Below are 144179 nucleotides of genomic sequence, written 5' to 3' on the forward strand. Positions count from 1 at the left end.
TGAAACACAGAAATTGCATCGAACCTAATACAAATTGCGCAATGCCGACTTAAGTACAAGAAGACTGACCCTTCTTACTGAGTATGTTTTGAACCATTCCTGTGACACTAGTTGAAGATTCCCATGCTTCACTTCAGGTTTACTGTAACTCTAGGACCTTCTTATTGACGATGAAACACAGAACTTGCAACGGAATTAAATAGAAATGGCACAATGCCGACTTAAGTACAAGAAGACTGACTATTCTTACTGACTATATCTTGATCCATTCCTGTGACACTAGTTATAGATTCCGATGCTTCACTTCAGGTTTACTGTATCCCTTGGACCTTCTTGTTTACGATGAAACACAGAAATTGCGTTGGAATTAAATACAAAAGGCACAATGCCGACATAAGTACAAGAAGACTGACCCTTCTTACTGACTATGTTTTGAACCATTCCTGTGACACTAGTTGAAGATTCCGATGCTTCACTTCAGGTTGACTGTAACCCTAGGACCTTCTTATTGACGATGAAACACAGAAATTGCATCGGAACTCAATACAAAAGGCACAATGGCGACTTAAGTACTTGAAGACTGACTCTTCCTACTGTCTATGTTTTGAACGATTCCTGTGACATTAGTTATGGATTCCGATGCTTCACTTCAGGTTTACTGTATCCTTTGGACCTTCATATTGGCGAAGAAACACAGAAATTGCAACGGAATTAAATAGAAAAGGTACAATGCCGAGGTAAGTACGAGAAGACTGACTCTTCCTACTGTCTAGATTTTTAACCATTCCTGTGACACTAGTTAGAGATTCCGATGCTTCACTTCAGGTTTACTGTATCCCTCTGACCTTCTTATTGACGATGAAACACAGTAATTGCATCGGAATTAAATTGAAAAAGGCACAATGCCGACTTAAGTACAAGAAGACTGACTCTTCTTACTGTCTATGTTTTGAACCATTCCTGTGACACTAGTTATAGATTCCGATGCTCCACTTCAGGATTACTGTATCCCTTGGACCTTCTTATTGACGATGAAACACAGAAATTGCATCAAAATTAAATACAAAAGGGACAATGCCGACTTAAGTACAAGAAGACTGACTCTTAATACTGACTAAGTTTTGAACCATTACTGTGACACTAGTTATAGATTCCGATGCTTCACTTCAGGTTTACTGTATCCCTCTGACCTTCGTATTGACGATGAAACACAGAAATTGCATCGGAAATAAATACAAAAGGCACAATGCCAACTTAAGTACATGTAGACTGAATCTTCCTACTGTCTATGTTTTGATCCATTCCTGTGACACTAGTTATAGATTCCGATGCTTCATTTCATGGTTTACTGTATCCCTTGCACCTTCGTATTGACGATGAAACACAGATAGTGCATCGGAATTAAATACAAAAGGCACAATACCAACTTAAGTACAAGAAGACTGACTCTTCCTACTGTCTATGTTTTGAACCATTCCTGTGACACTAGTTATAGATTCCGATGCTTCACTTCAGGTTTACTGTATCCCTCTGACCTTCCTTTTGACGATGAAACACAGAACTTGCAACGGAATTAAATAGAAATGGCACAATGCCTACTTAAGTACAAGAAGACTGACTAATCTTACTGACTATATCTTGATCCATTCCTGTGACACTAGTTATAGATTCCGATGATTCACTTCAGGTTTACTGTATCCCTTGGACCTTCTTGTTTACGATGAAACACAGAAATTGCATCGGAATTAAATACAAAAGGCACAATGCCGACTTAAGTAAAAGAAGACTCACCCTTCTTACTGACTATGTTTTGAACCATTCCTGTGACACTAGTTGAAGCTTCCGATGCTTCACTTCAGGGTTACTGTAACCCTTGGACCTTCTTATTGACGATGAAACACAGAAATTGCATCGGAACTAAATACAAAAGGCACAATGCAGACTTAAGTACTAGAAGACTGACTCTTCCTACTGTCTATGTTCTGAACGATTCCTGTGACATTAGTTACGGATTCCGATGCTTCACTTCAGGTTTACTGTATCCTATGGACCTTCTTATTGGCGACGAAACACAGAAATTGCATCGGAATTAAATAGAAAAGGCCCAATACCGAGTTAAGTACGAGAAGACTGACCCTTCCTACTGTCTAAATTTTGAACCAATCCTGTGACACTAGTTATAGATTCCGATGCTTCACCTCAGGTTCACTGTATCCCTCTGACCTTCTTATTGACGATGAAACACAGAAATTGCATCGGAGTTAAATAGAAAAGGCACAATGCCGACTTAAGTACAAGAAGACTGACTCTTCTTGCTGACTATGTGTTGAACCATTCCTGTGACACTAGTTAGAGATTCCGATGCTCACCTCAGGTCCACTGTATCCCTCTACCTTGTTATTGACGATGAAACACAGAAATTGCATGAGAATTGAATAGAAAAGGCGGAATGCTGTCTTAAGTACATGCAGACTGACTCTTCTTAGTGTCTATGTTTTGAATCATTCCAGTGACACTAGTTATAGATTCCGATGCTTCACCTCAGGTTCACTGTATCCCTCTGACCTTCTTATTGACGATGAAACACAGAAATTGCATCGGAAATAAATAGAAAAAGCACAATGGCGTCATAAGTACAAGCAGACTGACTCTTCTTAGTGTCGATGTTTTGAAACATTCCTGTGACGCCAGTTACGCATTCCGATGCTTCACTTCAGGTTTACTGTATCCCTTGGACCTTCTTATCGACGATGATACACAGAAATAACATTGGAATTAAATACAAAAGGCACACTGCCGACTTAAGTACAAGAAGACTGACTCTTCTTACTGACTATGTGTTGAACCATTCCTGTGACACTAGTTAGAGATTCCGCTGCTTCATTTCAGGTTTACTGTATCCCTCTGACCTTCGTATTTTACGATGAAACACAGTAATTGCATCGGAATTAAATGGAAAAGGGCACAATGCCGACTTAAGTACAAGAAGACTGACTCTTCCTACTGTCTATGTTTTGAACGGATCCTGTGACATTAGTTATAGATTCCGATGCTTCACTTCAGGTGTACTGTATCCTTTGGACCTTCTTATTGGCGACGAAACACAGAAATTGCATCGGAATTAAATAGAAAAGGCACAATGCCGAATTAAGTACAAGAATACTCACTCTTCCTACTATCTAAGTTTTGAACCATTCCTGTGACACTAGTTATAGATTCCGATGCTTCACCTCAGGTTTACTGTATCCCTCTGACCTTCTTATTGACGATGAAACACAGAAATTGCATCGGAATTAAATAGAAAAGGCACAATGCCGTCTTAAGTACAAGCACACTGACTCTTCTTAGTGTCTATGTTTTGAACCATTACTGTGACGCTAGTTACAGAATCCGATGCTTCACTTCAGGTTTGCTGTATCTCTTGGACCTTCTTATTGACGATGAAACACAGAAATTGCATCGGAACTAAATACAAAAGGCACAATGCCGACTTAAGTACAAGAAGGCTGACTCTTCCTACTGTCTATGTTTTGAACGAATCCTGTGACATTAGTTATAGATTACGATGCTTCACTTCAGGTTTACTGTATCCTTTGGACCTTCTTATTGGCGACGAAACACAGAAATTGCATCGGAATTAAATAGAAAAGGCACAATGCCGACTTAAGTACAAGAAGACTGACTCTTCCTACTGTCTATGTTTTGAACCATTCCTGTGACACTAGTTATAGATTCCGACGCTCCACTTCAGGTTTACTGTATCCGTTGGACCATCTTATTGACGATGTAACACAGAAATTGCATCGAAATTAAATACAAAATTCACAATGCCGACTTAAGAACAAGAAGACTGAATCTTCTTACTGACTATGTGTTGAACCATTCCTGTGACACTAGTTATAGATTCCGATGCTTCACTTCAGGTTTACTGTATCCCTCTGACCTTCGTATTGACGATGAAACACAGAAATTGCATCGGAAATAAAAACAAAATGCACAATGCCGACTTAAGTACATGTAGACTGAATCTTCCTACTGTCTATGTTTTGAAACATTCCTGTGACACTAGTTATAGATTCCGATGCTTCATTTCAGGTTTCCTGTATCCCTCTGACCTTCTTTATGACGATGAAACACAGAAATTGCATCGGAATTAAATAGAAATGGCACAATGCCGACTTAAGAACAAGAAGACTGACTATTCTTACCGACTATATCTTGATCCATTCCTGTGAACCCTAGTTATAGATTCCGATGCTTCTCTTCAGGTTAACTGTATCCCTTGGACCTTCTTATTGACGATGAAACACAGAAATTGCACCGGAATCAAATACAAAAGGCACAATGCCGACTTACGTACAAGATGACTGACTCTTCTTACTGACTATGTTTTGAACCATTCCTGTGACACTAGTTCTAGATTCCGATGCTTCACTTCAGGTTTACTGTACCCCTCTGACCTTCTTATTGACGATGAAACACAGAAATTGCATCGGATATAAATACAAAAGGCACAATGCCGACTTAGGTACATGTAGACTGAATCTTGCTATTGTCTATGTTTGAACCATTCCTGTGACACTAGTTAGAGATTCCGATGCTTCACTTCAGGTTCACTGTATCCCTCTGACCTTCTTATTGAGGTTGAAACATAGAAATTGCATCGGAATTTAATAGAAAAGGCACAATGCCGTCTTAAGTACAAGCACACTGACTCTTCTTAGTGTCTATGTTTTGAACCATTCCTGTGACGCTAGTTACACATTCCGATGCATCACTTCAGGTTTACTGTATCCCTAGGACCTTCTTATTGGCGATGAAACACAGAAATTGCATCGGAATTAAATACAAAACGCACAATGCCGACTTAAGTAGAAGAAGGCTGACTATTCTTACTGTCTATGTTTTGAACCATTCCTGTGACACTAGTTATAGATTCCAATGCTTCACTTCAGGTTTACTGTATACCTTGGACCTTCTTATTGACGATGTAACATAGAAATTAAATCGGAATTAAATACAAAAGGCACAACGAATACTCAAGTACATACGATGGACCCTTCTTACTGTCTATGCTTTGAACCATACCTGTAACAAACGTTCTAGATTCAGATGCTTCACTTCAGGTTTACTGTATCCCTCTGACCATATTATTGACGATGAAACACAGAAATTGAATCGTAATTGAATACAAAAGGCACAATGCCGACTTAAGTACAAGAAGACTGACTCTTCTTACTGACTATGTTTGGACTCATTCCTGAGACACTAGTTATAGATTCCGATGCTTCGCTTCAGGTTTACTGTATCCCTAGGACCTTCTTATTGACGATGAAACACAGAAATTGCATCGGAACTAAATAAAAAACGCACAATGCCGACGTAAGTACAAGAACACTGACTCTTCCTACTGTCTATGTTTTGAACGAATCCCGTGACATTAGTTGTAGATTCCGATGCTTCACTTCAGGTTTACTGTATCCTTTGGACCTTCTTATTGGCGACGAAACACAGAAATTGCATCGGAATTAAATAGAAAAGGCACAATGCCGACTTAAGTACAAGAAGACTGACTCTTCCTACTGTCTATGTTTTGAACCATTCCTGTGACACTAGTTATAGGTTCCGATGCTTCACCCAATGTTCACTGTATCCCTCTGACCTTCTTACTGACGATGAAACGCAGAAATTGAATCGGAATTAAATAGAAAAGGCACAATGCCGTCTTAAGTACAAGCAGACTGACTCTTCTTAGTGTCTATGTTTTGAACCATTCCTGTGACGCTAGTTACAGATTCCGATGCTTCACTTCAGGTTTTCTGTATCCCTAGGACCTTCTTATTGTCGATGAAACACAGAAATTGCGTCACAATTAAATAGAAAAGGCACAATGCCGACTTATGTACAAGAAGGTTGACTCTTCTTACTGCCTATAAATTGAACCATTCCTGTGACACTAGTTGTAGATTCCGATGCTTCACTTCAGGTTTACTGTATCCCTCTGACATTCTTGTTAACGATCAAACACAGATATTGCATCGGAATTAAATACAAAAGGCACAATGCCGACTTAAGTACAAGAAGACTGACTCTTCTTACTGACTATGTTTTGAACCATTCCTGTGACACTAGTTATAGACTCCGATGCTTCACTTCAGGTTTACTGTATCCCTAGGACCTTCCTATTGACGATGAAACACAGAAATTGCATCGGAATTAAATAGAAAAGGCACAATGCCGACTTAAGTACAAGAAGACTGACTCTTCCTACTGTCTTTGTTTTGAACCATTCCTGTTACACTAGTTAGAGATTCCGATGCTTCATTTCAGATTTACTGTATCCCTCTGACTTTTTTGTTGACGATGAAACACAGTAATTGCATCGGAATTAAATTGAAAAGGGCACAATGCCGACTTAAGTACAAGATGACTGACTCTTCCTACTGTCTATGTTTTGAACGAATCCTGTGACATTAGTTATAGACTCCGATGCGTCACTTCAGGTTTACTGTATCCTTTGGACCTTCTTATTGCCGACGAAACACAGAAATTGCATCGGAATTAAATAGAAAACGCACAATGCCGACTTAAGTACAGAAGACTGACTCTTCGGACTGTCTATGTTTTGAACGATTCCTGTGACACTAGTTATGGATTCCGATGCTTCACCTCAGGTTCACTGTATTCCTCTGAAATTCTTATTATCGATGAAACACAGATATTGCATCGGAATTAAATACAAAAGGCACAATGCCGACTTAAGTACAAGAAGACTGACTCTTCTTACTGACTATGATTTGAACCATTCCTGTGACACTAGTTCCAGATTCCGATGCTTCAGTTCTGGTTTGATGTATCCCTCGGACCTTCGTATTGACGATGAAACACAGAAATTGCATCGGAATTAAATACAAAAGGCACAATGCCGACTTAGGTACATGTAGACTGAATCTTCCCACTGTCATGTTTGAACCATTCCTGTGACACTTGTTATAGATTTCGATGCTTCATTTCAGGTTTACTGTATCCCATGGACCTTCGTATTGACGATGAAACACAGATAGTGCATCGGAATGAAATACAAAAGGCACAATGCCGACTTATGTACAAGAAGACTGACTCTTCTTAGTGACTATGTGTTGAACCATTCCTGTGACACTAGTTAGAGATTCCGATGCTTCACTTCAGGTTCACTGTATCCCTCTGACTTTCTTATTGACGATGAAACACAGAAATTGCATCAAAATTAAATAGAAAAGGCACAATGCCGTCTTAAGTACAAGCAGACTGACTCTTCTTAGTGTCTATGTTTTGAATCATTCCTGTGGCGCTAGTTACACATTCCGATGCTTCACTTCAGGTTTACTGTATCCCTTGGACCTTCTTATTGACGATGAAACACAGAAATTGCATCGGAATTAATACAAAAGGCACAATGCCGACATAAGTAGAAGATGACTGACTCATCTTACTGACTATGTGTTGAACCATTCCTGTGACACCAGTTAGAGATTCCGTTGCTTCATTTCAGGTTTACTGTATCCCTCTGGCCTTCGTACTGGCGATGAAACACAGTAATTGCATCGGAATTAAATTGGAAAGGGCACAATGCCGATTTATGTACAAGAGGACTGACTCTTCTTACTGACTATGTGTTGAACCATACCTGTGACACTAGTTAGAGATTCCAATGCTTCAATTCAGGTTCACTGTATCCCTCTGACCTTCTTATTGACGATGAAACACAGAAATTGCATCGGAATTAAATACAAAAGGCACAATGCCGACTTAAGTAGAAGAAGACTGACTATTCTTACTGTCTGTGTTTGAACCATTCCTGTGACACTAGTTATAGATTCCGATGCTTCACTTCAGGTTTACTGTATACCTTGGACCTTCATATTGACGATGTATCACAGAAATTGCACCGGAATTAAATACAAAAGGCACAATGAATACTCAAGTACAAGAAGACGGACCCTTCTTACTGTCTATGTTTTGAACCATTCCTGTGACAAACGTTCTAGATTCAGATGCTTCACTTCAGGTTTACTGTATCCCTCTGACCATCTTATTGACGATGAAACACAGAAATTTAATCGTAATTGAATACAAAAGGCACAATGCCGACTTAAATACAAGAAGACTGACTCTTATTACTGACTATGTTTTGAACCATTCTTGTGACATTAGTTATAGATTCCGATGCTTCACGTCAGCTTTACTGTATCCCTTGGACCCTCTTATTGACGATGAAACACTGTAATTGCATCGGAATTAAATAGAAAAGGCACAATGCCGTCTTAAGTACAAGCAGACTGGCTCTACTTAGTGTCTATGTTTTGAAACATTCCTGTGACGCTAGTTACACTCTCCGATGCTTCACTTCAGGTTTACTGTATCCCTTGGACCTTCTTATTGACGATGAAACACAGAAATTGCATTGGAATGAAATACAAAATTCACAATGCCGACTTAAAGACAAGAAGACTGACTGTTCTTACTGACTATGTTTCGAGTCATTCCTGAGACACTAGCTATAGATTCCGATGCTTCACTTCAGGTTTACTGTGTCCCTCTGACATTCTTATTGCCGATGAAACACAGAAATAGCATCTGAATTAAATACAAAAGGCACAATGCCGTCTTAAGTACAAGCAGACTGACTCTTCTCTGTGTCTATGTTTTGAACCATTCCTGTGACGCTAGTTACAGATGCCGATGCTTCACTTCAGGTTTACTGTATCCCTAGGACCTTCTTATTGACGATGAAACACAGAAATTGCATCGGAATTAAATAGAAAAGGCACTATGCCGACTTATGTACAAGAAGGTTGACTTTTCTTACTGCCTATAAATTGAACCATTCCTGTGACACTAGTTGTAGATTCCGATGCCTCACTTCTTGTTTACTGTATCCCTCTGACCTTCTTATTAACGACGAAACACAGATATTGCATCGGAATTATATACAAAAGGCACAATGCCGACTTAAGGACAAGAAGACTGACTGTTCCTACTGACTATGTTTCGAGTCATTCCTGAGACACTAGCTATAGATTCCGATGCTTCACTTCTTGTTTACTGTATCCCTCGGACCTTCGTATTGACGATGAAACACAGAAATTGCATCGGAATTAAATACAAAAGGCACAATGAATACTTAAGTACAAGCAGACGGACCCTTCTTACTGTCTATGTTTTGAACAATTCCTGTGACAAAAGTTCTAGATTCCGATGCTTCACTTCAGGTATACTGAATACCTCTGACCATCTTATTGACGATGAACCACAGAAATTGAATTGGAATTGAATACAAAAGGCACAATGCCGACTTAAATACAAGAAGACTGACTCTTGTTACTGACTATGTTTTGAACCATTCCTGTGACACTAGTTATAGATTCCGATGCTTCACTTCAGCTTTACTGTATCCCTTGGACCTTCTTATTGACGCTGAAACACTGAAATTGCATCGGAATTAAATAGAAAAGGCACAATGCCGACTTAAGTACAAGAAGACTGACTCTTCTTACTGACTATGTTTGGAGCCACTCCTGTGACACTAGTTATATATTCCGATGCTTCACTTCAGGTTTACTGAATCCCTTGGACCTTCTTTGTGACGATGAATCAAAGAAATTGCATCGGAATGAGATACAAAAGTCTAAATGCAGACATAAGTACAAGAAGACTGACTCTTCTTACTGACTATGATTTGAACAATTCCTGTGACACTAGTTGTAGATTCCAATGCTCCACTTCAGGTTTACTGTATCTCTCTGACCTTCATGTTAACGATGAAACACAGAAATTGCATCGGAACTAAATACACTAGGCACAATGCCGGCTTAAGTACAAGATGACTGACTCTTCCTACTGTCTATGTTTTGAACGGATCCTGTGACATTAGTTATAGATTCCGATGCTTCACTTCAGGTGTACTGTATCCTTTGGACCTTCTTATTGGCGACGAAACACAGAAATTGCATCGGAAATAAATAGAAAAGGCACAATGCCGAATTAAGTACAAGAATACTCACTCTTCCTACTGTCTAAGTTTTGAACCATTCCTGTGACACTAGTTATAGATTCCGATGCTTCACCTCAGGTTTACTGTATCCCTCTGACCTTCTTATTGACGATGAAACACAGAAATTGCATCGGAATTAAATAGAAAAGGCACAATGCCGTCTTAAGTACAAGCACACTGACTCTTCTTAGTGTCTATGTTTTGAACCATTACTGTGACGCTAGTTACAGAATCCGATGCTTCACTTCAGGTTTACTGTATCTCTTGGACCTTCTTATTGACGATGAAACACAGAAATTGCATCGGAACTAAATACAAAAGGCACAATGCCGACTTAAGTACAAGAAGGCTGACTCTTCCTACTGTCTATGTTTTGAACGAATCCTGTGACATTAGTTATAGATTACGATGCTTCACTTCAGGTTTACTGTATCCTTTGGACCTTCTTATTGGCGACGAAACAGAGAAATTGCATCGGAATTAAATAGAAAAGGCACAATGCCGACTTAAGCACAAGAAGACTGAATCTTCTTACTGACTATGTGTTGAACCATTCCTGTGACACTAGTTATAGATTCCGATGCTTCACTTCAGGTTTACTGTATCCCTCTGACCTTCGTAATGACGATGAAACACAGAAATTGCATCGGAAATAAATACAAAATGCACAATGCCGACTTAAGTACATGTAGACTGAATCTTCCTACTGTCTATGTTTTGAAACATTCCTGTGACACTAGTTATAGATTCCGATGCTTCATTTCATTTTTCCTGTATCCCTCTGACCTTCTTTATGACGATGAAACACATAAATTGCATCGGAATTAAATAGAAATGGCACAATGCCGACTTAAGAACAAGAAGACTGACTATTCTTACCGACTATATCTTGATCCATTCCTGTGAACCCTAGTTATAGATTCCGATGCTTCTCTTCAGGTTAACTGTATCCCTTGGACCTTCTTATTGACGATGAAACACAGAAATTGCACCGGAATCAAATACAAAAGGCACAATGCCGACTTACGTACAAGATGACTGACTCTTCTTACTGACTATGTTTTGAACCATTCCTGTGACACTAGTTCTAGATTCCGATGTTTCACTTCATGTTTATTGTACCCCTCTGACCTTCTTATTGACGATGAAACACAGAAATTGCATCGGATATAAATACAAAAGGCACAATGCCGACTTAGGTACATGTAGACTGAATCTTGCTATTGTCTATGTTTGAACCATTCCTGTGACACTAGTTAGAGATTCCGATGCTTCACTTCAGGTTCGCTGTATCCCTCTGACCTTCTTATTGAGGATGAAACATAGAAATTGCATCGGAATTAAATAGAAAAGGCACAATGCCGTCTTAAGTACAAGCACACTGACTCTTCTTAGTGTCTATGTTTTGAACCATTCCTGTGACGCTAGTTACACATTCCGATGCATCACTTCAGGTTTACTGTATCCCTAGGACCTTCCTATTGGCGATGAAACACAGAAATTGCATCGGAATTAAATACAAAACGCACAATGCCGACTTAAGTACAAGAAGACTGACTCTTCTTACTAACTATGTTTTGAACCATTCCTGTGACACTAGTTATAGATTCCAATGCTTCACTTCAGGTTTACTGTATACCTTGGACCTTCTTATTGACGATGTAACATAGAAATTGCATCGGAATTAAATACAAAAGGCACAACGAATACTCAAGTACATACGATGGACCCTTCTTACTGTCTATGCTTTGAACCATACCTGTAACAAACGTTCTAGATTCAGATGCTTCACTTCAGGTTTACTGTATCCCTCTGACCATATTATTGACGATGAAACACAGAAATTGAATCGTAATTGAATACAAAAGGCACAATGCGGACTTAAATACAAGAAGACTGACTCTTCTTACTGACTATGTTTTGAACCAATCCTGTGACACTAGTTATAGATTCCGATGCTTCACTTCAGCTTTACTGTATCCCTTGGACACTCTTATTGACGATGAAACACTGAAATTGCATCGGAATTAAATAGAAAAGGCACAATGCCGTCTTAAGTACAAGCAGACTGACTCTTCTTAGTGTATATGTTTTGAAACATTCCTGTGACGCTAGTTACACTCTCCGATGCTTCACTTCAGGTTTACTGTATCCCTTGGACCTTCTTATTGACGATGAAACACAGGAATTGCATCGGAATTAAATACAAAAGGCACAATGCCGACTTAAGTACAAGAAGACTGACTCTTCTTACTGACTATGTTCTGAGTCATTCCTGAGACACTAGTTATAGATTCCGATGCTTCGCTTCAGGTTTACTGTGTCCCTCTGACCTTCTTATTGACGATGAAACACAGAAATAGCATCTGAATTAAATACAAAAGGCACAATGCCGTCTTAAGTACAAGAAGACTGACTCTTTTTACTGACTATGTTTTGAACCATTCCTGTGACACTAGTTATAGATTCCGATGCTTCACTTCAGGTTTTCTGTATCCCTAGGACCTTCTTATTGACGATGAAACACAGAAATTGCATCGGAACTATATAAAAAATGCACAATGCCGACGTAAGTACAAGACGACTGACTCTTCCTACTGTCTATGTTTTGAACGAAACACGTGACGTTAGTTGTAGATTCCGATGCTTCACTTCAGGTTTACTGTATCCTTTGGACCTTCTTATTGGCGACGAAACACAGAAATTGCATCGGAATTAAATAGAAAAGGCACAATGCCGACTTAAGTACAAGAAGACTGACTCTTCCTACTGTCTATGTTTTGAACCATTCCTGTGACACTAGTTATAGGTTTCGATGCTTCACCTCATGTTCACTGTATCCCTCTGACCTTCTTACTGACGATGAAACACAGAAATTGCATCGGAATTAAATAGAAAAGGCACAATGCCGTCTTAAGTACATGCAAACTGACTCTTCTTAGTGTCTATGTTTTGAACCATTCCTGTGACGCTAGTTACAGATTCCGATGCTTCACTTCAGGTTCTCTGTATCCCTAGGACCTTCTTATTGTCGATGAAACACAGAAATTGCATCGGAATTAAATAGAAAAGGCACAATGCCGACTTATGTACAAGAAGGTTGACTCTTCTTACTGCCTATAAATTGAACCATTCCTGTGTCACTAGTTGTAGATTCCGATGCTTCACTTCAGGTTTACTGTATCCCTCTGACATTCTTATTAACGATCAAACACAGATATTGCATCGGAATTAAATACAAAAGGCACAATGCCGACTTAAGTACAAGAAGATTGACTCTTCTTACTGACTATGTTTTGAACCATTCCTGTGACACTAGTTATAGACTCCGATGCTTCACTTCAGGTTTACTGTATCCCTAGGACCTTCTTATTGACGATGAAACACAGAAATTGCATCGGAATTAAATAGAAAAGGCACAATGCCGACTTAAGTACAAGAAGACTGACTCTTCCTACTGTCTATGATTTGAACCATTCCTGTTACACTAGTTAGATTTTCCGATGCTTCATTTCAGGTTTACTGTATCCCTCTGACTTTATTGTTGACGATGAAACACAGTAATTGCATCGGAATTAAATTCAAAAGGGCACAATGCCGACTTAAGTACAAGAAGACTGACTCTTCCTACTGTCTATGATTTGAACGAATCCTGTGACATTAGTTATAGACTGCGATGCGTCACTTCAGGTTTACTGTATCCTTTGGACCTTCTTATTGGCGACGAAACACAGAAATTGCATCGGAACTAAATAGAAAACGCACAATGCCGACTTAAGTACAGAAGACTGACTCTTCGTACTGTCTATGTTTTGAACGATTCCTGTGAAACTAGTTATGGATTCCGATGCTTCACCTCAGGTTCACTGTATCCCTCTGACCTTCTTATTAACGATGAAACACAGATATTGCATCGGAATTAAATACAAAAGGCACAATGCCAACTTAAGTACAAGAAGACTGACTCTTCTTACTGACTATGATTTGAACCATTCCTGTGACACTAGTTCCAGATTCCGATGCTTAAGTTCTGGTTTACTGTATCCCTCGGACCTTCGTATTGACGATGAAACACAGAAATTGCATCGGAATTAAATACAAAATGCACAAGGCCGACTTAAGTACAAGAAGACATACGCTTCTTACTGACTATGTTTTGAACCATTCCTGTGACACTAGTTACAGATTCCGATGCTTCACTTCAGGTTTACTATATCCCTCTGACCTTCTTATTGACGATGAAACACAGAAATTGCATCGGATATAAATACAAAAGGCACAATGCCGACTTAGGTACATGTAGACTGAATCTTCCTACTGTCTAAGTTTGAACCATTCCTGTGACACTTGTTATAGATTTCGATGCTTCATTTCAGGTTTACTGTATCCCATGGACCTTCGTATTGACGACGAATCACAGATAGTGCATCGGAATGAAATACAAAAGGCACAATGCCGACTTATGTACAAGAAGACTGACTCTTCTCAGTGACTATGTGTTGAACCATTCCTGTGACACTAGTTAGAGATTCCGATGCTTCACTTCAGGTTCACTGTATCCCTCTGACTTTCTTATTGACGATGAAACACAGAAATTGCATTGAAATTAAATAGAAAAGGCATAATGCCGTCTTAAGTATAAGCAGACTGACTCTTCTTAGTGTCTATGTTTTGAATCATTCCTGTGACGCTAGTTACACATTCCGATGCTTCACTTCAGGTTTACTGTATCCCTTGGACCTTCTTATTGACGATGAAGCACAGAATTTGCATCGGAATTAAATACAAAAGGCACAATGCCGACTTAAGTAGAAGATGACTGACTCATCTTACTGACTATGTGTTGAACCATTCCTGTGACACCAGTTAGAGATTCCGTTGCTTCATTTCAGGTTTACTGTATATCCTCTGGATTTCGTATTGACGATGAAACACAGTAATTGCATCGGAATTAAATTGAAAAGGGCACAATGCCTATTTAAATACAAGAAGACTGACTCTTCTCACTGACTATGTGTTGAACCATACCCGTGAAACTAGTTAGAGATTCCAATGCTTCAATTCAGGTTCACTGTATCCCTCTGACCTTTTTATTGACGATGAAACACAGAAATTGCATCGGAATTAAACACAAAAGGCACAATGCCGACTTAAGTAGAAGAAGACTGACTATTCTTACTGTCTATGTTTGAACCATTCCTGTGACACTAGTTATAGATTCCGATGCTTCACTTCAGGTTTACTGTATACCTTGGACCTTCTTATTGACGATGTAACACAGAAATTGCATCGGAATTAAATACAAAAGGCACAATGAATACTCAAGTACAAGAAGACGGACCCTTCTTACTGTCTATGTTTTGAACCATTCCTGTGACAAACGTTTTAGATTCAGATGCTTCACTTCAGGTTTACTGTATCCCTCTGACCATCTTATTGACGATGAAACACAGAAATTTAATCGTAATTGAATACAAAAGGCACAATGCCGACTTAAAAACAAGAAGACTGACTCTTATTACTGACTATGTTTTGAACCATTCCTGTGACACTAGTTATAGATTCCGATGCTTCACTTCAACTTTACTGTATCCCTTGGACCCTCTTATTGACGATGAAACACTGTAATTGCATCGGAGTTAAATAGAAAAGGCACAATGAAGTCTTAAGTACAAGCAGACTGACTCTACTTAGTGTCTATGTTTTGAAACATTCCTGTGACGCTAGTTACAACCTCCAATGCTTCACTTCACGTTTACTGTATCCCTTGGACCTTCTTATTGACGATGAAACACAGAAATTGCATCGGAATGAAATACAAAAGGCACAATGCCGACTTAAGGACAAGAAGACTGACTGTTCTTACTGACTATGTTTGGAGTCATTCCTGAGACACTAGCTATAGATTCCGATGCTTCATTTCAGGTTTACTGTGTCCCTCTGACATTCTTATTGACGATGAAACACAGAAGTAGCATCAGAATTAAATACAAAAGGCACAATGCCGTCTTAAGTACAAGCAGACTGACTCTCCTCTGTGTCTATGTTTTGAACCATTCCTGTGACGCTAGTTACAGATTCCGATGCTTCACTTCAGGTTTACTGTATCCCTAGGACCTTCTTATTGACGATGAAACACAGAAATTGCATCGGAATTAAATAGAAAAGGCACTATGCCGACTTATGTACAAGAAGGTTGACTTTTCTTACTGCCTATAAATTGAACCATTCCTGTGACACTAGTTGTAGATTCCGATGGTTCACTTCAGGTTTACTGTATCCCTCGGACCTTCGTATTGACGATGAAACACAGAATTTGCATCGGAATTAAATACAAAAGGCACAATGCCGACTTAAGTACAAGAATACTGACTCTTCCTACTGTCTATGCTTTGAACGATTCCTGTGACATTAGTTATGGATTCCGATTCTTCACTTCAGGTTTACTGTATCCCTTGGACCTTTTTATTGACGATGAAACACAGAAATTGCATCGGAATTAAATACAAAAGGCACAATGCCGACTTAAGTACAAGAAGGCTGACTCTTCTTACTGACTATTTTTTCAACCATTCCTGTGACACTAGTTGAAGAGTCCGATGCTTCACTGCAGGTTTACTGTAACCCTAGGACCTTCTTGTTGACGATGAACACAGAAATTGCATCGGAACTAAATACAAAAGGCACAATGCCAACTTAAGTACAAGAAGACTGACTCTTCCTACTGTCTATGATTGTAACCATTCCTGTGAGACTAGTTATAGAATCCGATGCTTCACCTCAGGTTCACTGTATCCCTCTGACCTTTTTATTGACGATGAAACACAGAAATTGCATCTGAATTAAATAGAAAAGGCACAATGCCGTCTTAAGTACAAACAGACGGACTCTTCTTAGTGTCTATGTTTTGAACCATTCCTGTGACGCTAGTTACACATTCCGATGCTTCACTTCAGGTTTACTGTATCCCATGGACCTTCTTATTGACGATGAAACACAGAAATTGCATTCGAACTAAATTCAAAAGGCACAATGCCGACTTAAGTACAAGAAGACTGACTCTTCCTACTGTCTATGCTTTGAACGATTCCTGTGACATTAGTTATGGATTCCGATGCTTCACTTCAGGTTTACTGTATCCTTTGGACCTTCTTATTTTCGACGAAACACAGAAATTGCATCGGAATTAAATAGAAAATGCACAATGCCAACTTAAGTACAAGAAGACTGACTCTTCCTACTGCCTATGTAAAGAACCACTCCTGTGACACTAGTTAGAGTTTCCGATGCTTCATCTCAGGTTTACTGTATCCCTCTGACCTTCTTATTGACGATGAAACACAGAAATAAAATCGGATATAAATACAAAAGGCACAATGCCGACTTAAGTACAAGAAGACTGACTCATCTTACTGACTATGATTTGAACCATTGCTGTGACACTAGTTGCAGATTCCGATGCTTCACTTCAGGTTTACTGTATCTTTCTGACATTCTTATTAACGATGAAACACAGATATTGCATGGGAATTAAATACAAAAGGCACAATGCCGACTTAAGTACAAGAAGACTGACTCTTCTTATTGACTATGATTTGAACCATTCCTGTGACACTAGTTATTGATTCCGATGCTTCACTTCTTGTTTACTGTATCCCTCGGACCTTCGTATTGACGATGAAACACAGAATTTGCATCGGAATTACATACAAAAGGCACAATGCCGACTTAAGTACAAGAAGACTGACTCTTATTACTGACTATGTTTTTAACCATTCCTGTGACACTAGTTATAGACTCCGATGCTTCACTTCATGTTTACTGTATCCCTCTGACCTTCTTTTTGACGATGAAACACAGAAATTGTATCGGAATTAAATAGAAAAGGCACAATGCCGACTTAAGTACAAGAAGACTGACTCTTCTTAGTGTCTATGTTTTGAACCATTCCTGTGACGCTAGTTACAGATTCCGATGCTTCACTTCAGGTTTACTGTATCACTTGGACCTTCTTATTGACGATGAAACACAGAAATTGCATCGGTATTAAATAGAAAACGCACAATGCCGTCTAAAGTACAAGCAGACTGACTCTTCTAACTGACTATGTGTTGAACCATTCCTGTTACACTAGTTATAGATTCCGATGCCTCACTTCAGGTTTAATGTATCCCTCTGACATTTTTATTGACGATGAAACACAGTTAATGCATCTGACTTAAATTGAAAAGGGCACAATGCCGACTTAAGTACAAGAAGACTGACTCTTCTTACTGTATGTCTTTGGAACCATTCCTGTGACACTAGTTATAGATTCCGACGCTCCACTTCAGGTTTACTGTATCACTTGAACCTTCTTATTGACGATGAAACACAGGAATTGCATCGGAATTAAATACAAAAGGCACAATGCCGACTTAAGTACAAGAAGACTGAATCTTCTTACTGACTATATCTTGATCCATTCCTGTGACTCTAGTTATAGATTCCGATTCTTCACTTCAGGTTTACTGTATCCCTTGGACCTTTTTATTGACGATGAAACACAGAAATTGCATCGGAATTAAATACAAAAGGCGCAATGCCGACTGAAGTACAAGAAGGCTGACTCTTCTTACTGACTATGTTTGAACCATTCCTGTGACACTAGTTGAAGAGTCCGATGCTTCACTGTAGGTATACTGTAACCCTAGGCCCTTCTTGTTGACGATGAAACACAGAAATTGCATCGGAACTAAATACAAAAGGCACAATGCCAACTTAAGTACAAGAAGACAGACTCTTCCTACTGTCTATGATTTTAACCATTCCTGTGAGACTAGTTATAGATTCCGATGCTTCACCTCAGGTTCACTGTATCCCTCTGACCTTTTTATTGACGATGAAGCACAGAAATTGCATCTGAATTAAATAGAAAAGGCACAATGCCGTCTAAAGTACAAACAGACGGACTCTTCTTAGTGTCTATGTTTTGAACCATTCCTGTGACGCTAGTTACACATTCCGATGCTTCACTTCAGGTTTACTGTATCCCATGGACCTTCTTATTGACGATGAAACACAGAAATTGCATTCGAACTAAATACAAAAGGCACAATGCCGACTTAAGTACAAGAATACTGACTCTTCCTACTGTCTATGCTTTGAACGATTCCTGTGGCATTAGTTATGGATTCCGATGCTTCACTTCAGGTTTACTGTATCCTTTGGACCTTCTTATTTTCGACGAAACACAGAAATTGCATCGGAATTAAATAGAAAATGCACAATGCCAACTTAAGTACAAGAAGACTGACTCTTCCTACTGTCTATGTAAAGAACCATTCCTGTGACACTAGTTAGAGATTCCGATGCTTCACTTCAGGTTTACTGTATCCCTCTGACCTTCTTATTGGCGATGAAACACAGAAACAGCATCGGATATAAATACAAAAGGCACAATGCCGACTTAAGTACAAGAAGACTGACTCATCTTACTGACTATGATTTGAAACATTGCTGTGACACTAGTTGCAGATTCCGATGCTTCACTTCAGGTTTACTGTAACCCTAGGACCTTCTTGTTGACGATGAAACACAGAAATTGCATCGGAACTAAATACAAAAGGCACAATGCCAACTTAAGTACAAGAAGACAGACTCTTCCTACTGTCTATGATTTTAACCATTCCTGTGAGACTAGTTATAGATTCCGATGCTTGACCTCAGGTTCACTGTATCCCTCTGACCTTTTTATTGACGATGAAACACAGAAATTGCATCTGAATTAAATAGAAAAGGCACAATGCCGTCTAAAGTACAAACAGACGGACTCTTCTTAGTGTCTATGTTTTGAACCATTCCTGTGACGCTAGTTACACATTCCGATGCTTCACTTCAGGTTTACTGTATCCCATGGACCTTCTTATTGACGATGAAACACAGAAATTGCATTAGAACTAAATACAAAAGGCACAATGCCGACATAAGTACAAGAAGACTTACTCTTACTACTGTCTATGCTTTGAACGATTCCTGTGACATTAGTTATGGATTCCGATGCTTCACTTCAGGTTTACTGTATCCTTTGGACCTTCTTATTTTCGACGAAACACAGAAATTGCATCGGAATTAAATAGAAAATGCACAATGCCAACTTAAGTACAAGAAGACTGACTCTTCCTACTGTCTATGTAAAGAACCATTCCTGTGACACTAGTTAGAGATTCCGATGCTTCACTTCAGGTTTACTGTATCCCTCTGACCTTCTTATTGGCGATGAAACACAGAAACAGCATCGGATATAAATACAAAAGGCACAATGCCGACTTAAGTACAAGAAGACTGACTCATCTTACTGACTATGATTTGAACCATTGCTGTGACACTAGTTGCAGATTCCGATGCTTCACTTCAGGTTTACTGTATCCCTCGGACCTTCGTATTGACGATGAAACACAGATATTGCATGGGAATTAAATACAAAAGGCACAATGCCGACTTAAGTACAAGAAGACTGACTCTTCTTATTGACTATGATTTGAACCATTCCTGTGACACTAGTTATTGATTCCGATGCTTCACTTCTTGTTTACTGTATCCCTCGGACCTTCGTATTGACGATGAAACACAGAATTTGCATCGGAATTAAATACAAAAGGCACAATGCCGACTTAAGTACAAGAAGACTGACTCTTATTACTGACTATGTTTTTAACCATTCCTGTGACACTAGTTATAGACTCCGATGCTTCACTTCATGTTTACTGTATCCCTCTGACCTTCTTTTTGACGTTGAAACACAGAAATTGTATCGGAATTAAATAGAAAAGGCACAATGCCGACTTAAGTACAAGAAGACTGACTCTTCTTAGTGTCTATGTTTTGAACCATTCCTGTGACGCTAGTTACAGATTCCGATGCTTCACTTCAGGTTTACTGTATCACTTGGACCTTCTTATTGACGATGAAACACAGAAATTGCATCGGTATTAAATAGAAAAGGCACAATGCCGTCTTAAGTACAAGCAGACTGACTCTTCTAACTGACTATGTGTTGAACCATTCCTGTGACACTAGTTATAGATTCCGATGCCTCACTTCAGGTTTACTGTATCCCTCTGACATTTTTATTGACGATGAAACACAGTTAATGCATCTGACTCAAATTGAAAAGGGCACAATGCCGACTTAAGTACAAGAAGACTGACTCTTCTTACTGTATGTCTTTGGAACCATTCCTGTGACACTAGTTATAGATTCCGACGCTCCACTTCAGGTTTACTGTATCACTTGAACCTTCTTATTGACGATGAAACACAGGAATTGCATCGGAATTAAATACAAAAGGCACAATGCCGACTTAAGTACAAGAAGACTGACTCTTCTTACTGACTATATCTTGATCCATTCCTGTGACTCTAGTTATAGATTCCGATTCTTCACTTCAGGTTTACTGTATCCCTTGGACCTTTTTATTGACGATGAAACACAGAAATTCCATCGGAATTAAATACAAAAGGCACAATGCCGACTTAAGTACAAGAAGGCTGACTCTTCTTACTGACTATGTTTTGAACCATTCCTGTGACACTAGTTGAAGAGTCCGATGCTTCACTGTAGGTTTACTGTAACCCTAGGACCTTCTTGTTGACGATGAAACACAGAAATTGCATCGGAACTAAATACAAAAGGCACAATGCCAACTTAAGTTGAAGAAGACAGACTCTTCCTACTGTCTATGATTTTAACCATTCCTGTAAGACTAGTTATAGATTCCGATGCTTCACCTCAGGTTCACTGTATCCCTCTGACCTTTTTATTGACGATGAAACACAGAAATTGCATCTGAATTAAATAGAAAAGGCACAATGCCGTCTTAAGTACAAACAGACGGACTCTTCTTAGTGTCTATGTTTTGAACCATTCCTGTGACGCTAGTTACACATTCCGATGCTTCACTTCAGGTTTACTGTATCCCATGGACCTTCTTATTGACGATGAAACACCGAAATTGCATTCGAACTAAATACAAAAGGCACAATGCCGACTTAAGTACAAGAAGACTGACTCTTCCTACTGTCTATGCTTTGAACGATTCCTGTGACATTAGTTATGGATTCCGATGCTTCACTTCAGGTTTACTGTATCCTTTGGACCTTCTTATTTTCGACGAAACACAGAAATTGCATCGGAATTAAATAGAAAATGCACAATGCCAACTTAAGTACAAGAAGACTGACTCTTCCTACTGTCTATGTAAAGAACCATTCCTGTGACACTAGTTAGAGATTCCGATGCTTCACTTCAGGTTTACTGTATCCCTCTGACCTTCTTATTGGCGATGAAACACAGAAACAGCATCGGATATAAATACAAAAGGCACAATGCCGACTTAAGTACAAGAAGACTGACTCATCTTACTGACTATGATTTGAACCATTGCTGTGACACTAGTTGCAGATTCCGATGCTTCACTTCAAGTTTACTGTATCCCTCGGACCTTCGTATTGACGATGAAACACAGAAATTGCATCGGAATTAAATACAAAAGGCACAATGCCGACTTAAGTACAAGAAGGCTGACTCGTCTTACTGACTATGTTTTGAAACATTCCTTTGACACTAGTTGAAGAGTCCGATGCTTCACTGTAGGTTTACTGTAACCCTAGGACCTTCTTGTTGACGATGAAACACAGAAATTGCATCGGAACTAAATACAAAAGGCACAATGCCAACTTAAGTTGAAGAAGACAGACTCTTCCTACTGTCTATGATTTTAACCATTCCTGTAAGACTAGTTATAGATTCCGATGCTTCACCTCAGGTTCACTGTATCCCTCTGACCTTTTTATTGACGATGAAACACAGAAATTGCATCTGAATTAAATAGAAAAGGCACAATGCCGTCTTAAGTACAAACAGACGGACTCTTCTTAGTGTCTATGTTTTGAACCATTCCTGTGACGCTAGTTACACATTCCGATGCTTCACTTCAGGTTTACTGTATCCCATGGACCTTCTTATTGACGATGAAACACCGAAATTGCATTCGAACTAAATACAAAAGGCACAATGCCGACTTAAGTACAAGAAGACTGACTCTTCCTACTGTCTATGCTTTGAACGATTCCTGTGACATTAGTTATGGATTCCGATGCTTCACTTCAGGTTTACTGTATCCTTTGGACCTTCTTATTTTCGACGAAACACAGAAATTGCATCGGAATTAAATAGAAAATGCACAATGCCAACTTAAGTACAAGAAGACTGACTCTTCCTACTGTCTATGTAAAGAACCATTCCTGTGACACTAGTTAGAGATTCCGATGCTTCACTTCAGGTTTACTGTATCCCTCTGACCTTCTTATTGGCGATGAAACACAGAAACAGCATCTGATATAAATACAAAAGGCACAATGCCGACTTAAGTACAAGAAGACTGACTCATCTTACTGACTATGATTTGAACCATTGCTGTGACACTAGTTGCAGATTCCGATGCTTCACTTCAAGTTTACTGTATCCCTCGGACCTTCGTATTGACGATGAAACACAGAAATTGCATCGGAATTAAATACAAAAGGCACAATGCCGACTTAAGTACAAGAAGGCTGACTCGTCTTACTGACTATGTTTTGAAACATTCCTTTGACACTAGTTGAAGAGTCCGATGCTTCACTGTAGGTTTACTGTAACCCTAGGACCTTCTTGTTGACGATGAAACACAGAAATTGCATCGGAACTAAATACAAAAGGCACAATGCCAACTTAAGTACAAGAAGACAGACTCTTCCTACTGTCTATGTTTTTAACCATTCCTGTGAGACTAGTTATAGATTCCGATGCTTCACCTCAGGTTCACTGTATCCCTCTGACCTTTTTATTGACGATGAAACACAGAAATTGTATCTGGATTAAATAGAAAAGGCACAATGCCGTCTTAAGTACAAAGAGACGGACCCTTCTTAGTGTCTATGTTTTGAACCGATCCTGTGACGCTAGTTACACATTCCGATGCTTCACTTCAGGTTTACTGTATCCCATGGACCTTCTTATTGACGATGAAACACAGAAATTGCATTCGAACTACATACAAAAGGCACAATGCCGACTTAAGTACAAGAAGACTGACTCTTCCTACTGTCTATGCTTTGAACGATTCCTGTGACATTAGTTATGGATTCCGATGCTTCACTTCAGGTTTACTGTATCCTTTGGACCTTCTTATTTTCGACGAAACACAGAAATTGCATCGGAATTAAATAGAAAATGCACAATGCCAACTTAAGTACAAGAAGACTGACTCTTCCTACTGTCTATGTAAAGAACCATTCCTGTGACACTAGTTAGAGATTCCGATGCTTCACTTCAGGTTTACTGTATCCCTCTGACCTTCTTATTGGCGATGAAACACAGAAACAGCATCGGATATAAATACAAAAGGCACAATGCCGACTTAAGTACAAGAAGACTGACTCATCTTACTGACTATGATTTGAACCATTGCTGTGACACTAGCTGCAGATTCCGATGCTTCACTTCAGGTTTACTGTATCCCTCGGAAGTTCGTATTGACGATGAAACACAGAAATTGCATCGGAATTAAATACAAAAGGCACAATGCCGACTTAAGTACAAGAAGACTGACTCTTCTTACTGACTATGATTTGAACAATTCCTGTGACACTAGTTATAGATTCCGATGCTTCACTTCAAGTTTACTGTATCCCTAGGACGTTCTTATTAACGATGAAACACAGAAATTGCATCGGAACTAAATACAAAATGCACAAGGCCGACTTAAGTACAAGAAGACTGACCCTTCTTACTGACTATGTTTTGAACCATTCCTGTGACACTAGTTATAGATTCCGATGCTTCACTTCAGGTTTACTGTATCCCTCTGACCTTCTTATTGACGATGAAACACAGAAATTGCATCGGATATAAATACAAAAGGCACAATGCTGACTTAGGTACATGTAGACTGAATCTTCCTACTGTCTATGTTTGAACCATTCCTGTGACACTTGTTATAGATTTCGATGCTTCATTTCAGGTTTACTGTATCCCATGGACCTTCGTATTGACGATGAAACACAGATAGTGCATCGGAATGAAATACAAAAGGCACAATGCCGACTTATGTACAAGAAGACTGACTCTTCTTACTGACTATGTGTTGAACCATTCCTGTGACACTAGTTAGAGATTCCGATGCTTCACTTCAGGTTCACTGTATCCCTCTGACTTTCTTATTGACGATGAAACACAGAAATTGCATCGAAATTAAATAGAAAAGGCACAATGCCGTCTTAAGGACAAGCAGACTGACTCTTCTTAGTGTCTATGTTTTGAATCATTCCTGTGACGCTAGTTACACATTCCGATGCTTCACTTCAGTATTACTGTATCCCTTGGACCTTCTTATTGACGATGAAACACAGAAATTGCATCGGAATTAAATACAAAAGGCACAATGCCGACTTAAGTAGAAGATGACTGACTCATCTTACTGACTATGTGTTGAACCATTAATGTGACACCAGTTAGAGATTCCGTTGCTTCATTTCAGGTTTACTGTATCCCTCTGGCATTCGTATTGACGATGAAACACAGTAATAGCATCGGAATTAAATTGAAAAGGGCACAATGCCGATTTAAGTACAAGAAGACTGACTCTTCTCACTGACTATGTGTTGAACCATACCTGTGACACTAGTTAGAGATTCCAATGCTTCAATTCAGGTTCACTGTATCCCTCTGCCCTTCTTATTGACGATGAAACACAGAAATTGCATTGGAATTAAATACAAAAGGCACAATGCCGACTTAAGTAGAAGAAGACTGACTATTCTTACTGTCTATGTTTGAACCATTCCTGTGACACTAGTTATAGATTCCGATGCTTCACTTCAGGTTTACTGTATACCTTGGACCTTCTTATTGACGATGTAACACAGAAATTGCATCGGAATTAAATACAAAAGGCACAATGAATACTCAAGTACAAGAAGACGGACCCTTCTTACTGTCTATGTTTTGAACCATTCCTGTGACAAACGTTCTAGATTCAGATGCTTCACTTCAGGTTTACTGTATCCCTCTGACCATCTTATTGACGATGAAACACAGAAATTTAATCGTAATTGAATACAAAAGGCACAATGCCGACATAAATACAACAAGACTGACTCTTATTACTGACTATGTTTTGAACCATTCCTGTGACACTAGTTATAGATTCCGATGCTTCACTTCAGCTTTACTGTATCCCTTGGACCCTCTTATTGACGATGAAACACTGAAATTGCATCGGAATTAAATAGAAAAGGCACAATGCCGTCTTAAGTCTAAGCAGACTGACTCTTCTCAGTGTCTATGTTTTGAAACATTCCTGTGACGCTAGTTACACTCTCCGATGCTTCACTTCAGGTTTACTGTATCCCTTGGACCTTCTTATTGACGATGAAACACAGAAATTGCATCGGAATGAAATACAAAAGGCACAATGCCGACTTAAGGACAAGAAGACTGACTGTTCTTACTGACTATGTTTGGAGTCATTCCTGAGACCCTAGCTATAGACTCCGATGCTTCACTTCAGGTTTACTGTGTCCCTTTGACATTGTTATTGACGATGAATCACAGAAATAGCATCTGAATTAAATACAAAAGGCACAATGCCGTCTTAAGTACAAGCAGACTGACTCTTCTCTGTGTCTATGTTTTGAACCATTCCTGTGACGCTAGTTACAGATTCCGATGCTTCAATTCAGGTTTACTGTATCCCTAGGACCTTCTTATTGACGATGAAACACAGAAATTGCATCGGAATTAAATAGAAAAGGCACTATGCCGACTTATGTACAAGAAGGTTGACTCTTCTTACTGCCTATAAATTGAACCATTCCTGTGACACTAGTTGTAGATTCCGATGCTTCACTTCAGGTTTACTGTATCCCTCTGACCTTCTTATTAACGATGAAACACAAATATTGCATCGGAATTAAATACAAAAGGCACAATGGCGACTTAAGTACAAGAAGACTGACTCATCTTACTGACTATGATTTGAACCATTGCTGTGACACTAGTTGCAGATTCCGATGCTTCACTTCAGGTTTACTGTATCTTTCTGACCTTCTTATTAACGATGAAACACAGATATTGCATGGGAATTAAATACAAAAGGCACAATGCCGACTTAAGTACAAGAAGACTGACTCTTCTTACTGACTATGATTTGAACCATTCCTGTGACACTAGTTATTGATTCCGATGCATCACTTCTTCTTTACTGTATCCCTCGGACCTTCGTATTGACGATGAAACACAGAGTTTGCATCGGAATTAAATACAAAAGGCACAATGAGGACTTAAGTACAAGAAGACTGACTCTTCTTACTGACTATGCTTTTAACCATTCCTGTGACACTAGTTATAGACTCCGATGCTTCACTTCATGTTTACTGTATCCCTCTGACCTTCTTTTTGACGATGAAACACAGAAATTGCATCTGGATTAAATAGAAAAGGCACAATGCCGTCTTAAGTACAAAGAGACGGACCCTTCTTAGTGTCTATGTTTTGAACCGATCCTGTGACGCTAGTTACACATTCCGATGCTTCACTTCAGGTTTACTGTATCCCATGGACCTTCTTATTGACGATGAAACACAGAAATTGCATTCGAACTACATACAAAAGGCACAATGCCGACTTAAGTACAAGAAGACTGACTCTTCCTACTGTCTATGCTTTGAACGATTCCTGTGACATTAGTTATGGATTCCGATGCTTCACTTCAGGTTTACTGTATCCTTTGGACCTTCTTATTTTCGACGAAACACAGAAATTGCATCGGAATTAAATAGAAAATGCACAATGCCAACTTAAGTACAAGAAGACTGACTCTTCCTACTGTCTATGTAAAGAACCATTCCTGTGACACTAGTTAGAGATTCCGATGCTTCACTTCAGGTTTACTGTATCCCTCTGACCTTCTTATTGGCGATGAAACACAGAAACAGCATCGGATATAAATACAAAAGGCACAATGCCGACTTAAGTACAAGAAGACTGACTCATCTTACTGACTATGATTTGAACCATTGCTGTGACACTAGCTGCAGATTCCGATGCTTCACTTCAGGTTTACTGTATCCCTCGGAAGTTCGTATTGACGATGAAACACAGAAATTGCATCGGAATTAAATACAAAAGGCACAATGCCGACTTAAGTACAAGAAGACTGACTCTTCTTACTGACTATGATTTGAACAATTCCTGTGACACTAGTTATAGATTCCGATGCTTCACTTCAAGTTTACTGTATCCCTAGGACGTTCTTATTAACGATGAAACACAGAAATTGCATCGGAACTAAATACAAAATGCACAAGGCCGACTTAAGTACAAGAAGACTGACCCTTCTTACTGACTATGTTTTGAACCATTCCTGTGACACTAGTTATAGATTCCGATGCTTCACTTCAGGTTTACTGTATCCCTCTGACCTTCTTATTGACGATGAAACACAGAAATTGCATCGGATATAAATACAAAAGGCACAATGCTGACTTAGGTACATGTAGACTGAATCTTCCTACTGTCTATGTTTGAACCATTCCTGTGACACTTGTTATAGATTTCGATGCTTCATTTCAGGTTTACTGTATCCCATGGACCTTCGTATTGACGATGAAACACAGATAGTGCATCGGAATGAAATACAAAAGGCACAATGCCGACTTATGTACAAGAAGACTGACTCTTCTTACTGACTATGTGTTGAACCATTCCTGTGACACTAGTTAGAGATTCCGATGCTTCACTTCAGGTTCACTGTATCCCTCTGACTTTCTTATTAACGATGAAACACAGAAATTGCATCGAAATTAAATAGAAAAGGCACAATGCCGTCTTAAGTACAAGCAGACTGACTCTTCTTAGTGTCTATGTTTTGAATCATTCCTGTGACGCTAGTTACACATTCCGATGCTTCACTTCAGTATTACTGTATCCCTTGGACCTTCTTATTGACGATGAAACACAGAAATTGCATCGGAATTAAATACAAAAGGCACAATGCCGACTTAAGTAGAAGATGACTGACTCATCTTACTGACTATGTGTTGAACCATTAATGTGACACCAGTTAGAGATTCCGTTGCTTCATTTCAGGTTTACTGTATCCCTCTGGCATTCGTATTGACGATGAAACACAGTAATAGCATCGGAATTAAATTGAAAAGGGCACAATGCCGATTTAAGTACAAGAAGACTGACTCTTCTCACTGACTATGTGTTGAACCATACCTGTGACACTAGTTAGAGATTCCAATGCTTCAATTCAGGTTCACTGTATCCCTCTGCCCTTCTTATTGACGATGAAACACAGAAATTGCATTGGAATTAAATACAAAAGGCACAATGCCGACTTAAGTAGAAGAAGACTGACTATTCTTACTGTCTATGTTTGAACCATTCCTGTGACACTAGTTATAGATTCCGATGCTTCACTTCAGGTTTACTGTATACCTTGGACCTTCTTATTGACGATGTAACACAGAAATTGCATCGGAATTAAATACAAAAGGCACAATGAATACTCAAGTACAAGAAGACGGACCCTTCTTACTGTCTATGTTTTGAACCATTCCTGTGACAAACGTTCTAGATTCAGATGCTTCACTTCAGGTTTACTGTATCCCTCTGACCATCTTATTGACGATGAAACACAGAAATTTAATCGTAATTGAATACAAAAGGCACAATGCCGACATAAATACAACAAGACTGACTCTTATTACTGACTATGTTTTGAACCATTCCTGTGACACTAGTTATAGATTCCGATGCTTCACTTCAGCTTTACTGTATCCCTTGGACCCTCTTATTGACGATGAAACACTGAAATTGCATCGGAATTAAATAGAAAAGGCACAATGCCGTCTTAAGTCTAAGCAGACTGACTCTTCTCAGTGTCTATGTTTTGAAACATTCCTGTGACGCTAGTTACACTCTCCGATGCTTCACTTCAGGTTTACTGTATCCCTTGGACCTTCTTATTGACGATGAAACACAGAAATTGCATCGGAATGAAATACAAAAGGCACAATGCCGACTTAAGGACAAGAAGACTGACTGTTCTTACTGACTATGTTTGGAGTCATTCCTGAGACCCTAGCTATAGACTCCGATGCTTCACTTCAGGTTTACTGTGTCCCTTTGACATTGTTATTGACGATGAATCACAGAAATAGCATCTGAATTAAATACAAAAGGCACAATGCCGTCTTAAGTACAAGCAGACTGACTCTTCTCTGTGTCTATGTTTTGAACCATTCCTGTGACGCTAGTTACAGATTCCGATGCTTCAATTCAGGTTTACTGTATCCCTAGGACCTTCTTATTGACGATGAAACACAGAAATTGCATCGGAATTAAATAGAAAAGGCACTATGCCGACTTATGTACAAGAAGGTTGACTCTTCTTACTGCCTATAAATTGAACCATTCCTGTGACACTAGTTGTAGATTCCGATGCTTCACTTCAGGTTTACTGTATCTCTCTGACCTTCTTATTAACGATGAAACACAAATATTGCATCGGAATTAAATACAAAAGGCACAATGGCGACTTAAGTACAAGAAGACTGACTCATCTTACTGACTATGATTTGAACCATTGCTGTGACACTAGTTGCAGATTCCGATGCTTCACTTCAGGTTTACTGTATCTTTCTGACCTTCTTATTAACGATGAAACACAGATATTGCATGGGAATTAAATACAAAAGGCACAATGCCGACTTAAGTACAAGAAGACTGACTCTTCTTACTGACTATGATTTGAACCATTCCTGTGACACTAGTTATTGATTCCGATGCATCACTTCTTCTTTACTGTATCCCTCGGACCTTCGTATTGACGATGAAACACAGAGTTTGCATCGGAATTAAATACAAAAGGCACAATGCCGACTTAAGTACAAGAAGACTGACTCTTCTTACTGACTATGCTTTTAACCATTCCTGTGACACTAGTTATAGACTCCGATGCTTCACTTCATGTTTACTGTATCCCTCTGACCTTCTTTTTGACGATGAAACACAGAAATTGTATCGGAATTAAATAGAAAAGGCACAATGCCGTCTTAAGTACAAGCAGACTGACTCTTCTAACTGACTATGTGTTGAACCATTCCTGTTACACTAGTTATAGATTCCGATGCCTCACTCCAGGTTTACTGTATCCCTCTGACACTTTTATTGACGATGAAACACAGTTAATGCATCTGACTTAAATTGAAAAGGGCACAATGCCGACTTAAGTACAAGAAGACTGACTCTTCTTACTGTATGTCTTTTGAACCATTCCTGTGACACTAGTTATAGATTCCGACGCTCCACTTCAGGTTTACTGTATCCCTTGGACCTTCGTACTGACGATGAAACACATAAAATGCATCGGAATTAAATACAAATGGCACAATGCCGACTTAAGTACAAGAAGACTGACTCTTCCTACTGTCAATGTTTTGAACGAATCCTGTGACATTAGTTATAGATTCCGAAGCTTCACTTCAGGTTTACTGTATCCTTTGGACCTTCTTATCGGCGACGAAACACATAAATTGCAACGGAATTAAATAGAAAAGGCACAATGCCGACTTAAGTACAAGAAGACTGACTCCTCCTACTGTCTATGTTTTGAACCATTCCTGTGACACTAGTTATAGATCCCGATTCTTTATTTCAGGTTCCCTTGGACCTTCTTATTGACGATGAAACACATATAGTGCATCGGAATTACATAGAAAATTCACAATGCCAACTTAAGTACAAGAAGACTGACTCTTCCTACTGTCTATGTTTTGAACGCTTCCTGTGACATTAGTTATGGATTCCGATGCTTCACTTTACGTTTACTGTATCTATTGGACCTTTTAATTGGCGGCGAAACACAGGAATTGCATCGGATTTAAATAGAAAAGGCACAATGTCGACTTAAGTAAAAGAAGTCTGACTCTTCCCACTGTCTATGTTTTGAACCATTCCTGTGACACTAGTTATAGATTCTGATGCTTCACCTCCGGTTCACTGTGTCACTCTGACCTTCGTATTGACGATGTAACACAGAAATTGCATCGGAATTAAATAGAAAAGGCACAGTGCAGTCTTAAGTACAAGTAGACTGACTCTTCTTACTGACTATGTTTTGAACCATTCCTGTGACGCTAGTTACACATTCCGATGCTTCACTTCAGGATTAGTGTATCCCCTGGACCTTCTTATTCACGATGAAACACAGAAATTGCATCGGAATTAAATACAAAAGGCACAATGCCGACTTAAGTACATGAAGACTGACTCTTCTTACTGACTATGTGTTGAACCATTCCTGTGACACAAGTTAGAGATTCCGATGCTTCACTTCAGGTTTACTGTATCCCTCTGGCCTCCTTATTGACGATGAATCACAGTAATTGCATCGGAATTAAATAGAAAAGGCACAATGCCGACTTAAGTAAAAGAAGTCGGACTCTTCCTACTGTCTATGTTTTGAACCATTCCTGTGACACTAGTTATGGATTCCGATGCTTCACCTCAGGTTCACTGTATCCCTCTGACATTCTTATTGACGATGAAACACAGAAATTGGATCGGAAATAAACAGAAAAGGCACAATGCCGTCTTAAGTACAAGCAGACAGACTCTTCTTAGTGTCTATGTTTTGAACCATTCCTGTGACGCTAGTTACACATTCCGATGCTTCACTTCAAGTTTACTGTATCCCTCTGACCTTCTTTTTGACGATGATACACAGAAATTGCATCGGATTAAATTACAAAAGGCACAATGCCGACTGAAGTACATGTAGACTGAATCTTCCTACTGTCTATGTTTGAACCATTCCTGTGACACTAGTTATAGATTCTGATGCTTCACCTCAGGTTTACTGTATCCCTCTGACCTTCGTATTGACGATGAAACACAGAAATTGTATCGGAATTAAATAGAAAAGGCACAATGCCGTCTTAAGTACAAGAAGACTGACTCTTCTTAGTGTCTATGTTTTGAACAATTCCTGTGACACTAGTTATAGATTCCGATGCTTCACTTCAGGTTTACTGTATCCCTCTGACCTTATTATTGACGATGAAAAACAGAAATTGCATGGGATATAAATACAAAAGGCACAATGCCGACTTAAGTACATGTAGACTGCATCTTTCTACTGTCTATGTTTGAACCTTTCCTCTGACACTAGTTATAGATCCCGATTCTTTATTTTTGGTTTACTGTACCCCTTGGACCTTCTTATTGACGATGAAACACAGACAGTGCATCGGAATTAAATACAAAAGGCACAATGCCAACATAAGTACAAGAAGACTGACACTTCCTTATGTCTATATTTTGGAATATTCCTGTGACATTAGTTATAGATTCCGATGCTTCACTTTAGGTTTACTGCATCCCTCTCACCTTCTTTTTGACGATGATACACAGAAGTTGCATCGGAATTAAATAGAAAAGGCACAATGGATACTTAAGTACAAGAAGACTGACTCTTCTTACTGACTATATCTTGATCCATGCCTGTGACATTAGTTACAGATTCACAATGCTTCACTTCAGGTTTTCTGTATCCCTTGGACCTTCTTATTGACGATGAAACACAGAAATTGCATCGGAATTAAATACAAAAGGCACAATGACGACCTAAGTACAAGAAGACTGACTCTTCTTACTGACTAAGTGTTGAACCATTCCTGTGACACTAGTTTGAGATTCCGATGCTTCACTTCAGTTTACTGCATCCCTCTGACCTTCTTATTGACGATGCAACACAGTAATTGCATCGGAATTAAATAGAAAAGGCACAATGCCGACTTAAGTAAAAGATGTCTGACTCTTAATTCTGTCTATGTTGTGAACCATTCCTGTGACACTAGTTATAGATTCCGATGCTTCACCTCGAGTTGACTGTATCCCTCTGACCTTCTTATTGACGATGAAACACAGAAATTGCATCGGAATTAAATAGAAAAGGCACAATGCCGTCTTAGTTACAAGCAGACTGACTCTTCTTAGCGTCTATGTTTTGAACCATTCCTGTGACGCTAGTTACACATTCCGATGCTTCACTTCAGGTTTACTGTATCCCTTGGACCTCCGTATTGACGATGAAACACAGAAATTGCATCGGAATTAAATACAAAAGGGACAATGCCGACTTAAGTACAAGAAGACTGACTCTTCTTACTGACTATGTGTTGAACCATTCCTGTGACACTAGTTAGAGATTCCGATGCTTCACTTCAGGTTTACTGTATCCCTCTGACCTTCTTATTGACGATGAAACACAGAATTTGCATCGGATATAAATACAAAAGGCACAATGCCGACTGAAGTACATGTAGACTGAATCTTCCTACTGTCTATGTTTGAACCATTCCTGTGACACTAGTTATAGATTCAGATGCTCCACTTCAGGTTTACTATATCCCTTGGACCTTCTTGTTGACGATGAAACACAGAAATTGCATCGGAATTAAATACTAAAGGCAAAATGCCGACTTAAGTACAAGAAGACTGACTCTTCTTACTGACTACGTCTTGAACCATTCCTGTGACACTAGTTATAGATTCCGAAGCTTCACTTCAGGTTTATTGTATCCCTCTGACCTTCTTATTGACGATGAAAAACAGAAATTGCATCGGATATAAATACAAAAGGCACAATGCCGACATAAGTACATGTAGACTGCATCTTTCAACTGTCTACGTTTGAACCATTCCTGTGACACTAGTTATAGATCCCGATTCTTTATTTCAGGTTTACTGTACCCCTTGGACCTTCTAATTGACGATGAAACACAGACATCGCATCGGAATTAAATAGAAAAGGCACAATGCCGTCTTAAGTACAAGCAGACTGACTCTTCATAGTGACTATGTTTTGAACCATTCCTGTGCCAGTAGTTATAGATTCCGATGCTTCACCTCAGGTTCACTGTATCCCTCTGACCTTCTTATTGACGATGAAACACAGAAATTGCATCGGAATTAAATAGAAAAGGCACAATGCCGTCTTAGGTACAAGCAGACTGACTCTTCTTAGTGTCTATGTTTTGAACCATTCCTGTGACACTAGTTATAGATTCCGATGCTTCACTTCAGGTTTACTGTATCCCTTGGACCTTCGTATTGACGATGAAACACAGAAAACACATCGGAATTAAATACAAAGGGCACATGCCGATTTAAGTACAAGAAGACTGACACTTCTTACTGACTATGTGTTGAACCATTCCTGTGACACTAGTTAGAGATTCAGATGCTTCACTTCAGGTTTACTGTATCCCTCTGACCTTCTTATTGACGATGAAACACAGTAATTGCATCGGAGTTAAATTGAAAAGGGCACAATGCCGACTTAAGTACAAGAAAACTGACTCTTCTTACTGACTATTTCTTGATCCATTCCTGTGACACTAGTTATAGATTCCGATGCTTCACTGCAGGTTTACTGTAACCCTTGGACCTTCGTATTGACGATGAAACACAGAAATTGCATCGGAACTATATACAAAAGGCACAATGCCGACTTAAGTACAAGAAGACTGACTCTTCTTGCTGCCTATGTTTTGAACGATTCCTGTGACATTAGTTATGGATTCAGATGCTTCACTTCAGGTTTACTGTATCCTTTGGACCTTCTTATTGGCGACGAAACACATAAATTCAATCGGAATTAAATAGAAAAGGCACAATGCCGACTTATGTAAAAGAAGTCTGACTCTTCCTACTGTCTATGTTTTGAACCATTCCTGTGACACTAGTTATAGATTCTGATGCTTCACCTCAGGTTCACTGTATCCCTCTGACCTTCTTATTGACGATGAAACACAGAAATTGCTTAGGAATTAAATAGAGAAGGCCCAATGCCGTCGTAAGTGCAAGCAGACTGACTCTTCTTAGTGTCTTTGTTTTGAACTATTCCTGTGACGCTAGTTACACATTCCGATGCATCACTTCAGGATTACTGTATCCCTTGGGCCTTCTTATTGACGATGAAACACAGAAATTGCATCGGAATTAGATACAAAAGGCACAATGCCGACTTAAGTACAAGAAGACTGACTCTTCTTACTGACTATGTGTTGAACCATTCCTGTGACACTAGTTAGAGATTCCGATGCTTCACTTCAGGTTCACTGTATCCAACTGACCTTCTTATTGACGATGAAACACAGAAATTGGATCGGAATTAATTAGAAAAGGCACAATGCCGACTTAAGTACAAGCAGACTGACTCTTCTTAGTGTCTATGTTTTGAACCATTCCTGTGACGCTAGTTACACATTCCGATGCTTCACTTCAGGTTTACTGTATCCCTTGGACCTTCGTATTGACGATGAAACACAGAAATTGCATCGGATATAAATACAAAAGGCACAATGCCGACTTAAGTACATGTAGACTGAATCTTCCTACTGTCTATGTTTGAACCATTCCTGTGACACTAGTTATAGATACCGATGCTTCGTTCCAGGTTCACTGTAACCCTTGGACCTTCTTATTGACAATGAAATACAGATAGTGCATCGGCATTAAATACAAGAGGCACAAAGCCAACTTAAGTACATAAAGACTGACTCTTCCTACTGTCTATGTTTGGAACCATTCCTGTGACACTAGGTATAGAATCCGATGCTTCACTTCAGGTTTACTGTATCTCTCTGACCTTCTTTTTGACGATGAAACACAGAAATTGCATCGGAATAAAATTGGAAAGGCACAATGCCGACTTAAGTACAAGAAGAGTCACTCTTCTTACTGATTATATCTTGACCCATTCCTGTGACACTAGTTATAGATTCCAATGCTTCACTTCAGGTTACTGTATCCCTTGGACCTTCGTATTGATGTCTATGTTTTGAACGATTCCTGTGACATTAGTTATAGATTCCGATGCTTCACTTCAGGTATACTGTATCCTTTGGACCATCTTATTGGCGACGAAATACAGAAATTGCATCGGAATGAATTAGAAAAGGCACAATGCCGACTTAAGTACAAGAAGACTAACTCTTTTTACTGTCTATGTTTTGAACCGTTCCTGTGACACTAGTTATAGATTCCGATGCTTCACTTCAGGTTTACTGTATCCCTTGGACCTTCTCATTGACGATGAAACACAGCAAATGCATCGGAATTAAATACAAAGGGCACAATGCCGACTTAAGTACAAGAAGACTGACTCTTATTACTGACTGCTTTGAACCATTCCTGAGACACTAGTAATAGATTCCGATGCTTCACTTCAGGTTTACTGTATCCCTCTGACCTTCTTATTGACGATGAAACACAGAAATTGCATCGGAATTAAATACAAAAGGCACAATGCCGACTTAAGTACAAGATGACTGACTCTTCGTACTGACTATGATTTGAACCATTCCTGTGACTCTAGTTATAGTTTCCGATGCTTAACTTCAGGTTTACTGTATCCGTTGTACCTTCTTATTGACGATGAAACACAGAAATTGTATCGGAATTAAATACAAAAGGCACAATGCCGTTTTAAGTACAAGAAGACTGACCCTTCTTACTGTCTATGTTTTGAACCATTCCCGTGACACTAGTTATAGATGCCGATGGTTCACTTCAGGTTTACTGTATCCCTCTGACCTTCTTATTGACGATGAAACACAGAAAATGCATCGGAATTAAATACAAAAGGCAAAATGCCGACTTAAGTACAAGAAGACTGACTCTTTGTACTGACTATGATTTCAACCATTCCTGTGACACTCGTTATAGATTACGATGATTCACTTCAGGTTTACTGTATCTCTTGGACCTTCTTATTGACGATGAAACACAGAAATTGCATCGGAATTAAATACAAAAGGCACAATGCCGACTTAAGTACAAGAAGACTTATTCTTCTTACTGACTATGTTTGGAACCATTCCTGTGACACTAGTTATAGATTCCGATGCTTCACTACAGGGTTACTGTATTAATCTGCCCTTCGTATTGACGATGAAACACAGAAATTGCATCGGAATTAAATAGAAAAGTCACAATGCCGACTTAAGTACATGAAGACTGACTCTTACTACTGTCTATGTTTTGAACGATTCCTGGTACATTAGTTATAGATTCCGATGCTAAACTTCAGGTTTACTGTATCCTTTGGACCATCTTATTGGCGACGAAATACAGAAATTGCATCGGAATTAAAAAGAAAAGGCTCAATGCCGACGTAAGTACAAGATGACTGGCGCTTCCCACTATCTACGATTTGAATCATTCCTGTGACACTAGCTACAGATTCCGATGCTTCACTTCAGGTTTACTGTATCCCCCTGACCTTCTTTTTGACGATGAAACACAGAAATTGCATCGGAATTAAATAGAAAAGGCACAATGCCGACTTAAGTACAAGAAGATTGACTCTTCCTACTGTCTATGCTTTGAACCATTCCTGTGACACTAGCTATAGATTCCGATGCTTCACTTCAGGTTTACTGTATCCCTCTGACCTTCTTTTTGACGATGAAACACAGAAATTGCATCAGAATTAAATAGAAAAGGCACAATGCTGCCTTAAGTACAAGAAGACCACATCTTCTTACTGTCTATGTTTTGAAACATTCCTGTGACACTAGTTATAGATTCCGATGATTCACTTCAGGTTTACTGTATCCCTTGGACCCCCTTATTGACGATGAAACACAGAAATTGCATCGGAATTAAATAAAAAGGCACAATGCCGACTTAAGTACAAGAAGACTGACTCTTCTTACTGACTGTATAGAACAATTCCTGTGACACTAGTTATAGATTCCGATGCTTCACTTCTGGTATACTGTATCCCTCTGACCTTCTTATGGACGATGAAACACAGAATTTGCATCGGAATTAAATACAAAAGGCACAATGCCAACTTAAGTACAAGAAGACTGACTCTTCTTGCTGACTATGTTTGAAAGATTCCTGTGACATTAGTTATAGATTCCGATGCTTCACTTCAGGTATACAGTATCCCTTGGACCATCTTATTGGCGACGAAATACTGAAATTGCATCGGAATTATTTAGAAAAGGCACAATGCCGACTTAAGTACAAGAAGACTGACTCTTCTTACTGTCTATGTTTTGAACCATTCCTGTGACACTAGTTATAGCTTCCGATGCTTCACTTCAGGTCTACAGTATCCCTTGGACGTTCTCATTGACGATGAAAAACAGCAAATGGATCGGAATTAAATACAAAAGGCACAATGCCGACTTAAGTACAAGAAGACTGACTCTTCTTACTGACTGTTTTGAACCATTCCTGTGACTCTAGTTATAGATTCCGATGCTTCACTTCAGGTTTACTGTATCCCTCTGACTATATTATTGACGATGAAACACAGAAATTGCATCGGAATTAAATACAAAAGGCACAATGCCGACTTAAGTACAAGAAGACTGACTCTTCTTACTGTCTATGTTTTGAACCATTCCTGTGACTCTAGTTATAGTTTCCGATGCTTCACTTCAGGTGTACTGTATCCGTTGTACCTTCTTATTGACGATGAAACACAGAAATTGCATCGGAAATAAATACAAAGGCACAATGCCGTCTTAAGTACAAGGAGACTACCCTTCTTACTGTCTATGTTTTGAGCCATTCCTGTGACACTAGTTATAGATTCCGATGCTTCACTTCAGGTTTACTGTATCCCTCTGACCGTGTTATTGACGATGAAACAAAGAAAATGCATCGGAATTAAATACAAAAGGCAAAATGCCGACTTAAGTACAAGAAGACTGACTCTTCGTACTGACTATGATTTAAACCATTCCTGTGACACTAGTTATGGATTACGATGATTCACTTCAGGTTTACTGTATCCCTTGGACCTTCTTATTGACGATGAAACCCAGAAATTGCATCGGAATTAAATACAAAAGGTACAATGCCGACTTAAGTACAAGAAGTCTGATTCTTCTTACTGACTATGCTTTGAACCATTCCTGTGACACTAGTTATAGATTCTGATGCTTCACGTCTGGTTTACTGTATCCCTCTGACATTCTTATTGACAATGAAACACAGAAATTGCATCGGAATTAAATAGAAAAGGCACAATGCCGACTTAAGTACAAGAATACTGACTCTTACTACTGTCTATGTTTTGAACCATTCCCGTGTCACTAGTTATAGATTCCGATGCATCACTTCAGGTTTACTGTATCCTTTGGACCATCTTATTGGCGACGAAATACAGAAATTGCATCGGAATTAAATAGAAAAGGCTCAATGCCGACGTAAGTACAAGATGACTGACGCTTCCCACTATCTATGGTTTGAACCATTCCTGTGACACTAGTTACAGATTCCGATGCTTCACTTCAGGTTTACTGTATCCCCCTGACCTTCTTTTTGACAATGAAGCACAGAAATTGCATCGGAATTAAATAGAAAAGGCACAATGCCGACTTAAGTACAAGAAGATTGACTCTTCCTACTGTCTATGCTTTGAATCATTGCTGTGACACTAGCTATAGATTCCGATGCTTCACTTCAGGATAACTGTTTCCCTCTGACCTTCTTATTGACGATGAAACACAGAAATTGCATCGGAATTAAATAGAAAAGGCACAATGCTGCCTTAAGTACAAGAAGACTGACTCTTCTTACTGTCTATGTTTTGAACCATTCCTGTGACACTAGTTATAGATTCCGATGCTTCACTTCAGGTTTACTGTATCCTTCTGACCTTCTTATTGACGATGAAAAACAGAAATTGCATCGGATATAAATACAAAAGGCACAATGCCGACATAAGTACATGTAGACTGCATCTTTCTACTGTCTATGTTTGAACCATTCCTGTGACACTAGTTATAGATCCCGATTCTTTATTTCAGGTTTACTGTACCCCTTGGAGCTTCTTATTGACGATGAAACACAGAAATTGCATCGGAATTGAATAGAAAAGGCACAATGCCGACTTATGTAAAAGAAGTCTGACTCTTCCTACTGCCTATGTTTTGAACCATTCCTGTGACACTAGTTATAGATTCTGATGCTTCACCTCAGGTTCACTGTATCCCTCTGACCTTCTTATTGACGATGAAACACAGAAATTGCATCGAAATTAAATAGAGAAGGCACAATGCCGTCGTAAGTGCAAGCAGACTGACTCTTCTTAGTGTCTTTGTTTTGAACTATTCCTGTGACGCTAGTTACACATTCCGATGCATCACTTCAGGATTACTGTATCCCTTGGGCCTTCTTATTGACGATGAAACACAGAAATTGCATCGGAATTAAATACAAAAGGCACAATGCCGACTTAAGTACAAGAAGACTGACTCTTCTTACTGACTATGTGTTGAACCATTCCTGTGACACTAGTTAGAGATTCCGATGCTTCACTTCAGGTTTACTGTATCCCTCTGACCTCCTTATTGACGATGAAACACAGTAATTGCATCGGAATTAAATAGAAAAGGCACAATGCCGACTTAAGTAATAGAAGTCGGACTCTTCCTACTGTCTATGTTTTGAACCATTCCTGTGACACTAGTTATGGATTCCGATGCTTCACCTCAGGTTCACTGTATCCCTCTGACCTTCTTATTGACGATGAAACACAGACATTGGATCGGAATTAAATAGAAAAAGCACAATGCCGTCTTAAGTACAAGCAGACTCACTCTTCATAGTGTCTATGTTTTGAACCATTCCTGTGACACTACTTATAGATTCCGATGCTTCACCTCAGGTTCACTGTATTCCTCTGTCCTTCTTATTGACGATGAAACACTGAAATTGGATCGGAATTAATTAGAAAAGGCACAATGTCGTCTTAGTACAAGCAGACTGACTCTTCTTAGTGTCTATGTTTTGAACCATTCCTGAGACGCTAGTTACACATTCCGATGCTTCTTTTCATTTTTATAGTATTTCTCTGACCTACTTTTTGACGATGAAACACAGAAATTGCATCGGAATTAAATAGAAAAGGCACAATGCCGACTTAAGTACAAGAAGACTGACTCTTCTTACTGACTATATCTTGATCCATGCCTGTGACACTAGTTACAGATTCACAATGCTTCACTTCAGGTTTACTGTATCCCTTGGACCTTCTTATTGTCGATGAAACACAGAAATTGCATCGGAATTAAATACAAAATGCACAATGCCGACTTAAGTACAAGAAGACTGACTCTTCTTACTGACTGTGTGTTGAACCATTCCTGTGACACGAGTTAGAGATTCCGATGCTTCACTACAGTTTACTGTATCCTTCTGACTTTCTTATTGACGATGAAACACAGTAATTGCATCGGAATTAAACAGAAAAGGCACAATGCCGACTTAAGTAAAAGAAGTCTGACCCTTCCTACTGTCTATGTTTTGAACAATTCCTGTGACACTAGTTATAGATTTAGATGCATATACTCAGGTTGACTGTATCCCTCTGACCTTCTTATTGACGATGAAACACAGACATTGCATCGGAATTAAATAGAAAAAGCACAATGCCGTCTTAAGTACAAGCAGACTCACTCTTCATAGTGTCTATGATTTGAACCATTCCTGTGACACTACTTATAGATTCCGATGCTTCACCTCAGGTTCACTGTATTCCTCTGTCCTTCTTATTGACGATGAAACACTGAAATTGCATCGGAATTAAATAGAAAAGGCACAATGCCGTCTTAAGTAAAAGCAGACTGACTCTTCTTAGTGTCTATATTTTGAACCATTCCTGTGACGCTAGTTACACATTCCGATGCTTCACTTCAGGTTTACTGTATCCCTTGGACCTTCGTATTGACGATGAAACACAGAAATTGCATCGGATATAAATACAAAAGGCACAATGCCGACTTAAGCACATGTAGACTGAATCTTCCTACTGTCTATGTTTGAACCATTCCTGTGACACTAGTTATAGATACCGATGCTTCCTTTCAGGTTCACTGTATCCCTTGGACCTTCTTATTGACAATGAAATACAGATAGTGCATCGGCATTAAATACAAAAGGCACAAAGCCAACTTAAGTACAAGAAGACTGACTCTTCCTACTGTCTATGTTTTGAACCACTCCTGTGACACTAGGTATAGAATCCGATGCTTCACTTCAGGTTTACTGTATCCCTCTGACCTTCTTTTTGACGATGAAACACAGAAATTGCATCGGAATAAAATTGGAAAGGCACAATGCCGACTTAAGTACAAGAAGAGTGACTCTTCTTACTGACTATATCTTGATCCATTCCTGTGACACTAGTTATAGATTCCAATGCTTCACTTCAGGTTACTGCATCCCTTGGACCTTCGAATTGATGTCTATGTTTTGAACGATTCCTGTGACATTAGTTATAGATTCCGATGCTTCACTTCAGGTATACTGTATCCTTTGGACCATCTTATTGGCGACGAAATACAGAAATTGCATCGGAATTAATTAGAAAATGCACAATGCCGACTTAAGTACAAGAAGACTGACTCTTTTTACTGTCTATGTTTTGAACCGTTCCTGTGTAACTAGTTATAGATTCCGGTGCTTCACGTCAGGTTTACTGTATCCCTTGGACCTTCCCATTGACGATGAAACACAGCAAATGCATCGGAATTAAATACAAAGGGCACAATGCCGACTTAAGTACAAGATGACTGACTCTTATTACTGACTGTTTTGAACCATTCCTGAGACACTAGTAATAGATTCCAATGCTTCACTTCAGGTTTACTGTATCCCTCTGACCTTCTTATTGACGATGAAACACAGAAATTGCATCGGAATTAAATACAAAAGGCACAATGCCGACTTAAGTACAAGATGACTGACTCTTCGTACTGACTATGATTTGAACCATTCCTGTGACACTAGTTATAGATTACGATGATTCACTTCAGGTTTACTGTATCCCTTGGACCTTCTTATTGACGATGAAACACAGAAATTGCATCGGAATTAAATACAAAAGGCACAATGCCGACTTAAGTACAAGAAGACTGAATCTTCTTACTGACTATGTTTGGAACCAATCCTGTGACACTAGTTATAGATTCCGATGCTTCACTTCAGGTTTACTGTATCCCTTGGACCTTCTTGTTGACGATGAAACACAGAAATTGCAACGGAACTAAATACAAAAGGCACAATGCCAAGTACAAGAAGACTGACTCTTACTACTGTCTATGTTTTGAACGATTCCTGTGACATTAGTTATAGATTCCGATGCTTCACTTCAGGTTTACTGTATCCTTTGGACCATCTTATTGGCGACGAAATACTGAAATTGCATCGGAATTAAATAGAAAAGGCACAATTCCGACTTAAGTACAAGAAGACTGACTCTTCTAACTGTCTATGTTTTGAACCTTGCCTGTGACTCTAGTTATAGTTTCCGATGCTTAACTTCAGGTTTACTGTATCCGTTGTACCTTCTTATTGACGATGAAACACAGAAATTGCATCGGAATTAAATACAAAAGGCACAATGCCGTCTTAAGTACAAGAAGACTGACCCTTCTTACTGTCTATGATTTGAACCATTCCTGTGACACTAGTTAAAGATGCCGATGGTTCACTTCAGGTTTACTGTATCCCTCTGACCTTCTTATTGACGATGAAACACAGAAAATGCATCGGAATTAAATACAAAAGGCAAAATGCCGACTTAAGTACAAGAAGACTGACTCTTCGTACTGACTATGATTTCAACCATTCCTGTGACACTAGTTATAGATTACGATGATTCACTTCAGGTTTACTGTATCTCTTGGACCTTCTTATTGACGATGAAACACAGAAATTGCATCGGAATTAAGTACAAAAGGCACAATGCCGACTTAAGTACAAGAAGACTTATTCTTCTTACTGACTATGTTTGGAACCATTCCTGTGACACTAGTTATAGATTCCGATGCTTCACTACAGGGTTACTGTATTAATCTGCCCTTCTTATTGACGATGAAACACAGAAATTGCATCGGAATTAAATAGAAAAGTCACAATGCCGACTTAAGTTCAAGAATACTGACTCATCCTACCGCCTACGTTTTGAACCATTCCTGTGACACTAGTTATAGATTCTGATGCTTCACTTCAGGTTTACTCTATCCCTAGGACCTTCTTATTGACGATGAAACACAGAAATTGCAACGGAAGTAAGTACAAAAGGCACAATGCCGACTTAAGTACATGAAGACTGACTCTTACTACTGTCTATGTTTTGAACGATTTCTGTGACATTAGTTATAGATTCCGATGCTTCACTTCAGGTTTACTGTATCCTTTGGACCATCTTATTGGCGAGGAAATAACGAAATTGCATCGGAATTAAAAAGAAAAGGCTCAATGCCGACGTAAGTACAAGATGACTGACGCTTCCCACTATCAACGATTTGAATCATTCCTGTGACACTAGTTACATATTCCGATGCTTCACTTCAGGTTTACTGTATCCCCCTGACCTTCTTTTTGACGATGAAACACAGAAATTGCATCGGAATTAAATAGAAAAGGCACAATGCCGACTTAAGTACAAGAAGATTGACTCTTCCTACTGTCTATGCTTTGAACCATTCCTGTGACACTAGCTATAGATTCCGATGCTTCACTTCAGGTTTACTGTATCCCTCTGACCTTCTTTTTGACGATAAAACACAGAAATTGCATCGGAATTAAATAGAAAAGGCACAATGCTGCCTTAAGTACAAGAAGACCACATCTTCTTACTGTCTATGTTTTGAACCATTCCTGTGACACTAGTTATAGATTCCGATGCTTCACTTCAGGTTTACTGTATCCCTTGGACCCCCTTATTGACGATGAAACACAGAAATTGCATCTGAATTAAATAGAAAAGGCACAATGCCGACTTAAGTACAAGAAGACTGACTCTTCTTACTGACTGTATAGAACAATTCCTGTGACACTAGTTATAGATTCCGAAGCTTCACTTCTGGTATACTGTATCCCTCTGACCTTCTTATGGACGATGAAACACAGAATTTGCATCGGAATTAAATACAAAAGGCACAATGCCAACTTAAGTACAAGAAGACTGACTCTTCTTGCTGACTATGTTTGAACGATTCCTGTGACATTAGTTATAGATTCCGATGCTTCACTTCAGGTATACTGTATCCCTTGGACCATCTTGTTGGTGACGAAATACTGAAATTGCATCGGAATTATTTAGAAAAGGCACAATGCCGACTTAAGTACAAGAAGACTGACTCTTCTTACTGTCTATGTTTTGAACCATTCCTGTGACACTAGTTATAGCTTCCGATGTTTCACTTCAGGTCTACAGTATCCCTTGGACCTTCTCATTGACGATGAAACACAGCAAATGGATCGGAATTAAATACAAAAGGCACAATGCCGACTTAAGTACAATATGACTGACTCTTCTTACTGACTGTTTTGAACCATTCCTGTGACTCTAGTTATAGTTTCCGATGCTTCACTTCAGGTTTACTGTATCCCTCTGACTATCTTATTGACGATGAAACACAGAAATTGCATCGGAATTAAATACAAAAGGCACAATGCCGACTTAAGTACAAGAAGACTGACTCTTCTTACTGTCTATGTTTTGAACCATTCCTGTGACTCTAGTTATAGTTTCCGATGCTTCACTTCAGGTTTACTGTATCCGTTGTACCTTCTTATTGACGATGAAACACAGAAATTGCATCGGAATTAAATACAAAAGGCACAATGCCGTCTTAAGTACAAGGAGACTACCCTTGTTACTGTCTATGTTTTGAGCCATTCCTGTGACACTAGTTATAGATTCCGATGCTTCACTTCAGGTTTACTGTATCCCTCTGACCGTCTTATTGACGATGAAACAAAGAAAAGGCATCGGAATTAAATACAAAAGGCCAAATGCCGACTTAAGTACAAGAAGACTGACTCTTCGTACTGACTATGATTTGAACCATTCCTGTGACACTAGTTATGGATTACGATGATTCACTTCAGGTTTACTGTATCCCTTGGACCTTCTTATTGACGTTGAAACCCAGAAATTGCATCGGAATTAAATACAAAAGGTACAATGCCGACTTAAGTACAAGAAGTCTGATTCTTCTTACTGAAAATGCTATGAACCATTCCTGTGACACTAGTTATAGATTCTGATGCTTCACGTCTGGTTTACTGTATCCCTCTGACATTCTTATTGACGATGAAACACAGAAATTGCATCGGAATTAAATAGAAAAGGCACAATGCCGACTTAAGTACAAGAATACTGACTCTTACTACTGTCTATGTTTTGAACCATTCCCGTGTCACTAGTTATAGATTCCGATGCTTCACTTCAGGTTTACTGTATCCTTTGGACTATCTTATTGGCGACGAAATACAGAAATTGCATCGGAATTAAATAGAAAAGGCTCAATGCCGACGTAAGTACAAGATGACTGACGCTTCCCACTATCTACGATTTGAACCATTCCTGTGACACTAGTTACAGATTCCGATGCTTCACTTCAGGTTTACTGTATCCCCCTGACCTTCTTTGTGACAATGAAACACAGAAATTGCATCGGAATTAAATAGAAAAGGCACAATGCCGACTTAAGTACAAAAAGATTGACTCTTCCTACTGTCTATGCTTTGAACCATTCATGTGACACTAGCTATAGATTCCGATGCTTCACTTCAGGTTAACTGTTTCCCTCTGACCTTCTTATTGACGATGAAACACAGAAATTGCATCGGAATTAAATAGAACAGGCACAATGCTGCCTTAAGTACAAGAAGACTGACTCTTCTTACTGTCTATGTTTTGAACCATTCCTGTGACACTAGTTATAGATTCCGATGCTTCACTTCAGGTTTACTGTATCCCTTGGACCCTCTTATTGACGATGAAACACAGAAATTGCATCGGAATTAAATAGAAAAGGCACAATGCCGACTTAAGTACAAGAAGACTGACTCTTCTTACTGACTGTATAGAACAATTCCTGTGACACTAGTTATAGATTCCGAAGCTTCACTTCTGGTATACTGTATCCCTCTGACCTTCTTATGGACGATGAAACACAGAATTTGCATCGGAATTAAATACAAAAGGCACAATGCCAACTTAAGTACAAGAAGGCTGACTCTTCTTGCTGACTATGTTTGAACGATTCCTGTGACATTAGTTATAGATTCCGATGCTTCACTTCAGGTATACTGTTTCCCTTGGACCATCTTATTGGCGACGAAATACTGAAATTGCATCGGAATTATTTAGAAAAGGCACAATGCCGACTTAAGTACAAGAAGACTGACTCTTCTTACTGTCTATGTTTTGAACCATTCCTGTGACACTAGTTATAGCTTCCGATGCTTCACTTCAGGTCTACAGTATCCCTTGGACCTTCTCATTGACGATGAAACACAGCAAATGGATTTGAATGAAATACAAAAGGCACAATGCCGACTTAAGTACAAGATGACTGACTCTTCTTACTGACTGTTTTGAACCATTCCTGTGACTCTAGTTATAGTTTCCGATGCTTCACTTCAGGTTTACTGTATCCCTCTGACTATCTTATTGACGATGAAACACAGAAATTGCATCGGAATTAAATACAAATGGCACAATGCCGACTTAAGTACAAGAAGACTGACTCTTCTTACTGTCTATGTTTTGAACCATTCCTGTGACTCTAGTTATAGTTTCCGATGCTTCACTTCAGGTTTACTGTATCCGTTGTACCTTCTTATTGACGATGAAACACAGAAATTGCATCGGAATTAAATACAAAAGGCACAATGCCGTCTTAAGTACAAGGAGACTACCCTTTTTACTGTCTATGTTTGGAGCCATTCCTGTGACACTAGTTATAGATTCCGATGCTTCACTTCAGGTTTACTGTATCCCTCTGACCGTCTTATTGACGATGAAACAAAGAAAAGGCATCGGAATTAAATACAAAAGGCATAAGGCCGACTTAAGTACAAGAAGACTGACTCTTCGTACTGACTATGATTTGAACCTTTCCTGTGACACTAGTTATGGATTACGATGATTCACTTCAGGTTTACTGTATCCCTTGGACCTTCTTATTGACGTTGAAACCCAGAATTGCATCGGAATTAAATACAAAAGGTACAAAGCCGACTTAAGTACAAGAAGTCTGATTCTTCTTACTGACTATGCTATGAACCATTCCTGTGACACTAGTTATAGATTCTGATGCTTCACGTCTGGTTTACTGTATCCCTCTGACATTCTTATTGACGATGAAACACAGAAATTGCATCGGAATTAAATAGAAAAGGCACAATGCCGACTTAAGTACAAGAATACTGACTCTTACTACTGTCTATGTTTTGAACCATTCCCGTGTCACTAGTTATAGATTCCGATGCTTCACTTCAGGTTTACTGTATCCTTTGGACTATCTTATTGGCGACGAAATACAGGAATTGCATCGGAATTAAATAGAAAAGGCTCAATGCCGACGTAAGTACAAGATGACTGACGCTTCCCACTATCTACGATTTGAACCATTCCTGTGACACTAGTTACAGATTCCGATGCTTCACTTCAGGTTTACTGTATCCCCCTGACCTTATTTTTGACAATGAAACACAGAAATTGCATCGGAATTAAATAGAAAATTCACAATGCCGACTTAAGTACAAAAAGATTGACTCTTCCTACTGTCTATGCTTTGAACCATTCCTGTGACACTAGCTATAGATTCCGATGCTTCACTTCAGGTTAACTGTTTCCCTCTGACCTTCTTATTGACGATGAAACACAGAAATTGCATCGGAATTAAATAGAACAGGCACAATGCTGCCTTAAGTACAAGAAGACTGACTCTTCTTACTGTCTATGTTTTGAACCATTCCTGTGACACTAGTTATAGATTCCGATGCTTCACTTCAGGTTTACTGTATCCCTTGGACCCTCTTATTGACGATGAAACACAGAAATTGCATCGGAATTAAATAGAAAAGGCACAATGCCGACTTAAGTACAAGAAGACTGACTCTTCTTACTGACTGTATTGAACAATTCCTGTGACACTAGTTATAGATTCCGATGCTTCACTTCTGGTATACTGTATCCCTTGGACCTTCTTATGGACGATGAAACACAGAATTTGCATCGGAATTAACTACAAAAGGCACAATGCCAACATCAGTACAAGAAGACTGACTCTTCTTACTGACTATGTTTGAACGATTCCTGTGACATTAGTTATAGATTCCGATGCTTCACTTCAGGTATACTGTATCCCTCGGACCATCTTATTGGGGACAAAATACAGAAATTGCATCGGAATTAAATACAAAAGGCACAATGCCGACTTAAGTACAAGAAGACTGACTCTTCTTACTGACTGTTTTGAACCATTCCTGTGACACTAGTTATAGATTCCGATGCTTCACTGCAGGTTTACTGTATCCCTCTGACCTTCTTATTGAAGATGAAACACAGAAATTGCATCGGAATTAAATACAAAAGGCACAATGCCGAATTAAGTACAAGAAGACTGACTCTTCCTACTGTCTATGTTTTGAACGATTCCTGTGACATTAGTTATAGATTCCGATGCTTCACTTGAAGTTTACTGTATCCGTTGTACCTTCTTATTGACGATGAAACACAGAAATTGCATCGGAATTAAATACAAAAGGCACAATGCCGTCTTAAGTACAAGAAGACTGACCCTTCTTACTGTCTATGTTTTGAACCATTCCTGTGACACTAGTTATAGATTCCAATGCTTCACTTAAGGTTTACTGTATCCCTCTGAGCGTCTTATTGACGATGAAACACAGAAAATGCATCGGAATTAAATACAAAAGGCTAAATGACGACTTAAGTACAAGAAGACTGACTCTTCGTACTGACTATGATTTGAACCATTCCTGTGACACTAGTTATAGATTCCGATGTTTCACTTCAGGTTTACTGTATCCCTTGGACCTTCTTATTGACGATGAAACACAGAAATTGCATCGGAATTTAATACAAAAGGCACAATGCCGACTTAAGTACAAGAAGACTGATTCTTCTTACTGACTATGTTTGGAACCATTCCTGTGACACTAGTTATAGATTCCGATGCTTCACTTCTGGTTTAGTGTATCCCTTGGCCCTTCTTGTTGACGATGAAACACAGAAATTGCATCGGAATTAAATAGAAAAGGCACAATGCCGACTTAAGTACAAGAAGAGCGACTCTTCTTACTGTCTATGTTTTGGAACCTTTCCTGTGACGCTAGTTACAGATTCCGATGCTTCACTACATGGTTACTGTATAAATCTGAACTTCTTATTGACGATGAAACACAGAAATTGCATCGGAATTAAATAGAAAAGGCACAATGCCGACTTAAGTACAAGAAAACTGACCCTTCTTACTGTCTATGTTTCGAACCATTCCTGTTACACTAGTTATAGATTCCGATGCTTCACTTCAGGTTTACTGTATCCCTTGGACCTTCTTATTGACGATGAAACACAGAAATTGCATCGGAATCAAATACAAAAGGCACAATACCGACTTAAGTACAAGAAGACTGACTCTTACTACTGTCTATGATTTGAACCACTCCTGTGACACTAGTTACAGATTCTGATGCTTCACTTCAGGTTTACTGTATCCCCCTGACCTTCTTTTTGACGATGAAACACAGAAATTGCATCGGAATTAAATAGAAAAGGCACAATGCCGACTTAAGTACAAGAAGATTGACTCTTCCTACTGTCTATGCTTTGAACCATTCCTGTGACACTAGTTATAGATTCCGATGCTTCACTTCAGGTTTACTGTATCCCTCTGACCTTCTTTTTGACGATGAAACACAGAAATTACATCGGAATTAAATAGAATAGGCACAATGCTGCCTTAAGTACAAGAAGACTGACTCTTCTTACTGTCTATGTTTTAACCATTCCTGTGACACTAGTTATAGATTCCGATGCTTCACTTCAGGTTTACTGTATCCCTTGGACCCTCTTATTGACGATGAAACACAGAAATTGCATCGGAATTAAATAGAAAAGGCACAATGCTGACTTAAGTACAAGAAGATTGACTCTTCTTACTGACTGTATTGAACAATTCCTGTGACACTAGTTATAGATTCCGATGCTTCACTTCTGGTTTACTGTATCCCACTGACCTTCTTATGGACGATGAAACACAGAAATTGCATCGGAATCAAATACAAAAGGCACAATACCGACTTAAGTACAAGAAGACTGACTCTTACTACTGTCTATGATTTGAACCATTCCTGTGACACTAGTTACAGATTCTGATGCTTCACTTCAGGTTTACTGTATCCCCCTGACCTTCTTTTTGACGATGAAACACAGAATTTGCATCGGAATTAATTAGAAAAGGTACAATGCCGACTTATGTACAAGAAGACTGACTCTTCTTACTGTCTAAGTTTTGAACCATTAATGTGACACTAGTTATATATTCCGATGTTTCACTTCAGGTTTACAGTATCCCTTGGACCTTCTCATTGACGATGAAACACAGCAAATGCATCGGAATTAAATACAAAAGGCACAATGCCGACTTAAGTACAAGAAGACTGACTCTTCTTACTGACTGTTTTGAACCATTCCTGTGACACTAGTTATAGATTCCGATGCTTCATTTCAGGTTTACTGTATCCCTCTGATCTTGTTATTGACGATGAAACACATAAATTGCATCGGAATTAAATACAAAAGGCACAATGCCGACTTAAGTACAAGAAGACTGACTCTTCCTACTGTCTATGTTTTGAACGATTCCTGTGACATTAGTTATAGATTCCGATGCTTCACTTTAGGTATACTGTATCCTTTGGACCATCTTATTGGCGACGAAATACAGAAATTGCATCGGAATTGATTAGAAAAGGCACAGTGCCGACTTAAGTACAAGAAGACTGACTCTTCTTACTGTCTATGTTTTGAACCATTCCTGCGACACTAGTTATAGATTCCGATGCTTCACTTCAGGTTTACTGTATCCCTTGGACCTTCTCATTGACGATGAAACACAGCAAATGCATCGGAATTAAATACAAAGGGAACAATGCCGACATAAGTACAAGAAGACTGACTCTTCTTACTGACTGTTTTGAACCATTCCTGAGACACTAGTTATAGATTCCGATGCTTCACTTCAGGTTTACTGTATCCCTCTGACCTTCTTATTGACGATGAAACACAGAAATTGCATCGGAATTAAATAAAAAAGGCACAATGCCGACTTAAGTACAAGAAGACTGACTCTTCTTACTGTCTATGATTTGAACCATTCCTGTGACACTAGTTACAGATTCCGATGCTTCACTTCAGGTTTACTGTATCCCTCTGACCTTCTTATTGACGATGAAAAACAGAAATTGCATCGGAATTAAATACAAAAGGCACAATGCCGACTTACGTACAAGAAGAAAGACCTATCTTACTGTCTATGTTTTGAACCATTCCTGTTACACTAGTTATAGATTCCGATGCTTCACTTCAGGTTTACTGTATCCCTTGGACCTCCTTGTTGACGATGAAACACAGAAAATGCATCGGAATTAAATAGAAAAGGCACAATGCCGACTTAAGTACAAGAAGACCGACTCTTCTTACTGTCTATCTTTTGAATCATTCCTGTGACGCTAGTTACAGATTCCGATGCTTCACTTCAGGTTTACTGTATCCCTTGGACCTTCTTAATGACGATGAAACACAGAAATTGCATCGGAATTAAATAGAAAAGGCACAATGCCGTCTTAAGTACAAGCACACTGACTCTTCTTACTGACTATCTGTTCAACCATTCCTGTTACAATAGTTAGAGATTCCGATGCTTCACTTCAGTTTTATGTATCCCTCTGACCTTCTTATTAAAGATGAAACACAGATATTGCATCGGAATTAAATATAAAAGGCACACTGCCGACTGAAGTACAAGAAGACTGACTCTTCCTACTGTCTATGTTTGAACCATTCCTGTGACACTACTTATAGATTCCGATGCTTCACCTCAGGTTCACTGTATCCCTCTGACCTCCTTATAGACGATGAAACACAGAAATTGCATCTGAATTAAATAGAAAGGGCACAATGCCGTCTTAAGTACAAGCAGACTGACTCTTCTTACTGTCTATGTTTTGAACCATTCCTGTGACGCTAGTTACAGATTCCGATGCTTCACTTCAGGTTTACTGTATCCCTTGGACCATCTTATTGACGATGAAACACAGAAATTGCATCGGAATTAAATAGAAAAGGCACAATGCCGTCGTAAGTACAAGCACACTGACTCTTCCTACTGACTATGTGTTCAACCATTCCTGTTACACTAGTTAGAGATTCCGATGCTTCACTTCAGTTTTACTGTATCCCTCTGACCTTTTTATTGACGATGAAACACAGTAATTGCATCAGAATTAAATTGAAAAAGGCACAATGCCGACTTAAGTACCGGAAGCCTGACTCTTCTTACTGTCTATGTTTTGAACCATACCTGTGACACTAGTTATAGATTCCGATGCTTCACCTCAGGTTCACTGTATCCCTCTGACCTTCGTGTTGACGATGAAACACAGAAATTGCATAAGAAATAAATACAAAAGGCACAATGCCGACTTATGTACATGTAGACTGAATCTTCTTACTGTCTATGTTTTGAACCATTCCTTTGACACTAGTTATAGATTCCGATGCTTCATTTCAGGTTTACTGTATCCCATGGACCTTCTTCTTGACGATGAAACACAGATAGTGCATCAGAATTAAATACAAAAGGCACAATGCCAACTTAAGTACAAGAAGACTGACTCTTCCTACTGTCTATGTTTTGAACCATTCCTGTGACACTAGTTATAGCTTCCAATACTTCACTTCAGGTTTACTGTATCCCTCTGACCATCTTTTTGACAATGAAACACAGAAATTGCATCGGAATTAAATAGAAAAGGCACAATTCCGACTTAAGTACAAGAAGACTGACTCTTCTTATTGACCATATCTTGATCCATTCCTGTGACACTAGTTATAGATTACGATGCTTCACTTCAGGTTTACTGTATCCCTTGGACCTTCTTATTGACGATGAAACACAGAAATTGTATCGGAATTAAATACTAAAGGCACAATGCCGACTTAAGTACAAGAACACTGACTCTTCTTACTGACTGTGTTTTGAACCATTCCTGTGACATTAGTTATAGATTCCGATGCTTCACTACAGGTTTACTGTATCCCTTGGACCTTCTTATTGACGATGAAACACAGAAATTGCACCGGAATTAAATACAAAAGGCACAATGCCGACTTAAGTACAAAAAGACTGACTCTTCTTACTGACTATGTTTTGAACCGTTCCTGTGACACTAATTATAGATTCCGATGCTTCACTTCAGGTTTACTGTATCCCTTGGACCTTCTTATTGACGATGAAACACAGAAATTGCATCGGAATTAAATACAAAAGGCACAATGCCGTCTTAAGTACAGGAAGACTGACTCCTCCTACTGTCTATGTTTTGAACCATTCCTGTGACAATAGTTATAGATTCCGATGCTTCACTTCAGGTTTACTGTATCCTTTGCACCTGCTTATTGGCGACGAAACACAGAAATTGCATAGGAATTAAATAGAAAAGGGACAATGCCGTCTTAAGTACAAGCAGACTGACTCTTCTTACTGACTATAGTTTGAACCATTCCTGTGACACTAGTTATAGATTACGATGCTTCATCTCCGGTTTACTGTATCCCTCTAACCTTCTTATTGACGATGAAACACAGATATAGCATCGGAAATAAATAGAAAAGGCACATTGCCGTCTTAAGTACATGTAGACAGAATCTTCCTACTGTATATGTTTGAACCATTCCTGTGACACTAGTTATAAATTATGATGCCTCATTTCAGGTTTACTATATCCCTTGGACCGTCTTATTGACGATGAAACACAGATAGTGCATCGGAATTAAATAGAAAATGCACAATGCCGACTTAAGTACAAGAAGACTGAATCTTCTTACTGACTATGTTTGGAGCCATTCCTGTGACACTAGTTATAGATTCCGATGCTTCACTTCAGGTTTACTGTGTCCCCCTGACCTTCTTATTAACGATGAAACACAGAAATAGCATCGGAATTAAGTACAAATGGCACAATGCCGACTTAAGTACAAGAAGACTGACTCTTCTTACTAACTATGTTTTGAACCATTCCTGTGACCCTAGTTATAGATTCCGATGCTTCACTTCAGGTTTACTGTGTCCCTTGGACCTTCGTATTGACGATGAAACACAGAAATTGCATCGGAATTAAAAACTAAAGGCAAAATGCCGACTTCAGTACAGGAAGACTGACTCTTCCTACTGTCTATGTTTTGAACCATCCCTGTGACGCTAGTTATAGATTCCGATGCTTCACTTCTGGTTTACTGTATCCTTTGGACCTTCTTATTGGCGACGAAACACAGAAATTGCATCGGAATTAAATAGAAAAGGCACAATGCCGTCTTAAGTACAAGCACACTGACTCTTCTTACTGACTATCTGTTCAACCATTCCTGTTACAATAGTTAGAGATTCCGATGCTTCACTTCAGTTTTATGTATCCCTCTGACCTTCTTATTAAAGATGAAACACAGATATTGCATCGGAATTAAATAGAAAAGGCAGAATGCCGACATAAGTACAAGAAGACTTACTCTTCTTACTGACTATGATTTGAAGCATTCCTGTGACACTAGTTGTAGATTCCGATGCTTCACTTCAGGTTTACTGTATCGCTCTGACCTTCTTATCAACGATGAAACACAGATATTGCATCGGAATTAAATACAAAAGGCACAATGCCGACTTAAGTACAAGAAGACTGACTCTTCTTACTGACTATGTTTTGGAACCACTCCTGTGACACTAGTTATAGATTCCGATGCTTCACTTCTGGTTTACTGTATCCTTTGGACCTTCTTATTGGCGACGAAACACAGAAATTGCATCGGAATTAAATATAAAAGGCACACTGCCGACTTAAGTACAAGAAGACTGACTCTTCCTACTGTCTATGTTTTGAACCATTCCTGTGACACTAGTTATAGATTCCGATGCTTCACCTCAGGTTCACTGTATCCCTCTGACCTTCGTGTTGACGATGAAACACAGAAATTGCATAAGAAATAAATACAAAAGGCACAATGCCGACTTATGTACATGTAGACTGAATCTTCTTACTGTCTATGTTTTGAACCATTCCTTTGACACTAGTTATAGATTCCGATGCTTCATTTCAGGTTTACTGTATCCCATGGACCTTCTTCTTGACGATGAAACACAGATAGTGCATCAGAATTAAATACAAAAGGCACAATGCCAACTTAAGTACAAGAAGACTGACTCTTCCTACTGTCTATGTTTTGAACCATTCCTGTGACACTAGTTATAGCTTCCAATACTTCACTTCAGGTTTACTGTATCCCTCTGACCATCTTTTTGACAATGAAACACAGAAATTGCATCGGAATTAAATAGAAAAGGCACAATTCCGACTTAAGTACAAGAAGACTGACTCTTCTTATTGACCATATCTTGATCCATTCCTGTGACACTAGTTATAGATTACGATGCTTCACTTCAGGTTTACTGTATCCCTTGGACCTTCTTATTGACGATGAAACACAGAAATTGTATCGGAATTAAATACTAAAGGCACAAGGCCGACTTAAGTACAAGAACACTGACTCTTCTTTCTGACTGTGTTTTGAACCATTCCTGTGACATTAGTTATAGATTCCGATGCTTCACTACAGGTTTACTGTATCCCTTGGACCTTCTTATTGACGATGAAACACAGAAATTGCATCGGAATTAAATACAAAAGGCACAATGCCGACTTAAGTACAAAAAGACTGACTCTTCTTACTGACTATGTTTTGAACCGTTCCTGTGACACTAATTATAGATTCCGATGCTTCACTTCAGGTTTACTGTATCCCTTGGACCTTCTTATTGACGATGAAACACAGAAATTGCATCGGAATTAAATACAACAGGCACAATGCCGACTTAAGTACAGGAAGACTGACTCCTCCTACTGTCTATGTTTTGAACCATTCCTGTGACAATAGTTATAGATTCCGATGCTTCACTTCAGGTTTACTGTATCCTTTGCACCTGCTTATTGGCGACGAAACACAGAAATTGCATAGGAATTAAATAGAAAAGGGACAATGCCGTCTTAAGTACAAGCAGACTGACTCTTCTTACTGACTATAGTTTGAACCATTCCTGTGACACTAGTTATAGATTACGATGCTTCATCTCCGGTTTACTGTATCCCTCTAACCTTCTTATTGACGATGAAACACAGATATAGCATCGCAAATAAATAGAAAAGGCACATTGCCGTCTTAAGTGCATGTAGACAGAATCTTCCTACTGTGTATGTTTGAACCATTCCTGTGACACTAGTTATAAATTCCGATGCCTCATTTCAGGTTTACAATATCCCTTGGACCGTCTTATTGACGATGAAACACAGATAGTGCATCGGAATTAAATAGAAAATGCACAATGCCGACTTAAGTACAAGAAGACTGACTCTCCTTACTGACCAAGTTTTGAACCATTCCTGTGACACTAGTTATAGATTCCGATGCTTTTTTCAGGTTTACTGTATCCCTCTGACCTTCTTATTGACGATGAAACACAGAAAATGCATTGGAATTAAACAGAAAAAGCACAATGCCGACTTAAGTACAAGAAGACTGACTCTTCTTACTGACTATGTTTGGAGCCATTCCTGTGACACTAGTTATAGATTCCGATGCTACACTTCAGGTTTACTGTGTCCCCCTGACCTTCTTATTAACGATGAAACACAGAAATAGCATCGGAATTAAGTACAAATGGCACAATGCCGACTTAAGTACAAGAAGACTGACTCTTCTTACTAACTGTGTTTTGAACCATTCCTGTGACCCTAGTTATAGATTCCGATGCTTCACTTCAGGTTTACTGTGTCCCTTGGACCTTCGTATTGACGATGAAGCACAGAAATTGCATCGGAATTAAATACTAAAGGCAAAATGCCGACTTCAGTACAGGAAGACTGACTCTTCCTACTGTCTATGTTTTGAACCATCCCTGTGACGCTAGTTATAGATTCCGATGCTTCACTTCAGTTTTACTATATCCCTCTGACCGTTTTATTAACGATGAAACACAGATATTGCATCGGATTTAAATACAAAAGGCACAATGCCGACTTAAGTACAAGAAGACAGTTCTTCTTACTGTCTATGATTTGAAGCATTCCTGTGACACTAGTTGTAGATTCCGATGCTTCACTTCAGGTTTACTGTATCCCTCTGACCATCTTATTAACGATGAAACACAGATATTGCATCGGAATTAAATACAAAAGGCACAATGCCGACTTAAGTACAAGAAGACAGTTCTTCTTACTGTCTATGATTTGAAGCATTCCTGTGACACTAGTTGTAGATTCCGATGCTTCACTTCAGGTTTACTGTATCCCTCTGGCGATCTTATTGACGATGAAACACAGAAATTGCATCGGAATTAAATAGAAAAGGGACAATGCCGTCTTAAGTACAAGCAGACTGACTCTTCACACAGACAATGTGTTGAACCACTCCTGTGACACTAGTTAGAGATTCCGATGCTTCACTTCAGGTTTACTGCATCCCTCCGACCTTCTTATTGACGATGAAACACAGTAATTGCATCAGAATTAAATTGAAAAAGGCACAATGCCGACTTAAGTACCGGAAGCCTGACTCTTCTTACTGTCTATGTTTTGAACCATACCTGTGACACTAGTTATAGATTCCGATGCTTCACCTCAGGTTCACTGTATCCCTCTGACATACGTGTTGACGATGAAACACAGAAATTGCATAAGAAATAAATACAAAAGGCACAATGCCGACTTATGTACATGTAGACTGAATCTTCTTACTGTCTATGTTTTGAACCATTCCTTTGACACTAGTTATAGATTCCGATGCTTCATTTCAGGTTTACTGTATCCCATGGACCTTCTTCTTGACGATGAAACACAGATAGTGCATCAGAATTAAATACAAAAGGCACAATGCCAACTTAAGTACAAGAAGACTGACTCTTCCTACTGTCTATGTTTTGAACCATTCCTGTGACACTAGTTATAGCTTCCAATACTTCACTTCAGGTTTACTGTATCCCTCTGACCATCTTTTTGACAATGAAACACAGAAATTGCATCGGAATTAAATAGAAAAGGCACAATTCCGACTTAAGTACAAGAAGACTGACTCTTCTTATTGACCATATCTTGATCCATTCCTGTGACACTAGTTATAGATTACGATGCTTCACTTGAGGTTTACTATATCCCTCTGACCTTCTTTTTGACGATGAAACACAGTAATTGCATCGGAATTAAATAGAAAAGGCACTATTTCGACATAAGTACAAGAAGGCTGACTCTTCTTACAGACTATACCTTGATCCATTCCTGTGACACTAGTTATAGATTCCGATGCTTCACTTCAGGTTTACTGTATCCCTTGGACCATCTTGTTGACGATGAAACACAGAAATTGCATCGGAATGAAATACAAAAGGCACAATAACGACTTAAGTACAAAAAGACTGACTATTCTTACTGACTATGTTTTGAACCGTTCCTGTGACACTAATTATAGATTCCGATGCTTCACTTCAGGTTTACTGTATCCCTTGGACCTTCTTATTGACGATGAAACACAGAAATTGCATCGGAATTAAATACAAAAGGCACAATGCCGACTTAAGTACAGGAAGACTGACTCCTCCTACTGTCTATGTTTTGAACCATTCCTGTGACAATAGTTATAGATTCCGATGCTTCACTTCAGGTTCACTGTATCCTTTGCACCTGCTTATTGGCGAAGAAACGCAGAAATTGCATAGGAATTAAATAGAAAAGGCACAAGGCCGACTTAAGTACAAGAAGACTCACTCTTCTTACTGACTATAGTTTGAACCATTCCTGTGACACTACTTATAGATTACGATGCTTCATCTCCGGTTTACTGTATCCCTCTGACCTTCTTATTGACGATGAAACACAGATATAGCATCGGAAATAAATAGAAAAGGCACATTGCCGTCTTAAGTACATGTAGACAGAATCTTCCTACTGTATATGTTTGAACCATTCCTGTGACACTACTTATGAATTCCGATGCTTCATTTCAGGTTTACAATATCCGTTGGACCGTCTTATTGACGATGAAACACAGATAGTGCATAGGAATTAAATAGAAAATGCACAATGCCGACTTATGTACAAGAAGACTGACTCTCCTTACTGACCAAGTTTTGAACCATTCCTGTGACACTAGTTATAGATTCCGATGCTTTTTTCAGGTTTACTGTATCCCTCTGACCTTCTTATTGACGATGAAACACAGAAAATGCATTGGAATTAAATAGAAAAAGCACAATGCCGACTTAAGTACAAGAAGACTGACTCTTCTTACTGACTATGTTTGGAGCCATTCCTGTGACACTAGTTATAGATTCCGATGCTTCACTTCAGGTTTACTGTGTCCCCCTGACCTTCTTATTAACGATGAAACACAGAAATAGCATCGGAAATTAAGTACAAATGGCACAATGCCGACTTAAGTACAAGAAGACTGACTCTTCTTACTAAGTATGTTTTGAACCATTCCTGTGACCCTAGTTATAGATTCCGATGCTACACTTCAGGTTTACTGTATCCCTTGGACCTTCGTATTGACGACGGAACACAGAAATTGCATCGGAATTAAATACTAAAGGCAAAATGCCGACTTCAGTACAAGACGACTGACTCTTCTTACTGTCTATGTTTTGAACCATTCCTGTGACACTAGTTATAGATTCCGATGCTTCAATTCTCGTTTACTGTATCCCTCGGACCTTCGTATTGACGATGAAACACATAAATGGCATCTGAATTAAATACAAAAGGCACAATGCCGACTGAAGTACAAGAAGACTGCCTCATCTTACTGACTATGTTTTGAACCATTCCTGTGACACAAGTTATTGATTCCGATGCTTCACTTCAGGTTTACTGTATCCCTTGGACCTTCTTATTGTCGATGAAATACAGAAATAGCATCGGAATGAAATACAAAAGGCACAATGCCGACTTAAGTACAAGAAGACTGACTCTTCTTACTGACCATATCTTGATCCATTCCTGTGACACTAGTTATAGATTCCGATGCTTCACATCAGGTTTACTGTATGCCTTGGACCTTCTTACTGACGATGAAACACAGAAATTGCATCGGAATTAATTACAAAAGCTTATTGCCGACTTAAGTACAAGAAGACTTACTCTTCTTACTGTCTATGATTTGAAGCATTCCTGTGACACTAGTTGTAGATTCCGATGCTTCACTTCAGGTTTACTGTATCCCTCTGACCATCTTATTAACGATGAAACACAGATATTGCATCGGAATTAAATACAAAAGGCACAATGCCGACTAAAGTACAAGAAAACTGACTCTTCTTACTGACAATGTTTCGAACCACTCCTGTGACACTAGTTATAGATTCCGATGCTTCACTTCTGGTTTACTGTATCCTTTGGAACTTCTTATTGGCGACGAAACATAGAAATTGCATCGGAATTAAATAAAAAGGCACAATGCCGACTTAAGTACATGAAGACTGACTCTTCCTACTGTCTATGTCTGAAACATTCCTGTGACACTAGTTATAGATTCCGATGCTTCACCTCAGGTTCACTGTATCCGTCTGACCTTCTTATTGACGATGAAACACAGAAATTGCATCGGAATTAAATAGAAATGGCACAATGCCGTCTTCAGTACAAGCAGACTGACTCTTCTTAGTGTCTATGTTTTGAACCATTCCTGTGACTCTAGTTACAGATTCCGATGCTTCACTTCAGGTTTACTGTATCCCTTGGACCTTCTTATTGACGATGAAACACAGAAATTGCATCGGAACTAAATAGAAAAGGCACAATGCCGTCTTAAGTACAAGCACACTGACTCTTCTTACTGACTATGTGTTGAACCATTCCCGTTACACTAGTTAGAGATTCTGATACTTCACTTCAGGTTTACTGTATCCCTCTGACCTTTTTATTGACAATGAAACACAGTAATTGCATCTGAATTAAATACAAAAGGCACAATGCCGTCTTAAGTACAAGAAGACAGACTCGTCCTACTGTCTGTGTTTTGAACCATTCCTGTGACGCTTGTTATAGATTGCGATGCTTCACCTCAGGTTCACTGTATCCCTCTGACGATCTTATTGACGATGAAACACAGAAATTGCATCGGAATGAAATAGAAAAGGGACAATTCCGTCTTAAGTACAAGCAGACTGACTTTTCACACTGACAATGTGTTGAACCACTCCTGTGACACTAGTTAGAGATTCCGATGCTTCACTTCAGGTTTACTGCATCCCTCCGACCTTCTTATTGACGATGAAACACAGAATTTGCATCGGATATAAATACAAAAGGCAGAATGCCGTCTTAAGTACATGTAGACTGAATCTTCCTACTGTATATGTTTGAACCATTCCTGTGACACTAGTTATAAATTCCGATGCTTCATTTCACATTTACTGTATCCCTTGGACCGTCTTATTGACGATGAAACACAGATAGTGCATCGGAATTAAATACAATAGGCACAATGCCAACCTAAGTACAAGAAGGCTGACTCTACCTACCGTCTATGTTTTGAACCATTCCTGTGACACTAGTTACAGATTCCGATGCTTCACTTCAGGTTTACTGTATCCCTCTGACCGTCTTTTTGACGATGAAACACAGTAATTGCATCGGAATTAAATAGAAATAGCACTATTTCGACATAAGTACAAGAAGACTGACTCTTCTTGCAGACTATACCTTGATCCATTCCTGTGACACTAGTTATAGATTCCGATGCTTCACTTCGGGTTTACTGTATCCCTTGGACCTTCTTATTGACGATGAAACACAGAAATTGTATCGGAATTAAATTTTAAAGGCACAATGCCGACTTAAGTACAAGAAGACTGACTCTTCTTACTGACTGTGTTTTGAACCATTCCTGTGACATTAGTTATAGATTCCAATGCTTCACTACAGGTTTACTGTATCCCTTGGACCTTCTTATTGACGATGAAACACAGAAATTGCATCGGAATTAAATACAAAAGGCACAATGCCGACTTAAGTACAAAAAGACTGACTATTCTTACTGACTATGTTTTGAACCGTTCCTGTGACACTAATTATAGATTCCGATGCTTCACTTCAGGTTTACTGTATCCCTTGGACCTTCTTATTGACGATGAAACACAGAAATTGCATCGGAATTAAATACAAAAGGCACAATGCCGACTTAAGTACAGGAAGACTGACTCCTCCTACTGTCTATGTTTTGAACCATTCCTGTGAGAATAGTTATAGATTCCGATGCTTCACTTCAGGTCTACTGAATCCTTTGCACCTGCTTATTGGCTACGAAACGCAGAAATTGCATAGGAATTAAATAGAAAAGGCACAAGGCCGACTTAAGTACAAGAAGACTGACTCTTCTTACTGACTATAGTTTGAACCATTCCTGTGACACTAGTTATAGATTACGATGCTTCATCTCCGGTTTACTGTATCCCTCTGACCGTCTTATTGACGATGAAACACAGATATAGCATCGATAATAAATAGAAAAGGCACATTGCCGTCTTAAGTACATGTAGACGGAATCTTCCTACTGTATATGTTTGAACCATTCCTGTGACACTAGTTATAAATTCCGATGCTTCATTTCACATTTACTGTATCCCTAACCGTCTTATTGACGATGAAACACAGATAGTGCATCGGAATTAAATACAATAGGCACAATGCCAACCTAAGTACAAGAAGGCTGACTCTACCTACCGTCTATGTTTTGAACCATTCCTGTGACACTAGTTACAGATTCCGACGCTTCACTTCAGGTTTACTGTATCCCTCTGACCTTCTTTTTGACGATGAAACACAGTAATTGCATCGGAATTAAATAGAAATAGCACTATTTCGACATAAGTACAAGAAGACTGACTCTTCTTGCAGACTATACCTTGATCCATTCCTGTGACACTAGTTATAGATTCCGATGCTTCACTTCGGGTTTACTGTATCCCTTGGACCTTTTTATTGACGATGAAACACAGAAATTGTATCGGAATTAAATACTAAAGGCACAATGCCGACTTAAGTACAAGAAGACTGCCTCTTCTTACTGACTGTGTTTTGAACCATTCCTGTGACATTAGTTATAGATTCCAATGCTTCACTACAGGTTTACTGTATCCCTTGGACCTTCTTATTGACGATGAAACACAGAAATTGCATCGGAATTAAATACAAAAGGCACAATGCCGACTTAAGTACAAAAAGACTGACTCTTCTTACTGACTATGTTTTGAACCGTTCCTGTGACACTAATTATAGATTCCGATGCTTCACTTCAGGTTTACTGTATCCCTTGGACCTTCTTATTGACGATGAAACACAGAAATTGCATCGGAATTAAATACAAAAGGCACAATGCCGACTTAAGTACAGGAAGACTGACTCCTCCTACTGTCTATGTTTTGAACCATTCCTGTGAGAATAGTTATAGATTCCGATGCTTCACTTCAGGTCTACTGTATCCTTTGCACCTGCTTATTGGCGACGAAACGCAGAAATTGCATAGGAATTAAATAGAAAAGGCACAAGGCCGACTTAAGTACAAGAAGACTGACTCTTCTTACTGACTATAGTTTGAACCATTCCTGTGACACTAGTTATAGATTACGATGCTTCATCTCCGGTTTACTGTATCCCTCTGACCTTCTTATTGACGATGAAACACAGATATAGCATCGGAAATAAATAGAAAAGGCACATAGCCGTCTTAAGTACATGTAGACGGAATCTTCCTACTGTATATGTTTGAACCATTCCTGTCACACTAGTTATAAATTCCGATGCTTCATTTCAGGTTTACTATATCCCTTGGACCGTCTTATTGACGATGAAACACAGATAGTGCATCGGAATTAAATAGAAAATGCACAATGCCGACTTAAGCACAAGAAGACTGACTCTCCTTACTGACCAAGTTTTGAACCATTCCTGTGACACTAGTTATAGATTCCGATGCTTTTTTCAGGTTTACTGTATCCCTCTGACCTTCTTATTGACGATGAAACACAGAAAATGCATTGGAATTAAATAGAAAAAGCACAATGCCGACTTAAGTACAAGAAGACTGACTCTTCTTACTGACTATGTTTCGAGCCATTCCTGTGACACTAGTTATAGATTCCGATGCTTCACTTCAGGTTTACTGTGTCCCCCTGACCTTCTTATTAACGATGAAACACAGAAATAGCATCGGAATTAAGTACAAATGGCACAATGCCGACTTAAGTACAAGAAGACTGACTCTTCTTACTAACTATGTTTTGAACCATTCCTGTGACCCTAGTTATAGATTCCGATGCTTCACTTCAGGTTTACTGTATCCCTTGGACCTTCGTATTGACGATGAAACACAGAAATTGCATCGGAATTAAATACTAATGGCAAAATGCCGACTTCAGTACAGGAAGACTGACTCTTCCTACTGTCTATGTTTTGAACCATACCTCTGACGCTAGTTGTAGATTCCGATGCTTCACTTCAGTTTTACTGTATCCCATTGACCGTCTTATTAACGATGAAACACAGAAATTGCATCGGAATTAAATAGAAAAGGGACAATGGCGTCTTAAGTACAAGAAGACTGCCTCATCTTACTGACTATGTTTTGAACCATTCCCGTTACACTAGTTAGAGATTCTGATGCTTCACTTCAGGTTTACTGTATCCCTCTGACCTTTTTATTGTCGATGAAACACAGTAATTGCATCTGAATTAAATACAAAAGGCACAATGCCGTCTTAAGTACAAGAAGACAGACTCTTCCTACTGTCTGTGTTTTGAACCATTCCTGTGACGCTAGTTATAGATTCCGATGCTTCACCTCAGGTTCACTGTATCCCTCTGACGATCTTATTGACGATGAAACACAGAAATTGCATCGGAATTAAATAGAAAAGGGACAATGGCGTCTTAAGTACAAGCAGACTGACTTTTCACACTGACAATGTGTTGAACCACTCCTGTGACACTAGTTAGAGATTCCGATGCTTCACTTCAGGTTTAATGTATCCCTCCGACCTTCTTATTGACGATGAAACACAGAATTTGCATCGGATATAAATACAAAAGGCAGAATGCTGTCTTAAGTACATGTAGACTGAATCTTCCTACTGTATATGTTTGAACCATTCCTGTGACACTAGTTATAAATTCCGATGCTTCATTTCACGTTTACTGTATCCCTTGGACCGTCTTATTGACGATGAAACACAGATAGTGCATCGGAATTAAATACAATAGGCACAATGCCAACCTAAGTACAAGAAGGCTGACTCTACCTACTGTCTATGTTTTGAACCATTCCTGTGACACTAGTTACAGATTCCGATGCTTCACTTCAGGTTTACTGTATCCCTCTGACCTTCTTTTTGACGATGAAACACAGTAATTGCATCGGAATTAAATAGAAAAGGCACTATTTCGACTTAAGTACAAGAAGACTGACTCTTCTTACAGACTATACCTTGATCCATTCCTGTGACACTAGTTATAGATTCCGATGGTTCACTTCAGGTTTACTGTATCCCTTGGACCTTGTTATTGACGATGAAACACAGAAATTGTATCGGAATTAAATACTAAAGGCACAATGCCGACTTAAGTACAAGAAGACTGACTCTTCTTACTGACTGTGTTTTGAACCATTCCTGTGACACTAGTTATAGATTCCGGTGCTTCACTACTGGTTTACTGTATCCCTTGGACCTTATTATTGACGATGAAACACAGAAATTGTATCGGAATTAAATACTAAAGGAACAATGCCGACTTAAGTACAAGAAGACTGACTCTTCGTACTGACTATAATTTGAACCATTCCTGTGACACTAGTTATAAATTACGATGCTTCATCTCTGGTTTACTGTATCCCTCTGACCTTCTTATTGACGATGAAACACAGATATAGCATCGGAAATAAATAGAAAAGGCACATTGCCGTCTTAAGTACATGTAGACTGAATCTTCCTACTGCATATGTTTGAACCATTCCTGTGACACTAGTTATAAATTCCGATACCTCATTTCAGGTTCACTATATCCCTTGGACCGTCTTATTGCCGATGAAACACAGATAGTGCATCGGAATTAAATAGAAAATGCACAATGCCGACTTAAGTACAAGAAGACTGACTCTTCTTACTGACCAAGTTTTGAACCATTCCTGTGACACTAGTTATAGATTCCGATGCTTTTTTCAGGTTTACTGTATCCCTGTGACCTTCTTATTGACGATGAAACACAGAAAATGCATCGGAATTAAATAGAAAAAGCACAATGCCGACTTAAGTACAAGAAGACTGACTCTTCTTACCGACTATGTTTGGTGCCAATCCTGTGACACTAGTTATAGATTCCGATGCTTCACTTCAGGTTTACTGTGTCCCTCTGACCTTGTTATTGACGATGAAACACAGAAATAGCATCGGAATTAAGTACAAATGGCACAATGCCGACTTAAGTACAAGAAGACTGACTCTTCTTACTGACTACGTTTTGAACAATTCCTGTGACCCTAGTTATAGATTCCGATGCTTCACTTCAGGTTTACTGTATCCCTTGGACCTTCGTATTGACGATGAAACACAGAAATTGCATCGGAATTAAATACAAATAGCAAAATGCCGACTTCAGTACAGGAAGACTGACTCTTAGTACTGTGTATGTTTTGAACCATACCTGTGACGCTAGTTATAGATTCCGATGCTTCACTTCAGTTTTACTGTATCCCTCTGACCGTCTTATTAACGATGAAACACAGATATTGCATCGGATTTAAATACAAGAGGCACAATGCCGACTTAAGTACAAGAAGACTGACTCTTCTTACTGTCTATGTTTTGAACCATTCCTGTGATACTAGTTATAGATTCCGATGCTTCACCTCAGGTTCACTGTATCCGTCTGACCTTCTTATTGACGATGAAACACAGATATTGCATCGGAATTAAATACAAAAGGCACAATGCCGACTTAAGTACAAGAAGACTGACTCTTCTTACTGACAATGTTTCGAACCACTCCTGTGACACTAGTTATAGATTCCGATGCTTCACTTCAGGTTTACTGCATCCTTTGGAACTTCTTGTTGGCGACGAAACATAGAAATTGCATCGGAATTAAATAAAAAGGCACAATGCCGACTTAAGTACATGAAGACTGACTCTTCCTACTGTCTATGTTTGAAACATTCCTGTGACACTAGTTATAGGTTCCGATGCTTCACCTCAGGTTCACTGTATCCGTCTGACCTTCTTATTGACGATGAAACACAGAAATTGCATCGGAATTAAATAGTAAAGGCACAATGCCGTCTTAAGTACAAGCAGACTGACTCTTCTTAGTGTCTATGTTTTGAACCATTTCTGTGATGCTAGTTAGAGATTCCGATGCTTCACTTCAGGTTTACTGTATCCCTTGGACCCTCGTATTGACGATGAAACACAGAAATTGCATCGGAACTAAATAGAAAAGGCACAATGCCGTCTTAAGTAGAAGCACACTGACTCTTCTTACTGACTATGTGTTGAACCATTCCTGTTACACTAGTTAGAGATTCTGATGCTTCACTTCAGGTTTACTGTATCCCTCTGACCTTTTTATTGACGATGAAACACAGTAATTGCATCTTAATTAAATACAAAAGGCACAATGACGACTCAAGTACTAGGAGACTGACTCTTCTTACTGTCTATGTTTTAAACCATACCTGTGACACTAGTTATTGATTCCGATGCTTCATCTCAGGTTCACTGTATCCCTCTGACCCTCGTGTTGACGATGAAACACAGAAATTGCATAGGAAATAAATACAAATGGCACAATGCCGACTTAAGTACATGTAGACTGAATCTTCCTACTGTCTATGTTTTGAACCATTCCTTTGACACTAGTTATAGATTCCGATGCTTCATTTCAGGTTTTCTGTATCCCATGGACCTTCTTATTGACGATGAAACACAGATAGTGCATCAGAATGAAATACAAAAGGCACAATGCCAACTTAAGTACAAGAAGACTGACTCTTCCTACTGTCTATGTTTTGAACCATTCCTGTGACACTAGTTATTGATTCCGATGCTTCACTTCAGGTTTACTGTATCCCTCTGACCATCTTTTTGACGATGAAACAAAGAAATTCCATCGGAATTAAATAGAAAAGGCACAATGCCGACTTAAGTACAAGATGACTGACTCTTCTTACTGACTATACCTTGCTCCATTCCTGTAACACTAGTTATAGATTACGATGCTTCACTTCAGGTTTACTGTATCCCTTGGACCTTGTTATTGACGATGAAACACAGAAATTGCATCGGAATTAAATACAAAAGGCACAATGCCGACTTAAGTACAAGAAGACTGACTCTTCCTACTGTCTGTGTTTTGAACGATTCCTGTTACTTTAGTTATGGATTCCGATGGTTCACTTCAGGTTTACTGTATCCTTTGTACCTTCTTATTGACGACGAAAACAGAAATTGCATCGGAATAAAATATAAAGGCACAATGCCGACTTAAGTACAAGAAGACTAACTCTTCTTACTGTCTATGTTTTGAACCATTCCTGTGACGCTAGTTATAGATTCCGATGCTTCACCTCAGGTTCACTGTATCCCTCTGACGACCTTTTTGACGATGAAACACAGAAATTGCATCGGAATTAAATAGAAAAGGGACAATGCCGTCTTAAGTACAAGCAGACTGACTCTTCTTAATGACAATGTGTTGAACCATTCCTGTGACACAAGTGAGAGATTCCGATGCTTCACCTCCGGTTTACTGTATCCCTCTGACCTTCTTATTGACTATGAAACACAGAATTTGCATCGAATATAAATACAAAAGGAACAATGCCGTCTTAGGTACATGTAGACTAATCTTCCTACTGTATATGTTTGAACCATTCCTGTGACACTAGTTATAAATTCCGATGCTTCATTTCAGGTTTACTGTATCCCTTGGACCGTCTTAGTGACGATGAAACACAGATAGTGCATCGGAATTAAATGCAAGAGGCACAATGCCAACTTAAGTACAAGAAGACTGACTCTACCTACTGTCTATGTTTCGAACCATTCCTGTGACACTAGTTACAGATTCCGATGCTTCACTTCAGGTTTACTGTATCCCTCTGACCTTCTTTATGACGATGAAACACAGAAATTGCATCGGAATTAAATAGAAAAGGCACAATTTCGACTTAAGTACAAGAAGACTGGCTCTTCTTACAGACTATACCTTGATCCATTCCTGTGACACTAGTTATAGATTCCGATGCTTCACTTCAGGTTTACTGTATCCCTTGGACCTTCTTATTGACGATGAAACACAGAAATTGTATCGGAAATAAATACAAAAGGCATAATGCCGACTTAAGTACAAGAAGACTAACTCTTCTTACTGACTGTGTTTTGAACCATTCCTGTGACTCTAGTTGTAGACTCCGATGCTTCACTACAGGTTTACTGTATCCCTTGGACCTTCTTATTGACGATGAAACACAGAAATTGCATCGGAATTAAATACAAAAGGCACAATGCCGACTTAAGTACAAGAAGACTGACTCTTCTTACTGACTATGTTTTGAACCGTTCCTGTGACACTAATTATAGATTCCGATGCTTCACTTCAGGATTACTGTATCCCTTGGACCTTCTTATTGACGATGAAACACAGAAATTGCATCGGAATTAAATACAAAAGGCACAATGCCGACTTAAGTACAAGAAGACTGACTCTTCCTACTGTCTATGTTTTGAACCATTCCTGTGACAATAGTTATAGATTCCGATGCTTCACTTCAGGTTTACTGTATCCTTTGCACCTGCTTATTGGCGACGAAACACAGAAATTGCATCGGAATTAAATAGAAAAGGCACAATGCTGACTTAAGTACAAGAAGACCGACTCTTCTTACTGACTACGTTTGGAACCATTCCTGTGACACTAGTTATAGATTCCGATGCTTCATCTCCGGTTTACTGTATCCCTCTGACCTTCTTATTGACGATGAAACACAGATATAGCATCGGAATTAAATAGAAAAGGCACACTGCCGACTTAAGTAGAAGATTACTGACTCTTCTTTCTGACTATGTTTTGAACCATTCCTGTAACACTAGTTAGAGATCCCGATGCTTCACTTCAGGTTTACTGTATCCCTTGGACCTTCGTAATGACGATGAAACACAGAAATTGCATCGGAATTAAATACAAAAGGCAAAATGCCGACTTCAGTACAGGAAGACTGACTCTTCTTACTGACTATGCTTTGAACCTATCCTGTGACATTAGTTGTAGATTCCGATGCCTCACTTCAGTTTTACTGTATCCCTCTGACCGTCTTATTAACGATGAAACACAGATATTGCATCGGAATGAAATACAAAAGGCACAATGCCGACTTAAGTACAAGAAGACTGACTCTTCTTACTGTCTATCTTTTGAACCATTCCTGTGACACTAGTTATAGATTCCGATGCTTCACTTCTGGTTTACTGTATCCCTCGGACCTTCGTATTGATGATGAAACACATAAATTGCATCTGAATTAAATACAAAAGGCACAATGCCGACTTAAGTACAAGAAGACTGCCTCATCTTACTGACTATGTTTTGAACCATTCCTGTGACAAAAGTTTTTGATTCCGATGCTTCACTTCAGGTTTGCTGAATCCCTAGGACCTTCTTATTGACGATGAAACACAGAAATTGCATCGGAACTAATTACAAAAGGCACAATGCCGAGTTAGGTACAAGAAGACTGACTCTTCCTACTGTCTATGTTTTGAATGAATCCTGTGACAATAGTAATAGATTCCGATGCTTCACTTCAGGATTACTGTATCCTTTGGACCTACTTATTGGCGACGATACACAGAAATTGCATCGGAATTAAATAGAAAAGGCACAATGCCGTCTTAAGTACAAGCAGACTGACTCTTATTACTGACTATGTGTTGAACCATTCCTGTTACACTAGTTAGAGATTCCGATGCTTCATTAAGGTTCACTGTATCCCTTGGACTTTCTTATTGACGATGAAACACAGAAATTGCATCGAAATTAAATACAAAAGGCACTATGCCGACTTAAGTAGAAGATGACTGACTTTTCTTTCTGACTATGTTTTGAACCATTCCTGTAACACTAGTTATAGATTGCGATGCTTCACTTCAGCTTTACTATATCCCTCTGTCCTTCGTATTGACGATGAAACACAGAAAATGCATCGGAAATAAATACAAAAGGCACAATGCCGACTTAAGTACATGTAGACTGAATCCTCCTACTGTCTATGTTTTGGACCATTCCTGTGACACTAGTTATAGATTCCGATGCTTCAATTCAGGTTTACTGTATCCCTTGGACCTTCTTATTGACGATGAAACCCAGAAATTGCACCGGAATTAAATACAAAAGGCACAATGCCGACTTAAGTACAAGAAGACTGACTCTTCCTACTGTCTATGTTTTGAACCATTCCTGTGACACTAGTTATAGAATCCGATGCTTCACTTCAGGTTTACTGTATCCCTCTGACCTTCTTTTTGACGATGAAATACAGAAATTGCACCGGAATTAAATGGAAAAGGCACAATGGCGACTTAAGTACAAGAAGAATGACTCTTCTTACTGACTATACCTTAATCCATTCCTGTGACACTAGTTATAGATTCCAATGCTACACTTCAGGTTTACTGTATCCCTTGGACCTTCTTATTGACGATGAAACCCAGAAATTGCACCGGAATTAAATACAAAAGGCACAATGCCGACTTAAGTACAAGAAGACTGACTCTTCTTATTGACTATGTTTTGAACCATTCCTGTGACACTAGTTGAAGATTCCGATGCTTCACTTCAGGTTTACTGTATCCCTCTGACCTTCTTATTGACGATGAAACACTGAAATTGCATCGGAATTAAATACAAAGGGCACAATGCCGTCTTAAGTACAAGCAGACTGACTCTTCTTACTGTCTATGTTTTGAACCATTCCTGTGACGCTAGTTACACATTCTGATGCTTCACTTCAGGTTTACTGTATCCCTTGGACCGTGTTATTGACGATGAAACACAGAAATAGCACCTGAATTAAATATAAAAGGCACAATGCCGACATAAGTACAAGAAGACTGACTCTTCTTACTGACTATGTTTTGAACTATTCCTGTGACATTAGTTATAGATTCCGATGCTTCACTTCAGGTTTACTGTATCCCTTGGACCTGCTTATTGACGATGAATCACAGGAATTGCATCGGAATTAAATACATAAGGCAAAATGCCGACATAAGTACAAGAAAACTGACTCTGCTTACCGTCTATGCTTTGAACCATTACTTTGACGCTAGTTATAGATTCCGATGCTTCACTTTAGGTTTACTGTATCCCTTGGACCTTCTTATTGACGACGACACACAGAAATTGCATCGGAATTAGATAGAAAAGGCACAATGCCGACTTATGTACAAGAAGACTGTCTCTTCCTACTGTCTATGATTTGAACCATTCCTGTGACACTAGTTATAGATTCCGATGCTTCACTTCAGGTTTACTGTATCCCTTTGACCTACTTATTGACGATAAAATAAAGAAATTGCATCGGAATTAAATACAAAAGGCACAATGCCGACTTAAGTACAAGAAGACAGACTCTTCTTACTGACTATTTCTTGATCCATTCCTGTGACACTAGTTATAGATTCCGATGCTTCCCTTCTGGTTTACTGTATCCTTTGGACCTTCTCATTGGCGACGAAACACAGAAATTGCATCGGAATTAAATATAAAAGGCACAATGCCGACTTAAGTACAAGAAGACTGACTCTTCCTACTGTCTATGTTTGAACCATTCCTGTGACACTAGTTATAGATTCCGATGCTTCACCTCAGGTTCACTGTATCCCTCTGACCTTCTTATTGGCGATGATACACAGAAATTGCATTGGAATTAAATTGAAAAGGGCACAATGCCGACTTAAGTACAAGAAGACTCACTCTTCTTACTGTCTACGTTTTGAACCATTCCTATGACGCTTGTTATAGATTCCGATGCTGCACTTCAGGTTTACTGTATCCCTTGGACCTTCTTATCGACGATGAAACACAGAAATTACATCGGAATTAAATACAAAGGGCACAATGCCGACTTAAGTACAAGAAGACTGACTCTTCTTTCTGACTAAGATTTGAACCATTCCTGTGACACTAGTTGAAGATTCCGATGCTTCACTTCATTCAGGTTTACTGTATCCCTCTGACCTTTGTATTGACGATGAAACACAGTAATTGCATCGGAATTAAATTGAAAAGGGCACAATGCCGACTTAAGTACAAGGAGGCTGACTCTTCTTACTGTCTATGTTTTGAACCATTCCTGTGACACTAGTTATAGATTCAGATGCTCCACACCAGGTTTACTGTATCCCTTGGACCTTCTTATTGACGATGAATCACAGGAATTGCATCGGAATTAAATACATAAGGCAAAATGCCGACATAAGTACAAGAAGACTGACTCTGCTTACCGTCTATGTTTTGAACCATTCCCGTGACGCTAGTTATAGATTCCGATGCTTCACCTCTGGTTCACTGTATCCCTCTGACCTTCTAATTGACGATGAAACACAGAAATTGCATCGGAATTAAATTGAAAAGGGCAGAATGCCGACTTAAGTACAAGGAGGCTGACTCTTCTTACTGTCTATGTTTTGAACCATTCCTGTGACACTAGTTATAGATTCCGATGCTCCACTTCAGGTTTACTGTATGCCTTGGACCTTCTTATTGACGATGAAACACAGAAATTGCATAGGAATTAAATACAAAAGGCACAATGCCGACTTAAGTACAAGAAGAGTGACTGATCTTACTGAGTATGTTTTGAACCATTCCTGTGACTCTAGTTATAGATTCCGATGCTTCACTTCAGGTTTACTGCATCCCTTGGACCTTCTTATTGACGATGAAACACAGAAATTACATCGGAATTAAATACAAAGGGCACAATGCCAACTTAAGTACAAGAAGACTGACTCTTCTTTCTGACTATGTTTTGAACCATTCCTGTGACAATAGTTGAAGATTCCGATGTTTCACTTCAGGTTTACTGTAGCCCTCTGACCTTTTTATTGACGATGAAACACAGTAATTGCATCGGAATTAAATTGAAAAGAGCACAATGCCGACTTAAGTACAAGGAGGCTGACTCTTCTTACTGTCTATGTTTTGAACCATTCCTGTGACACTAGTTATAGATTCCGATGCTCCACTTCAGGTTTACTGTATGCCTTGGACCTTCTTATTGACGATGAAACACAGAAATTGCATAGGAATTAAATACAAAAGGCACAATGCCGACTTAAGTACAAGAAGAGTGACTCATCTTACTGAGTATGTTTTGAACCATTCCTGTGACTCTAGTTATAGTTTCCGATGCTTCACCTCAGGTTCACTGTATCCCTCTGACCTTCTAATTGACGATGACACACATAAATTGCATCGGAATTAAATTGAAAAGGGCACAATGCCGACTTAAGTACAAGAAGACTCACTCTTCTTACTGTCAATGTTTTATACCATTCCTGTGACGCTAGTTATAGATTCCGATGCTTCACTTCAGGTTTACTGCATCCCTTGGACCTTCTTATTGACGATGAAACACAGAAATTACATCGGAATTAAATACAAAGGGCACAATGCCAACTTAAGTACAAGAAGACTGACTCTTCTTTCTGACTATGTTCTGAACCATTCCTGTGACAATAGTTGAAGATTCCGATGTTTCACTTCAGGTTTACTGTAGCCCTCTGACCTTTTTATTGACGATGAAACACAGTAATTGCATCGGAATTAAATTGAAAAGGGCACAATGCCGACTTAAGTACAAGGAGGCTGACTCTTCTTACTGTCTATGTTTTGAACCATTCCTGTGACACTAGTTATAGATTCCGATGCTCCACTTCAGGTTTACTGTATGCCTTGGACCTTCTTATTGACGATGAAACACAGAAATTGCATAGGAATTAAATACAAAAGGCACAATGCCGACTTAAGTACAAGAAGAGTGACTCATCTTACTGAGTATGTTTTGAACCATTCCTGTGATTCTAGTTATAGATTCCGATGCTTCACCTCAGGTTCACTGTATCCCTCTGACCTTCTAATTGACGATGACACACATAAATTGCATCGGAATGATATTGAAAATGCACAATGCCGTCTTAAGTACAAGCAGACTGACTCTTCTTAGTGTCTATGTTTCGAACCACTCCTGTGACGCTAGTTACACATTCCGATGCTTCACTTCAGGTTTACTGTATCCCTTGGACCTGCTTATTGACGATGAAACACAGATAGTGCATCAGAATTAAATACAAAAGGCACAATGGCAACTTAAGTACAAGAAGACTACCTCTTCCTACTATCTATGTTTTGAACGATTCCTGTGACATTAGTTGTGGATTCCGATGCTTCACTTCGGGTTTACTGTATCCTTTGGACCTTGTTAATGGTGACGAAACACAGAAATTGCATCGGAATTAAATACAAAAGGCACAATGCCAACTTAAGTACAAGAAGACTGACTCTACCTACTGTCTATGTGTTGAACCATTCCTGTGACACTAGTTATAAATTCCGATGCTTCACGTTAGGTTTACTGTATCCCTCTGACCTTCTTTTTGACGATGAAACACAGAAATTGGATTGCAAAAAAATAGAAAAGGCACAATGCCGACTTAAGTACAAGAAGACTGACTCTTCTTACTGACTATATCTTGATCCATTCCTGTGACACTAGTTATAGAGTCCGATGCTTCACTTCAGGTTAACTGTATCCCTTGGACATTCTTATTGACGATGAAACACAGAAATTGCATCGGAAATAAATACTAAAGGCACAATGCCGACTGAAGTACAAGAAGACTGACTCTTCTTACTGACTATGTTTTGAACCATTCCTGTGACACTAGTTGAAGATTCCGATGCTTCACTTCAGGTTTACTGTACCCCTAGGTCCTTCTTATTGACGATGAAACACAGAAATTTCATCGGAACTAAATACAAAAGGCACAATGCCGACTTAAGTACAAGAAGACTAACTCTTCTTACTGAGTATGTTTTGAACCATTCCTGTGACACTAGTTGAAGATTCCGATGCTTCACTTCAGGTTTAATGTAACCCTAGGACCTTCGTATTGACGATGAAACACAGAAATTGCAATGGAACTAAATACAAAAGGCACAATGCCGACTTAAGTACAGGAAGACTGACTCTTCCTACTGTCTATGCTTTGAACCATTCCTGTGACGCTAGTTGTAGATTCTGAAGCTTCATCTCAGGTTCACTGTGTCCCTCTGACGATCTTATTGACGATGAAACACAGAAATTGCATCGGAATTGAATAGAAAAGGCACAATGCTGTCTTAAGTACGAGCAGAGTAACTAGTCTTACTGACTATGTGTTGAACCATTCCTGTGACACTAGTTAGAGATTCCGATGCTTCACTTCAGGTTTACTGTATCCCTCCGACCTTCCTATAGGCGATGAAACACAGAAATTGCATCGGATATAAATACAAAAGGCACAATGCCGACTTAAGTACAAGTAGACTGAATCTTCCTACTGTCTATGTTTGAACCATTCCTGTGACACTAGTTATAGATTCCGATGATTCATTTCAGGTTTACTGGATCACTTGGACCGTCTTATTGACGATGAAACACAGATAGCGCATCGGAATTAAATGCAAAACGCACAATGCCAACTTAAGTGCAAGAAGACTGACTCTTCCTACTGTCTATGGTTTGAACCATTCCTGTGACACTAGTTATAGATTCCAATGCTTCACTTCAGGTTTACTGTAACCCTAGGACCTTCGTATTGACGATGAAACACAGAAATTGCATCGGAATTAAATACAAAAGGCACAATGCCGACTTAAGTACAAGAAGACTGACTCTTCTTACTGACTATGTTTTTAACAATTCCTGTGTCACTAGTTGAAGATTCCGATGCTTCACTTCAGGTTTACTGTAACCCTAGGACCTTCGTATTGACGATGAAACACAGAAATTGCATCGGAACTAAATACAAAAGGCACAATGCCGACTTAAGTACAAGAAGACTGACTCTTCCTACTGTCTATGCTTTGAACGATTCCTGTGACATTAGTTATGGATTCCGATGCTTCACTTCAGGTTTACTGTATCCTTTGGATCTTCTTATTGGTGACGAAACACAGAAATTGCATCGGAATTAAATAGAAAAGGCACAATGCCGACTTAAGTACAAGGAGACTGACTCTTCCTACTGTCTATGCTTTGAACTATTCCTGTGACGCTAGTTATGAATTCCAATGCTTCTTCTCAGGTTCACTGTATCCCTCTGACGATCTTATTGACGATGAAACACAGAAATTGCATCGGAATTAAGTAGATAAGGCACAATGCCGTCTTAAGTACAAGCAGAGTGACTCGTCTTACTGACTATGTGTTGAACCATTCCTGTGACACCAGTTAGAGATTCCGATGCTTCACTTCAGGTTTACTGTATCCCTTGGACCTTCGTATTGACGATGAAACGCAGAAATTGCATCGGAATTAAATACAAAAGGCACAATGCCGACTTAAGTACAAGAAGACTGACTCTTCTTACTGACTATGTTTTGAACCATTCCTGTGACACTAGTTATAGATTCCGATGTTCCACTTCAGGTTTAATCTATCCTTAGGACCTGCTTATTGACGATGAAACACAGAAATTGCAACGGAAATAAATACAAAAGGCACAATGCCGAATTAAGTACAAGAAGACTGACTCTTCCTACTGTCTATGTTTTGAACGATTCCTGTGACATTAGTTATAGAATCCGATGCTTCACTTCAGGTTTACTGTATCCTTTGGACAATCTTATTGGCGACGCAATACAGAAATTGCATCGGAATTAATTAGAAAAGGCACAATGCCGACTTAAGTACAAGAAGACTCACTCTTCTTACTGTCTATGTTTTGAACCATTCCTGTGTCACTAGTTATAGATTCCGATGCTTCACTTCAGGTCTACTGTATCCCTTGGACCTTCTCATTGACGATGAAACTCAGAAAATGCATCGGAATAAAATACAAAATTCACAATGCCGACTTAAGTACAAGAGGACTGACTCTTCTTACTGACTGTTTTGAACCAATCCTGTGACACTAGTTATGGATTCCGATGCTTCACTTCAGGTTTCCTGTATCCCTCTGACCTCCTTATTGACGATGAAACACAGAAATTGCATCGGAATTAAATACAAAAGGCACAATGCCGATTTAAGTACAAGAAGACTGACTCTTCTTACTGTCTATGTTTGAACCATTCCTGTGACACTAGTTATAGATTCCGATGCTTCGCTTCAGGTTTTCGGTATCCCACTGACCTTCTTATTGACGATGAAACACAGGAATTGCATCGGAATTAAATAGAAAAGCACAATGCCGACTTAAGTACAGGAAGACTGACTCTTCTTACTGACTATATCTTGATCCATTCCTGTGACACTAGTTATAGATTCCGATGCTTCACTTCAGGTTTACTGTATCCTTTGGACATTCTTATTGACGATGAAACACAGAAATTGCATCGGAATTGAATACAAAAGGCACAATGCCGACTTAAGTACAAGAAGACTGACTCTTCTTACTGACTATGTTTTGAACCATTCCTGTGACACTAGTTATAGATTCCGATGCTTCACTTCAGGTATACTGTATCCCTTGGACCTTCTTATTGACGATGAATCACAGAAATTGCATCGGAATTAAATACATAAGGCAAAATGCCGACATAAGTACAAGGAGATTGACTCTGCTTACCGTCTATATTTTGAACCATTCCTGTGACGCTAGTTATAGATTCCGATGCTTCACTTCAGGTTTACTGTATCCCTTGGACCTTCTTATTGACGACGAAACACAGAAATTGCTTCAGAATTAGATAGAAAAGGCACAATGCCGACTTATGTACAAGAAGACTGTCTCTTCCTACTGTCTATGATTTGAACCATTCCTGTGACACTAGTTATGGATTCCGATGCTTCACTTCAGGTTTACTGTATCCCTTTGACCTTCTTATTGACGATAAAATAAAGAAATTGCATCGGAATTAAATACAAAAGGCACAATGCCGACTTAAGTACAAGAAGACAGACTCTTCTTACTGACTATATCTTGCTCCATTCCTGTGACACTAGTTATAGATTCTGATGCTTCACTTCTGGTTTACTGTCTCCTTTGGACCTTCTTATTGGCGACGAAACACAGAAATTGCATCGGAATTAAATATAAAAGGCACAATGCCGACTTAAGTACAAGAAGACTGACTATTCCTACTGTCTATGTTTGAACCATTCCTGTGACACTAGTTATAGATTCTGATGCTTCACCTCAGGTTCACTGTATCCCTCTGACCTTCTTATTGGCGATGATAGACAGAAATTGCATCGGAATTAAATTGAAAAGGGCACAATGCCGACTTAAGTACAAGAAGACTCACTCTTCTTACTGTCAATGTTTTGAACCATTCCTGTGACGCTAGTTATAGATTCCGATGCTTCACTTCAGGTTTACTGTATCCCTTGGACCGTCTTATTGACGATGAAACACAGAATTTACATCGGAATTAAATTTAAAGGGCACAATGCCAACTTAAGTACAAGAAGACTGACTCTTCTTTCTGACTATGTTCTGAACCATTCCTGTGACACTAGATGAAGATTCCGATGCTTCACTTCAGGTTTACTGTATCCCTCTGACCTTTTTATTGACGATGAAGCACAGTAATTGCATCGGAATTAAATTGAAAAGGGCACAATGCCGACTTAAGTACAAGGTGGCTGACTCTTCTTACTGTCTATGTTTTGAACCATTCCTGTGACACTAGTTATAGATTCCGATGCTCCACTTCAGGTTTACTGTATCCCTTGGACCTTCCTATTGACGATGAAACACAGAAATTGCATAGGAATTAAATACAAAAGGCACAATGCCGACTTAAGTACAAGAAGAGTGACTCATCTTACTGAGTATGTTTTGAACCATTCCTGTGACTCTAGTTATAGATTCCGATGCTTCACCTCAGGTTCACTGTATCCCTCTGACCTTCCAATTGATGATGAAACACAGAAATTGCATCGGAATGAAATTTGAAAATGCACAATGCTGTCTTAAGTACAAGCAGACTGACTCTTCTTAGTGTCTACGTTTCGAACCATTCCTGTGACGCTAGTTACACATTCCGATGCTTCACTTCAGGTTTACTGTATCCCTTGGACCTGCTTATTGACGATGAAACACAGATAGTGCATCAGAATTAAATACAAAAGGCACAATGCCAACTTAAGTACATGAAGACTGACTCTTCCTACTGTCTATGGTTTGAACCATTCCTGTGACACTAGTTATAGATTCCGATGCTTCACTTCAGGTTTACTGTAACCCTAGGACCTTCGTATTGACGATGAAACACAGAAATTGCATCGGAATTAAATACAAAAGGCACAATGCCGACTTAAGTACAAGAAGTCTGACTCTTCTTACTGACTATGTTTTTAACAATTCCTGTGTCACTAGTTGAAGATTCCGATGCTTCACTTCAGGTTTACTGTAACCCTAGGACCTTCGTATTGACGATGAAACACAGAAATTGCATCGGAACTAAATACAAAAGGCAGAATGCCGACTTAAGTACAAGAAGACACTGTCTATGTTTTGAACGATTCCTGTGACATTAGTTATGGATTCCGATGCTTCACTTCAGGTTTACTGTATCCTTTGGACCTTCTTATTGGTGACGAAACACAGAAATTGCATCGGAATTAAATAGAAAAGGCACAATGCCGACTTAAGTACAAGGAGACTGACTCCTCCTACTGTCTATGCTTTGAACTATTCCTGTGACGCTAGTTATAGATTCCAATGCTTCATCTCAGGTTCACTGTATCCCTCTGACGATCTTATTGACGATGAAACACAGAAATTGCATCGGATATAAATACAAAAGGCACAATGCCGACTTAAGTACATGTAGACTGAATCTTCCTACTGTCTATGTTTGAACCATTCCTGTGACACTAGTTATAGTTTCCGATGCTTCATTTCAGGTTCACTGTATCCCTTAGACCGTCTTATTGACGATGAAACTCAGATAGTGCTTCGAAATTAAATACAAAAGGCACAATGCCAACTTTAGTACAAGAAGACTGACTCTTCCTACTGTCTATGTTTTGAACCAATACTCTGACGCTAGTTATTGATTCCGATGCTTCACCTCAGGTTCACTGTATCCCTCTGATGATCTTATTGACGATGAAACACAGAAATTGCATCGGAATTAAGTAGATAAGGCACAATGAGGTCTTAAGTACAAGCAGAGTGACTCGTCTTACTGACTATGTGTTGAACCATTCCTGTGACACTAGTTAGAGATTCCGATGCTTCACTTCAGGTTTACTGTATCCCTTGGACATTCGTATTGACGATGAAACGCAGAAATTGCATCGGAATTAAATACAAAAGGCACAATGCCGACCTAAGTACAAGAAGACTGACTCTTCTTACTGACTATGTTTTGAACCATTCCTGTGACACTAGTTATAGATTCCGATGCTTCGCTTCAGGTTTACTGTATCCCTCTGACCTTCTTATTGACGATGAAACACAGGAATTGCATCGGAATTAAATAGAAAAGGCACAATGCCGACTTAAGTACAAGAAGACTGACTGTTCCTACAATCTATGTTTTGAACCATTCCTGTGACACTAGTTATAGATTCCGATGCTTCACCTCCGGTTCACTGTATCCCTCTGACCTTCTTATTGACGATGAAACACAGAAATTGCATCGGAATTAAATAGAAAAGGCACAATGCCGTCTTAAGTACAAGCAGACTGACTCTTCTTAGTGTCTCTGTTTTGAACCATTCCTGTGACACTAGTTGCACATTCCAAAGCATCACTTCAAGTTTACTGTATCCCTTGGACCTTCTTATTGACGATGAAAAACAGAAATTCCATCGGAATTAAATTCAATAGGCACAATGCCGACTTAAGTACAAGAAGACTGGATCTTCCTACTGTCTATGTTTGAACCATTCCTGTGACACTAGGTATAGAATCCGATGCTTCGATTCAGGTTTACTGTATCCCTTGGACCTTCTTATTGACGATGAAACACAGATAGTGTATCGGAATTAAATACAAAAGGCACAATGCCAACCTAAGTACAAGAAGACTGACTCTTCCTACTGTCTATGCTTTGAACCATTCCTGTGACACTAGTTATAGATTCCGATGCTTCACTTTAGGTTTAATGTATCCCTAGGACCTTCTTGTTGACGATGAAACACAGAAATTGCAACGGAAATAAATGTAAAAGGCACAATGCCGACTTAAGTACAAGAAAACTGACTCTTCCTACTGTCTATGTTTTGAACGATTGCTGTGACATTAGTTATAGATTCTGATGCTTCGCTTCAGGTTTACTGTATCCTTTGGACCATCTTATTGGCGACGAAATACAGAAATTGCATCGGAATTAATTAGGAAAGGCACAATGCCGACTTAAGTACAAGAAGACTGACTCTTCCAACTATCTACGTTTTGAACCATTCCTGTGACACTAGATACACATTCCGATGCTTGACTTCAGGTTTACTGTATCCCTTGGACCTTCTCATTGACGATGAAACACAGAAAATGCATCGGAATGAAATACAAAAGGCACAATGCCGACTTAAGTACAAGAAGACTGACTCTTCTTACTGACTATGTTTTGAGCCATTCCTGTGACACTAGTTGTAGATTCCGATGCTTCACTTCAGGTTTACTGTATCCCTTGGACCTTCTTATTGACGATGAAACACAGAAATTGCATCGGAATTAAATACAAATTCACAATGCCGACTTAAGTACAAGAAGACTGACTCTTCTTACAGACTGTTTTGAAACACTCCTGTGCCACTAGTTATAGATTCCAATGCTTCACTTCAGGTTTAATATATCCCCTGGACCTTCTTATTGACGATGAAATACAGAAATTGCATCGGAATTAAATACAAAAGGCACAATGCCGACTTAAGTACAAGAAGACTGACCCTTCTTACTGTCTATAATTTGAACCATTCCTGTGACACTAGTTATAGATTCCGATGCTTCACCTCAGATTCACTGTATCCCTCTGACCTTCTTATTGACGATGAAACACAGAAATTGCATCGGAATTAAATAGAAAATGCACAATGCCGTCTTAAGTACAAGCAGACTGACTCTTATGAGTGTCTATGTTATGAACCACTCCTGTGACGCTAGTTACACATTCCGATGCTTCACTTCAGGTTTACTGTATCCCATGGACCTTGTTATTGACAATGAAACACAGAAACTGCATCGGAATTAAATACAAAAGGCAATATGCCGACTTAAGTACAGGAAGACTGACTCTTCTTACTGACTTCGTGTTGAACCATTCCTGTGACACTAGTTAGAGATTCCGATGCTTCACTTCAGGTTTACTGTATCCCTCGGACCTTCTTATTGGCGACGAAACACAGAAACTGCATCGGAATTAAATAGAAAAGGTACTATGCCGACCAAAGTACAAGAAGTCTGACTCTTCTTACATGACTATGTTTTGAACCATTCCTGTGACACTAGTTATAGATTACGATGCTTCACTTCACGTTTACTGAATCCCTTGGACCTTCTTATTGACGAAGAAACACAGAAATTGCATCGGAATTAAATACAAAAGGCACAATGCCGACTTAAGTGTAAGAAGTCTGACTTTTCTTGCAGACTGTTTTGAAACACTCCTGTGACACTAGTTATAGATTCCAATGCTTCACTTCAGGTTTATTATATTCCTTGGACCTTCTTATTGACGATGAAATACAGAAATTGCATCGGAATTAAATACAAAAGGCACAATGCCGACTTAAGTACAAGAAGACTGACCCTTCTTACTGTCTACGTTTTGAACCATTCCTGTGACACTAGTTATTGATTCCGATGCTTCACTTCAGGTTTACTGTATCCCTCTGACCTTCTTATTGAGGATGAAACACAGAAATTGCATCGGAATTAAATACAAAAGGCACAATGCCGACTTAAGTACAAGTGACTGACTCTTCCTAATGTTCATGTTTTGAACCATTCCTGTAACACTAGTTATAGATTCCGATGCTTCACTTCAGGTTTACTGTCTCCCTTGGACCTTCCTATTGACGATGAAACCCAGAAATTGCATCGGAATTAAATGGAAAAGGCACAATGCCGACTTAAGTACAAGAAGATTGACTATTCCTACTGTCTATGTTTTGAACCATTCCTGTGACACTAGTCATAGATTCCGTTGCTTAACTTCAGGTTAACTGTATCCCTCTGACCTTCTTTTTGACGATGAAACACAGAAATTGCATCGGAATTAAATAAAAGAGGCACAATTCTGCCTTGAGTACAAGAAGACTGACTCTTCTTACTGTCTATGTTTTGAACCATTCCTGTGACACTAGTTATAGATTCCGATGCTTCACTTCAGGTTTACTGTATCCCTTGGACCTTCGTATTGACGATGAAACACCAAAATTGCATCGGAATTAAATACAACATGCACAATGCCAACTTAAGTACAAGAGGTCTGACTCTTCTTACTGACTGTTTTGAACCATTCCTGTGTCACTAGTTATAGATTCCGATGCTTCACTTCAGGTTTACTGTATCCCTCTGACCTTCTTATTGACGATGAAACACAGAAATTGCATCGGAATTAAATAGAAAATGCACAATGCCGACTTAAGTACAAGAAGACTGACTCTTCCTACTGTCTATGTTTTGAACCATCCCTGTGACACTAGTTATAGATTCCGATGCTTCCCTTCAGGATTACTGTATCCCTTGGACCTTCTTATTGACGATGAAACACAGAAATTGCATCGGAATTAAATAAAAAAGGCACAATGCCGACTTAAGTACAAGAAGACTGACTCTTCCTACTATCTATGTTTTGAACTATTCCTGTGACACTTGTTATAGATTCCGATGCATCACCTCAGATTCACTGTATCCCTCTGACCTTCTTATTGACGATGAAACACAGATATTGCATCGGAATTCAATAGAAAATGCACAATGCCGTCTTAAGTACAAGCAGACTGACTCTTATGAGTGTCTATGTTTTGAACCACTCCTGTGACGCTAGTTACACATTCCGATGCTTCACTTTAAGTTTACTGAATCCCAAGGACCTTGTCATTGACGATCAAACATAGAAATTGCATCGGAATTAAATACAAAAGGCACAATGCCGACTTAAGTACAAGAAGACTGACTCTTCTTACTGACTATGTGTTGAACCATTCCTGTGACACTAGTTTGGGATTCCGATGCTTCACTTCAGGTATACTGTATCCCTCTGACCTTCTTATTGACGATGGAACACAGAAATTGTATCGGAATTGAATACAAAAGGCACAATGCCGACTTAAGTACAAGAAGACGGACTCCTCTTACTGTCTATGTTTTGAACCATTCCTGTGACACTAGTTATAGATTCCGATGCTTCACTTCAGGTTTACTGTGTCCCTCTGACGTTCTTATTGACGATGAAACACATAAATTGCATCGGATTTAAATAGAAAAGGCACAATGCTGACATAAGTACAAGAAGACTGACTCTTCTTACTGACTGTTTTGAACCATTCCTGCGACACTAGTTATAGATTCCGATATTCCACTTCAGGTTTACTGTATCCCTCTGACCTTCTTATTGACGATGAAACACAGAAATTGCATCGGAATTATATACAAAAGGCACAATGCCAATTTAAGTACAAGAAGACTTACTCTTCTTACTGACTATGCCGGAACCATTCCTGTGACACTAGTTATAGATTCCGATGCTTCACTTCAGGTTTACTGTATCCCTTGGACCTTCGTATTGACGATGAAACACAGAAATTGCATCGGAATTAAATACAAAAGGCAAAATGCCGACTTAATTATAAGAAGACTGACTCATCTTACTGACTATGTTTTGAACCATTCCTGTGACACTAGTTATAGATTCCGATGCTTAACTTCAGGTTTACTGTATCCCTCTGACCTTCTTTTTGACGAAGAAACAGAGAAATTGCATCGGAATTAAATAGAAAAGTCACAATTCTGCCTTAAGTACAACAAGACTGACTTTTCTTACTGTCTATGTTTTGAACCATTCCTGTGACACTAGTTGTAGATTCCGCTGCTTAACTTCAGGTTTACTGTATCCTCTGACCTTCTTTTTGACGATGAAACAGAGATATTGCATCGCAATTAAATAGAAAACGCGCAATGCTGCCTTAAGTACAAGAAGACCGACTCTTCTTACTGTCTATGTTTTGAACCATTCCTGTGACACTAGTTATAGATTCCGATGCTTCACTTCAGGTTTACTGTATCCCTTGGACCTTCTTATTGACGATGAAACACAGAAATTGCATCGGAAATTAATACAAAAGGCATAATGCCAACTTAAGTACAAGAAGACTGACTCTTCTTACTGACTGTTTTGAACCATTCCTGCGACACTAGTTATAGATTCCGATATTCCACTTCAGGTTTACTGTATTCCTCTGACCTTCTTATTGACGATGAAACACAGAAATTGCATCAGAATTATATACAAAAGACACAATGCCAATTTAAGTACAAGAAGACTGACTCTTCTTACTGACTATGCTTCAACCATTCCTGTGACACTAGTTATAGATTCCGATGCTTTACTTCAGGTTTATGGTATCCCTTGGACCTTCGTATTGACGATGAAACACAGAAATTGCATCGGAAATAAATACAAAGGGCAAAATGCCGACTTAATTATAAGAAGACTGACTCATCTTACTGACTATGCTTTGAACCATTCCTGTGACACTAGTTATAGATTCCGATGCTTAACTTCAGGTTTACTGTATCCCTCTGACCTTCTTTTTGACGATGAAACAGAGATATTGCATCGCAATGAAATAGAAAAGGCACAATGCTGAATTAAGTACAAGAAGACTGACTCTTCTTACTGTCTATGTTTTGAACCATTCCCGTGACACTAGTTATAGATTCCGATGCTTCACTTCAGGTTTACTGTATCCCTTGGAGCTTCTTATTGACGATGAAACACAGAAATTGCATCCGAATTAAATACAAAATGCACAATGCCGACTTAAGTACAAGAAGACTGACTCTTTTTACTGACTGTTTTGAACCATTCCTGTGACACATGTTGTAGATTCCTATGTTCCACTTCAGGTTTACTGTATCCCTGCGACCTTCTTATTGACGATGAAAAACAGAAATTGCTTCGGAATTAAATACAAAAGGCACAATGCCAACTTAAGTACAAGAAGACTGACTCTTCTTACTGACTATGTTTTGAACCATTCCTGTGACACTAGTTATAGATTCCGATGCTTCACTTCAGGATTACTGTAACCCTTGCACCTTCATATTGACGATGAAACACAGAAATTGCATCGGAATTAAATACAAAAGTCACAGTGTCGACTTAAGTACAAGAAGACTGACCCTTCTTACTGTCTATGTTTTCACCATTCCTGTGACACTAGTTATAGATTCCGATGCTTCAGTTCTGGTTTACTGTATCCCTCAGACCTTCTTATTGACGTTGAAACACAGAAATTGCATCGGAATTAAACAGAAAAAGCACAATGCCGACTTATGTACAAGAAGACTGACTCTTCTTACTGACTACGTTTGGAACCATTCCTGTGACACTAGTTATGAATTCCGATGCTTCACTTCAGGTTTACTGTATCCCTCTGACCTTCTTATTGACGATGAAACACAGATATTGCATCGGAATTAAATAGAAAAGGCACAATGCCGACTTAAGTACAAGAAGACTGACTCTTCTTACTGACTATGTTTTGAACCATTCCTGTGACACTAGTTATAGATTCCGATGCTTCACTTCAGGTTTACTGTATCCCTTGGACCTTCTTATTGACGATAAAGCAAAGAAATTGCTTCGGAATTAAATAGAAAAGGAACAAGGCCGACTTAAGTTTAGGAAGACTGACTCTTCCTACTGTCTATGTTTTGAACCATTCCTGTGACACTAGTTATAGATTCCGATGCTTCACTTCAGGTTTACTGTATCCCTCTGACATTCTTTATGACGATGAAACACAGAAATTGCATCGGAATTAAATAGAATAGGCACAATGCCGACTTACGTACAAGAAGACTGAGTCTTCCTACAGTCTATGTTTTGAACCATTCCTGTGACACTAGTTATAGATTCCGATGCTTCACTTCAGGTTTTCTGTGTCCCTCTCATCTTCTTTTTGACGATGAAAACAGAAATAGCATCGGAATCAAATACAAAAGTCACAATGCCGACATAAGTACAAGAAGACTCTTTCTTCTTACTGACTGTGGTTTGAACCATTCCTGTGACACTAGTTATAGATTACGTTGCTTCACTTCAGGTTCACGGTATCCCTCTGACCTTCTTATTGACGATGAAACACAGAAATTGCATCGGAATAAAATACAAAAGGCACAATGCCAACTTAAGTACAAGACGACTGACTCATCTTACTGACTATGTTTTTAATCATTCCTGTGACACTAGTTATAAATTCCGATGCTTCAGTTCAGGTTTACTGTATCCCTTGGACTTACGTATTGACGATGAAACACAGTAATTGCATCGGAATTAAGTACAAAAGGTACAATGCCGACTTCAGTACAACAAGACTGACTCTTCTTACTGACTATGTTTTGAACCATTCCTGTGAACCTAGTTATGGATTCCGATGCTTCACTTCAGGTTTACTCTATCCCTAGGACCTTCTTATTGACAATGAAACACAGAAATTGCATTGGAACTAAATACAAAAGGCCAATGCCAACTTAGGTACAAGAAGACTGACTCATCTTACTGACTGCTTCAAACCATTCCTGTGACACCAGTTATAGATACCGACGCTTCACTTCAGGTTTACAGTATCCCTCTGACCTTCTTAATGACGATGAGACACAGACATTGCATCGGAATTAATTAGAAAAGGCACAATGCCGAATTAAGTACAAGAAGACTGACTCTTCTTACTGTCTATGTTTTGAACCATTCCTGTGTCACTAGTTATTGAATCCGATGCTTCACTTCAGGTTTACTTTATCCCTTGGACCTTCTCATTGACGATGAAACTCAGAAAATGCATCGGAATTAAATGCAAAGGGCACACTGCCGACGTAAGTACAAGTAGACTGACTCTTCTTACTGACTGTTTTGAACCATTCCTGTGACACTAGTTACAGATTCCGATCCTTCACATCAGGTTTACTGTATCAGTCTGACCTTCTTATTGACGATGAAACACAGAAATTGTATCGGAATTGAATACAAAAGGCACAATGCCGACTTAAGTACAAGAAGACTGACTCTTCTTACTGTCTATGTTTTGAACCATTCCTGTGACACTAGTTATAGATTCCGATGCTTCAATTCAGGTTTACTTTATCCCTTGGACCCTCTTATTGACGATGAAACACAGAAATTGCATCGGAATTAAATAGAAAAGGCACAATGCCGACTTAAGTACAAGAAGACTGACTCTTCTTACTGACTATGTTTGGAACCATTCCTGTGACACTAGTTATAGATTCCGATGCTTCCCTTCAGGATTACTGTATCCCTTGGACCTTCTTATTGACGATGACACACAGAAATTGCATCGGAATTAAACAGAAAAAGCACAATGCCGACTTATGTACAAGAAGACTGACTCTTCTTACTGACTACGTTTGGAACCATTCCTGTGACACTAGTTATGGATTCCGATGCTTCAATTCAGGTTTACTTTATCCCTCTGACCTTCTTATTGACGATGAAACACAGAAATTGCATCGGAATTAAATAGAATGGGCACAATGCCGACTGAAGTACAAGAAGACTGAGTCTTCCTACAGTCTATGTTTTGAACCATTCCTGTGACACTAGTTATAAATTCCGATGCTTCAGTTCAGGTTTACTGTATCCCTTGGACTTACGTATTGACGATGAAACACAGTAATTGCATCGGAATTAAGTACAAAAGGTACAATGCCGACTTCAGTACAACAAGACTGACTCTTCTTACTGACTATGTTTGGAACCATTCCTGTGACACTAGTTATGGATTCCGATGCTTCAATTCAGGTTTACTTTATCCCTCTGACCTTCTTATTGACGATGAAACACAGAAATTGCATCGGAATAAAATACAAAAGGCACAATGCCAACTTAAGTACAAGACGACTGACTCATCTTACTGACTATGTCTATAATCATTCCTGTGACACTAGTTATAATTTCCGATGCTTCTGTTCAGGTTCACTGTATCCCTTGGACTTTCGTATTGACGATGAAACACAGTAATTGCATCGGAATTAAGTACAAAAGGTACAATGCCGACTTCAGTACAACAAGACTGACTCTTCTTACTGACTATGTTTTGAACCATTCCTGTGAAACTAGTTATGGATTCCGATGCTTCACTTCAGGTTTACTCTATCCCTAGGACCTTCTAATTGACGATGAAACACAGAAATTGCATTGGAACTAAATACAAAAGGCCAATGCCAACTTAGGTACAAGAAGACTGACTCTTCTTACTGACTGCTTCGAACCATTCCTGTGACACCAGTTATAGATACCGATGCTTCATTTCAGGTTTACTGTATCCCTCTGACCTTCTTATTGACGATGAGACACAGACATTGCATCAGAATTAATTAGAAAAGGCACAATGCCGAATTAGGTACAAGAAGACTGACTCTTCTTACTGTCTATGTTTTGAACCATTCGTGTGACACTAGTTATTGAATCCGATGCTTCACTTCAGGTTTACTTTATCCCTTGGACCTTCTCATTGACGATGAAACTCAGAAAATGAATCGGAATTAAATACAAAGGGCACACTGCCGACTTAAGTACAAGTAGACTGACTCTTCTTACTGACTGTTTTGAACCATTCCTGTGACACTAGTTACAGATTCCGATCCTTCACATCAGGTTTACTGTATCCCTCTGACCTTCTTATTGACGATGAAACACAGAAATTGCATCGGAATTGAATACAAAAGGCACAATGCCGACTTAAGTACAAGAAGACTGACTCTTCTTACTGTCTATGTTTTGAACCATTCCTGTGACACTAGTTATAGATTCCGATGCTTCACTTCAGGTTTACTTTATCCCTTGGACCTTCTTATTGACGATGAAACACAGAAATTGCATCGGAATTAAATAGAAAAGGCACAATGCCGACTTAAGTACAAGAAGACTGACTCTTCTTACTGACTATGTTTGGAACCATTCCTGTGACACTAGTTATAGATTCCGATGCTTCCCTTCAGTTTTACTGTATCCCTCTGACCTTCTTATTGACGATAAAACACGGATATTGCATCGGAATTAAATAGAAAAGACACAATGCCGTCTTAAGTACAAGAAGACTGACTCTTATTACTGACTATGTTTTGAACCATTCCTGTGACACTAGTTATAGATTGCGATGCTTCACTTCTGGTTTACTGTATTCCTTGGACCTTCTTATTGACGATGATACACAGAAATTGCATCCGAATTAAATACAAAATGCACAATGCCGACTTAAGTACAAGAAGACTGACTCTTATTACTGACGGTTTTGAACCATTCCTGTGACACTTGTTATAGATTCCGATGTTCCACTTCACGTTTACTCTATCCCTCTGACCTTCGTATTGACGATGAAACACAGAAATTGCTTCGGAATTAAATACAAATGCACATTGCCAACTTATGTACAAGAAGACTGACACTTCTTACTGACTATGTTTTGAACCATTCCTGTGAGACTAGTTATAGATTCCGATGCTTCATTTCAGGTTTACTGTATCCTTTGGACCATCTTATTGGCGACGAAATACAGAAATTGCATCGGAATTAATTAGAAAAGGCACAATGCCGAATTAAGTACAAGAAGACTGACTCTTCTTACTGTCTATGTTTTGAACCATTCCTGTGTCACTAGTTATAGAATCCGATGCTTCACTTCAGGTTTACTGTATCCCTTGGACCTTCTCATTGACGATGAAACTCAGAAAATGCATCGGAATTAAATACAAAAGGCACACTGCCGACTTAAGTACAAGTAGACTGACTCTTCTTACTGACTGTTTTGAACGATTCCTGTGACACTAGTTACAGATTCTGATCCTTCACATCAGGTTTACTGTATCCCTCTGACCTTCTTATTGACGATGAAACACAGAAATTGCATCGGATTTAAATAGAAAAGGCACAATGCCGACTTAAGTACAAGAAGACTGACTCTTCCTACTGTCTATGTTTTGAACCATTCCTGTGACACTAGTTATAAATTCCGATGCTTAACTTCAGTTTTACTGTATCCCTCTAACCTTCATTTTGACGATGAAACAGAGAAATTGCATCGGAATTAAATAGAAAAGGCACAATGCTGCCTTAAGTACAAGAAGACTGACTCTTCTTTCTGTCTATGTTTTGAACCATTCCTGTGACACTAGTTATAGATTCCGATGCTTAACTTCAGGTTTACTGTATCCCTCTGACCTTCGTTTTGACGATGAAACAGAGATATAGCATCGGAATTAAATAGAAAATGCACAATGCAGCCTTAAGTACAAGAAGACTGACTCTTCTTACTGTCTATGTTTTGAACAATTCCTGTGACACTAGTTATAGATTCCGATACTTCACTTCAGGTTTCCTGTATCCCTTGGACCTTCGTATTGACGATGAAACACAGAAATTGCATCCGAATTAAATACAAAATGCACAATGCCGACTTAAGTACAAGTAGACTGACTCTTCTTACTGACTGTTTTAAAACCATTCCTGCGACACTAGTTATAGATTCCGATATTCCACTTCAGGTTTACTGTATCCCTCTGACCTTCTTATTGACGATGAAACACAGAAATTGCATCGGAATTATATACAAAAGGCACAACGCCGACTTAAGTATAAGAAGACTGACTCTTCTTACTGACTATGTTTTGAACCATTTCTGTGACACTAGTTATAGATTCCGATGCTTCACTTCAGGTTTACTCTATCCCTAGGACATTCTTATTGACGATGAAACACAGAAATTGCATCGGAACTAAATCCAAAAGGCACAATGCCGGCTTAAGTACAAGAAGACTGACTCTTCCTACTGTCTATGATTTGAACCATTCCTGTGACACTAGTTATAGATTTTGATGCTTCATTTCAGGTTTACTGTTTCCCTTGGATCTTCTTATTGACGATGAGACACAGAAATTGCATCCGAATTAAATACAAAATGCACAATGCCGACTTAAGTACAAGAAGACTGACTCTTTTTACTGACTGTTTTGAACCATTCCTGTGACACATGTTGTAGATTCCTATGTTCCACTTCAGGTTTACTGTATCCCTGCGACCTTCTTATTGACGATGAAAAACAGAAATTGCTTCGGAATTAAATACAAAAGGCACAATGCCAACTTAAGTACAAGAAGACTGACTCTTCTTACTGACTATGTTTTGAACCATTCCTGTGACACTAGTTATAGATTCCGATGCTTCACTTCAGGATTACTGTAACCATTGCACCTTCATATTGACGATGAAACACAGAAATTGCATCGGAATTAAATACAAAAGTCACAATGTCGACTTAAGTACAAGAAGACTGACTCTTCTTACTGTCTATGTTTTGAACCGTTCCTGTGACACTAGTTATAAATTCCGATGCTTTACTCCAGGTTTACTGTATCCCTCTGACCTTCTTATTGACGATGAAACACAGAAATTGCATCGGAATTAAATACAAAAGGCACAATGCCGACTTAAGTAATAGAAGACTGACATCTCGTAATGACTATGTTTTGAACCATTCCTGTGACACTAGTTATAGATTCCGATGAGTCACTTCAGGTTTACTGTATCCCTTGGACCTTCTTATTGACGATGAAACACAGATATTGCATCGGAATTAAATAGAAAAGACACAATGCCGACTTAAGTACAAGAAGACTGACACTTCATACTGACTATGTTTTGAACCATTCCTGTGACACGAGTTATAGATTCCGATGCTTTACTTCAGGTTCACTGTATCCCTCTGAGCTTCCTATTGAGGATGAAACACAGAAATTGCATCGGAATTAAATACAAAAGGCACAAAGCCAACTTCAGTACAAGAAGACTGACTCTTCTTACTGACTATGTTTTGAACTATTCCTGTGACACTAGTTATAGATTCCGATGCTTCAGTTCAGGTTTACTGTATCCCCTGGACCTTCGTATTGACGACGAAACACAGAAATTGCATCGGAACTAAAGAGAAACGGCACAATGCCGACTTAAGTACAAGAAGACTGACTCTTCTTACTGTCTATGCTCTGATCCGTTCCTGTGACACTAGTTATAGATTCCGATGCTTCACTCCAGGTTTACTGTATCCCTCTGACCTTCTTATTGACGATGAAACACAGAGATTGCATCGGAATTAAATACAAAAGGCACAATGCCGACTTAAGTAATAGAAGACTGACATCTCGTAATGACTATGTTTTGAACCATTCTTGTGACACTAGTTATAGATTCCGATGATTCACTTCAGGTTTACTGTATCCCTTGGACCTTCTTATTGACGATGAAACACAGAAATTGCATCGGAATTAAATACAAAAGGCACAATGCCGACTTAAGTACAAGAAGACTGACTCTTCCTACTGTCTATGTTTTGAACCATTCCTGTGACACGAGTTATAGATTCCGATGCTTCACTTCAGGTTCACTGTACCCCTCTGAGCTTCCTATTGAGGATGAAACACAGAAATTGCATCTGAATTAAATACAAAAGGCACAATGCCAGCTTCAGTACAAGAAGACTGACTCTTCTTCCTAACTATGTTTTGAACTATTCCTGTGACACTAGTTATAGATTCCGATGCTTCAGTTCAGGTTCACTGTATCCCCTGGACCTTCGTATTAACGACGAAACACAGAAATAGCATCGGAACTAAATAGAAACGGCACAATGCCGACTTAAGTACAAGAAGACTGACTCTTCTTACTGTCTATGTTTGAACCGCTCCTGTGACACTAGTTATAGATTCCGATGCTTCACTCCAGGTTTACTGCATCCCTCTGACCTTCTTATTGACGATGAAACACAGAAATTGCATCGGAATTAAATACAAAAGGCACAATGCCGACTTAAGTAATAGAAGACTGACATCTCGTAATGACTATGTTTTGAACCATTCATGTGACACTAGTTATAGATTCCGATGATTCACTTCAGGATTACTGTATCCCTTGGACCTTCTTATTGACGATGAAACACAGAAATTGCATCGGAATTAAATACAAAAGGCACAATGCCGACTTAAGTACAAGAAGACTGACTGTTCCTACTGTCTATGGTTGAACGATTCCTGTGACACTAGTCATAGATTGCGATGCTTCACATCCGGATTACTGTGCCCCTCTGACCTTCTTATTGACGATGAAACACAGATATTGCATCGGAATTAAATAGAAAAGACACAATGCCGACTTAAGTACAAGAAGACTTACTCTTCATCTTGACTATGTTTTGAACCATTCCTGTGACACTACTTATAGATTACGATGCTTCACTTCAGGTTTACTATATACCTTGTACCTTCTTAATGACGAGGAACAAAGAAATTGCATCGGAATTAAATAGAAAAGGTACAATGCCGACTTAAGTACAAGAGGACAGACTCTTCTTACTGTCTATGTTTTGAACCATTCAGTGACACGAGTTATAGATTCCGATGCTCCACTTCAGGTTCACTATATCCCTCTGAGCTTCCTATTGAGGATGAAACACAGAAATTGCATCGGAATTAAATACAAAAGGCACAATGCCAACTTCAGTACAAGAAGACAGACTCTTCTTACTGTCTATGATTTGAACCATTCCTGTGACACTAGTTACAGATTCCGATGCTTCATTTCAGGTTTACTGTATCCCTTGGATCTTCTTATTGACGATGAAACACAGAAATTGCATCGGAATTAAATACAAAAGGCACAATGCCGACTTAAGTACAAGAAGACTGACTCTTCTTACTGACTGTTTTGAACCATTCCTGTGACACTAGTTATAGATTCCGACGCTTCACTTCAGGTTTACTGTATCCCTCTGACCTTCTTATTGACGATGAAACACAGAAATTGCATCGGAATTAAATACAAAAGGCACAATGCCGACTTAAGTACAAGAAGACTGACTCTTCTTACTGACTGTTCTGAACCATTCCTGTGACACTAGTTATAGATTCCGACGCTTCACTTCAGGTTTACTGTATCCCTCTGACCTTCTTATTGACGATGAAACACAGAAATTGCATCGGAATTAAATACAAAAGGCACAATGCCGACTTAAGAACAAGAAGACTGACCCTTGTCACTGTCTATTTTTTGAACCACTCCTGTGACACTAATTATAGATTACGATGCGTCACTTCAAGTTTACTCTATCCCTCTGACCTTCTTATTGACGATGAAACACAGAAATTGCATCGGAATTAAATACAAAAGGCACAATGCCGACTTAAGTACAAGAAGACTGACTCTTCTTACTGACTATGTTTTGAACCATTCCTCTGACACTAGTTATAGATTCCGATGCTTCACTTCAGGTTTACTGTATCCCTCTGACCTTCTTATTGACGATGAAATACATAAATTGCATCGGAACTAAATAGAAACGGCACAATGCCGACTTAAGTACAAGAAGACCAACTCTTCTTACTGACTATGTTTGGAACCATTCCTGTGACACTAGTTATAGATTCCGATGCTTAACTTCAGGTTTGCTGTATCCCTCTGACCTTCTTTTTGACGATGAAACAGAGATATAGCATCGGATTTAAATAGAAAAGGCACAATGCTGCCTTAAGTACAAGAAGACTGACTCTGCTTAGTGTCTATGTTTTGAACCATTCCTGTGACACTAGTTATAGATTCCGATGCTTCACTTCAGGTTTACTGTATCCCTCTGAACTTCTTATTGACGATGAAACACAGAAATTGCATCCGAATTAAATACAAAATGCACAATGCCGACTTAAGTACAAGAAGACGGACTCTTCTTACTGGCTGTTATGAACCATTCCTGCGACACTAGTTATAGATTCCGATATTCCACTTCAAGTTTACTGTATCCCTCTGACCTTCTTATTGACGATGAAACACAGAAATTGCATCGGAATTATGTACAAAAGGCACAATGCCAATTTAAGTACAAGAAGGCTGACTCTTCTTACTGACTAAGATTTGAACCATTCCTGTGACACTAGTTATAGATTCCGATGCTTAACTTCAGGTTTACTGTATCCCTCTGACCTTCTTTTTGACGATGAAACAGAGAAATTGCATCGGAATTAAATAGAAAAGGCACAATGCCAATTTAAGTACAAGAAGACTGACTCTTCCTACTGTCTATGGTTGAACCATTCCTGTGACACTAGTTATAGATTCCGATGCTTCACATCCGGTTTACTGTGCCCCTCTTACCTTTTTATTGACGATGAAACACAGATATTGCATCGGAATTAAATAGAAAAGGCACAATGCCGTCTTAAGTACAAGAAGACTGACTCTTCTTACTGACTATGTTTTGAACCATTCTTGTGACACTAGTTATAGGTTCCGATGCTTCACTTCAGGTTCACTGTATCCCTTGAGCTTCCTATTGAGGATGAAACACAGAAATTGCATCGGAATTAAATACAAAAGGCACAACGCCAACTTCAGTACACGAAGACTGACTCTTCTTACTGACTATGTATTGAACTATTCCTGTGACACTAGTTATAGATTCCGATGCTTCAGTTCAGGTTTACTGTATCCCCTGGACCTTCGTATTGACGATGAAACACAGAAATTGCATCGGAACTAAATACAAAAGGCACAATGCTGACTTAAGTACACGAAGACTGACTCTTATTACTGACTATGTTTTGAACCATTCCTGTGACACTAGTTATAGATTCCGATGCTTCACTTCTGGTTTACTGTATTCCTTGGACCTTCTTATTGACGATAAAACACGGATATTGCATCGGAATTAAATAGAAAAGACACAATGCCGTCTTAAGTACAAGAAGACTGACTCTTATTACTGACTATGTTTTGAACCATTCCTGTGACACTAGTTATAGATTCCGATGCTTCACTTCTGGTTTACTGTATTCCTTGGACCTTCTTATTGACGATGATACACAGAAATTGCATCCGAATTAAATACAAAATGCACAATGCCGACTTAAGTACAAGAAGACTGACTTTTATTACTGACGGTTTTGAACCATTCCTGTGACACTTGTTATAGATTCCGATGTTCCACTTCACGTTTACTCGATCCCTCTGACCTTCGTATTGACGATGAAACACAGAAATTGCTTCGGAATTAAATACAAATGCACAATGCCAACTTAAGTACAAGAAGACTGACACTTCTTACTGTCTATGTTTTGAACCATACCTGTGTCACTAGTTATAGAATCCGATGCTTCACTTCAGGTTTACTGTATCCCATGGACCTTCTCATTGATGAGGAAATTCAGAAAATGCATCGGAATTAAATATAAAAGGCAAAATTCCGACTTAAGTATAAGAAGTCTGACTCTTCTTACTGACTGTTTTGAACCATTCCTGTGACACTAGTTATAGATTCCGATGCTTCACTTCAGGTTTACTGTATCCCTCTGACCTTCTTATTGACGATGAAACACAGAAATTGCATCGGAATTAAATACAAAAGGCACAATGCCAAGTTAAGTGCAAGAAGTCTGACTCTTCTTACTGACTATATTTTGAACCATTTCTGTGACATTAGTTATAGATTCCGATGCTTCATTTCAGGTTTACTGTATCCTTTGGACCATCTTATTGGCGACGAAATACAGAAATTGCATCGGAATTAATTAGAAAAGGCACAATGCCGAATTAAGTACAAGAAGACTGACTCTTCTTACTGTCTATGTTTTGAACCATTCCTGTGTCACTAGTTATAGAATCCGATGCTTCACTTCAGGTTTACTGTATCCCTTGGACCTTCTCATTGACGATGAAACTCAGAAAATGCATCGGAATTAAATACAAAAGGCACACTGCCGACTTAAGTACAAGTAGACTGTGCCCCTCTTACCTTTTTATTGACGATGAAACACAGATATTGCATCGGAATTAAATAGAAAAGGCACAATGCCAACTAGTTATATATTCCGATGCTTCACATCAGGTTTACTGTATCCCTCTAACCTTCTTATTGACGATGAAACAGAAATTGCATCGGAATTAAATACAAAAGGCACAATGCCGACTTAAGAACAAGATGACTGACCCTTCTTTCTGTCTATGTTTTGAGCCATTCCTGTGACACTAGTTATAGATTCCGATGCGTCACTTCAGGTTTACTCTATCCCTCTGACCTTCTTATTGACGATAAAACACAGAAATTGCGTCGGAATTAAATACAAAAGGCACAATGCCGACTTAAGTACAAGAAGACTGACTCTTCTTACTGACTATGTTTTGAACCATTCCTCTGACGCTAGTTATAGATTCCGATGCTTCACTTCAGGTTTACTGTATCCCTTGGACCTTCTTATTGACGATGAAACACATAAATTGCATCGGAACTAAATAGAAACGGCACAATGCCGACTTAAGTACAAGAAGACTGACTCTTCTTACTGTCTATGTTTTGAACCTTTAATGTGACACTAGTTATAAATTCCGATGCTTCACTCCAGGTTTACTGTATCCCTCTGACCTTCTTATTGACGATGAAACACATTAATTGCATCGGAATTAAATACAAAAGGCACAATGCCGACTTAAGTAATAGAAGACTGACTTCTCGTACTGACTATGTTTTGAACCATTCCTGTGACACTAGTTATAGATTCCGATGATTCACTTCAGGTTTACTGTATCCCTTGGACCTTCTTGTTGACGATGAAACACAGAAATTACATCGGAATTAAATACAAAAGGCACAATGCCGACTTAGGTACAAGAAGACTGACTCTTCTTACTGACTATGTTTGGAACCATTCCTGTGAGACTAGTTATAGAGTCCGATGCTTCACTTCAGGTTTACAGTATCCCTCTGACCTTCTTATTGACGATAAAAGACAGATGTTGCATCGGAATTAAATAGAAAAGACACTATGCCGACTTAAGTACAAGAAGACTGACACTTCTTACTGACTATGTTTGAACCATTCTTGTGACACTAGTTATAGATTCCGATGCTTCACTTCAGTTTTACTGTATCCCTCTGACCTTCTTATTGACGATGAAACACAGAATTGCATCGGAATTAAATAGAAAAGACACAATGCCGACTTCAGTACAAGAAAACTGACTCTTCTTACTGACTATGTTTTGAACCATTCCTGTGACACTAGTTATAGATTACGATGCTTCACTTCGGGTTTACTGTATACTTTGGACATTCGTATTGACGATGAAACAAAGAAATTGCATCGGAATTAAACAGAAAAGGCACAATCCCGACTTAAGTACAAGAGGATTGAATCTTCCTACTGTCTATGTTTTGAACCATTCCTGTGACACGAGTTATAGATTCCGATGCTTCACTTCAGGTTCACTGTATCCCTCTGGCCTTCTTATTGGCGATGAAACACAGAAATTGCATCGGAATTAAATACAAAAAGGCACAATGCCAACTTCAGTACAAGAAGACTGACTCTTCTTACTGACTATGTTTTGAACCATTCCTGTGACACTAGTTATAGATTCCGATGCTTCAGTTCAGGTTTACTGTATCCCTTGGACCTTCGTATTGACGATGAAACACAGAAATTTCATCGGAACTGAATACAAAATGCACAATGCCGACTTAAGTACAAGAAGAATGACTCTTCTTACTGACTATGGTTTGAACCATTCCTGTGACACTAGTTATAGATTCCGATGTTTTACTTCAGGTTTACTGTATCCCTCTGACCTTCCTATTGACGATGAAACACAGAAATTGCATCGGAATTAAATACAAAAGGCACAATGCCAACTTAAGTACAAGTAGACTGACTCTTCTTACTGACTATGTTTTGAACCATTCCTCTGACACTAGTTATAGATTCCGATGCTTCACTTCAGGTTTACTGTATCCCTCTGACCTTGTTATTGACGATGAAACACAGAAATTGCATCGGAATGAAATTGAAAAGGCACAATGCCGACTTAAGTACAAGAAGATTGACTCTTTTACTGACTATGATTTGAACCATTCCTGTGACACTAGTTATAAATTCCAATGCTTCATTTCAGGTTTACTGTATCCCTTGGATCCTCTTATTGACGATGAAACACAGAAATTGCGTCGGAATCAAATACAAAAGGCACAATGCCGACTTAGGTACAAGAAGACTGACTCTTCTTACTGACTGCTTTGAACCATTCCTGTGACACTAGTTATAGATTCCGATGCTTCACTTCAGGTTTACTGTATCCCGCTGACCTTCTTATTGACCATGAAACACAGAAATTGCATCGGAATTAAATACAAAAGGCACAATGCCGGATTAAGTACAACAAGACTGACCCTTCTTTCTGTCTATGTTTTGAACCATTCCTGTGACACTAGTTATAGATTCCGATGCGTCACTTCAGGTTTACTGTATCCCTCTGACCTTCTTATAGACGATGAAACACAGAAATTGCATCGGAATTAAATGCAAAAGGCACAATGCCGACTTAAGTACAAGAAGACTGACTCTTCTTACTCACTATGTTTTGAACCATTCCACTGACACTAGTTTTAGATTCCGATGCTTCACTTCAGGTTTACTGTACCCCTCTGAACTTCTGATTGACGATGAAACTCAGAAATTGCATCGGAACTAAATAAAAACGGCACTATGCCGACTTAAGTACAAGAAAACTGACTCTTCTTACTGTCTAAGTTTTAAACCATTCCTGTGACACTAGTTATAGATTCCGATGCTTCACTCCAGGTTTACTGTATCCCTTGGACCTTCTTATTGACGATGAAACACAGAAATTGCATCGGAATTAAATAGAAAAGGCACAATGCCGACTTTATTACAAGAAGACTGACTCTTCTTACTCACTATGTTTTGAACCATTCCACTGACACTAGTTTTAGATTCCGATGCTTCACTTCAGGTTTACTGTACCCCTCTGAACTTCTTATTGACGATGAAACTTAGAAATTGCATCGGAATTAAATACAAAAGGCACAATGCCGACTTAAGTACAAGAAAACTGACTCTTCTTACTGACTATGTTTTGAACCATTCCTGTGACACTAGTTATAGATTACGATGCTTCACTTCAGGTTTACTGTATACTTTGGACATTCGTATTGACGATGAAACAAAGAAATTGCATCGGAATTAAACAGAAAAGGCACAATCCCGACTTAAGTACAAGAGGACTGACTTTTCCTACTGTCTATGTTTTGAACCATTCCTGTGACACGAGTTATAGATTCCGATGCGTCACTTCAGGTTCACTGTATCCCTCTGGCCTTCTTATTGACGATGAAACACAGAAATTGCATCGGAATTAAATACAAAAGGCACAATGCCGACTTAAGAACAAGAAGACTGACCCTTCTTACTGTCTATGTTTTGAACCATTCCTGTGACACTAGTTATAGATTCCGATGCGTCACTTCAGGTTTACTGTATCCCTCTGACCTTCTTATTGACGATGAAACACAGAAATTGCATCGGAATTAAATACAAAAGGCACAATGCCAACTTAAGTACAAGTAGACTGACTCTTCTTACTGACTATGTTTTGAACCATTCCACTGACACTAGTTTTAGATTCCGATGCCTCACTTCAGAATTACTGTACCCCTCTGAACTTCTTATTGACGATGAAACTCAGAAATTGCAACGGAACTAAATAGAAACGGCACAATGCCGACTTAAGTACAAGAAGACTGACTCTTCTTACTGTCTAATTTTTGAACCATTCCTGTGACATTAGTTATAGATTCCGATGCTTCACTCCAGGTTTACTGTATCCCTTGGACCTTCTAATTGACGATGAAACACAGAAATTGCATCGGAACTAAATAGAAACCGCACAATGCCGACTTAAATACAAGAAGACTGACTCTTCTTACTGTCTATGTTGTGAACCATTACTGTGACACTAGTTATGGATTCCGATGCTTCACTCCAGGTTTACTGTATCCCTTGGACCTTCTTATTGACAATGAAACACAGAAATTGCATCGGAATTAAATAGATAAGGCACAATGCCGACTTAAGTACAAGAAGACTGACTCTTCTTACTGTCTATGTTTTGAATAATTCCTGTGACGCTAGTTACAGATTCCGATGCATAACTTCAGGTTTACTGTATCCCTCTGACCTTCTTATTGACGATGAAACACAGGAACTGCATCGGAATGAAATAGAAAAGGCACAATGCCGACTTAAGTACAAGAAGACTGACTCTTCCTACTGTCTATGTTTTGAACCATTCCTGTGACACTAGTTATAGATTCCGATGCTTCACTTCAGGTTTACTGTATCCCTCTGACCTTGTTATTGACGATGAAACACAGAAATTGCATCGGAATTAAATTGAGAAAGGCACAAATCAGACTTAAGAACAAGAAGACTGACTCTTCTTACTGACTATGTTTTGAACCATTCCTGTGACACTAGTTATAGATTCCGATGCTTCACTTCAGGTTTACTGTATCCCTCTGACCTTGTTATTGACGATGAAACACAGAAATTGCATCGGAATTAAATTGAGAAGGGCACAAATCAGACTTAAGAACAAGAAGACTGACTCTTCTTACTGACTATGTTTTGAACCATTCCTGTGACACTAGTTATAGATCCCGATGTTTCACTTCAGGTTTACTCTATCCCTAGGACCTTTTTATTGACGATGAAACACAGATATTGCATCGGAACTAAATACAAAAGGCACAATGCCGACTTAAGTACAAGAAGAATGACTCTTCCTACTGTCTATGATTTGAACCATTCCTGTGACACTAGTTATAGATTCCGATGCTTCATTTCAGGTTTACTGTATCCGTTGGATCTTCTTATTGACGATGAAACACAGAAATTGCATCGGAATCAAATACAAAAGGCACAATGCCGACTTAGGTACAAGAAGACTGACTCTTCTTACTGACTGTTTTGAACCATTCCTGTGACACTAGTTATAGATTCCGATGCTTCACTTCAGGTTTACTGTATCCCTCTGACCATCTTATTGACGATGAAACACAGAAATTACATCGGAATTAAATACAAAGGGCACAATGCCGACTTATGAACAAGAAGAATGACTCTTCTTACTGACTATGTTTTGAACCATTCCTGTGACACTAGTTATAGATTCAGATGTTTCACTTCAGGTTTACTCTATCCCTAGGACCTTTTTATTGACCATGAAGCACAGATCTTGCATCGGAACTAAATACAAAAGGCACAATGCCGACTTAAGTACAAGAAGACTGACTCTTCTTACTGTATATGTTTGTACCATTCCTGGGACACTAGTTATAGATTCCGATGCTTCATGTTTACTGTATCCCTTGGACCTTCTTATTGTCGATGAAACAGAGAAATTGCATCAGAAAGAAATAGAAAAGGCACATTGCCGACTTAAGTACAAGAAGACTGTCTCTTCTTACTGACTATGTTTTGAACCATTCCTGTGACACTAGTTATAGATTACGGTGCTTCACTTCAGATTTACTGTATCCCTCTGACCTTCTTATTGACGATGAAAAACAGATATAGCTTCGGAACTAAATACAAAATGCACAATGCCGACTTAAGAACAAGAAGAATGACTCTTCTTACTGACTATGTTTTGAACCATTCCTGTGACACTAGTTATAGATTCCGATGTTTCACTTCAGGTTTACTCTATCCCTAGGACCTTTTTATTGACGATGAAACACAGATATTGCATCGGAACTAAATACAAAAGGCACAATGCCGACTTAAGTACAAGAAGACTGACTCTTCCTACTGTCTATGATTTGAACCATTCCTGTGACACTAGTTATAGATTCCGATGCTTCATTTCAGGTTTACTGTATCCCTTGGATCTTCATATTGACGATGAAACACAGAAATTGCATCGGAATCAAATACAAAAGGCACAATGCCGACATAGGTGCAAGAAGACTGACTCTTCTTACTGACTGTTTTGAACCATTCCTGTGACACTAGTTATAGATTCCGATGCTTCACTTCAGGTTTACTGTATCCCTCTGACCATCTTATTGACGATGAAACACAGAAATTACATCGGAATTAAATACAAAAGGCACAATGCCGACTTAAGTACAAGAAGACTGACTCTTCTTACTGTCTATGTTTTGAATAATTCCTGCGACGCTAGTTACAGATTCCGATGCTTCACTTCAGGTTTACTGTATCCCTCTGACCTTCTTATTGACGATGAAACACAGAAATTGCATCGGAATGAAATAGAAAAGGCACAATGCCGACTTAAGTACAAGAAGACTGACTCTTCCTACTGTCTATGTTTTGACCCATTCTTGTGACACTAGTTACAGATTCCGATGCTTCACTTCAGGTTTACTGTATCCCTCTGACCTTGTTATTGACGATGAAACACAGAAATTGCATCGGAATGAAATTGAAAAGACACAATGCCGACATAAGTACAAGAAGTCTGACTCTTCTTACTGTGTATGTTTGAACAATTCCTGTGACACTAGTTATAGATTCGGATGCTTCACTCCAGGTTTACTGTATCCCTTGGACCTTCTTATTGACGATGAAACAGAGAAATTGCATTGGAAATACATAGAAAAGGCACATTGCCGACTTAAGTACAAGAAAACTGACTCTTCTTACTGACTATGTTTGGAACCATTCCTGTGACACTAGTTATAGGTTCCGATGCTTCACTTCAGGTTTACTGTATCCCTCTGACATTCTTATTGCCGATGAAACACAGATATTGCATCGGAATTAAATAGAATAGGCACAATGCCGACTTAAGTACAAGAAGACTCACTCTTCTTACTGACTATGTTTTGAGCCATTCCTGTGACACTAGTTATAGATTCCGGTGCTTCACTTCAGGTTCACTGTATCCCTCTGACCTTCTTATTGACGATGAAACACAGAAATTGGATCGGAATTAAATAGAAAAGGCACAAAGCCGACTTAAGTACAAGAAGACTGACTCTTCCTACTGTCTATGTTTTGAACCATTCCTGTGACACTAGTTATAGATTCCGATGCTTCACTTCAGGTTTACTCTATCCCTCTGTCCTTCTTTTTGACGATGAAACACAGAAATTGCATCGGAATTAAATACAAAAAGCACAATGCCGACTTAAGTACAAGAAGACTGACTCTTCTTACTGACTATGTTTTGAACCATTCCTGTGACACTAGTTATAGATTCCGATGCTTCACTTCAGGTTTACTGTATCCGTTGGACCTTCGTATTGACGATGAAACACAGATATTGCAACGGAATTAAATAGAAAAGGCACAAAGCCGACTTAAGTACAAGAAGACTGACTCTTCTTACTGACTATGTTTTGAACCATTCCTATTGACACTAGTTATAGATTCCGATGCTTCACTTCAGGTTTACTGTATTCCTCTGACCTTCTTATTGACGATGAAGCACAGATATTGCATCGGAATTAAATAGAAAAGGCACAATGCCGACTTTTGTACAAGAAGACTGACTCTTCTTACTGTCTATGTTTTGAATAATTCCTCTGACGCTAGTTACAGATTCCGATGCTTCACTTCAGGTTTAATGTATCCCTCTGACCTTCCTATTGACGATGAAACACAGAAATTGCATCGGAATGAAATAGAAAAGGCACAATGCCGACTTAAGTACAAGAAGACTGACTCTTCCTACTGTCTATGTTTTGAACCATTCTTGTGACACTAGTTATAGATTCCGATGCTTCACTTCAGGTTTACTGTATCCCTCTGACCTTGTTATTGACGATGAAACACAGAAATTGCATCGGAATGAAATTGATAAGACACAATGCCGACTTAAGTACAAGAAGTCTGACCCTTCTTACTGTCTATGTTTGAACAATTCCTGTGACACTAGTTATAGATTCGGATGCTTCACTCCAGGTTTACTGTATCCCTTGGACCTTCTTATTGACGATGAAACACAGAAATTTGATCGGAATTAAATAGAAAAGGCACAATGCCGACTTAAGTACAAGAAGACTGACTCTTCCTACTGTCTATGTTTTGAACCATTCCTGTGACACTAGTTATAGATTCCGATGCTTCACTTCAGGTTTACTGTATCCCTCTGTCCTTCTTTTTGACGATGAAACACAGAAATTGCATCGGAATTAAATACAAAAGGCACAATGCCGACTTAAGTACAAGAAGACGGACTCCTCTTACTGACTATGTTTTGAACCATTCCTGTGACACTAGTTATAGATTCCGATGCTTCACTTCAGGTTTACAGTATCCCTTGGACCTTCTTATTGACGATGAAACACAGAAATTGCATCGGAATTAAATACAAAAGGCACAATGCCGACTTAAGTACAAGAAGACTGATTCTTCTTACTGACCATTTTTGAACCATTCCTGTGACACTATTATAGATTCCGATGCTTCACTTCAGGTTTACTGTATCCCTCTGACCTTCTTATTGACGATGAAACACAGAAATTGCATCGAAAATAAATACAAAAGGCACGATGCCGACTTAAGTACAAGAAGACTGACTCTTCGTACTGACTATGTTTTGAACCATTCCTGTCCCACAAGTTATAGATTCCGATGCTTCATTTCAGGTTTATTGTATCCCTTGGATCTTCTTATTGACGATGAATTACAGAAATTGCATCGGAATCAAATACAAAAGGCACAATGCCGACTTATTTACAACAAGACTGACTCTTCTTACTGACTGTTTTGAACCATTCCTGAGACACTAGTTATAGATTCCGATGCTTCACTTCAGGTTTACTGTATCCCTCTGACCTTCTTACTGACGATGAAACACAGAAATTACATTGGAATTAAATACAAAAGGCACAATGCCGACTTAAGTACAAGAAGACTTACTCTTCTTACTGTCTATGTTTTGAATAATTCCTGTGACGCTAGTTACAGATTCCGATGCTTCACTTCAGGTTTACTGTATCCCTCTGACCTTCTTATTGACGATGAAACACAGAAATTGCATCGGAATGAAATAGAAAAGGCACAATGCCGACTTAAGTACAAGAAGACTGACTCTTCCTACTGTCTATGTTTTGAACCATTCTTGTGACACTAGTTATAGATTCCGATGCTTCACTTCAGGTTTACTTTATCCCTCTGACCTTGTTATTGACGATGAATCACAGAAATTGCATCGGAATGAAATTGAAAGACACAATGCCGACTTAAGTACAAGAAGTCTGACTCTTCTTACTGTCTATGTTTGAACAATTCCTGTGACACTAGTTATAGATTCGGATGCTTCACTCCAGGTTTACTGTATCCCATGGACCTTCTTATTGACGATGAAACAGAGAAATTGCATTGGAAATACATAGAAAAGGCACATTGCCGACTTAAGTACAAGAAAACTGACTCTTCTTACTGACTATGTTAGGAACCATTCCTGTGACACCTGTTATAGATTCCGATGCTTCACTTCAAGTTTACTATATCCCTCTGACATTCTTATTGACGATGAAACACAGATATTGCATTGGAATTAAATAGAAAAGGCACAATGCCGACTTAAGTACAAGAAGACTGACTCTTCTTGCTGACTATGTTTTGAGCCATTCCTGTGACACTAGTTATAGATTCCGGTGCTTCACTTCAGGTTCACTGTATCCCTCTGACCTTCTTATTGACGATGAAACACAGAAATTGGATCAGAATTAAATAGAAAAGGCACAAAGCCGACTTAAGTACAAGAAGACTGACTCTTCCTACTGTCTATGTTTTGAACCCTTCCTGTGACACTAGTTATAGATTCCGATGCTTCTTTTCAGGTTTACTGTATCCCTCTGTCCTTCTTTTTGACGATGAAACACAGAAATTGCATCGGAATTAAATAGAAAAGGCACAAGGCCGACTTAAGTACAAGAAGACTGACTCTTCTTACTGACTATGTTTTGAACCATTCCTATTGACACTAGTTATAGATTCCTATGCTTCACTTCAGGTTTACTGTATTCCTCTGACCTTCTTATTGACGATGAAGCACAGAAATTGCATCGGAATTAAATAGAAAAGGCACAATGCCGACTTTATTACAAGAAGACTGACTCTTCTCACTGTCTATGTTTGAATAATTCCTGTGACGCTAGTAACAGATTCCGATGCTTCACTTCAGGTTTACTGTATCCCTCTGACCTTCTTATTGACGATGAAACACAGAAATTGCATCGGAATGAAATAGACAAGGCACAATGCCGACTTAAGTACAAGAAGACTGACTCCTCCTACTGTCTATGTTTTGAACCATTCTTGTGACACTAGTTATAGATTCCGATGCTTCACTTCAGGTTTACTGTATCCCTCTGACCTTGTTATTGACGATGAAACACAGAAATTGCATCGGAATGAAATAGAAAAGGCACAATGCCGACTTAAGTACAAGAAGACTGACTCTTCCTACTGTCTATGTTTTGAACCATTCCTGTGACACTAGTTATAGATTCCGATGTTTCACTTAATGTTCACTCTATCCCTAGGACCTTTTTATTGACGATGAAACACAGATATTGCATCGGAACTAAATACAAAAGGCACAATGCCGACTTAAGTACAAGAAGACTGACTCTTCCTACTGTCTATGATTTGAACCATTCCTGTGACACTAGTTATAGATTCCGATGCTTCATTTCAGGTTTACTGTATCCCTTGGATCTTCTTATTGACGATGAAACACAGAAATTGCATCGGAATCAAATAACAAAAGGCACAATGCCGACTTAGGTACAAGAAGACTGACTCTTCTTACTGACAGTTTTGAACCATTCCTGTGACACTAGTTATAGATTCCGATGCTTCACTTCAGGTTTACTGTATCCCTCTGACCATCTTATTGACGATGAAACACAGAAATTACATCGGAATTAAATACAAAAGGCACAATGCCGACTTAAGTACAAGAAGACTGACTATTCTTACTGTCTATGTTTTGAATAATTCCTGTGACGCTAGTTACAGATTCCGATGCTTCACTTCAGGTTTACTGTATCCCTCTGACCTTCTTATTGACGATGAAACACAGAAATTGCATCGGAATGAAATAGAAAAGGCACAATGCCGACTTAAGTACAAGAAGACTGACTCTTCCTACTGTCTATGTTTTGAACCATTCTTGTGACACTAGTTATAGATTCCGATGCTTCACTTCAGGTTTACTGTATCCCTCTGACCTTGTTATTGACGATGAAACACAGAAATTGCATCGGAATGAAATTGAAAAGACACAATGCCGACTTAAGTACAAGAAGTCTGACTCTTCTTACTGTCTATGTTTGAACAATTCCTGTGACACTAGTTATAGATTCGGATGCTTCACTCCAGGTTTACTGTATCCCTTGGACCTTCTTATTGACGATGAAACAGAGAAATTGCATTGGAAATACATAGAAAAGGCACATTGCCGACTTAAGTACAAGAAAACTGACTCTTCTTACTGACTATATTTGGAACCATTCCTGTGACACTAGTTATAGATTCCGATGCTTCACTTCAGGTTTACTGTATCCCTCTGACATTCTTATTGACGATGAAACACAGATATTGCATCGGAATTAAATAGAATAGGCACAATGCCGACTTAAGTACAAGAAGAAAGACTCTTCTTACTGACTATGTTTTGAGCCATTCCTGTGACACTAGTTATAGATTCCGGTGCTTCACTTCAGGTTCACTGTATCCCTCTGACCTTCTTATTGACGATGAAACACAGAAATTGGATCGGAATTAAATAGAAAAGGCACAAAGCCGACTTAAGTACAAGAAGACTGACTCTTCCTACTGTCTATGTTTTGAACCCTTCCTGTGACACTAGTTATAGATTCCGATGCTGCACTTCAGGTTTACTGTATCCCTCTGTCCTTCTTTTTGACGATGAAACACAGAAATTGCATCGGAATTAAATACAAAAGGCACAATGCCGACTTAAGTACAAGAAGACTTACTCTTCTTACTGACTATGTTTTGAACCATTCCTGTGACACTAGTTACAGATTCCGATGCTTCACTTCAGGTTTACTGTATCCGTTGGACCTTCGTATTGACGATGAAACACAGATATTGCATCGGAATTAAATAGAAAAGGCACAAGGCCGACTTAAGTACAAGAAGACTGACTCTTCTTACTGACTATGTTTTGAACCATTCCTATTGACACTAGTTATAGATTCCGATGCTTCACTTCAGGTTTACTGTATTCCTCTGACTTTCTTATTGACGATGAAGCACAGATATTGCATCGGAATTAAATAGAAAAGGCACAATGCCGACTTTATTACAAGAAGACTGACTCTTCTTACTGTCTATGCTTTGAATAATTCCTGTGACGCTAGTTACAGATTCCGATGCTTCACTTCAGGTTTACTGTATCCCTCTGACCTTCCTATTGACGATGAAACACACAAATTGCTTCGGAATGAAATAGAAAAGGCACAATGCCGACCTAAGTACAAGAAGACTGACTCTTCCTACTGTCTATGTTTTGAACCATTCTTGTGACACTAGTTATAGATTCCGATGCTTCACTTCAGGTTTACTGTATCCCTCTGACCTTGTTATTGACGATGAAACACAGAAATTGCATCGGAATGAAATTAAAAAGACACAATGCCGACTTAAGTACAAGAAGTCTGACCCTTCTTACTGTTTATGTTTGTACAATTCCTGTGACACTAGTTATAGATTCGGATGCTTTACTCCAGGTTTACTGTATCCCTTGGACCTTCTTATTGACGATGAAACAGAGAAATTGCATTGGAAATAAATAGAAAAGGCACATTGCCGACTTAAGTACAAGAAAACTGACTCTTCTTACTGACTATGTTTGGAACCATTCCTGAGACACTAGTTATAGATTCCGATGCTTCACTTCAGGTTTACTGTGTCCCTCTGACATTCTTATTGACGATGAAACACAGATATTGCATCGGAATTAAATAGAAAAAGCACAACGCCGACTTAAGTACAAGAAGACTGACTCTTCTTACTGACTATGTTTTGAGCCATTCCTGTGACACTAGTTATAGTTTCCGGTGCTTCACTTCAGGTTCACTGTATGCCTCTGACCTTCTTATTGACGATGGAACACAGAAATTTGATCGGAATTAAATAGAAAAGGCACAAAGCCGACTTAAGTACAAGAAGACTGACTCTTCCTACTGTCTATGTTTTGAACCATTCCTGTGATACTAGTTATAGATTCCGATGCTTCACTTCAGGTTTACTGTATCCCTCCGTTCTTCTTTTTGACGATGAAACACAGAAATTGCATCGGAATTAAATACAAAAGGCACAATGCCGACTTAAGTACAAGAAGACTGACTCTTCTTACTGACTATGTTTTGAACCATTCCTGTGACACTAGTTATAGATTCCGATGCTTCACTTCAGGTTTACTGTATCCCTTGGACCTTCTTATTGACGATGAAACACAGAAATTGCATCGGAATTAAATACAAAAGGCACAATGCCGACTTAAGTACAAGAGGACTGATTCTTCTTACTGACCATTTTTGAACCATTCCTGTGACACTATCATAGATTCCGATGCTTCACTTCAGGTTTACTGTATCCCTCTGACCTTCTTATTGACGATGAAACACAGAAATTGCATCGAAAATAAATACAAAAGTCACGATGCCGACTTAAGTACAAGAAGACTGACTCTTCGTACTGACTATGTTTTGAACCATTCCTGTCACACAAGTTATAGATTCCGATGCTTCATTTCAGGTTTACTGTATCCCTTGGATCTTCTTATTGACGATGAATTACAGAAATTGCATCGGAATCAAATACAAAAGGCACAATGCCGACTTAGGTACAAGAAGACTGACTCTTCTTACTGACTGTTTTGAACCATTCCTGTGACACTAGTTATAGATTCCGATGCTTCACTTCAGGTTCACTGTGTCCCTCTGACCTTCGTATTGACGATGAAACGCAGAAATTACATCGGAATTAAATACAAAAGGCACAATGCCGACTTAAGTACAAGAAGACTGACTCTTCTTTTTGTCTATGTTTTGAACCATTCCTGTGAAACTCGTTATAGATTCCGATGCTTCACTTGACGTTTACTGTATACCTTGGACCTTCTTATTGACAACGAAACACAGAAATTGCATCGGAATTAAATACAAATGGCACAATGCCGACTTAAGTACAAGAAGACTGACTCTTCTTACCGACTATGTTTTGAACCATTCCACTGACACTAGTTTTAGATTCCGATGCTTCACTTCAGGTTTACTGTACCCCTCTGATCTTCTTATTGACGATGAAACACAGAAATTGCATCGGAACTAAATAGAAACGGCACAATGCCGACTTAAGTACAAGAAGACTGACTCTTCTTACTGTCTATGTTTTGAACCATTGCTGTGACACTAGTTATAGATTCCGATGCTTCACTCCACGTTTACTGTATCCCTTGGACCTTCTTATTGACGATGAAACACAGAAATTGCATCGGAATTAAATAGAAAAGGCACAATGCCGACTTTATTACAAGAAGACTGACTCTTCTTACTGCCTATGTTTTGAATAATTCCTGTGACGCTAGTTACAGATTCCGATGCTTCACTTCAGGTTTACTGTATCCCTCTGACCTTCTTATTGACGATGAAACACAGTAATTGCATCGGAATGAAATTGAAAAGGCACAATGCCGACTTAAGTACAAGAAGACTGACTCTTCCTACTGTCTATGTTTTGAACCATTCTTGTGACACTAGTTATAGATTCCGATGCTTCACTTCAGGTTTACTGTATCCCTCTGACCTTGTTATTGACGATGAAACACAGAAATTGCATCGGAATGAAATTGAAAAGACAAAATGCCGACTTAAGTACAAGAAGTCTGACTCTTCTTACTGTCTATGTTTGAACAATTCCTGCGACACTAGTTATAGATTCGGATGCTTCACTCCAGGTTTACTGTATCCCTTGGACCTTCTTATTGACGATGAAACAGAGAAATTGCATTGGAAATAAATAGAAAAGGCACATTGCCGACTTAAGTACAAGAAAACTGACTCTTCTTACTGACTATGTTTGGAACCATTCCTGTGACACTACTTATAGATTCCGATGCTTCACTTCAGGTTTACTGTATCCCTCTGACATTCTTATTGACGATGAAACACAGATATTGCATCGGAATTAAATAGAAAAGGCACAATGCCGACTTAAGTACAAGAAGACTGACTCTTTTTACCGACTATGTTTTGAGCCATTCCTGTGACACTAGTTATGGATTCCGGTGCTTCACTTCAGGTTCACTGTATCCCTCTGACCTTCTTATTGACGATGAAACACAGAAATTGGATCGGAATTAATTAGAAAAGGCACAAAGCCGACTTAAGTACAAGATGACTGACTCTTCTTACCGACTATGTTTTGAACCATTCCTGTGACACTAGTTATAGATTCCGATGCTTCACTTCAGGTTTACTGTATCCCTTGGACCTTCTTATTGACGATGAAACACAGAAATTGCATCGGAATTAAATACAAAAGGCACAATGCCGACTTAAGTACAAGAAGACTGACTCTTCTTACTGACCATTTTTGAACCATTCCTGTGACACTATTATAGATTCCGATGCTTCACTTCAGGTTTACTGTATCCCTCTGACCTTCTTATTGACGATGAAACACAGAAATTGCATCGAAAATAAATACAAAAGGCACGATGCCGACTTAAGTACAAGAAGACTGACTCTTCGTACTGACTATGTTTTGAACCATTCCTGTGACACTAGTTATAGATTCCGATGCTTCACTTCAGGTTTACTGTATCCCTTGGACCTTCTTATTGACAATGAAACACAGAAATGGCATCGGAATTAAATACAAAATGCACAATGCTGACTTAAGTACAAGAAGGCTGACTCTTCTTACTGACTGTTTTGAACCAGTCCTCTGACACTAGTTATAGATTCCGATGCTTCACTTCAGGTTCACTGTATCCCTCTGACCTTCGTATTGACGATGAAACGCAGAAATTGCATCGGAGTTAAATACAAAAGGCACAATGCCGACTTAAGTACAAGAAGACTGACTCTTCTTTTTTCTATGTTTTGAACCATTCCTGTGAAACTAGTTATAGATTCTGATGCTTCACTTGACGTGTACTGTATCCCTTGGACCTTCTTATTGACGATGAAACACAGAAATTGCATCGGAATTAAATACAAAAGGCACAATGCCGACTGAAGTACAAGAAGACTGACTCTTCTTACTGACCATTTTTGAACCATTCCTGTGACACTAGTTATAGATTCCGATGCTTCACTTCAGGTTTACTGTATCCCTCTGACCTTCTTATTGACGATGAAACACAGAAATTGCATCGAAAATAAATACAAAAGGCACGATGCCGACTTAAGTACAAGAAGACTGACTCTTCGTACTGACTATGTTTTGAACCATTCCTGTGACACTATTATAGATTCCGATGCTTCACTTCAGGTTTACTGTATCCCTCTGACCTTCTTATTGACGATGAAACACAGAAATTGCATCGAAAATAAATACAAAAGGCACGATGCCGACTTAAGTACAAGAAGACTGACTCTTCGTACTGACTATGTTTTGAACCATTCCTGTCCCACAAGTTATAGATTCCGATGCTTCATTTCAGGTTTATTGTATCCCTTGGATCTTCTTATTGACGATGAATTACAGAAATTGCATCGGAATCAAATACAAAAGGCACAATGCCGACTTAGGTACAACAAGACTGACTCTTCTTACTGACTGTTTTGAACCATTCCTGAGACACTAGTTATAGATTCCGATGCTTCACTTCAGGTTTACTGTATCCCTCTGACCTTCTTACTGACGATGAAACACAGAAATTACAATGGAATTAAATACAAAAGGCACAATGCCGACTTAAGTACAAGAAGACTTACTCTTCTTACTGTCTATGTTTTGAATAATTCCTGTGACGCTAGTTACAGATTCCGATGCTTCACTTCAGGTTTACTGTATCCCTCTGACCTTCTTATTGACGATGAAACACAGAAATTGCATCGGAATGAAATAGAAAAGGCACAATGCCGACTTAAGTACAAGAAGACTGACTCTTCCTACTGTCTATGTTTTGAACCATTCTTGTGACACTAGTTATAGATTCCGATGCTTCACTTCAGGTTTACTTTATCCCTCTGACCTTGTTATTGACGATGAATCACAGAAATTGCATCGGAATGAAATTGAAAGACACAATGCCGACTTAAGTACAAGAAGTCTGACTCTTCTTACTGTCTATGTTTGAACAATTCCTGTGACACTAGTTATAGATTCGGATGCTTCACTCCAGGTTTACTGTATCCCATGGACCTTCTTATTGACGATGAAACAGAGAAATTGCATTGGAAATACATAGAAAAGGCACATTGCCGACTTAAGTACAAGAAAACTGACTCTTCTTACTGACTATGTTAGGAACCATTCCTGTGACACCTGTTATAGATTCCGATGCTTCACTTCAAGTTTACTATATCCCTCTGACATTCTTATTGACGATGAAACACAGATATTGCATTGGAATTAAATAGAAAAGGCACAATGCCGACTTAAGTACAAGAAGACTGACTCTTCTTGCTGACTATGTTTTGAGCCATTCCTGTGACACTAGTTATAGATTCCGGTGCTTCACTTCAGGTTCACTGTATCCCTCTGACCTTCTTATTGACGATGAAACACAGAAATTGGATCAGAATTAAATAGAAAAGGCACAAAGCCGACTTAAGTACAAGAAGACTGACTCTTCCTACTGTCTATGTTTTGAACCCTTCCTGTGACACTAGTTATAGATTCCGATGCTTCTTTTCAGGTTTACTGTATCCCTCTGTCCTTCTTTTTGACGATGAAACACAGAAATTGCATCGGAATTAAATAGAAAAGGCACAAGGCCGACTTAAGTACAAGAAGACTGACTCTTCTTAACGACTATGTTTTGAACCATTCCTATTGACACTAGTTATAGATTCCTATGCTTCACTTCAGGTTTACTGTATTCCTCTGACCTTCTTATTGACGATGAAGCACAGAAATTGCATCGGAATTAAATAGAAAAGGCACAATGCCGACTTTATTACAAGAAGACTGACTCTTCTCACTGTCTATGTTTGAATAATTCCTGTGACGCTAGTTACAGATTCCGATGCTTCACTTCAGGTTTACTGTATCCCTCTGACCTTCTTATTGACGATGAAACACAGAAATTGCATCGGAATGAAATAGAAAAGGCACAATGCCGACTTAAGTACAAGAAGACTGACTCCTCCTACTGTCTATGTTTTGAACCATTCTTGTGACACTAGTTATAGATTCCGATGCTTCACTTCAGGTTTACTGTATCCCTCTGACCTTGTTATTGACGATGAAACACAGAAATTGCATCGGAATGAAATTGAAAAGACACAATGCCGACTTAAGTACAAGAAGTCTGACTCTTCTTACTGTATATGTTTTAACAATTCCTTTGACACTAGTTATAGATTCGGATGCTTCACTCCAGGTTTACTGTATCCCTTGGACCTTCTAATTGACGATGAAACACAGAAATTGCATCGGAACTAAATAGAAACGGCACAATGCCGACTTAAATACTAGAAGACTGACTCTTCTTACTGTCTATGTTGTGAACCATTACTGTGACACTAGTTATGGATTCCGATGCTTCACTCCAGGTTTACTGTATCCCTTGGACCTTCGTATTGACAATGAAACACAGAAATTGCATCGGAATTAAATAGATAAGGCACAATGCCGACTTAAGTACAAGAAGACTGACTCTTCTTACTGTCTATGTTTTGAATAATTCCTGTGACGCTAGTTACAGATTCCGATGCATAACTTCAGGTTTACTGTATCCCTCTGACCTTCTTATTGACGATGAAACACAGAAACTGCATCGGAATGAAATAGAAAAGGCACAATGCCGACTTAAGTACAAGAAGACTGACTCTTCCTACTGTCTATGTTTTGAACCATTCCTGTGACACTAGTTATAGATTCCGATGTTTCACTTAATGTTCACTCTATCCCTAGGACCTTTTTATTGACGATGAAACACAGATATTGCATCGGAACTAAATACAAAAGGCACAATGCCGACTTAAGTACAAGAAGACTGACTCTTCCTACTGTCTATGATTTGAACCATTCCTGTGACACTAGTTATAGATTCCGATGCTTCATTTCAGGTTTACTGTATCCCTTGGATCTTCTTATTGACGATGAAACACAGAAATTGCATCGGAATCAAATAACAAAAGGCACAATGCCGACTTAGGTACAAGAAGACTGACTCTTCTTACTGACAGTTTTGAACCATTCCTGTGACACTAGTTATAGATTCCGATGCTTCACTTCAGGTTTACTGTATCCCTCTGACCATCTTATTGACGATGAAACACAGAAATTACATCGGAATTAAATACAAAAGGCACAATGCCGACTTAAGTACAAGAAGACTGACTATTCTTACTGTCTATGTTTTGAATAATTCCTGTGACGCTAGTTACAGATTCCGATGCTTCACTTCAGGTTTACTGTATCCCTCTGACCTTCTTATTGACGATGAAACACAGAAATTGCATCGGAATGAAATAGAAAAGGCACAATGCCGACTTAAGTACAAGAAGACTGACTCTTCCTACTGTCTATGTTTTGAACCATTCTTGTGACACTAGTTATAGATTCCGATGCTTCACTTCAGGTTTACTGTATCCCTCTGACCTTGTTATTGACGATGAAACACAGAAATTGCATCGGAATGAAATTGAAAAGACACAATGCCGACTTAAGTACAAGAAGTCTGACTCTTCTTACTGTCTATGTTTGAACAATTCCTGTGACACTAGTTATAGATTCGGATGCTTCACTCCAGGTTTACTGTATCCCTTGGACCTTCTTATTGACGATGAAACAGAGAAATTGCATTGGAAATACATAGAAAAGGCACATTGCCGACTTAAGTACAAGAAAACTGACTCTTCTTACTGACTATGTTTGGAACCATTCCTGTGACACTAGTTATAGATTCCGATGCTTCACTTCAGGTTTACTGTATCCCTCTGACATTCTTATTGACGATGAAACACAGATATTGCATCGGAATTAAATAGAATAGGCACAATGCCGACTTAAGTACAAGAAGAAAGACTCTTCTTACTGACTATGTTTTGAGCCATTCCTGTGACACTAGTTATACATTCCGGTGCTTCACTTCAGGTTCACTGTATCCCTCTGACCTTCTTATTGACGATGAAACACAGAAATTGGATCGGAATTAAATAGAAAAGGCACAAAGCCGACTTAAGTACAAGAAGACTGACTCTTCCTACTGTCTATGTTTTAAACCCTTCCTGTGACACTAGTTATAGATTCCGATGCTGCACTTCAGGTTTACTGTATCCCTCTGTCCTTCTTTTTGACGATGAAACACAGAAATTGCATCGGAATTAAATACAAAAGGCACAATGCCGACTTAAGTACAAGAAGACTGACTCTTCTTTTTGTCTATGTTTTGAACCATTCCTGTGAAACTAGTTATAGATTCCGATGCTTCACTTGACGTTTACTGTATACCTTGGACCTTCTTATTGACAACGAAACACAGAAATTGCATCGGAATTAAATACAAATGGCACAATGCCGACTTAAGTACAAGAAGACTGACTCTTCTTACCGACTATGTTTTGAACCATTCCACTGACACTAGTTTTAGATTCCGATGCTTCACTTCAGGTTTACTGTACCCCTCTGATCTTCTTATTGACGATGAAACACAGAAATTGCATCGGAACTAAATAGAAACGGCACAATGCCGACTTAAGTACAAGAAGACTGACTCTTCTTACTGTCTATGTTTTGAATCATTGCTGTGACACTAGTTATAGATTCCGATGCTTCACTCCACGTTTACTGTATCCCTTGGACCTTCTTATTGACGATGAAACACAGAAATTGCATCGGAATTAAATAGAAAAGGCACAATGCCGACTTTATTACAAGAAGACTGACTCTTCTTACTGCCTATGTTTTGAATAATTCCTGTGACGCTAGTTACAGATTCCGATGCTTCACTTCAGGTTTACTGTATCCCTCTGACCTTCTTATTGACGATGAAACACAGAAATTGCATCGGAATGAAATTGAAAAGGCACAATGCCGACTTAAGTACAAGAAGACTGACTCTTCCTACTGTCTATGTTTTGAACCATTCTTGTGACACTAGTTATAGATTCCGATGCTTCACTTCAGGTTTACTGTATCCCTCTGACCTTGTTATTGACGATGAAACACAGAAATTGCATCGGAATGAAATTGAAAAGACAAAATGCCGACTTAAGTACAAGAAGTCTGACTCTTCTTACTGTCTATGTTTGAACAATTCCTGCGACACTAGTTATAGATTCGGATGCTTCACTCCAGGTTTACTGTATCCCTTGGACCTTCTTATTGACGATGAAACAGAGAAATTGCATTGGAAATAAATAGAAAAGGCACATTGCCGACTTAAGTACAAGAAAACTGACTCTTCTTACTGACTATGTTTGGAACCATTCCTGTGACACTACTTATAGATTCCGATGCTTCACTTGAGGTTTACTGTATCCCTCTGACATTCTTATTGACGATGAAACACAGATATTGCATCGGAATTAAATAGAAAAGGCACAATGCCGACTTAAGTACAAGAAGACTGACTCTTTTTACCGACTATGTTTTGAGCCATTCCTGTGACACTAGTTATGGATTCCGGTGCTTCACTTCAGGTTCACTGTATCCCTCTGACCTTCTTATTGACGATGAAACACAGAAATTGGATCGGAATTAATTAGAAAAGGCACAAAGCCGACTTAAGTACAAGATGACTGACTCTTCTTACCGACTATGTTTTGAACCATTCCTGTGACACTAGTTATAGATTCCGATGCTTCACTTCAGGTTTACTGTATCCCTTGGACCTTCTTATTGACGATGAAACACAGAAATTGCATCGGAATTAAATACAAAAGGCACAATGCCGACTTAAGTACAAGAAGACTGACTCTTCTTACTGACCATTTTTGAACCATTCCTGTGACACTATTATAGATTCCGATGCTTCACTTCAGGTTTACTGTATCCCTCTGACCTTCTTATTGACGATGAAACACAGAAATTGCATCGAAAATAAATACAAAAGGCACGATGCCGACTTAAGTACAAGAAGACTGACTCTTCGTACTGACTATGTTATGAACCATTCCTGTGACACTAGTTATAGATTCCGATGCTTCACTTCAGGTTTACTGTATCCCTTGGACCTTCTTATTGACAATGAAACACAGAAATGGCATCGGAATTAAATACAAAATGCACAATGCTGACTTAAGTACAAGAAGGCTGACTCTTCTTACTGACTGTTTTGAACAAGTCCTCTGACACTAGTTATAGATTCCGATGCTTCACTTCAGGTTCACTGTATCCCTCTGACCTTCGTATTGACGATGAAACGCAGAAATTGCATCGGAGTTAAATACAAAAGGCACAATGCCGACTTAAGTACAAGAAGACTGACTCTTCTTTTTTCTATGTTTTGAACCATTCCTGTGAAACTAGTTATAGATTCTGATGCTTCACTTGACGTGTACTGTATCCCTTGGACCTTCTTATTGACGATGAAACACAGAAATTGCATCGGAATTAAATACAAAAGGCACAATGCCGACTGAAGTACAAGAAGACTGACTCTTCTTACTGACCATTTTTGAACCATTCCTGTGACACTAGTTATAGATTCCGATGCTTCACTTCAGGTTTACTGTATCCCTCTGACCTTCTTATTGACGATGAAACACAGAAATTGCATCGAAAATAAATACAAAAGGCACGATGCCGACTTAAGTACAAGAAGACTGACTCTTCGTACTGACTATGTTTTGAACCATTCCTGTGACACTAGTTATTGATTCCGATGATTCACTTCAGGTGTACTGTATCCCTGCGACTTTCTTATTGACGATGTAACACAGATATTGCATCGGAATTAAATAGAAAAGGCACAAGGCCGACTTAAGTACAAGAAGACTGACTCTTCTTACTGACTATGTTTGGAACCATTCCTGTGACACTAGTTATAGATTCCGATGCTTCACTTCAGGTTTACCGTATTCCTCTGACCTTCTTATTGACGATGAAGCACAGATATTGCATCGGAATTAAATAGAAAAGGCACAATGCCGACTTAAGTACAAGAAGATTGACTCTTTTGCTGACTATGTTTTGAACCATTCCTGTGACACTAGTTATAAATTCCGATGCTTCATTTCAGGTTTACTGTATCCCTTGGATCTTCTTATTGACAATGAAACACAGATAGTGCATCGGAGTTAAATACAAAAGGCACAATGCCGACTTAAGTACAAGAAGACTGACTCTTCCTACTGTCAATGTTTTGAACCATTCCTGTGAGACTAGTTATAGATTCCGATATTTCACTTCAGGTTTACTGTATCCCTCTGACCTTCTTTTTGACGATGAAACACAGAAATTGCATCGGAATTAAATACAAAAGGCACAATGCCGACTTAAGTAAAAGAAGACTGACTCTTCTTACTATCTATGTTTTGAACCATTCCTGTGACACTAGTTATAGATTCCGATGCTTCACTTCAGGTTTACTGTATCCCTTGGACCTTCTTATTGACAGTGAAACACAGAAGGGGCATCGGAAGTAAATACCAAATGCACAATGCTGACTTAAGTACAAGAAGGCTGACTCTTCTTACTGACTGTTTTGAACCAGTCCTCTGACACTAGTTATAGATTCCGATGCTTCACTTCAGGTTCACTGTATCCCTCTGACCTTCGCATTGACGATGAAACGCAGAAATTGCATCGGAATTAAATACAAAAGGCACAATGCCGACTTAAATACAAGAAGACTGACTCTTCTTTTTGTCTATGTTTTGAACCATTCCTGTGAAACCAGTTATAGATTCCGATGATTCACTTGACGTTTACTGTATCCCTTGGACCTCCTTATTGACAACGAAACACAGAAATTAAATACAGAAGGCACAATGCCGACTTAAGTACAAGAAGACTGACTCTTCTTAATGTCTATGTTTTGAACCATTCCTGTGACACTAGTTACAGATTCCGATGCATAACTTCAGGTTTACTGTATCCCTCTGACCTTCTTATTGACGATGAAACACAGAAATTGCATCGGAATTAAATAGAAAAGGCACAATGCCGACTTAAGTACAAGAAGACTGACTCTTCCTACTGTCTATGTTTTGAACCATTCCTGTGACGCTAGTTACAGATTCCGATGCTTCACTTCAGGTTTACTGTATCCCTCTGACCTACTTATTGACGATGAAACACAGAAATTGCATCGGAATGAAATTGAAAAGGCACAATGCCGACTTAAGTATAAGAAGACTGACTCTTCCTACTGTCTATGTTTTGAACCATTCTTGTGACACTAGTTATAGATGCCGATGCTTCACTTCAGGTTTACTGTATCCCTCTGACCTTGTTATTGACGATGAAGCACAGAAATTGCATCGGAATGAAATTGAAAAGACAAAATTCCGACTTAAGTACAACAAGTCTGACCCTTCTTACTGACTATGTTTTGAACCATTCCTGTGACACTAGTTATAGATTCCGATACTTCACTTTAGGTTTACTGTATCCCTTGGACCTTCTTATTGACATATAAACGCAGAAATTGCATCGGAGTTAAATACAAAAGGCACAATGCCGACTTAAGTACAAGAAGATTGACTCTTTTGCTGACTATGTTTTGAATTATTCCTGTGACACTAGTTATAAATTCCGATGCTTCATTTCAGGTTTACTGTATCCTTTGGATCTTCTTATTGACAATGAAACACAGATAGTGCATCGGAGTTAAATACAAAAATCACAATGCCGACTTAAGTACAAGAAGACTGACTCTTCCTACTGTCAATGTTTTAAACCATTCCTGTGAGACTAGTTATAGATTCCGATATTTCACTTCAGGTTTACTGTATCCCTCTGACCTTCTTTTTGACGATGAAACACAGAAATTGCATCGGAATTAAATACAAAAGGCACAATGCCGACTTAAGTAAAAGAAGACTGACTCTTCTTACTATCTATGTTTTGAACCATTCCTGTGACACTAGTTATAGATTCCGATGCTTCACTTCAGGTTTACTGTATCCCTTGGACCTTCTTATTGACAATGAAACACAGAAGGGGCATCGGAATTAAATACAAAATGCACAATGCTGACTTCAGTACAAGAAGGCTGACTCTTCTTACTGACTGTTTTGAACCAGTCCTCTGACACTAGTTATAGATTCCGATTCTTCACTTCAGGTTCACTGTATCCCTCTGACCTTCGTATTGACGATGAAACGCAGAAATTGCATCGGAATTAAATACAAAAGGCACAATGCCGACTTAAGTACAAGAAGACTGACTCTTCTTTTTGTCTATGTTTTGAACCATTCCTGTGAAAATAGTTATAGATTCCGATGCTTCACTTGACGTTTACTGTATCCCTTGGACCTTCTTATTAACAACGAAACACAGAAATTGCATCGGAATTAAATACAAATGGCACAATGCCGACATAAGTACAAGAAGACTGACTCTTCTTACCGACTATGTTTTGAACCATTCCACTGACACTAGTTTTAGATTCCGATGCTTCACTTCAGGTTTACTGTACCCCTCTGAACTTCTTATTGACGATGAAACACAGAAATTGCATCGGAACTAAATAGAAACGGCACAATGCCGACTTAAGTACAAGAAGACTGACTCTTCTTACTGTCTATGTTTTGAACCATTCCTGTGACACTAGTTATAGATTCCGCTGCTTCACTCCAGGTTTACTGTATCCCTTGGACCTTCTTATTGACGATGAAACACAGAACTTGCATCGGAATTAAATAGAAAAGGCACAATGCCGACTTTATTACAAGAAGACTGACTCTTCTTACTGTCTATGTTTTGAATAATTCCTGTGACGCTAGTTACAGATTCCGATGCTTCACGTCAGGTTTACTGTATCCCTCTGACCATCTTATTGACGATGAAACACAGAAATTGCATCGGAATGAAATTGAAAAGGCACAATGCCGACTTAAGTACAAGAAGACTGACTCTTCCTACTGTCTATGTTTTGAACCATTCTTGTGACACTAGTTATAGATGCCGACGCTTCACTTCAGGTTTACTGTATCCCTCTGACCTTGTTATTGACGATGAAACACAGAAATTGCTTCGGAATGAAATTGAAAAGACAAAATGCCGACTTAAGTACAAGAAGTCTGACTCTTCTTACTGTCTATGTTTGAACAATTCCTGCGACACTAGTTATAGATTCGGATGCTTCACTCCAGGTTTACTGTATCCCTTGGACCTTCTTATTGACGATGAAACAGAGAAATTGCATTGGAAATAAATAGAAAAGGCACATTGCCGACTTAAGTACAAGAAAACTGACTCTTCTTATTGACTATGTTTGGAACCATTCCTGTGACACTAGTTATAGATTCCGATGCTTCACTTCAGGTTTGCTGTATCCCTCTGACATTCTTATTGACGATGAAACACAGAAATTGCATCGAAAATAAATACAAAAGGCACGATGCCGACTTAAGTACAAGAAGACTGACTCTTCGTACTGACTATGTTTTGAACCATTCCTGTGACACTAGTTATAGATTCCGATGATTCACTTCAGGTGTACTGTATCCCTGCGACTTTCTTATTGACGATGTAACACAGATATTGCATCGGAATTAAATAGAAAAGGCACAAGGCCGACTTAAGTACAAGAAGACTGACTCTTCTTACTGACTATGTTTGGAACCATTCCTGTGACACTAGTTATAGATTCCGATGCTTCACTTCAGGTTTACCGTATTCCTCTGACCTTCTTATTGACGATGAAGCACAGATATTGCATCGGAATTAAATAGAAAAGGCACAATGCCGACTTAAGTACAAGAAGATTGACTCTTTTGCTGACTATGTTTTGAACCATTCCTGTGACACTAGTTATAAATTCCGATGCTTCATTTCAGGTTTACTGTATCCCTTGGATCTTCTTATTGACAATGAAACACAGATAGTGCATCGGAGTTAAATACAAAAGGCACAATGCCGACTTAAGTACAAGAAGACTGACTCTTCCTACTGTCAATGTTTTGAACCATTCCTGTGAGACTAGTTATAGATTCCGATATTTCACTTCAGGTTTACTGTATCCCTCTGACCTTCTTTTTGACGATGAAACACAGAAATTGCATCGGAATTAAATACAAAAGGCACAATGCCGACTTAAGTAAAAGAAGACTGACTCTTCTTACTATCTATGTTTTGAACCATTCCTGTGACACTAGTTATAGATTCCGATGCTTCACTTCAGGTTTACTGTATCCCTTGGACCTTCTTATTGACAGTGAAACACAGAAGGGGCATCGGAAGTAAATACCAAATGCACAATGCTGACTTAAGTACAAGAAGGCTGACTCTTCTTACTGACTGTTTTGAACCAGTCCTCTGACACTAGTTATAGATTCCGATGCTTCACTTCAGGTTCACTGTATCCCTCTGACCTTCGCATTGACGATGAAACGCAGAAATTGCATCGGAATTAAATACAAAAGGCACAATGCCGACTTAAATACAAGAAGACTGACTCTTCTTTTTGTCTATGTTTTGAACCATTCCTGTGAAACCAGTTATAGATTCCGATGATTCACTTGACGTTTACTGTATCCCTTGGACCTCCTTATTGACAACGAAACACAGAAATTAAATACAGAAGGCACAATGCCGACTTAAGTACAAGAAGACTGACTCTTCTTAATGGCTATGTTTTGAACCATTCCTGTGACACTAGTTACAGATTCCGATGCATAACTTCAGGTTTACTGTATCCCTCTGACCTTCTTATTGACGATGAAACACAGAAATTGCATCGGAATTAAATAGAAAAGGCACAATGCCGACTTAAGTACAAGAAGACTGACTCTTCCTACTGTCTATGTTTTGAACCATTCCTGTGACGCTAGTTACAGATTCCGATGCTTCACTTCAGGTTTACTGTATCCCTCTGACCTACTTATTGACGATGAAACACAGAAATTGCATCGGAATGAAATTGAAAAGGCACAATGCCGACTTAAGTATAAGAAGACTGACTCTTCCTACTGTCTATGTTTTGAACCATTCTTGTGACACTAGTTATAGATGCCGATGCTTCACTTCAGGTTTACTGTATCCCTCTGACCTTGTTATTGACGATGAAGCACAGAAATTGCATCGGAATGAAATTGAAAAGACAAAATTCCGACTTAAGTACAACAAGTCTGACCCTTCTTACTGACTATGTTTTGAACCATTCCTGTGACACTAGTTATAGATTCCGATACTTCACTTTAGGTTTACTGTATCCCTTGGACCTTCTTATTGACATATAAACGCAGAAATTGCATCGGAGTTAAATACAAAAGGCACAATGCCGACTTAAGTACAAGAAGATTGACTCTTTTGCTGACTATGTTTTGAATTATTCCTGTGACACTAGTTATAAATTCCGATGCTTCATTTCAGGTTTACTGTATCCTTTGGATCTTCTTATTGACAATGAAACACAGATAGTGCATCGGAGTTAAATACAAAAGGCACAATGCCGACTTAAGTACAAGAAGACTGACTCTTCCTACTGTCAATGTTTTAAACCATTCCTGTGAGACTAGTTATAGATTCCGATATTTCACTTCAGGTTTACTGTATCCCTCTGACCTTCTTTTTGACGATGAAACACAGAAATTGCATCGGAATTAAATACAAAAGGCACAATGCCGACTTAAGTAAAAGAAGACTGACTCTTCTTACTATCTATGTTTTGAACCATTCCTGTGACACTAGTTATAGATTCCGATGCTTCACTTCAGGTTTACTGTATCCCTTGGACCTTCTTATTGACAATGAAACACAGAAGGGGCATCGGAATTAAATACAAAATGCACAATGCTGACTTCAGTACAAGAAGGCTGACTCTTCTTACTGACTGTTTTGAACCAGTCCTCTGACACTAGTTATAGATTCCGATTCTTCACTTCAGGTTCACTGTATCCCTCTGACCTTCGTATTGACGATGAAACGCAGAAATTGCATCGGAATTAAATACAAAAGGCACAATGCCGACTTAAGTACAAGAAGACTGACTCTTCTTTTTGTCTATGTTTTGAACCATTCCTGTGAAAATAGTTATAGATTCCGATGCTTCACTTGACGTTTACTGTATCCCTTGGACCTTCTTATTAACAACGAAACACAGAAATTGCATCGGAATTAAATACAAATGGCACAATGCCGACATAAGTACAAGAAGACTGACTCTTCTTACCGACTATGTTTTGAACCATTCCACTGACACTAGTTTTAGATTCCGATGCTTCACTTCAGGTTTACTGTACCCCTCTGAACTTCTTATTGACGATGAAACACAGAATTTGCATCGGAACTAAATAGAAACGGCACAATGCCGACTTAAGTACAAGAAGACTGACTCTTCTTACTGTCTATGTTTTGAACCATTCCTGTGACACTAGTTATAGATTCCGCTGCTTCACTCCAGGTTTACTGTATCCCTTGGACCTTCTTATTGACGATGAAACACAGAACTTGCATCGGAATTAAATAGAAAAGGCACAATGCCGACTTTATTACAAGAAGACTGACTCTTCTTACTGTCTATGTTTTGAATAATTCCTGTGACGCTAGTTACAGATTCCGATGCTTCACGTCAGGTTTACTGTATCCCTCTGACCATCTTATTGACGATGAAACACAGAAATTGCATCGGAATGAAATTGAAAAGGCACAATGCCGACTTAAGTACAAGAAGACTGACTCTTCCTACTGTCTATGTTTTGAACCATTCTTGTGACACTAGTTATAGATGCCGACGCTTCACTTCAGGTTTACTGTATCCCTCTGACCTTGTTATTGACGATGAAACACAGAAATTGCTTCGGAATGAAATTGAAAAGACAAAATGCCGACTTAAGTACAAGAAGTCTGACTCTTCTTACTGTCTATGTTTGAACAATTCCTGCGACACTAGTTATAGATTCGGATGCTTCACTCCAGGTTTACTGTATCCCTTGGACCTTCTTATTGACGATGAAACAGAGAAATTGCATTGGAAATAAATAGAAAAGGCACATTGCCGACTTAAGTACAAGAAAACTGACTCTTCTTATTGACTATGTTTGGAACCATTCCTGTGACACTAGTTATAGATTCCGATGCTTCACTTCAGGTTTGCTGTATCCCTCTGACATTCTTATTGACGATGAAACACAGATATTGCATCGGAATTAAATAGAAAAGGCACAATGACGACTTAAGTACAAGAAGACTGCCTCTTCTTACTGACTATGTTTTGAACCATTCCTGTGACACTAGTTATAGATTCCGATATTTCACTTCAGGTTTACTGTATCCCTTGGACCTTCTTATTGACGATGAAACACAGAAAATGCATCGGAATTAAATACAACAGGCACAATGCCGACTTAAGTACAAGAAGACTGACTCTTCTTACTGACCATTTTTGAACCATTCCTGTGACACTATTATAGATTCCGATGCTTCACTTCAGGTTTACTGTATCCCTCTGACCGTCTTATTGACGATGAAACACAGAAATTGCATCGAAAATAAATACAAAAGGAACGATGCCGAATTAAGTACAAGAAGACTGACTCTTCGTACTGACTATGTTTTGAACCATTCCTGTGACACTAGTTATAGATTCCGATGCATCACTTCAGGTTTACTGTATCCCTTGGACCTTCTTATTGACAATGAAACACAGAAATGGCATCGGAATTAAATACAAAATGCACAATGCTGACTTAAGTACAAGAAGGCTGACTCTTCTTATTGACTGTTTTGAAGCAGTCCTCTGACACTAGTTATAGATTCCGATGCTTCACTTCAGGTTCACTGTATCCCTCTGACCTTCGTATTGACGATGAAACGCAGAAATTGCATCGGAGTTAAATACAAAAGGCACAATGCCGACTTAAGTACAAGAAGACTGACTCTTCTTTTTGTCTATGTTTTGAACCATTCCTGTGAAACTAGTTATAGATTCCGATGCTTCACTTGACGTTTACTGTATAGCTTGGACCTTCTTATTGACAACGAAACACAGAAATTGCTTCGGAATTAAATACAAAAGGCACAATGCCGACTTAAGTACAAGAAGACTGACTCTTCTTACTGACTGTTTTGAACAATTCCTGTGACACTAGTTATAGATTCCGATGCTTCACTTCAGGTTTACTGTATCCCTCTGACCTTCTTATTGACGACCAAACACAGAAATTGCATGGGTATTAAATACAAAAGGCACAATGCCGACTTAAGAACAAGAAGACTGACCCTCCTTACTGTCTATGTTTTGAACCATTCCTGTGACACTAGTTATAGATTCCGATGCTTCACTTCAGGTTTACTGTATCCCTCTGACCTTCTTTTTGACGATGAAACACAGAAAATGCATCGGAATTAAATACAAAAGGCACAATGCCGACTTAAGTACAAGAAGACTGACACTTCTTACTATCTATGTTTTGAACCATTCCTGTGACACTAGTTATAGATTCCGATGCTTCACTTCAGGTTTACTGTATCCTTTGGACCTTCTTATTGACAATGAAACACAGAAATGGCATCGGAATTAAATACAAAATGCACAATGCTGACTTAAGTACAAGAAGGCTGACTCTTCTTACTGACTGTTTTGAACCAGTCCTCTGACTCTAGTTATAGATTCCGATGCTTCACTTCAGGTTCACTGTATCCCTCTGACCTTCTTATTGACGATGAAACACCGAAATTGCATCGGAATTGAATACAAAAGGCACAATGCCGACTTAAGTACAAGAAGACTGACTCTTCTTTTTATCTATGTTTTGAACCATTCCTGTGACACTAGTTATAGATTCCGATGCTACACTTCACGTTTACTGTATCCCTTGGACCTTCTTATTGTCGACGAAACACAGAAATTGCATCGGAATTAAATACAAAAGGCACAATGCCGACTTAAGTACAAGAAGACTGACTCTTCCTACTGTCCATGCTTTGAACGATTCCTGTGACATTAGTTATAGATTACGATGCTTCACTTCAGGTTTACTGTATCCCTTGGATCTTCTTATTGACAATGAAACACAGATAGTGCATCGGAGTTAAATACAAAAGGCACAATGCCGACTTAAGTACAAGAAGACTGACTCTTCCTACTGTCAATGTTTGAACCATTCCTGTGAGACTAGTTATAGATTCCGATATTTCACTTCAGGTTTACTGTATCCCTCTGACCTACGTATTGACGATGAAACCCAGAAATTGCATCGGAATTAAATACAAGAGGCACAATGCCGACTTAAGTGCAAGAAGACTGACTCTTCTTTTTGTCTATGTTTTGAACCATTCCTGTGAAACTAGTTATAGATTCCGATGCTTCACTTGACGTTTACTGTATCCCTTGGACCTTCTTATTGACAACGAAACACAGAAATTGCATCGGAATTAAATAGAAAAGGCACAATGCCGACTTAAGTACAATAAGACTGACTCTTCCTAGTGTCTATGTTTTGTACGATTCCTGTGACATTAGTTATAGATTCCGATGCTTCACTTCAAGTTTACTGTATCCCATGGACCTTCTTATTGACGATGAAACAGAGAAATAGCATCGGAATTAAAAAGAAAAGGCTCAATGCCGACTTAAGTACAAGAAGACTGACTCTTCTTACTGACTGTTTTGAACCATTCCTGTGACACTAGTTATAGATTCCGATGCTTCACTTCAGGTTTACTGTATCCCTCTGACCTTCTTATTGACGATGAAACACAGAAATTGCATGGGTATTAAATACAAAAGGCACAATGCCGACTTAAGAACAAGAAGACTGACCCTCCTTACTGTCTATGTTTTGAACCATTCCTGTGACACTAGTTATAGATTCCGATGCTTCACTCGAGTTTTACTGTATCCCTTGGACCTTCTTATTGACGATGAAACACTGAAATTGCATCGGTATTAAATAGAAAAGGCACAATGCCGACTTAAGTACAAGAAGACTGACTCTTCTTACTGTCTATGCTTTGAATAATTCCTGTGACGCTAGTTACAGATTCCGATGCTTCACTTCAGGTTTACTGTAGCCCTCTGTTCTTCTTATTGACGATGAAACACAGAAATTGCATCGGAATGAAATAGAAAAGGCACAATGCCGATTTAAGTACAAGAAGACTGACTCTTCCTACTGTCTATGTTTTGAACCATTCCTGTGACACTAGTTATAGATTCCGATGCTTCACTTCAGGTTTACTGTATCCCTCTGACCTTGTTATTGACGATGAAACACACAAATTGCATCGGAATTAAATTGAAAAGGCACAATGCCGACTTAAGTACAATAAGACTGACTCTTCTTACTGTCAATGTTTGAACAATTCCTGTTACACTAGTTATAGATTCGGATGCTTCACTCCAGGTTTACTGTATCCCTTGGACCTTCTTATTGACGATGAAACCGAGAAATTGCATCGGAAATAAATAGAAAAGGCACAATGCCGACTTAAGTACAAGAAGACTGACTCTTCTCACTGACTGTTTTGAACCATTCCTGCGACACTAGTTATAGATTCCGATGCTTCACTTCAGGGTTACTGTATCCCTCTGACCTTCTTATTGACGATCAAACACAGAAATTGCATGGGTATTAAATACAAAAGGCACAATGCCGACTTAAGAACAAGAAGACTGACCCTCCTTACTGTCTATGTTTTGAACCATTCCTGTGACACTAGTTATAGATTCCGATGCTTCACTCGAGATTTACTGTATCCCTTGGACCTTCTTATTGACGATGAAACACAGAAATTGCATCGGTATTAAATAGAAAAGGCACAATGCCGACTTAAGTACAAGAAGACTGACTGTTCTTAATGTCTATGCTTTGAATAATTCCTGTGACGCTACTTACAGATTCCGATGCTTCACTTCAGGTTTACTGTAGCCCTCTGACCTTCTTATTGACGATGAAACACAGAAATCGCATCGGAATGAAATAGAAAAGGCACAATGCCGACTTAAGTACAAGAAGACTGACTCTTCCTACTGTCTATGTTTTGAACCATTCCTGTGACACTAGTTATAGATTCCGATGCTTCACTTCAGGTTTACTGTATCCCTCTGACCTTGTTATTGACGATGAAACACACAAATTGCATCGGAATTAAATTGAAAAGGCACAATGCTGATATAAGTACAATAAGACTGACTCTTCTTACTGTCTATGTTTGAACAATTCCTGTGACACTAGTTATAGATTCGGATGCTTCACTCCAGGTTTACTGTATCCCTTGGACCTTATTATTGACGATGAAACAGAGAAATTGCATCGGAAATAAATAGAAAAGGCACATTGCCGACTTAAGTACAAGAAAACTGACTCTTCTTACTGACTATGTTTGGAACCAATCCTGTGACACTAGTTATAGATTTCGATGCTTCACTTCAGGTTTACTGTATCCCTCTGACTATCTTATTGACGATGAAACACAGATATTGCATCGGAATTAAATAGAATAGGCACAATGCCGACTTAAGTACAAGAAGAGTGACCCTTCTTACTGACTATGTTTTGAACCATTCCTGTGACACTAGTTATAGATTCCGGTGCTTCACTTCAGGTTCACTGTATCCCTCTGACCTTGTTATTAACGATGAAACACAGAAATTGCATCGGAATGAAATAGAAAAGGCACAACGCCGACTTATGTACAAGAAGACTGACTCTTCCTACTGTCTATGTTTTGAACCATTCCTGTGATACTAGTTATAGATTCCGATGCTTCACTTCAAGTTTACTGTATCCGTTTGACCTTCTTTTTGAAGATGAATCAAAGAAATTGCATCGGAATTAAATACAAAAATCACAATGCCGACTTAAGCACAAGAAGGCTGACTCCTCTTACTGACTGTTTTGAACCAGTCCTCTGACACTAGTTATTGATTCCGATGCTTCACTTCAGGTTCACTGTATCCCTCTGACCTTCTTATTGACGATGGAACACAGAAATTGCATCGGAATTAAATACAAAAGGCACAATGCCAACATAAGTACAAGAAGACTGACTCTTCTTACTGACTATGTTTTGAACCATTCCTGTGACACTAGTTATAGATTCCGATGCTTCACTTCAGGTTTACAGTATCCCTTGGATCTTCTTACTGACGATGAAACACAGATAGTGCATCGGAGATAAATACAAAAGGCGCAATGCCGACTTAAGTACAAGAAGACTGACTCTTCCTGCTGTCAATGTTTTGAACCATTCCTGTGAGACTAGTTATAGATTCCGATGCTTCACTTCAGGTTTACTGTATCCCTCTGAGCTTCTTTTTGACGATGAAACACAGAAATTGCATCGGAATTAAATACAAAAGGCACAATGCCGACTTAAGTTCAAGAAGACTGACTCTTCCTACTGTCAATGTTTTGAACCATTCCTGTGAGACTAGTTATAGATTCCGATGGTTCACTTCAGGTTTACTGTATCCCTCTGACCTTCTTTTTGACGATGAAACACAGAAATTGCATCGGAATTAAATACAAAAGGCACAATGCCGACTTAAGTACAAGAAGACTTACACTTCTTACTATCTATGTTTGAACCATTCCTGTGACACTAGTTATAGATTCCGATGCTTCATTTCAGGTTTACTGTATCCCTTGGACCTTCTTATTGACAATGAAACACAGAAATGGCATCGGAATTAAATACAAAATGCACAATGCTGACTTAAGTACAAGATAGCTGACTCTTCTTACTGACTGTTTTGAACCAGTCCTCTGACACTAGTTATAGATTCCGATGCTTCACTTCAGGTTCACTGTATCCCTCTGACCTTCGTATTGACGATGAAACGCAGAAATTGCATCGGAAGTAATTACAAAAGGCACAATGCCGACTTAAGTACAAGAAGACTGACTCTTCTTTTTGTCTATGTTTTGAACCATTCCTGTGAAACTAGTTATAGATTCCGATGCTTCATTTGACGTTTACTGTACCCCTTGGACCTTCTTATTGACAACGAAACACAGAAATAGCATCGGAACTAAATACAAAAGGCACAATGCCGACTTAAGTACAAGAAGACTGACTCTTCCCACTGTCTGTGATTTGAACGATTCCTGTGACATTAGTTATAGATTCTGATGCTTCATTTCAAGTTTACTGTATCCCATGGACCCTCTTATTGACGATGAAAAAGAGAAATAGCAACGGAATTAAAAAGAAAAGGCACAATGCCGACTTAAGTACAAGAAGACTGACTCTTCTTACTGACTGTTTTGAACCATTCCTGTGACACTAGTTATAGATTCCGATGCTTCACTTCAGGTTTACTGTATCCCTCTGACCTTCTTATTGACGATTAAACACAGAAATTGCATCGAAAAAAAATACAATAGGCACGATGCCGACTTAAGTACAAGAAGACTGACTCTTCGTACTGACTATGTTTTGAACCATTCCTGTGACACTAGTTATAGATTCCGATGATTCACTTCAGGTGTACTGTATTCCTGCGACTTTCTTATTGACGATGAAACACAGATATTGCATCGGAATTAAATAGAAAAGGCACAAGGCCGACTTAAGTAGAAGAAGACTGAGTCTTCTTACTGACTATGTTTGGAACCATTCCTGTGACACTAGTTATAGATTCCGATGCTTCACTTCAGGTTTACTGTATTCCTCTGACCTTCTTATTGACGATGAAGCACAGATATTGCATCGGAATTAAATAGAAAAGGCACAATGCCGATTTAAGTACAAGAAGATTGACTCTTTTACTGACTATGATTTGAATCATTCCTGTGACACTAGTTATAAATTCAGATGCTTCATTTCAGGTTTACTGTATCCCTTGGATCTTCGTATTGACAATGAAACACAGATAGTGCATCGGAGTTAAATACAAAAGGCACAATGCCGACTTAAGTACAAGAAGACTGACTCTTCTTACTATCTATGTTTTGAACCATTCCTGTGACACTAGTTATAGATTCCGATGCTTCACTTCAGGTTTACTGTATCCCTTGGACCGTCTTATTGACAATGAAACACAGAAATGGCATCGGAATTAAATACAAAATGCACAATGCTGACTTAAGTACAAGAAGGCTGACTCTTCATACTGACTGTTTTGAACAAGTCCTCTGACACTAGTTATAGATTCCGATGCTTCACTTCAGGTTTACTGTATCCCTCTGACCTTCGTATTGACGATGAAACGCAGAAATTGCATCGGAATTAAATACAAAAGGCACAATGCCGACTTAAGTACAAATAGATCGACTCTTCTTTTTGTCTATGTTTTGAACCATTCCTGTGAAACTAGTTATAGATTCCGATGCTTCACTTGACGTTTACTGTATCCCTTGGACCTTCTTATTGACAACGAAACACAGAAATTGCATCGGAATTAAATACAAAAGGCACAATGCCGACTTTAGCACAAGAAGACTGACTCTTCCTACTGTCTATGTTTTGAACGATTCCTGTGACATTAGTTATAGATTCCGATGCTTCACTTCAAGTTTACTGTATCCCATGGACCTTCTTATTGACGATGAAACAGAGAAATAGCATCGGAATTAAAAAGAAAAGGCACAATGCCGACTTAAGTACAAGAAGACTGACTCTTCTTACTGACTGTTTTGAACCATTCCCGTGACACTAGTTATAGATTCCGATGCTTCACTTCAGGTTTACTGTATCCCTCTGACCTTCTTATTGACGATCAAACACAGAAATTGCATGAGTATTAAATACAAAAGGCACAATGCCGACATAAGAACAAGAAGACTGACCCTCCTTACTGTCTATGTTTTTAACCATTCCTGTGACACTAGTTATAGATTCCGATGCGTCACTTCAGGTTTACTGTATCCCTCTGACCTTCTTATTGACGATGAAACACAGAAATTGCATCGGAATTAAATACAAAAGGCACAATACCGACTTAAGTACAAGAAGACTGACTCTTCTTACTGACTATGTTTTGAACCATTGCTCTGTCGCTAGTTATAGATTCCGATGCTTCACTTCAGGTTTACTGTACCCCCCTGAACTTCTTATTGACGATGAAACGCAGAAATTGCATCGGAACTAAATAGAAACGGCAAAATGCCGACTTAAGTACAAGAAGACTGACTCTTCTTACTGTCTATGTTTTGAACCATTCCTGTGACACTAGTTATAGATTCCGATGCTTCACTCGAGGTTTACGGTATCCCTTGTACCTTCTTATTGACGATGAAACACAGAAATTGCATCGGAATTAAATAGAAAAGGCACAATGCCGACTTAAGTACAAGAAGACTGACTCTTCTTACTGACTATGTTTGAACCATTGCTCTGTCGCTAGTTAAAGATTCCGATGCTTCACTTCAGGTTTACTGTACCCCTCTGACCTTCTTATTGACGATGAAACACAGAAATTGCATCGGAATGAAATAGAAAAGGCACAATGCCGACTTAAGCACAAGAAGACTGACTCTTCCTACTGTCTATGTTTTGAACCATTCCTGTGACACTAGTTATAGATTCCGATGCTTCTCTTCAGGTTTACTGTATCCCTTGGACCTTGTTATTGACGATGAAACACGGAAATTGCATCGGAATTAAATTGAAAATGCACAATGCCGACTTAAGTACAATAAGACTGACTCTTCTTACTGTCTATGTTTGAACAATTCCTGTGACACTAGTTATAGATTCGGATGCTTCACTCCAGGTTTACTGTATCCCTCCGACTATCTTATTGACGATGAAACACAGATATTGCATCGGAATTAAATAGAATAGGCACAATGCCGACTTAAGTACAAGAAGAGTGACCCATCTTACTGACTATGTTTGAACCATTCCTGTGACACTTGTTATAGATTCCGGTGCTTCACTTCAGGTTCACTGTATCCCTCTGACCTTGTTATTAACGATGAAACACAGTAATTGCACCGGAATTAAATAGAAAAGGCACAAAGCCGACTTATGTACAAGAAGACTGACTCTTCCTACTGTCTATGTTTTGAACCATTCCTGTGACACTAGTTATAGATTCCGATGCTTCACTTCAGGTTTACTGTATCCCTCTGACCTTCTTTTTGACGATGAAACAAGGAAATTGCATCGGAATTAAATGCAAAAATCATAATGCCGACTTAAGTACAAGAAGACTGACTCTTCTTACTGTCTATGCTATGAACCATTCCTGTGACACTAGTTATGGATTCCGATGCTTCACTTCAGGTTTACTGTGTCCCTTGGACCTTCTTATTGACAATGAAACACAGAAATGGCATCGGAATTAAATGCAAAATCCACAATGCTGACTTAAGTACAAGAAGGCTGACTCTTCTTACTGACTGTTTTGAACCAGTCCTCTGACACCAGTTATAGATTCCGATGCTTCACTTCAGGTTCACTGTATCCCTCTGACCTTCTTATTCACGATGAAACACAGAAATTGCATCGGAATTAAATACAAAAGGCACAATGCCAACATAAGTACAAGAAGACTGACTCTTCTTACTGCCTATGTTTTGAACCATTCCTGCGACACTAGTTATAGATTCCGATGCTTCACTTCAGGTTTACTGTATCCCTTGGATCTTCTTACTGACGATGAAACACAGATAGTGCATCGGAGTTAAATACAAAAGGCACAATGCCGACTTAAGTACAAGAACACTGACACTTCTTACTATCTATGTTTTGAACCATTCCTGTGACACTAGTTATAGATTCCGATGCTTCACTTCTGGTTTACTGTATCCTTTGGACCTTCTTATTGACAATGAGACACAGAAATGGCATCGGAATTAAATACAAAATGCACAATGCTGACTTAAGTACAAGAAGGCTGACTCTTCTTACTGACTGTTTGGAACCAGTCCTCTGACTCTAGTTATAGATTCCGATGCTTCACTTCAGGTTCACTGTATACCTCTGACCTTCTTATTGACGATGAAACACAGAAATTACATCGGAATTGAATACAAAAGGCACAATGCCGACTTAAGTACAAGAAGACTGACTCTTCTTTTTGTCTATGTTTTGAACCATTCCTGTGACACTAGTTATAGATTCCGATGCTTCACTTCACGTTTACTGTATCCCTTGGACCTTCTTATTGTCGACGAAACACAGAAATTGCATCGGAATTAAATACAAAAGGCACAATGCCGACTTAAGTACAAGAACACTGACTCTTCCTACTGTCCATGCTTTGAACGATTCCTGTGACATTAGTTATAGATTCCGATTCTTCATTTCAGGTTTACTGTATCCCTTGGACTATCTTTTTGACGATGAAACACAGAAATTGCATCGGCATTAAATACAAAAGGTACAATGCCGACTTAAGTACAAGAAGACTGACTCTTCTTTTTGTCTATGTTTTGAACCATTCCTGTGACACTAGTTATAGATTCCGATGCTTCACTTCAGGTTTACTGTATCCCTTGGACCTTCTTATTGACAATGAAACACAGAAATGGCATCGGAAATAAATACAAAATGCACAATGCTGACTTAAGTACAAGAAGGCTGACTCTTCTTACTGACTGTTTTGAACCAGTCCTCTGACACTAGTTATAGATTCCGATGTTTCACTCAGCTTCACTGTATCCCTCTGACCTTCGTATTGACGATGAAACGCAGAAATTGCATCGGAATTAAATACAAGAGGCACAATGCCGACTTAAGTACAAGAAGACTGACTCTTCCTACTGTCTATGTTTTGAACGATTCCTGTGACATTAGTTATAGATTCCGATGCTTCTCTTCAAGTTTACTGTATCCCATGGACCTTCTTATTGACGATGAAACAGAGAAATAGCATCGGAATTAAAAAGAAAAGGCACAATGCCGACTTAAGTACAAGAAGACTGACTCTTCTTACTGACTGTTTTGAACCATTCCTGTGACACTAGTTATAGATTCCGATGCTTCACTTCAGGTTTACTGTATCCCTCTGACCTTCTTATTGACGATCAAACACAGAAATTGCATTGGTATTAAATACAAAAGGCACAATGCCGACTTAAGAACAAGAAGACTGACCCTCTTTACAGTCTATGATTTGAACCATTCCTGCGACACTAGTTATATATTCCGATGCTTCACTCGAGGTTTACTGTATCCCTTGGACCTTCTTATTGACGATGAAACACAGAAATTGCATCGGAATTAAATAGAAAAGGCACAATGCCGACTTAAGTACAAGAAGACTGACTCTTCTTACTGTCTATGCTTTGAATAATTCCTGTGACGCTAGTTACAGATTCCGATGCTTCACTTCAGGTTTACTGTAGCCCTCTGACCTTCTTATTGAAGATGAAACACAGAAATTGCATCGGAATGAAATAGAAAAGGCACAATGCCGACTTAAGTACAAGAAGACTGACTCTTCCTACTGTCTATGTTTTGAACCATTCCTGTGACACTAGTTATAGAATCCGATGCTTCACTTCAGGTTTACTGTATCCCTCTGACCTTGTTATTGACGATGAAACACAGAAATTGCATCGGAATTACATTGAAAAGGCACAATGCCGACTTAAATACAATAAGACTGACTCTTCTTACTGTCTATGTTTGAACAATTCCTGTGACACTAGTTATAGATTCGGATGCTTCACTCCAGGTTTACTGTATCCCCTGGACTTTCTTATTGACGATGAATCAGAGAAATTGCATCGGAAATAAATAGAAAAGGCACATTGCCGACTTAAGTACAAGAAAACTGACTCTTCTTACTGACTATGTTTGGAACCATTCCTGTGACACTAGTTATAGATTTCGATGCTTCACTTCAGGTTTACTGTATCCCTCTGACTATCTTATTGACGATGAAACACAGATATTGCATCGGAATTAAATAGAATAGACACAATGCCAACATAAGTACAAGAAGACTGACCCTTCTTACTGACTATGTTATGAACCATTCCTGTGACACTAGTTATAGATTCCGGTGCTTCACTTCAGGTTCACTGTATCGCTCTGACCTTGTTATTAACGATGAAACACAGAAATTGCATCGGAATTAAATAGAAAAGGCACAAAGCCGACTTATGTACAAGAAGACTGACTCTTCCTACTGTCTATGTTTTGAACCATTCCTGTGACACTAGTTATAGATTCCGATGCTTCACTTCAGGTTTACTGTATCCCTCTGACCTTCCTTTGACGATGAAACAAAGAAATTGCATCGGAATTAAATGCAAAAATCACAATGCCGACTTAAGTACAAGAAGGCTAACTCTTCTTACTGACTGTTTTGAACCAGTCCTCTG

Source organism: Schistocerca americana, chromosome 1 (assembly GCF_021461395.2).
Source record: "Schistocerca americana isolate TAMUIC-IGC-003095 chromosome 1, iqSchAmer2.1, whole genome shotgun sequence".
NCBI classification, from domain to species: Eukaryota; Metazoa; Arthropoda; class Insecta; order Orthoptera; family Acrididae; genus Schistocerca; species Schistocerca americana.